Here is a 144,179-nt window from a genome sequence, read left to right on the forward strand (position 1 = left end):
AATGGCACGGAGGAGTGAAGCCTATGCTAAGTGCAGCTCAAGCCAGGGGCCAGGGGAGAGCCACTTTACAGACCAAGCTGCTACAATTTCCTCATCATTATATTTAGACGAAGATTTTATCTTTGTCATTAAGTGGCACCATATGGATGCTGTGCCCACCGAGCCAGCTTCCTCACTAGCAATAAGTAAATGGGTTAATTAACTTTTATATGTACGGTGGTTATCAATTTTTATTCAGAAATTCCCTTACATAAAATATGTAAGCAGTTAGATTGGGTTTAGAAATTCACCAACAGCCTTTATAACCTACTGTAATTATCCCCAGAAATCAACATATGTTCGGTGACTAACTCTCCAGAGCTTTTACAAAGATAAATAAACAGAAGCAGCACTAACCAGTTCCCTTGCATTTCCTAATCTTTGGCATGCCTTTTGGTCCTATTTTAGACTTAAGGAGGGCTCTTCTTTCCTGAGGAATCCAAACTATGCTTCCTCCCCGTTGGCTCGCTGGAAAATTTAAATCTCCCTCTCCCTGATCAACTTCAGTATATATCCCTTCACATTGTGCATATGTCAAGGGATCTGAACATGTGGTATGCATTAGCGAGCACCTAGCACAAAATAACAGTGTGATAGTCCAACAGTATGCCTCGGTAGATTAAGATACTTACCGGGATACTGCCTTATTGGTTGGAACATAAACACTGACCAGAACACCCTTTCCACTGCACACTTCCTGGACACCCCCGTGATTCAGCAACAAAAATGTAACCAAGTGCCCAACATATCCTTCAAGACATGATTGGTGTTTCTAATCATGACCCAAAATTATTAGAAAAAAGCATAATTTTGTTTTTCCTATTCTATCTCTAAGGGGGCAACAAAGTTTGAAGAAACATTTCAGAAAGATACCTACCAAGACTGATTAAAAGAGACAAATATTAGTATTTAAAAGTTTTGGTTTTTGAAATCTCATTTTTATTGATCCCCTCCTTGCCTGACAGTTCCAATAAATGAGGTGTTAATATAGTAAGACCTCAATGTGAATTTACGGACTTTTGTAATATCTTTGTGGGCCAGCAGTATTAATAAGAATTATTCGTCATTGAAATTACGGTGTTGAGAATATTATTTTGGGATCAGAACTAGGATTGTAAAGAGGTTGCTACTTTCAGTAAAAGCACTTCCAAGCTCATAGAGTTGGGGGGGGTGTAGAATACAGAATATTAATCTTCTGCGTTCTCTTTTTTAATGAAATCTGATTGAAGAATTATTTTCTCACCTAATAATAGTCTAAGGGAGTCTGGGGAAGAAGAGCCTAAAATGAACTGGCGTCACCACTGAATTTTTGCATGCACACCCTTTTTTTTATTTCATAAATATGCATTTGTATCTGGAGGGAAAAATTATTTTCTTTCATCAATATCATACATGCTTCAAAATACTTCTGCATTATTTAGAAATAGCAATGTAGACTAAGAGGATAAAGATGAAGAACACTCTAAAATGTTTTTGGAAGTTCAGTTTGCCAGTGGAAATTTTTTCAAGTAACAATCACACTTTACTTATCCTGCAAGGATTTTCAAATGGCGTATGGCTGCGAATGTTCACTGCTACCCTGCGTTAGAAGTAGTATTCTCCTGAAAAGAAAACTATACAAATGGGAATGTTGCTTGTGTGTGCTTCGGGAAAAGCTACATCATTTTCCTGGGAAGCATGGCTTTAAAAGTTAACGTCAGCTCTGTACCGTTCAGTGTAATGAGCAACGAATATTCTAATTTATTTAAAAGAGTTACCACCATCGCGACAAAGTAAATACAGAGTACCTTACAAAAATGTGCCCTAAGTAGAGTTTTCTATGTGCAAATATATACACTTAATTTACTTGAGGGAGGCTTTTTGATAGGCTCAATATGAGAATCTCGTATTTATGCTAACATATATTTTTGAAAAGCTGCCATGTGCTCAGCACTAAAACTGTTTTGGTTCCCTTTTTTCCCTCATTACTCCCTTTCCATTTGCTTGGTAATCCTCTTGTATCATTTCAGCTTCCATCTACTTTTAGAAAATGTCATTTCAGGTGTATCAGATGGTTTTTAAAGCAGGTTCTTCTTACCTCTGCTTAGCTTAACGAGTGTGTTTGGATAGCAAATACAATAGGATATTTTTTGTGTGATGTCATCTCGAGCTGAGACAGTACTGTTCCACGGATCACTAATGGTTTTCCTGATTTTTCTATTGGCACGAATAACCTGGTAAAGAAAATGAGGTATGGAATTAGTGTTTTCCTTGGGTTTTAACTCTCATTTCTAGTTTCCACTACATGTGAAAATGGAGAATTCCTCCATTCTTTATATTACCAACCTTTGCAACTGTAAGGAGCAGGTTTTCTTGATTTTAGCTAGCAGTATAAGATGTATTTAATATTGGACTTCTATTGGAGCGTCATATTGTTCCATTTACTATGAATTGCTGACACATTTTGTCAAATACACTGAAATAGTAATTAAGTGGAACTCAACTGTCTGAAACCCATAATCAATAAGAATTTTTTTATCTGCATTCAATCGTTGTGAGAAATAAAATATGAATTTACCAGAGATTAAGTATAAGAAAAAATAACCTGTTTTGTAGCCTAAGGTCAATTCATATTGAAGCCAAACCCCAATAGCTTCTGTTAACCTTAATAAGAATTGATGTCCAGGGATCCTGGCCTTAAGGCATTATAATATCTCTAGTAATGAGATAAAGATTTAATTAGGGTTATTTTTTGTTGTTTAGTAAGACAAAAAAGGATTGTATCGAAAAGATTTCCACCAAAAGTGATTTCTAGTTACCACGATTTAAAAAAAAAAATCTCCCAGTATTTTCATTAATTCAATCTGTTTTATATGATCTACCGATTTTGAACAACAACGTGCTTTATCTTTTCATAAAACTGATGAAGGAAAACTATGTCTTCTCATGCATCCGGTCGTTATGTTCACTATTTCATGCCACATTCTTCTTCTCTTATCCCTTAAAAAAATTTCAGCCAACCTCTTTTAGGTACAGTGATGGCTGAAACTTTGCTCAATTTACTATCTATACAGATTATGTTTGATTGATTATGAATGAGAAATCCATTCATTTTCTAAACATTATCCATTGTTAGGGATTGATATGTAATTGATTCTCCTGTAATAATCTGTATATATTTTAAATACCACCAGGGTGAGAAAAGCAGTCATTATAAAGGCATGGTTTTAGCTATTTGGAGATATTTTATGGGGTACATATTTCTTAAATTATGCTCGCAAAGATAGCCTTAGGCAGGGAAATCCACTATGCTTGCAATTCTGGGAACTGCCACCAGGTGGCATAATTAACACCTTTCTCTCACCAAATTGTTGTTAATAGCCTCAGCGCTTTTTTTGGTTTTTCCTTTAAGGAGAACTTTTCCTTTTAATCAAAATACTTTGTACTAAGCAGCTCTGGGCCATATGCCTATATACGGCTTCCTGTAGGTTTTCTGCTTATAGACTTCCCTTCTACTGCCCCAGTTAATTGCTTTGCTGCTAGAACATTGCCCTAAATGACTGAAGTCTGATTTCTCTAGGTTTCAGGTGAAGTATTAGTTCTTTGGCACTCTTTATATAGGAAAGAATTTTGTCGTGTTCAGTACAATGTCTCACCAGATTTAGCTCCTTTTTAGCCAGCAGTCTTAAGATTCTATCCCTTCCCCCAATAACAGACACACATGCACACACAAACATACACACGCACAGACACACTGGTTTCCAGCAGTGTAACATACATACATACATAGATACGTGGCTGTATCTTCCTTTGGTCTCTGAAAAATCCTGTGGTGGTCTCTCTTCCACCCCAGCCAGCTTCAATAACTCATTCTAACTCCTGCTTTCTTTTGGACTTCGATGCTTGGATTGTTTTAAAAGCTAATTTGCATCGAATAGTAAAGATTATCTATTATCTGTTAACTTCCCTAGCTGTTTGTGGGCTGTTTTATAGTCTGCTTTGTAATAGTGGGCCATTACTCTATTTCTCCTGAACATTTGAAAGCATTCATTTCAGCTTCCCATTCAAAGAAATAGAATAGGTTTTGAGTCGAGACACAGTGGCTTCAGTTCTTATAATCATACGTATTCTTATGCCATGGAAATTAAGAGTTTAAATATGAAGAGAGAGTACAGAAAGAGAGAGAAAGAATTAATCAGACACTAATGGAGGGAGGGAGGGACTGAGGGAGGAAGGAGGACCACTATTGAGAGATTGAGTTTAAAACTTCTCCAAGGTATAGAACTAAGGATTCAACTCTGGTTATTGGAACTGAGCTCTCGTGCTGCCTGTGTCACTAACTCTTTGTAACCGTGACCGAGTCCCTTATTCTTTATAGTCCTGTTGTCTTGTGTGAAAAATGAGGGCATTGGCCTGGAGGCCATCACTGCTCACATTTTGAGTCTGTGGCTCAGGCTCATATTAAAGCAGAAATGTGGGGAATGCATCTGTGCTTGAGGTCTTACTTGGGTTCATGATTGAACAACTCAACGAGCAATAAAAAGTACAGATCATTATACATAACAAAAATGTATAAGTTCATTCTCTTCCTTCTTGTGTCCTGCATTTCCCTGCCCTGCTGCTATGGATGTAGCGCTCTGCATTCGGAAGACATGGGTAGGTAGAACACTTTCATATGCACGTTGAAGGGAAACTAGAACTCTGCAGTGGGTCTTTCTTTCTCCCGCTAGCAATTGACACAGTCACTGGGATGGACAAGAAATACCACTTCTGGATAAGAGAGAGTCTTCTAAGAGGGCACAGCTTGTCATTGTAGAGTTCTAGGAGTTTGTAGTTATAAAGCAAGGGAGATTCAGAACTTCCTTGCATGCTACCTCTAAGAATTTGGGGATGCGAGATTGTCTCCCCAACTAGAGTATAAACTCCTTGAGAGAAGAGAATCTGTCTTATATGCATTTCATGTCGCCGGAAGACCAAATGCAGTGCTATGCACACAGCATACAAGTTAGTGATGCCCTTGCTCGCTGATATTGTAATAAAAAGTTATGCTCAGGGCATCTTAGCCTGACATGGTGATGTGGATGTTTCTAGCCCAGTTTCCCAGGCCGTGTGATAGAAACCCAGCAAAGAGGAGTGCACCACCTGGGGAAGCAGCCCAGCATCCTGTGAGCCAGCTCAAGCTGTCAGCCAGCCCTCTGCTGTGCCTCGCTCTGACTCTCTATAGTTTTCACCTATAGATCCTTCTAGAGAAAGAGAAAATAAGTCAACCTCTTGCTTTTATTTTTTCTTGTTCATCTCCAGAGTTCCTCATTTTTAAAAGTACTTGTATAAGGAACTTGATGGCTTCAGAGTAAATATATAGCAAGACATTTAAACGATTTTTTATAAGTATTTTAAAGTAAGGGGATAAGGCTTGTCAAATTCCTGTTCCCATATTGACCATGATGAGGTGATTTATTTCCGAAGCACTTAATTACTGCTTGTTTTGTGCCAAGTGCTGTTGTAAGTCTTTTATAAATATTAACACATTTCAATCTAGAAAACAACCCCATGAGATAGATGCTATTATTGGCACCTTTTTCTGGGTGAGGAAACTGAATTCACACGGTTTAGGTAATTTGTCCAAGGTCTTCCAACTACTAGGTAGGAGGTAGGATTGTGAGCAAGGCCTTCTGACTCCAAAATCCTGTATTCAACCACAGTGCAGTTTTTCCCTATGTTTATAAAAAAGCAGGGACATTTCAATATTTCTCTTTTTCGTTCCCATAAGTAAATACCCAGTTGTTGAAAGGTTCCCATTTTTCATGGCACTTTATTTACTTATTGTCAAATTAACTTTCCTTTTTAAAGATCTGGGAAAAGTACTGTTAAAGATCTGGAAATCATCTATTCTATTTGTTTTTGCCACCTGGAAGCACTATACCTTTATTTGGATTATATGGAACTTTTTCCCATTTAATTAACTGATGTTGCTAATATCTGGGCAAGTTTTACTCTAGCCTCTAAGGATGCTGTTACATCAGCTCTGTTTTCTGTCCCGAGGGCATCTCTTTACTTTTTTTCCATCCAGGTCCTTTGCCCTCTCCCACACTGGATTTCTTTAGATGTTTACTTTGGCTAAAGTCAAGCCCGAAACGTCAAATAAGTACTGTAATTTGCTCACTTATGTATTTTTTTCGTTGTCTTCAAATTCCTTGCAGCCCACCTACCATGTCTAATACTGTACTATGCCATTAACTGGGACCTGGGCTTATCATCTGCCTCCCTTACACCAGGGGAGTTCCCATCTGCCATATGATTTAATCTTGTCGGGAAACCAAGAGGCTGAGGCTAAGTATCTTGACTGAGGTTCAAATGCAGGTCTTTGGGCCTTAGTGTCCTCGTATGTGCAATGAAAACAAATGGGCTGAGCGCCCACTAAGTGTCAGGCACCAGCCTAGGTCCTGCCCTGAAGCAGTTCACAGAAATAGCTGCACAGCCATGATCCAGCGGGCTCAGGGTGGAGAGTTCTGTTTGAGCACTGCCCTGAGAGCCCCATGATCCCTTTTCCTTGGTGGGGTTGAGAAGCTGGCTTTAGAAGAATGGGATTTCTCCCTTTCTAAGGGAGGCACTTTCCATAAATCTATACAAATTATGTATCTTTTAAAAACACCTGTATGTGTGTGGCATTGCAGTTATATTTGCTAGATGATTCAAGTCCGTGAGAATAGGAACCAGGTCCAATGCCTTTTACATAGTACTTAATACATATTTGTAGAGCAAACAAAGCAAAACTCAGTTTTTGTAAATATGCGGACTCTTACCTGTACACGACTGACGGTTCAAGGTCTTTAATGGGTAACTACCATGTCATGCATACTGCCCCCTTTGTTATTTATGTAATATTCAACTCCGCTCGTATTTATTGAGAACCTAGTTGTGTCAGGTATTGTACTAGGGGAGTTAATAGTAAATATACCTACGGTTCTAGCGATGTTTAATTCAAATTAGTGTTGTTCTTGAATGAAGTCATTGAATCTAGGATGGTTTTAATAGAATGCTGGAGATGGAAGCCATATTGTAGTCTGTAGTCTGTGCAAGAGTGATTGAGAGTGAGGAAAAGGAGGTATAGGGGTAGAATATTCCAGCAATGAAGGCTTAGGAAGCCTTCCTTGAGAAAGAGGCACAACTGAAGTATGGAAAAGTCACATGGATATTTTGGGGGAGACACAGAATTGCAGCTTAAGAGATAATAGAGACAATGGGAAGATACTTGAGGATCACGGTCAAGGAATGGATGAGTTCCTAATGATATTGTGGTTTGGCTTATTCATCAGAAACCCTTGTGGGCCTAAACATAAGTTTTTCAAAAATGAAAGGTATATAACATCTGGTTTCCTAAAATTATGTCATCCACTAAAATTATCTTTGGGGAATTTGTTTGAGATTTTGAAAATAAAATGTAACATGAGGGGCTGTTGGCTTGTCCATGTTTATGCCCTTGACATCTAGGTATGTGGCCCCAAGTTAGTCCTTAATAAATGTTTACCCAGGGAATATATTTATGAAAGAGAAATTATAGAGAACTACTATTGATATGCATTCTGTAATTGGATATGAACCATTTACCCTGAGTGGGTTAAAGTCTTTCATTTACTTGCCTGAAGGTAATGAGCTAGATTGATCTTTCAGGATTACTTGTAATTCTAGAATGCTCAAAATCTTTATCGGTCCATAAAAGAGTTTTGTCTGACTTTTGACAAGCCCGATAACCCAAGTTGTGTTGTTTCAGTGATTACTAATGTGAAAGCTGCTTTGGTGCCTGAGGCTTGAATGTTTTTGGTGGAACAGTGTTTGGCATTACATGTGATTGATAATGCTGTCCATATTCGGACCCTGGGAACATCAGCTCCATTTTATGTTAGTGTGAATTGAAGGAGTTTCTCTTATGCTGAGCACCTTTATGATCTTTTGTGGGGTTATACTATTATTTTAAATAGAATCAAGGCATTTTGGTCTCCTTCATTGATATAGTAAGTTATATGGCGGTCAAATGTAATCATTTCAGTCATTCAGTACTCGGTGATATAGATGTTATAATGCTAACTTTAGATCGCTTCTCGGCCTTTTGGCTAATATCAAGTGTATAATGCTAACTGTAGTTTCTGCCCCATCCCTATAAGGTGTACTCACATGATTTCAAATTGATGAACACAACATGGTAACTATAGTATAGAATGTCACCAACTTTGATGGACATTCTGTTCACCTTAGTATAAATGTAAGTGTTCTCTTTAACTCAATGTTGGGGCCATTTCTCCTTTTCCTCTTTTGCTTGGCCATTTAAGCTGAGTTGTTTGTTTTTTTTTTTTAAATGATTGGTACTCTATAGGTATCTTATTACTTCCCATGTGTGTTGGTGCTTACCTCAATGTGCAGACTTCCTTGCTGGTTTGACTTCAGCATTTTCCTGGAGTTTTGTTTTCAAATCCCTGCTTTCTTTTCGGGCCCTTCCTCAGATCTCATCCCGAAGCCCTCATGTAAGGATCTCTGTCTTACTTTTCCTTCTCTTTATGATTGGCATGCCCCCAATTTTGATAGAGCAAGCTTACAAAGGAGCAACAGAGAGAAGAGTTTTTGAAGGTGCTCACTAACTTGTTGTAGTATGATAGCTTCACAGTTGTTTCAGAATTTCTAAATCTTGCTTCAAAGTTTTCACTTTGATTTGGATAACTTTTTTTTTTTTTTGTACAGAATTTTTATTATCGGGGAAAGGATTTAGTATGCCCAAAGGCTTTTATGCCTCCTTTCTGCCAGCCGGATGCCAGATCTCTGAGCCACATGTTTTCTTGAATGGGTGATTTTAAACCTAACATATCAAGCATTTTCTAACTTACTTGCCAGACATGCATGAGAAGATATATTCAAAAAATTATAAGCAATTCAGGATCCTCTGGTTTCCATGGATAGGCAGTAATGAGCTTTTGTATTATAATTACAGGAAGCTGGGAAGAAAATTGAGAAACAGGAGATTTTTTAATTAGTGTCCAGGACTCTATTATTATGACATCTGAGAATTTTGAATATGGAAAAACTCAATATCACTATTTGATGACAAGTGGAGACTTAAGATTTGTGACAGATTTTGTTTTGAAATTAGACCTTAACGTTGCTCCTTTGTATTGTCTATTTCACACGGCATTAGAATGGTTGAATGAGATAATGAATATAAAACCCTTAACACAGGGGTACCGGGGTGGCTCAGTCGTTAAGCATCTGCCTTCAGCTCAGGTCATGATCCCAGGGTCCTGGGATCGAGCCCTGCATCAGGCTCCCTGCTCCATGGGAAGCCTGCTTCTCCCTCTCCCACTCCCCCTGCTTGTGTTCCCTCTCTTGCTGTCTCACTCTCTGTCAAATAAATAAATAAAATCTTACAAAAAAAAAAAAAAAACACTTAACACAGTGTCTGGCACAGAATAAGAGCTCCATAAATGTTAATGATTATTAACATCAAGGAATATCAATAGTTTAATAACCAGGATACTGCTTTAGAATGCATCATAAAATGTACTCAGCAAAGCAAATTTTTCTTCCTCATTGTGTTTTTAGTGGTTTTTTTGTGAACCCTAAACTCATTCTTGGAATTTTTACTCAATAAAATTCCCCAGTGTCCCAATTGATGAGAAATTGATGCAGAGAATATTTTTATAGAATATTTTGTATGTATGTTTATCCTGACCAGAGGAGAGCAGGAGAAATGGGCTCTCGTAGGCAGAAACAGGAAACGCGAAGCCCAAACCAAATATTTGGTTAAAGGAGAAATAGGCAAGATCCTATGTTTTGGCCAGCAGCAGACGGTGGCCAGGAGGGTTAGATGGTTAGAGGCAGGTAAGCAGGGTCTGATTTTGAAACATATTCAGAATTAGAGAGGATCAGATAGAGCGTGGTAGAAAAGCGGAGTCCACAGTTTGGGAACCTATAGTAGAGAGGCAGTTGAGACAAAATCATGTGTGTAAAGAAGGTGGTATTCTCTGACAAGAGGATGGCAAAGCAGTTGCATTGAAATTAATGGGAGACACAGACTCACAGGGGTCAATAAATCTTTATAATCTCAGAGGCAGGGGCCTACCTTTCCCCAGGGATTCAAAGCTACAGAGAGTACCCTTCTGGTTTTCGGTAGTGTGAAATGCCTCCATAACCACAAATCCAAGTCCAACACTGTGGTTATGAGTTGTCAGGGAAAGAAACTAAATGAATCAGGATGGTGGAGTTAAACTTCTGGGAACTCTGCCTGCCCATTCTGATCATGGATCGCCAAGATGTAAGATGTGATGAAATTGGATCACAAGCTCTTCATGTGTACACTAACAATTTCAGGTGTTTTATCCAAGTAGATGAACCTTTCTGGGCCTCTGTTCCAGGTCGAAGTAATCAATAGGTTACTTTGTTCCTCACTGGCTTTGCTAACTGTTGTGAGCTCATTTAGGGTTATTTGGAGTATTGTCATTTTGATGTGAACTTGATTTTCCACACCCTTCTTTTTAAAACCCGAAATCTGGATTTAAATTACACACCTTATAGGAGGAGGCACATAAGTTATTTCCCCATTTTTTGAGGCGAACTGGAATTGCAATTGATAGATTCCACAGAATTGTTCTTATCGAAGATGAGTATTACATTTCCGGGGTAAGGTGGTGCTTTCCATTCTCATGGTAAAATTAAACCAAGCTTCTCTCCACATCCTCTCTACCTATTGAAGCTGACCTTGAGAGATAGTTACACATCTTTCTTTAGTGTTAGCAAAGACATTGACTACTTGTCCAAAATGCAATGAAAAGTTGTTAAAAAACCATCCTAGTTTACCTTTCCTCTAAATTTTTCTGTAAAGAAAGGCCCCTGACTCCTAATCCAGCAGAAATCTCTCTGAAATACCGAGAGAAAAATGGAATTCTTAATTAATTAATTTATTTATTTATTTTAAAGATTTTATTTTTAAGTAATCTCTACACCCAATGTGGGGCTTGAACTCACAACCCCAAGACCAAGAGTCACACCTTCCACCGACTGAGCCAGCCAGGCACCCCTGGAATTCCTATTTTAGAGGCCTTTAAGGAAGGATACTCTCAGGCCCGTGAGGAGACTGGGAGAAGTTGAACTTAAGATTCTTGTCCTGTGCTCCCAACTCTTCACTGCTAACCCTTTACTAAAGCAGCCCACTTCCCAATCAACTCTAGGCGATTGGTTTATAGAGATATATTTCAGTCAGGTGTATGATATGAATGAGAAACATAATGCCCCTAGCAGGAGTAACTTCAGACACAAAGGGTAGAACACTTGCATACGCGTGCCTAGAAAACTCACTTTCCCAGAAACCTCCCTTCAAGTCTACTAGAAGTTTTGGCATTGATGTGTTAAACTACTGGGTCCTTGAAATCAGGGTGCATTTGGTCCTCTCCCAACATTTTCAGCCACAAAGCTCTGTCCTCTGTCCTTTCACTAGTTTTGTAAGCACTTCTAATAAGGAGCAGAGGTTTTGTATTGAGACTGAGAACCTTGATTTATTGGCTATAATACCTAGATACAGCGATGAATTCCTTTACACCATTAAATTGCTTTGATGCGACTTAAGTTTACTTCTCTGACAAATAGTCATCTTTATGTGACTCATAAGCTTGACTAGACAGTTACTTGGCTGTTTATAAGTATTAAAGGATAAATAAACATTTAGTGATAACTTTTGATCATTGTTTTGCTGTGTGTGTGTGTGTGTGTGTGTGTGTGTTTATTGATGAACAGTGAATGTTCAACCAAATCTTATCAGTGAGTAAATTGGCCCCGAAAATTCAATTGAATTCAACTCAGTGTGTGCTTTGGGAGGAGCACGAGCACTTTCAAACCACTGGGGTGCTGGTTAAAGTCCTGTAGCAGGAATTTACAGGATGCAGTAGGGGCCAAAAAGTGACTATTTAAACTTAACTCCCTGCCTGAGCTCATTGTGTGACAAAATATAACTGAAAAAAAAAATCCTCGTGGAGCTTTCAACTACAGTTTTAAAAGGAATTTCCGTCATAGAGATTAAGATTGACAAGTATTTGAGTCAATTTGGAAAATAGGAATACAGTTATTTGTCCTTAATGACTGGGGTCACTGACAAATGGGGAGTTGGCAAAATGCAAACAAGAAGCTGCACTTTTCATTTCGTTTCTCTACCGACTTTTCATGCAGGCCTGACTTGAATCACTGCCTGGCCTGGCCTAATGCAGCCTGTGAGCACTCTGACCTTCCTGTACCTCCCTTTCATCTTTTGTCCTTCCGGAGTATGTTGGATGCATAAACTTGGCTCTGACTGTGTGTTGTAGGCTCCTTAAAGAAAACCATTTTAAAAGGGCAGATCATTGTGACCACAGCATGTTTATGGCCATGAAGTTTCTACTCGGCTTAAAATCTTTGAGCGAGGCTTCTTTTTCCATAACAAATATATATTCCTCGGGTCGCTTTCCGGGTCCTTCGGAAACTACCCATACATTATTTGCCTTCCGTGGTGTCAGCTGGCCATCCTAGCCAGCCCATGCCTGCTCACCATCCTATGGAAACCTGGCAACTAGTGTTCTCTTTTCTTGCCTTCATTCACCCAGTTTCTGTTTCTGTTTCTTCAAAAAATCTTCTATTTTTTAAGATTTTATTTATTTATTTGACAGAGCGAGAGAGCACAAGCAGGGGGAGTGGCAGAGGGAGAGGGAGAAGCAGGCTCTTCGCCGAGCAGGGAGTCTGACATGGGGCTCGATCCCAGAACCCCGGGATCATGACCTGAGCCGAAGGCAGATGCTTAACCGTCTGAGCCACCCAGGTGCCCCTCTTCATTCATTTTTTAAGGGCCTGCTCTACTTGCTCCTCTTTGAAAGCTCTGGTGACAACTCCAGGCCTGAGTGACATTCTCCCCTTAGAATTCTCCCTGCATTTGTCGTTCATGGTCCTGAAGTTTACTCTTTTTTTTTCTTTTTCTTTTTATTAACATATACTGTATTATTTGTTTCAGAGGTACAGGTCTGTGATTCGTCAATCTTACACAATTCACAGCACTCACCATAGCACATACCCTCCCCAATGTCCATCACCAAGCCACCCCATCCCTCCCACCCACCTCCACTCCAGCAACCCTCAGTTTGTTTCCTGAGATTAAGAGTCTCTTATGGTTTGTCTCCCTCTCTGGTTTTGTCTTGTTTCATTTTTCCTTTCCTTCGCCTATGATCCTCTGTCTTGTTTCTCAAATTCCTCATATCAGTGAGATCATATGATACTTGTCTTTCTCTGATTGACTTATTTTGCTCAACATAATACCCTCTAGTTCCATCCATGTCGTTGCAAATGGCAGGATTTCATTTTTTATGATGGCTGCATAATATTGCATTGTATATATGTACCATATCTTCTTTATCCATTCATCTGTTGATGGGCATCTAGGCTCTTTCCATAGTTTGGCTATTGTGGACATTGCTGCTATAAACACTGGGGTGCAGGTGCCCCTTCGGATCACTACATTTGTATCTTTGGGGTAAATACCCAGTAGTGCAATTGCTGGGTCGTAGGGTAGCTCCTGAAGTTTACTCTTAAGTGTCTACATTGTTGGCTTTTCTTTCACATTATGTTGTTCTTGCCTCCCCAACTCAAGAGGCTTCCTCAGTGCAGAGGCAGTGTCTTTCACCTCTTCGGATTCCCCAGAAGCTTGGGACACAAGTCTGTGCATACAGTTGGTGTACAATAAATGTTGGTTGATTGATATTCTCACACATGAACATTTTTAAAGGCCTCATTTGCTTGAATTTTAGGGCATGATGAAAAATATTTGTTAAATGGATAAAGTGAACAACAGATATGGGGTTTTTGTTTATTTTTTGCCCCTCGCCTTCCCCATCCATGGCCAGCCAACATCTAGGGCGGTGCCTGGGTCATATTAGATGCCTGATAAATATGTGTCAAATGAATTTTCAGCAAAATCACCCTGCATGTAATTAAATGCCATCAGTCTTATGACTCATTTTGTATTTCATTCATCTCAAGTGCTTGAGCATTATAACTTGAATTGCCAAATATGTTACATTCCCATTGACTTCAAGTTCAAATCCAGTTCATGAATGAAGAGCTTTTAATGGCACTGGACTTATGTCCCATGAACATAAGGAAGTAATTAACCAGTGTTGTTTAATAATAACTGCGTCTAGGGCGCCTGGGTGGCTCAGTTGGTTAAGCAACTGCCTTCGGCTCAGGTCATGATCCTGGAGTCACGGGATCGAGTCCCACATCAGGTTCCCTGCTAGCAGGGAGTCTGCTTCTCCCTCTGACCCTCCTCCTTCTCATGCTCTCTGTCTCTCATTGTCTCTCTCACAAATAAATAAAATCTTAAAAAAAAAATTAAAAAAAAAAATAATAATAATAACTGCGTCTAGAATCCAGGTTTTAAGGTGTATTTATATTAAATTGGATTTGTTTAAACTCTTTAAATGGCATTTATTAGCAAGTTCTAATAATTTAGTATATTATTGTAAAGAGCCATACCTTTTATTAAAAAAAAAAAAATCAACTTCAACAGACGTAGCCAGTCACATATGTTGCTAAAGTTATGGTCAAAAGAGACACTGTGGCACTTTTTTTCCTGTGACCCAATGTATAAACTGAGGTGTGGGGGGTTCTCTTAATTGCCTTATGAAATGGAATAACTTGGCTTACCTGTTTTTTGTAGAAGGTATATTAAATGTATTACCCTAGGAGTAGTGTGGGGAAAAAATGCAATGAAGCTCTAAAAAAAAAAAAAAAACCTTAATGAAAATGTTCTGCACATAGGCAAAATAGCCTTATTTGTACAGCCTTTTCTTTGGGACAGGAAAACCCATTTTCCCTAGGACTCCTATGAAGTCTATCCGTGCTGCTCAACATTTCTCCGGTGCCTTAAAGGGCGTGTATTGGTAGACTGCGAACCAAAACACGTGAGGGAAATAGAACTTGAAGCAAACTCGAAAACTTGAAAGCTTTTCAACCTTGTCAGCTTGCCAACTCAAAATAAATGGTCACAAGAAATTGCGAGCTAATACAGATGTAAGGGAAGCTTAAAATGGAAGGAAAGCAAAACATTGTTTTCATTGTTTATCCAGGAGCTTGATAAATGCATTGGAAGAAATGCCTCTTCAGATAGTGCTTTAGGTGCCAAATAGTCTCTGTGTGATCTTCGGGACAGAGGTGTTGGCAATGTTTCCATGTTATGTGCTGGCTTGTGCACGGGAGGTAAAAGAGAGGACGAGGCACGGAAAGTGGAGGAAAAAGGGCCTTGCAAACAGCTTTGGAACAAGTTACTATTTCCATGAGATCAGTACAGAGTATTTATTCCTTTTGTTTTACCATCAAGGAAACTTCCATGAGAAAAGGTATGAATCCTTTAAAAAGCTATCTGCTCTTTCAAAGGAAGCACTTGAGAATGAATCTCGTGTGTATATAATTTCAAAGTAAAAACGTTTGTACTTTCTTTATGTCTTCTTGAGAATTCTTATAGATGAGCATTAGCGAACAGTCAAAACGAACTGTTATTTTCCAGGAAGAATATGTAGGCAGTGTTTCTTCCTATGGCTCCAAGGGAAATCACCACCCCCACTCCCAGCTCAGTTTCATCACACTGATTATTGGGCAAAAACATTCCAAAGATTAACCTACTCTTTGAAGATATAGACAGAAATCATTTGGGTGTCCCGTATTTTTACTTTAAACCCAGGATGAGATCTCACTGCAACCAAATGAGCAGGAATAGACCATTCCTGATGACAACTGAATGCTCCATATATCAAGAATCCCAGGTATTAACAGTCCAATTTGAAAGCCAGAATTGCGAGAAAATACTCAACTTTATAGGGCCAATTGATTTGAAACTGACAGAGGTGGCCAAAGTTCAGCCAGCCTAGAGGGTGTTCAACTGACAAAACTTGCCAGCAAGGTAAACAGAAGGGTTAATATTAAATTCCCTTTTACTCTTTGACCTCTCAAAATAGGAATCCTGGGGAATGCTGCATGGCTCTAACTTCCCACGAGATCGAGCCAGCAAAACTAAGTAAGACGTGATCTCTACCTTCAAGGAAGGTACAGTCTAGTAAGGGAGAAAAGTTAAGGGTCTGTAATGAGGAAGAATGTTTACAAATGCACTATGTACCCTAAGACAGACGCAGTATCGTGATATGGTTAAGAGGGGACTCTGGACTCAGGCTGCCTGGGTTTGAACCATGGTTTGATCATCTACGAGCTACACGAAGTTGTACAAGTTAAATGAGTTAATCTTCCTCTACCTCTCTTTCCCCCATCTGTAAAATGGGACAGTAGTACCCCCCCCCCGCCAAGAGGAATCCGGGGAGCAGTACGAATTGGTGTAATTTTGAGGTCTTTTTGGGGTTGCATTTTGATGCAGTAGTATTTGAGTGTGTGCTTAAGAGTGTTCTCAAGTCATGGGGCTTGGTGTCCCATTCATGGTGAATTAGCCTATGCAGAATTCGGAAGACCTAGCGTCTGCCTCCAGCCCTTCGTAAACTCTCACAATCATTTCACTTCCTGGTGCCTTAGGTTTCTTCTCTAGTTAAATGAGCATAGGAAGTTTCATGACAGCAGGGACCTTATCTTGTTCAACATCTAGAACAGTGCCTGGCTCATAGTAGGTGCTGGCTAAATGTTGGTGCAGCTCAACTTGGGGAAATGAAGATGTTGATACAACAGACGTGAATGTAATTTTGAGAAGGAATCATAAGTACTGCGCAAAAATGACTGGCTTTCCGTGTGTAAGGTTCCCAGAGAGATAAGAGATAAGAAATGATCTCTATGACATTTCTCTTCCAGGATCTAAGCATGAGATTTCGAAGCAGGAGATCTTGCCTCAAGTCATGGCTCCACCACTTAAGGCTTTGTAATTCTAGATAAATTACTTAACCTCTTTGGGCTTCATTTCTTCATTGGCATTTTTGGGCGATCACCCAGGCTTTTGAGTGTTCTTTAGAGCTCCAAAGATCAAGGAAATAAAAGCACTCCTGAACTAGCGAATACTATGCAAGTACAAATGTACTAAGAAATGGTAGCTCTTCATGCTCTACATTAGAGGACGATAAATCATAAAAAGCAAAATTGTATTCCTGTTACTCGAGCTTAAGGTAGTGAAGATAAAGCCGTATTGTCTCCCAAAGTTGATCTTCTTTAAAATGCAGGGGAAAATGGCGCGCTCCCTGTCTTGTATACACAGCCAGACGAGCAGAGCAACTTGAGAGGACTGCTCTCCCTCGGCACACCAGCTCTCCCTCGGCACACCAGCTCCCTTTAGCCGCTGCACCTCGCTGCTTCTGAGCCAGCTCCAAAAACTGTTCCAAGTCTGCAGGAAGACATGTGCTGGCTAGGACTGTTTTTGAGAATTGGCCAGGGTCCCATCAGAGGTTGCAGGACAATTTCAAAAAAGAAAATTCTTTCTCCCATTGCCCCATCTTACATAAAATGCATGGCCAGAGTCCAGCACCTGTTTGCATGTTTCTTTTCCAAAAGTTCAAAATTTAAATGTATTATTTATTGTCTGTTTCTATACTTGATGGACCTCTGTAGAAAAATCTTTCTCCAGACCCTCAGACCCTCACTGTTTATGTTCTGAGCAAATCATTCATAAATATATATATATATATATATATATATATATATATATATATTCCTTTTTGGTTATTTTTCATTCACATGAATCTTCTATTTGTGTTTTTGCAGTTGAGGTGAAACTCAATATCTGATACTCAGAGCTTACTTTTATTTAGCAAATCCGTTATTTCAGTACGTGTCTGTGGCAGAATGCCAATAAATTAAACTTTTATCTATTCCCTCGGCCGAGTCGCTAAAAATTGTTGCTGGGTTAAATTGCAAGCTGCCCAGTATTCACATGTGTTCAGACAGCCTATGTAATTTAGTTGTAGGACTAAATATGAATATATTTTTAAATATAAACTTACAAACCTGCAGAATGTTCTCTTTTAGAGTATTTTCCATACTACACTAAGTCAACTACAGTATGGAAACTAATTTGCTCTTGAAATTCCACTTAGGAACACTATGTGGAATTTGTGTCTAGGGAGAATCTAAAAAAGAAAGCTTGGGGTAGCCAGTTATATCACTTGTGAGGCTTTTTTTGGGGGGGGGTGTAATGTTTCTTTAGACTTCTTTTTAATATATGTAATCCACATACTATCCAATTCACCCATTGAAGTGTACGATTTCATGAATGTGTTTTAGTATATTAAAAAATGGTGCAACTATCACTATCTACTCCAGAATATTTTCATCACTCCCCAAGGAGACCCTGGACCCATGAAACAATTACTTCCCTTTCTCCTCTCCCCAGAGTCCTTACAACCACTCATTTGCTTTCTGACTCTGTGGATTTGCCTATTGTGGATATTTCATATAAATGGAACCATATACTATGTGGCCTTGGTGACTGGCTTCTTCCACTTAGCATAATGTTTTCAAGGTTCATCCACGTTGTAGCACGTAGCCGTACTTTGTTCCTTTTAATGATGGAATCATATTCCATTTTGCAGGTATATCACCTTTTGTGTACCCATTCATCTGTTAGTGGACACTTGGGTCGTTTCTACCTCTTGACTATTATGGCTAGTGAACATGAGTGTATACATAGCTCTTTGAACCCCTCCTTTCAGTTGCTTGGAGTATATACCTAGGCACAGTGCAAGGTCATGTGGTGACTGCCACAGCAGCTGCACTATTTTACATTCCCACCAGCAACGATGGTTCCGATTTCTCCAATTTTTCTGGTTTTTACTATAGCCATCCTAATGCTGGCGAAGCAGTATTGCATTGTGGTTTTCATTTACATTTCCCCATCTGGCTATTTTTTTTTTTTTTAAATATGGTAAATATTTTCCTAGAGGTCCTTTGCCTGACAACCTTAACCCTCTAGAACATGATCCTGCATGGAACATATTGCAAAAGGGCCCCCAAACCAGAAAGCCTTGCACTTTGCCCCCAGGCCCATCATTCAGTGAGTAACTAACTCTTATTCAACATTCATGATTGGCTGTTACGTTTTCCAGAAGGGAGCTGGACAATCCACTATGGCAGATACTGTGGCAGAAAGACAAGTGACAGTAGAAGTGACCACTAACAATGTGCCACCAAAGGAGGGAAACTATAATACTTTCTAGGACATTTATGACCCCAAGTCTTTCATTAGAGGTCAAAAGATGTTCAGTATTTTGTAAGAAGGCAAAGCTACCTATAATACATTTTGAAAAGGGTTCCATGAAGGATGACTTCGAGAAACACTTGTTTGCCCTTGGATGGATAAGCTTGCCTGAATTTTCTAGATATTTAATTTCCCGGTGATACCTAAACAATTAGGTGATACTGAGTTTCCTCTCAACTGCGAAAAGACAAATAGAAGATTCAGATTCTGTAGGGTTGTTAAAGATCTCGTTCAAAAATTTAAATGAAATGTCTTCAAGAACTTGAATTCTACTTTTTTGATGAAGTTGACCATGGGTTGATTTGACTGATACTCAGAGCTTACTTTTATTTTAGCAAATCCCTGTTATTTCAGCACGTGTCCGTGGCATAATGCCAATAAATTAACCTTTTGTCGATTCTCTCGGCTGAGTTGCTAAAAATTGTTGCTGGTTGACGCTGGGTTAAACTGCAAGCCTTAAAGCTGCCCAGTATTTAACGTATGACTGAACAGTGCTTTCTGTCTCTCTTATTTGTATATGCTGAAACCTCCTCCTGAGTTGTTTCAGTATCCCTTTACAGAGACTAAGAACTAATAGGGCATACACAGAAAGAAAAAAAAACCCAGGGGCACCTGAGTGGCTCAGTGGGTTGTCTGCCTTCGGCTCAGGCCATGATCTCGGGGTCCTGGATCGAGCCCCGTGTCAGGCTCCCTGCTCGGCAGGGAGTCTGCTTCTACCCCTCCTTCCTGCTTGTGCTCTCTCACTATCTCTGTCTCTCTCAAATAAATAAAATACTAAAAAAAAAAAAAAAAGAAAGAAAGAAAAAGAACCCAGCATCTTTTCAGAGGATTTTTTTTTTCTTTATCTGAAGCCCATTTTACATTTTACATCCTCTCCCCTACCTCATCTGCAGTGGGTGTCTGGCGAGTTACGTCATGACCATTTGATGTGATCATCAACAATTACATTTCAAATACACATGCAGCAGGACCTCTAAGAGCAACTTAAATTTTCTTAGCAATTCGTGTTCTGGATTTTGAGAGCAGATAAGCAAGCCTTCGATCAGACCATAGCAAAGCCAGGTTAATGACAGGTCTTTGGTAGCCTCTAGAACCTGAGGGGCTGTCCTGTCCAGCTCTGGCATTTTCTGTGCGATGAACCCCCAAATAAATTTCTGCCCCCAAACAGAATGAAACCATCGTTTCTCCTTTTTAATTGGGCTTGTATTTCTTTTTCTTTTAATATTTATTTATTTATTTGAGAGAGAGAGAGCTTGCGAGCGAACCAGCAAGGGGAGGGGTAGAGGGAGAGAGAGAGAATCCTTGAGCAGACTTCCCGCTGAGCGCAGAGACCCACGCGGGGCTCGACGCAGGGCTCGATCCCAGGACCCTGAGACCATGAACTGAGCTGAAACCAAGAGTCCACTGCTGAACCCACTGAGCCTCCCAGGCACCCCAGCTGGGCTTGTATTTCAGCAGTAAATCTATATGGCTGCCTCCTTTTACTCTACACTGGGAAATGCTCTTTTTATTCACAACGGCCGACTGTACTATGTTGCACTGTCAATATCTAGCTGCTTCCTGTTTTAAATAGGATATGGTACTTCTTTTCCAAATCTGAAGTTTAAAACCGAAGTATTGCATTCTAATAGCTAATTTTATTATTTTTTTTCTTGCAGGTTTCTGAAAAGTGCCTTTTCTGAACACTGCTGCTTCGATTCTACTCTAGAGCTGTCTCTTTATAAACCCCTCTCCCTCCCCAGCCCCCAAACCTGGTGTGCTTGCAGTTCAGTCTCAGGAACTGGTCCATTCTTTTTTCCCCTTCGATTCCCAGTTTTCCTAGTCTTTTTCCCTCCTCCTGATTTTGCAGCAAAATTTATTTTTACAGTTGTAACATCCTTACCAATCTTAGTCATTAAATCCAAGAAATAGGGAGAAAAACATTTCTCCCCTTGATCTGAGACCATTCCACAAATTGAAGGGCAACCAGCAGCATATGCTTTTTGCAAGAATAATTGAAAACATCAACTGGAGAGCACAGAATTCTTTTGAAAGCCTGCCAGTTATTTGAAGTAACTTCGACAGAGGAGCAAATTAAACACTCAATATCTTAACCTTTCTGGTTGCCTTCTTAGGAGTTGGTCTCTAATTTAATTTTTAGCTATTCTGATACAATTTTTACTTTGTGATTGGCTCTGTTTGACCAGACCAAATTTTGGCTGAAACGAAAACCTAAGTGCTAACAAAGAAGCATTTCACGAAAGCAACCTTAGCTCTTCACATATAGCTTGAATTCACTTTTAACCATTTAACAGCAGCGAAACTATCCTAGAGAGGGTGTACTTGATTCTAACCTTGCTTTCAATATGACGGCTGTCAATGTCACCCTGGTTCGTGACACCAAGTGGCTGACTTTAGAAGTCTGCAGAGAATTTCAGAGAGGAACCTGCTCTCGAGCTGATGCAGATTGCAAGTTTGCCCATCCGCCAAGAGTCTGCCACGTGGAAAATGGCCGTGTGGTGGCGTGTTTTGATTCTTTAAAGGTGAGTCTCATCTACACGCACATAACATTTCATTTAAATTTGTTGATGTCTATGTGTTTTGAAATATGATGTGCTTTGAAATTAGTAAAGTTAATAGCATGGAAGTGTAAGTTTTGTTTGTTTGTTTGTTAAGACAGGATGTAGACTCTGTGCTTGTAGAACTAAGCCAGACTATAGTTCATCTTATCTCATCAAAGCCCACTGATCAAGATAGATTTGAAGGAAAAAAAATTAAAGAATTTTTGTAGGAGTGAGAAATTGCAGCCTTGCCATACTTTACTTCTTTGTATAGGATTTAAATGTTGAGTACAGTGATCATAATTCTCATAGAGCCTAAAGAAGCCCTTTACTGAATTATAGCCCTATTAACTATGTTATCAAAATACACTTGGCAGGGACCAGGCAGCTTTCAGAGGACAAGGGAAGTCATACTCAAAGAGTATAAGGTGAAAATCTCACCATTCAGGAGGAAAATGTCTTTTAAAGTTTATTTATTTATTTTAGTAATCTCTATACCCAATGCAGGGCTCGAACTCACAACCCCGAGATCAAGAGTCGCACAGTCTACTGACTAAGCCAGCCAAGAGCCCCCAGCATACTTAGTCAAAGTATATTTTGAAACTTTAACTTAAACATTGGTACCAAACTAGGTTCACTTAATTTTCTTCCTGAACTGATTAACCAATTTTAGATTTGTGAGTACATTTTATAAGGCAAGTCTTATTGCCAAGGTCATCAAACCTGAATATTATGTACTAGACTATAACCAAAATATGAGGGCAAATGAGATATTATGTAGAATAGAACATATGTGATTGCAGAACAAGAAAATGCACTGACTTTCATGTTTTATTCATAGTTATCTTTAAATTAAGGATAAAGATTTATAAATTAAAGCGCAGAAGTAAAAAAAAATAGTAATAGATTCCTGGTTTAATAAGATTTGCTACGATGCATTCGAGAATTTTTTTTCAACATACGTCAAAGTGAATTAAGCCTAATAAGAACCTTTTCAATTTCTTGATATTGTTTTAGCCTCATCATGACCAATTTTACCTCATTAACATTTTTATTTATGGCTGCATTGGCTGACAGAGATGTATTCCTTTATGTGATCATTTCTTCAGAAAACATTTCATCAAGTTACATCCTCCATAGATAGTTAATTTAACTTATTTCGTGGTTAGTACTTTTTGTTGCAGACCCTCCCAAGTCAAGAATGCAAAGTTGTTATTGTAAAAAACCAGTAATTTTTGCCATTGAAAATGTCTGAATTGCTCTTATTTGCAGCAGATATTATGATTAAAGGGCTTATTCTCTACATTTCACTATCATTCGAGTTTCATCTACAATTATTTTGTATATTATTAAAATCTCCGCTGCATTACCTGGCAATGCCTTGAAGCAGAAAAGAGCACTGGGTTATTTGGGGTGGAAACAGGAGATATCTTTCATCCAGTCCGTCAAGTGGGTCTGGGATAGCACGAGGCACTGTGCATATGTTGTTTCAGGAGATCTGGGGGACAGTCCCAGCCTCGCTACTGTGTCTGACCTTAGCTACTTACTCTGGTAAGGCTTACATTCCTTTATCTCTACCTAACCTCCAGGATTATTATGGAGATGCCATGAGATTACATAAACGAAAACTCATGTATCACTCTAAGAGTGAATTAAATGGAAGATTATTTTCTTGCAATTCACTAAGATGTTTGTTTGAGGAGTTCTTCAAAACAGCTCTATTTAGTTAGGGTTTATTGTTTCATTCTACAAACTCATGTTCCAAATGGACATACGCAAATCCAGTTGCCATGAGTGTCATATTAGTTCTTCAAGCAAGTATCACTGTTTTTATAGTTTACTCTTTGATTGAGAGGTCCTTGCAGGCTTTGTTAATTCTCTCTTTCCAGACATCTGGTGGAAGGAGATAGGTGATCCTCCTAATCATTGGTATACTTCAGGTCAGAGTGCCATAAAGGAAATATTTGGAATAAAATAATAAGCAAAGCAATTGTTAATAAAACACATACTGTACTACCACTTTGAAGGTTGGAAAATGTTTAATTCAGAGACTACATAGATAGTGGCCAATGAATATTGATAAGCCACTTAATTATTTAAATACACTGTCTACTCAGTGCATCCAGTGTTTTTAAAATAATTTTTGCATTATGTTAATATCTTGATGACCAATCACACAGGATAAAGACAATTTATATAAACCTCACATTTTCAAATTTTAATGAAAACTTTAATATTTCAAATACACAAAGCCTTTCAAACAATTAATTAATTTGCCATTTAGACAGCACATTCATCACAGTTCCACGTCTGCATAAGAGCTTGGTGGCTGTCTGCTTTTATATTATTCCTTATCCATGATATGCATGAACCCTATACTAAGTTGGGGGTAATTGACCTATGTGGATTGTACAACGATCCTATCTATAATACACAAATAACATACCTCAGTGTTCATTGTGGCATTTACTATTGTATAATTGAAACACCTTTGAAATGCATCTGTGCACTATTTCTATTTCTGTGAGTGGTTAATAATTGAAGCAATCATTTGATGAGTTTTGGGCTGCTGCTTTTGGTGCTCTGTGTCTTGTTTTTGTAAGGATTTCATTAACACTAGGTACTCTACCAGATGATGATGGTTCTTTGCCTTCCTAATAGGCACAATAGACACAATATTCTATACTCACCTCATAATGAGGGAATGTTGTCAAAATAAGGAGGGCAAGCTTGATGGCTAATTGTGCATTGTGCTGAAGTGCTGTGCCCATCACTCCATGAATGTTGAGTGTTCATTGATGAAGGTTGCCCCATCTTCAGATAGAGATCTAGACAGTGCAGCCCATAGATTAATTTCCAACTACATAAAAGAGTGAGTCTCATGTCATATTGATATGTAGCTGTTTTTGACTCAATTGCCTAGCCTGCTTGGCACAATTATTTCAAAATTTCTCTCCAAAATATTGCTTAACCCGTTCTGTGCCAGTTTCTTGCTATGACAGTTTACCACTGACCTAGCTTGATACTTTCAGGGTATGTCTCTTACATTTAACAAAAGATCGTCACTAAAAATACCACGCTAGGATCTTTGTGATTGTTTCCGTAGCCAAGATTGTTATCTTCATATATTCTGCTTCGACGATGTCATGATGTCTTGATCTCTCCCCTCCATACTTGAAGCAGGGTGACATTAGCCACGTGTTATCCAGGAAGGGTGTAAATGCTGTGATTATTTCATTATGGCAGATCAACACCCATTACATCTGCCCCCCCTCAACACACTGAGTAGTTTTGTAACAAAAATTTCCTGGCAAAGGCCTTGGCAGCGGGCCTCATCACAGAACAGTCATGTCAACCCGTATACATTCCTAAAAGATGGAAACTGGGTGCAGAATGCACGTAAACTAGCCCCACACTGTGTCTTCAGACATCACATATGATCACAAACGTAATCATATTTTGACAAGTGAAACCTGTTGTGTAAGCATACGGATGTGAATCCATCCTTGTAGGTCAGATTGTCCTGAGCCACCTGTATATTCTGTACTTTGTCTCACTAGTCACAGCCATTTTCACGAGTTTAAAATTTGACTGAATATTTATGTCATCCCTGTTTGCTAAGGGAAAACTAACTGGGAGCAGAAGACTCCTAGCAACATAATCCCAAGGGTCACTGGATTATGCAAGACTTAGAGCCATTTCTAAGCTTGATCAGAGAGGTCTGCCTGCACTATAAAGATACATAGACAACACCTGTCATCCTGAGATTCCAGGAAAATAATATTTTACTTGAGGATCTCTATCTTCAGTAATACTGAGCTTGAAAAGGAAGTATCTTTGACTGGTAAAAGTCAGTGCTATTTCGGACATTAAAAAAACTTTTTTTGAAAGAAAAATGGAATTACAATTAGAACCTAAACAAATACATATTGATAGCTCAACCTAACTTTTTAAATTTTTTATTTTGAAATAATTTCAGGCTTACAGAAAAGTTGCAAAAGTAGTACAAGGATTAGGGGCACCTGTGTGGCTCAGTCGTTTAGGCGGCCAACTCTTGATTTCATTTCAGATCATGATCTCAGAGTCCCACATTGGGCTCCATGCTCAGTGGGGAGTCTGCTTGAGATTCTCTCTCTCTCTCTACCTCTGTCCCTCCCCCCCGCTCACTCTCTCTCTCCCTAAAATAAATAAATAAATCTAAAAATAAAATCTTTAAACATAGTACAAGGAGTTCCTGCATACCCTTCACCCAGCTTCCAGTAATGTCAACGACTTAGATACCTTACATAGCCCAGTTATTAAAACCAGGAAATTAACTCTAGTACAATATTATTAACTAAACTAGAGACCTTATTTGAATTTCACCAATTTTCCCCCAGTGTCCTTTCTCTGTTCCAAGATCCAATCCAGGATCCCACATTGCACTTACTCGTCCTATCTCCTTAGTCCCCTCTAATCTGTGACAGTTCCTCAGTCTTTCCGTATCTTTCCTGACCTTGACACTTTGGATGAGTACCGGTCAGTTTTTTTGTAGAATGCCTCTCAGTTTGGGTTTGCGAATGCTTTCTTATGATTTGATTAGGGTCGTGCATTTTTGGCAAGAAAACCGCAGGAAAGATGTGCATTATATCCGAGAGTGCATGATGTTGATGTATCTGATCACTCATTATATTATGGTCAATCAAGAAGGGGAGGGAGGAGAAAATAGACCGAGGGCATGACAGAAAAAGACGCAGTGATGGGCCCCCAGAATGACAGAACCCTGGAGGATGAGAAGCCCAAGAAGTTTTGGGATGTGTGTGTCCCTGTCGTGGGCTACTGTGGGCTGACCCTTGTGCTGAATGAAGTAAGTGCCCCTGGCCACTTCTAACTTAGGATCTTCCTACATCAGGAACCAGGTGTTCTGCCTTTGTTTCCAAGATAAATAATATTTCCCGATTGTGAAAGTTATCCAGTTCTATGAAGGGAAAGGAAAAGACAAAAAGAAATCTTAAAAATCATACACAAGAAGATAAGAATAAAATGTAACAAAAGGTAGGTAAAGTGTAAATATCATCCCCACTGAGGCAATATCATCATTAACGTTTCTATGTGTTTCCGTCCAGTCTTTCTATCCTTTATATGACTATACATATGTCTCATAAACCTTGCCTTACCTCCTGCATCCTCACAGACTTCACTCCCTCACTCCCTCCCCCAACAAACCTGGACAGCCAACCTCTCCCTCCATTTATCCTTCCTGTCAGTCTCATGTTCTTCCCAGGGTACCAAAAAAAAAAAAAAAAGAAAAGAAAATCTAAATACTGCCTGATCTCTCATTCAGAGACTTTTAAAAAATATACCACTTATTGTGGCACTTTTTCTGGTCAGAAATTAAAAACATCATTTCTAGAAAACTGTAATATAGTCACAAAGATTTCAAAAGAAACAAATCTGTAAGTCTGTTACCTGATGAATCTCTTCAGTACGTATTTCAAAAATTTCTCTTAATGACAACTGTTTCCTCAAAAAGAGAAAAAAAAAGGTTTCAGTCATTCCATGGAATTCCAAAGGCTTTTCATACTTGTGAAAGAAGAGTATTTTAGAAACATACTTAATGTAAAAGATACTATTTTTCAAATAATACGCAGCCATCAGAAATTATGTTTATGAGAACTATGCCATCATAATAATAGGCTTGTTATCTTCTATTCAATGCCTACTGTATTCCAGAAACTTTACACATGCTGACTCTAATCCTCACCACAACCCTGTGTAGGCTTTACCATTGGATGGGCCAGATTTTGCCAGCTGTGTTGTCTTGAACAAGTACCCAATCATCTTGTCCCTATGTTCCCTCACCTGTGAAAACAAAGAACCTACTAGCACCTACCTCTGGAGTTACTGAGCATTCAAATGAGGTGATCCACATAAGGCACTTGGAACAGAGACTGGCTTATTATCAGCACTCAAGAAATGTCTATGTTCACCAGATAAATTCCAGGTGCCCTATTTAAACATGAAAAATAAAATTAAACCATGACAGTAGTAGAAGAAGGTGTAGGTGAACACTTCTGTAATCCTGGGGGCGGGGAAGGCCTTCTAAGCACACTGTCAAAGGCAGAGACAATCAAAGCAAAGGATTATTAGAACTGACCACACAATACAAATCATGGCTGAGTGACAGAAAACACCAAAAAGTTAGAAGATAAGCAATAATTTGGGGGAAAAAATGTAGCTAATTTGACAGATAAAAAGGTCTTTAATATACAACAAGCGTTACAATAAAGAAAATACGAACAATGGTATTTTCCTGGAAAAATAGGTGAAGGATAGAAACAGTCAAGCAAGACAGTCCGATGTGTATGCCTGAGGACATTTTGGTGAGCCCTCCTGACGCAGCTGCCCTGACACCTGAGGTAGCTGCCTGTTTCCGCTGTCCCCGTCACAGTGCACCCCCCGACCTCCAGTCCAGAGAACTCTCACCTTGTAGTTCAGTTCTTTCTGCATTATTTATGTGTTCTACAAAACTGTTATTTCTAATCAAAAAAAAAAAAAGAAAAACATTTTTTAGACAGGGCTAAGCTCCAAGGGGAAACTAAAATCATCTTTATAAGAGAAGTTTTATGATATTAAATATAATGCTTGCATACTCGAATCCTGAGAGAAAAGTTGAGAATTTCACTGAGCATCTCCTCTACATTCTGGCATTCTGGAGCTGAGAATAAGGAATCTTACATGTTCCAAATACCTTCCTTCTTCCCCTCCACTCAGTGTCCATAGACAGATAGATACATAGCTAGCTAGCTAGCTAGATAGATAGATAGATGCAATTTATCCATCCAGTCGCTGGATAGGTACTTAAGAAGCACCTGTTGGGTGCCAGGCATTGTGCTAGGCAGAGGGATCTAGCAGTGAACTAGAAACAGTCCCTGCCTCCATGAAGCAGATAGTCTAGTTGGGGGAAGAGGGGCAAACAGAAAGGAAGTCAATATTCAGGTCAATGACATCGTCCGGTGTGAAGAAAAATGAGGCAAGGAAAGGACACAGAGAATGGCAGGGGCTGCTGTTTTAGATTAAATAGTCAGGAAGGACTCCTCTAATGTGGTGATATTTGAGGAGAGGCATGAAGGAGGTGAGGGAGTAAGCTATGAGGATTTCTGAGAACATTCCAGGCAAAGAGAACAGCAACAGCAAAGGCCCCACAGCAGGAGTGAGCCTGGTGTGTGTGAGGAACCTTGGGGTCACCAGGGTGACTGGAGCAGAGGGATGAAGGGGGAGAGCAGCAGGAGATGAGGTGGGAGAGGTAAGGGGCTGTGTATATCATGGTAAAGACCCAGAGCATGTCCCAGATGAGGAGGGACCCTGGAAGCCTGTGCTAGGCGTCACTAGACTCTCCTGATACAGATCTTTTCCCTGCTGCTTTTGCTCTGTATTTTTTGCTGTAATAAATCTTAGCCACTGAGTCTTAGAAGTCCACTGGCGAATCGCCAAGCAAAGCTCTTCCATATATTATTCTTTATCATACGTTATTTACTTGATGATTTTTCTTTTACTTTTAACTTTTTAGAAAAATGTTGTGAATGGGTTGTTTCTTTCCCTTTTGATTTTTTAAAATTTAATTTTTGAATGGATAATGCATTTTAATCATTCAAAAATTTGAACAACAAATGGCCGTCAATTGATGAATAGATAAAATGTGTTTTCTACATACCATGGAATATTATTTAGCTATATAATGAAGTACTAACATGGATGAACCTTGAAAACATTACGTTAAGGGCAAAAAGGCAGTTCAGAAAGACTCCATATTGTATGATTCCATTTATATGAAGTATCCAGAGTTGGCAAATCCACAGACAGAAAGCAGCTCAGTATTACCAGGGGCATTGGTGGCAAGGAGAGAATAGATTGAAGGAGCAGTGGGAAGGGACCACTAATGGATAGAATGTTCTAGAAGTAGACAGTGGTAATGGTTGCACAACTTGGTGAATAAACCGAAAACCACTGACGTGTACACTTTACAAGGGGGAGCTTTATGGTATATGAATATCTCAAAAATAAAAAATAATTATAAGAGGTATGCAGTTAAAAACCAATAAAGGATATGCAGTGAAGTTTCCCTCTCATTTTTTTTCTGCAGCTAACCTATTGACCATACAACCAATGTACTGAGTTTTCTCTCTCCCATAGATGTTTTTGAACATACATGCAAATATGTATGTACCTATTCTCACTTTTTTACACAAATAGTAGCATACGGTTCTTCTCCTTGCTTTTTTTGTTTGTTTGTTTTATTTACAAATGTTAAAAGGAGAAGAAAAGATATACCATGCTGACATTAATCAAAAGAAACCTGGAGGTGCTATATTTATAGTACCAATATATAGATTTATATTAAGGATAAACAGAATTGCACACAAGCACTGGGCTCTACTTAGTAAATCTGTTACTCACAGGCACATGTAAGTGCTTTATATGGATGCTGGGGTTGAACAAATAGGTGAATAGAGAATAGATAAAGATAGCCGGCTTCCTCACCATCAGATAAAAGAGTTAAAAATAAGGAAAAGGGGAAGGCTAGAACTAATCCTATAGTGTGGATTAGAGTGGAAACATCAGTATGTTCATTTTCATATGAACACAGATACAGAAATAGACATAGAGCTATGTGTATGCATGGATCACCATACATGTTTATGTCTCCTAGCTCTGTCCTAGGAGGACATACAAGCAAGGGCACCTCAATAGTAATAAACACACCTAGCACCCAGATCTTGATCTCTAAATACCATTCTTCAGGAAAGGAACCAGGGCTCCTCGGAATAAGAGCTGACTGGACCGAGGCAGGGAAAGTAAAAGTGAGCCTGTAATGTCTTGTGGTGCCAGAAAGTAAGTAAGTGCTCACAAAAGAGTGGGGCATGACAAGAGGACACAGGAGCGGGTCTGAAGGAGCTCCCCACTGGCCAAAGTGTCAAGGTCATGAAAGACAAAGAAAGACTGAGGAACTGTCACAGATTGGAGGAGACTAAGGAGACATTGACAAGTTAATGCAATGTGAGATCATGGGTTACATCCTGGAACAGAGAAAGGGCATTTGGGGGGAAATTGGTGAAAATCAAAAAGTCTCTAGTTTAGTTAATATTGTACTAGAGCCCTGCTTTTGATAACACTACTATGTATGGTATGTAAGTTGCTGATGTGATGGGAGGCTGAGTGAAGGGTAGGCACGGACTCTCTGTACCATTTTTGCAATTTTTCTGTAAGTCTAGAGTTACTTCCAAATAAAATGTTTCTAAAAGTTAGCTTTTGTGTTCTCACACGAGCACTTCCTGTCCCCTGATGCTCAGAAATACAGTGGAATATTGTTTCTTTTCATTTTGCCTTCTTCCACCTGCGGTATGGAAATGAGAAAATGCTGATGTCCGTGCAATGGCTGATCCTGGGCCTGACCCCAACCAGTTTAATGAGTCAGAGAGTTAAATCATTAAGAAAGCGTTCCTACCCAGACTAGCGCTTCACAAACCTAGAAAATCAAGAATTTGGGCTGGAGAAGGAAGACCACTGAGTTTAGACTGTTCGCATTTCCCGATAAGGAACCTGGAGACCCAGTGAGGGAGAGTGGCCAGCACAAGATCACATAAGCAGTAGCCAGAGAGCCTGAGGGCTCCAGTGTTCTTCTAATCATTTCGGTTCTTCCCCCTGCGGAGAAGGAGGAAATGGAGAAAACATCAACTGGGCTATTATTTTTACTAGACCAAAATCATCCGGCCCTTACCTTGGTCAGATTGTGTCACATGACACTGGGGTGGGGGTTTGGCTCCCCTTCACTTTCTGTACTTCAAAAGGTGGGCGGGGTTGGGGGGAAGCCAACGTTGCCTTTCCTAATCCCTCCCTCATTTATTGTTTCATGACATTGCTTTTAGATTAAGACTTTTTTTTTAGAGAGAGAGAGCGAGCCTGAGCAGGGGGGAGGGGCAGAGGGAGAGACAGAATCCTAAGCAGGCTCTACACCCGAGGTGAGGCTCGATCTCACGACCTGAGATCACAACCTGAGCCAAAATCAAGAGTCTGACGCTCAACCGATTGAGCCACCCAAGCGCCCCACACTTAGGTTAAGACTTTTCACATTAAGGTTCATGTTTAGTTCTTTGACAATCACTGGAGAAGAAAGAGGAATAGAGACCTGGTGGTTTTTATTTGTAGACAAAGTTATGTAACTTAGTGATTTAGTTAGTTTCTTTAATTGCTTTATTGAATGGCCAAGAGTCGGAACCCCAAGCTGTCTCGACTCCCTTGTCTATCTCTCTCCCCCAAACCCTGTGTTGCTAAGTTACTTAGCTAGAATTGGGGATTATAACTGGCTGTGGATCATATACATCTTTGCTGCATGAAACTCTGGCATCTGATTCTGTTATATACTCATTAGTACAGTGCCCCAGCTAGCTAGGGAGGCACCTGTCACAAGTCAGCTGAAACTATCATAGAGGCAGTTCAGCTTTATTGTGGGTCAGATATTGTTTCATCAAATAACTTGGAATCTAACCCAACCCATTTAAAATGTTGTTTTATGGGAGCATAGCTCAAGATCATTTCTCTCCACCTCAAAGCCAAGGTTGCTATTGGGTTGTATTTTTCAACCACCATTTGATGCCATTAAGACTGACCCCTTGCCACGGGACCCCCGATTAGTGTGAGAGATCTGAAAATCAGAAGTTGGAGAACTATATGTCAACTCTTTTGTTTGGAAGAAACTCTTACATGTTAGAGAAATATATACCTGATCCTACTTGATCATTAAGTAATTCTCTTCATGTCGTGGAGCTGTCTGGAATCATTACAAATACTGTCTTTTTCTCTATTTCAAATTTTTGTAAAAGGTGGATGCCAGGTACTTCTGTGCATCTGGAAATAGCAATTAGTTTTTTGAGAAACCTGACTTTATTCATAGAACATCATTTACCTACTGCTCTTTTTTGCCCTTACAGATTAGCTTTCTGTTTGTAACGTCCCTGAGCTTACCCTCTTTTCCTCTGTCTCAGTCTGCTGCTTGATTATTGACCTATAGGGTTATATATTCCAGAGGAATCTTAGCCGTCCGTTCTTTCCTCATTATCTCTAAGTAATCTTTTCATTTTCTTCCATATTTTCTCCTCTCTGTAATCAGTCTTCAGTTTCCTAAATTGATGGGTTTTTTTGTAGTTGATGCTGTAGAATCCAGATTTACCATCCTGGTTAGGTTTTTGAAATAATGCTTTTATTTCTGTGCCTTCGGTTCTCACCACAGGGTCAAGTTTTACTGCTAGATGTAATTAGAAGTTTGATTGGCTCATTTTCCTGTCTTTCTTGATATTGCTTTCTTAAAAGTCAGTAAACAATTCCATTTATTCTTCAACCTTTTATTCTCTAAATAATCTCCACTATTTGGACTTGGCTATCTTGTCTCCAAAGTCAGAGTAAATTATTTCTTTCAATATCTTGTTCGTGATGAGTTTGTATAATATTGCTTAGTCTAATCTGTGATTTAGTTAAGTACAGTAGATATGGCTGCAGGATCCATCAATTTTGGCAAGTGTAACTTGGCCATGGGCATTTAAATGTTTGCTGTAAATTGGGGTTTTTTTTTCTATCCTACGTGGGCATATGTTTTTTGTTGAAACTCAAATTTTTATTTACCCACCGGAAATTGGTAGAGAGGAAATTTGCTCCTACCCATGTTCTCATGGGTACGCAGTGGACAGTGAAGGCAGTTTCCACACCGGAAAAACCATCCATAAGTTTGAAAATGTAGGGTCCACAGTGATGTAGCTGTTAAATATGTTAAATATGTGGTAAATATGACAAATTCCCTCAGCTAAGACATATCCTGCGTGTCAGCCATGATTTGCTAGCTAACTTATAAAGTAGTAAGGTTCTAATTTCTGCATCTAGGTACATTGAGTAAGCAGCAGTGTAGTATCAGTCAGCTCTTACTCAGTTCCAAATACTTTTTGGAGACTCCATTTTTAAAGGTGATGGTCTTTTTAAACCAGCCACATTGGCACATTGCCTTAACATTTTTGTTCATTGTATTTGTGAAAGAGTAACACTGAAGTAACACTTCGAGAATGTTTAATATCGTTAAGAACTCTGTGTTCTTGTTTTAAACATTTGGTGAATACCTATCTCAGAAGTTGTTTCTCTGTTGTTAACCTTTATGCTTATCACATGCTCCATTAAACAAACTTAAAATTTTTGCAGATTCTGTAGAAACATGACCTCTAGAATTTTTGCAATTTCTTGGTTATTTCGCTTTTTTTTTTTATTAGCCAGCAAAGCATTCTATGTAGAAACAAATGAAATCTTAAAATACAAGTAGCTGAAACATTTTAAAACCTTGTCTGTGTCTATTTCACCAGTCCCCCAATGGAGGAAGGATTTGTATTTTTTCCAGCTTTACTAAGATATCATTGACATACAACATGGTATAAGTTTAAGGTGTACAACATGATGATTTGATACAAGTATATAGTGTGAAATGACTGGCGCAGTAAGGTTAGTTAACAACTCTGTCACTTCCATAATTACTTTTTTGTGGTGAAAATATTTAAAATTGACTCTCTTAGCAACTTTTCAAGTATACGATTCAGTTATCATTCACTAAAGTCACCATGTGGTACATTACATCCCCAGAACTTATTTGTCTTATAACTGAAAGTTTATACCCTTTGACCAGCATCTCCCCGTCACCCCTAACCCCCAGCCCCTGGTCACCTCCACTCTATTCTCTGTTTCTGTGAGTCCATCCTTTTTAGATTCCTTGTATAAGTGAGATCATATAGTATTTGTCTTTCTGTGTCTGTTATTTCACTTAACATGATGACCTCCAGGTCCATCCATGTTGTCACAAAGGGCAGGATTTCCTTCTTTCTCATGGCTGAATAGTATTCCATTATATATATATTGGAATATTGCCTTTTTTTTTTTCAAAGAAGCCTTAGAAGTTGTCTTGATAAATGTCTGTTTCTTGGGTGAACTACAGATGCAACCATGGAAATATCTGAAACAAAGCATGGCATCAGCAAGTAGCATAAACAGAGAAAACGCTGCCTTGTAATAACATCTCAAACAAGGGCTCCTTGTGTGGCCTTGAGCAAGACACAGGACTCCTCTACTTCTGTTTCTCTTCATACAAGAGCTAGCAGCAGCACTCAATTTGTAGGGCTATTGGTTGTGGTTTACTACAAGGATTTTACAAATGTCAGGGGTCATTTAATGCTGAAAGTCCTGTTAAATCCATTAAGAATTCTATATACATTCAGTTCCCCAAAGAAATGATTCATTCAACAAACATTTATGGAAACCTATTACTTGCTAGGCACAAGGCTCAGTACTGTGCAGGATACAGTTATGGAAGACATGATCCCTGCCTGACCTCTTACTATGAAGCCGCTTGTGTTATGTATGTGCCATAAACCAGGTACAAACTAACCACTAAAAGAGTCCAGGGGGAGAGGCAGGGGCTGGGATTATATCCAGCTGTGGCATTGAGACACGCAGTCATGGGAGAGGTACTGTTTGAGGTATTCTTTGAGGGAAGGATAGGAAGATATTCCAGGCAGAGGGCATAACCTCAGCAAAGACAGAGAGGGAAAGGTGGGATGTGTGGGGAGGGAGTTACGTGCTAAGTCAGCCTGGCTGAAGCTAGAGCTTGTGTTGGCAGAGGAGTAGCCCTAAAAGTCAGTGAGGAGTTTGAACTTGATTTCATAGCTCTGAGGAGTCTGACCGTTTTTAAGTAGAGAAATGACATCATCAGCCTCTACAAGATGAATTGGTAGAGTACGAGAGACTGGCAATTGGGGGAGGAGATCCTCTTAGAAAGTGGTGAAGCATTGAAGGTATGAAATGGTAAGACTCTGAACTAGGTGTGGCAGGGGGAAGAGAAAGCCAGGGACGGAGGTGAGGCGTTGCTAAAGTCAACATGGTTAATTCAGGAAGAGGGGGTTGACGTTCTTCTTCCAGCCTATGGCCACTGTGTTCCCCTGAATATCTGATCTCACTGAATTTTAAGTGAAGGTCTGCCATACTTTTTTCAGTTTCACATCAGACGCCATCTTGTTCACCACCGTATCTTCTGTCAGCTGTCTTTCTGCCTCTGTACTTCTACCACCCATTTGATTTTTACTTAAATATGAATGAAAACTGTATACACCCATGTGCTAACTCTCCTCACTCAACCACCTTTTAACCTAGATTTGATGGCTTACACATTGTTGATTTTTGCAAATTTAATTTCATCCCTTAGCACTATAGAAATGTTCTTTGGCTGCATGCTGTTGGACGCTCTCCAAATGTTGCGTTTTGAATGCTTTTACCCTATATATAGATTTTTAAAAATTCTTGCTGAGTAGCCCCTATTAAATATTATGTTAAAGTAATTAGTGTGATAATCTAGTAATATTCAAGCATTATTTTGGGGGGGACCTTACAATGTTTGAAATAGAATTTTACAGCAGATGGCTAGCTTGCAAATCAGAGTATTCTTGGAAACATGATTAGCACTAATAAGGTCATTCTGAGTCAAGTACAAGGTCATGATCTGCAGAAAAGGGTTCTGTGTAAAAAGTGACTGCCTAGTCCAATAAAAATATATATTTGAAGCTTAATTAATAACTTACTCTGAATGTACAGTGATCTTTTAAAAGTCCAAAGAGTTTGAGCATAGAAAGGCAAAGAAAAATTCTCAGCCCATGCACTGACATTTTTAAATAAACTTAACTAGAGCCCTCAATAGCTAGAACTGAGTCCAAGTAATCAGCTTTTAAAAGAAATGGGAAAAATGATTTCAAGATGTGTTTTTGAAAAGGTTCTCTAGGCTTATGAGCTATACCTTGGAGTTTGTGTAGTCAAGCTCAATCTCTTATACCTTCTCCATCTTCTACTCCTTTCTGCCTGGTGATACCTGTTTTTCAGAACAGAAATTGCTGTGGGTTTAATCCTCAGTAATCAAGATATAATTCAGGTTTGGGCATCTAACTCTACTTTCAAGCACAGGGAAGGTGCCTGGAATATTTTAGAAAAATGTCTCAATAAAGAAGGAAACTTTAATAATTTTCAGGATTTAGCAGCATTCAGCTGACGTCAATAATATTTTGCAATAATATCCGTAATTGGGACTTGCAGATGTTAATAGGCAACTGACAGCAAAACCAAAACTGAGACTCTCTCATTTCTCCCCAGTTCTCAATACCTCACTCTGGGAGCATGGGACATTTACTCCATATTTGAAGTATTAGCGATAAAACATATTTAATCGTATTTCACTTGTGGCTCCCCCAAATTTCCTATTCTCCCACCAGAGAAATGCATAAGAAAAAATGACATTGCTTCCCAGTCAGAGATTGTACAGAAGAAGAAGAAAGAAAGAAAGAAAGGAAGGAAGGAAGGAAGGAAGGAAGGAAGGAAGGAAGGAAGGAAGGAGGGAGGGAGGAAGAAAATTCAAAGACACTTATTGAGAAAGGCTTTTCATTCTGCAATACTTCAGCTCAATAATAAATTTGAAACAACACCAGAATGAAAGTGTAATGAATAAAATAACACACTAATGAAAAGGGGGTAATAGAGAAAGTAACACTCCCCCAGAGAGAGAATTATTTGTGCCATTTTTCATCACACATTTTCCATTATAGACTCCTTGGCTTTCCTTGAAGCCAAAATGAAGAGCTGTGATGAATTCCAGCTCAGAGAAGTCTCCTCCTCCCAATCAAACGCGCTCCTTCTTCTCCAGGGGGCACCACTACGCGGAGCACCTCAGTCACCTTTGATTTCTACCCTGTGGTTTTTCTGTGGTTTCTACCACCATTATGTCAAATGCTAGAGACCCTCATGCCTCTGCAGCCCTGGGAGAGATAAGATTTACAAACTCCTTATGGGCAGGTTCCATGTCCTATTCTTCTGTGTGCCTTCCACAGTATCCAGCAGTCTTTTTTACAAAGAGGTGCTTATTAACCAGTATACTTTCTTTTATCAGGCAGTGAGAACAATGCAGTTCAACCCATTCTCCTATTTACTGTGGTTGCCAGAAAGTCCCGAGCTACATTAGGGTCCCCCTGAAGTAATTAACCGGAGTCTAGAGTTTTGGAGTTTTTGATATAATTATTCCTATTGTCCCACCTTCCCCATTACATTGTATCTCTCTTACTCTTTAGGCTTATAATAATGATCTTGCTGGCAATGTATCTTTCTTGTAAGTGATTTCCAAGTCTTTGGGGAAGAATGTAGTTGTATAACTAGTGAGAAAGCGAGGGGGCAAGGGAAGGGGCTAATTCCATGTCTGAATCTAGTATTTGCAACTTATTAAGCTATCTGGTTTTCATTTAGATGTGTCCTTGTATGGCAGTCAGTCTAGTATTGGAAACTGGGGGCCTTGGTTGGAGATAGGCTTGCCGTGATACTCAGAAATAAACTAAGTGCTGTTGAGACTACTCATCATACAGAAAGGGAAAAGTTACAAATACTTGACACTCCTTAGACCAGTGTTTATTTTCTTCTAGTGAAGAGGACGAGAAGCGTTGTCTGAGATGGATTGTTTCCTTACTGTGTGCTGCACGTACAATGGATGAACTTTGTGTTCGGTGCTTGCTTTGAGGTTTGGGAATCTATCAATACCTCAGCTTTTGATTATCTACGCTGAAACACCGTGGTCAGCATTGGGTTGTTTGCTTATTTAATGCGAAAAGTAGTTCCCTCCTTTTAGCTTTCTTTTTCCAGATGTCTTTTTGGGGGGTGAGGAGAAGGGGTAACGCTCCCAAATGCGTGTGCTTTCTGCAGTAAGTAAGGTACTTATTTATTGGAGAGCTGAGAAGAATTTACTAAAAAACCCTTTGTCGCTTAAACTTGGGTACATAGCAAACATTTAGAGAAACACTCTGGGGAGGCTTGTAGAGCAAATGCAAGCAACATGTAATAAACACACAGTTAATCTTAATATACTCACCTTTAGAACTAATAACGCTACTTTGTAAATAGAAAATGAATGTGTTTTCTAAGAGTAATAGAATAGAATTTCAAGAAGCCCAATCCTTCTTCTCCATGACCTACCTGGGCTGGCCTTCTTTTAAATCTTTTTTTTTTTTTAGTTTTAAGTCATCTCTACACCCAACGGGGGGCTCGAACTCACAACCCTGAGCTCAAGAGTCACATGCCCCACCAAGTGAGCCAGCCGGGCGCCCCAGGACTGGGCCTTCTTTTATATGATGGTTAATATCATTACTGGGGTCAGAGATGTGGGATTCAGATATCAAAATCCCTTCAGTCTGACCTTTTAGAAACTGAATTATCAGTAACATAAGAAAATGCTTAATAAATAGCTAAATCCATTGTTAAATAGGACAGTATTCCCACAGAGCAGAACTTCTCAAGACTCTTGTTAGCACTCTAGCAGCACCAGCTTCACCTGGGAACTTGTTCGAAATGTGAATTCTCAGGCGCCACCCCAGACCTGCTGGATCAGCAACTCTGGGGGTGGGTCTGATGGTGTAAGCCCTCCTGGTGATTCCGATGAATGCTGGGTTTGAGAACCACTGGTTCAGAGAATTCTCAGTGCTCCGCATTGTTCCCTTCCTGCTTCTGCCTTCCTTTCTGACCACCTTTTTCCCAAGGACCTCAGACTTGGGTTATTTGTTTATATTCCAATCCTGTGGAAAGAAAGCAGCATCTGTTCTGGAAGCCTTATGTATCTCTGGGAAACTTATTCTATTTCTCCCCTCAAGGAGCACCACGATGCTTATTCGCTAGGATAAGGCTCTGAGACGTACTGCCCCGAAGACAGCAGTTTAGTTCTGTTGAACCCAGCATGTCTCAAAATTCATTGACCACAGAACCCTCTTTTTGTGGAGTATATAGAACCTTCTCATCGGTGTCTGAGTGTATGAAACCAAAAAGAAAAAGAAATTATTTTAATAATTTATCTATTCTAATCCTTTGGAAAGAGTAGTGACTTTTTTCATACCCCCAAAGCTCTATTGTAGGTGTTGCTAACAAGTGTGGGGACTTGCTTATATATATAAAAAGGACATCTATCGTAAGGGCAGGGAAGTTTTCCCTTCTGCCCTTCTGGGTTCTCTGGCTAGTGTAAGAATTAAATTGCTATCGGACAGATTAACAGGAGACAAACAAAAGTTAATAATGTGTGTTCCTCCTGTGTACATGGGAGAGACCCAGGAAAACTGAGTCATTCCCCCAAATGGCCCAAGCCATCACCTTACCTACCATATTTAGCTAGAGACAAAAAGTGACCAGGAAAAGCACAATAAACAAGGGTCTGATCCTTACGCAGATTTAAGATTCTAGAGATTTAGAGTCACCCTCCTCTTCTTGGTCCAGCCAGCAGGACATCCTCACAAATAGTGTGAAGCTCTGAAAACCTGTGTCTGCTCTTTCTGAAAAATAGCCAGTTTAAAATAATCAATATGCCAAAGAGGCATAATTTGGGGTGGCAAAATCTGCTCCCCTTCAATATGTGCCTCTATATATGCCTATATGTAATGTACATTATATAGTTACTAGTTCTTTTCAATAGAAATAGATATATCACATATTCAAACATGTTTCACATTTATATGTATCAATCTTGGCTTCTAAGAGGTCAACTTAATGAGATGAAAAATAAGGAAAATGAGAAATTAGCTCAAACATGGATAAACAGTTTTGTAACAAGATTCAATTTTGTTATTTATCAATTTATATAAATAATATTCAAAATCCCTTTGATCAGGGCGCCTGGGTGGCTCAGTCAGTTGGGCGTGTGCCTTGGGCTCAGGTCATGAGGCCAGGGTCCTGGGATCGAGCCCAGCGTCAGGCACCCTGCTCAGCGGGGAGCCTGTTTCCCCCTCTCCTGCTCCCCCTGCTTGTGGTCTCCCTCTTGCGCTCTCTCTCTTTCTGTCAAATAAATGGGTGAAATCTTTAAAAAAAAAAATCCCTTTGATCAATTACTTGCTAGTATTTTAGGCACCGTTACCATCTTCCCTTATAATCTATTATTTGTTCTGTTTTATCCTCCTAACTTACCAGGAGAAAAATGACTTGCCTGATTTCTTTGGATCATCTTAATATATGTTATAAATAAAATATGGCAGCAGTTGTGGCAATGTAAAAATTGAAAAAGTACCAACCAAAAAGTGCCATGCTCCAAATTTTTCATATAATAGAAATGACTTTGAGTGTTTTATTCATTAGGATTCTAAAGTGAATTTGTGATCTGTGAGATCTTAAAGTAAGAAGCCTGTGATGGTAGGAAAGTATATCTTGACTGGATAAACTGGTCTCCCAAGTAAGCCCTGGCTTATTGTCAGTTGAAAAGGAAGCAATAACTTTTCTTGTTTCAGTTATTTACAAGGATAAGATTAAAGCCCAGATCTTGTCTTTTTCCTCTGGTCTTTCACTTGCCATACCACTGATCTGTGGGAACAGCAACTGTTTAAAGATGTCCAGTTGTGAGAAGAGAAGTATCCTTGGCTTTTTAACATTGTATATAAATTCTGACCCGGGGCACATGATAATTTCTATTACTCCCATAAGCCAGGATTACCCATATAGTAATGTAGTACCTTTTGTGGGGAAGTGAAATTGTAGTATTTTTTATACTTAATTCACAGTAACAATTTTAGTTCTGTTGTAAACAACTAATAAAGAAAAATAACTGTAATATTTTTTACACTTTGTCCTGATTTTATTTCCAAGGCATACTAAATTGCATTTTCTTCCTTTATTCTCTCAAAGTACCTGTGAGGTATACAGGGGCAGGAATTATTCCTAGCCAACCTGATTACCATAACTGGAAAATAATTTAGCCATGATCTAAAGATAATCAGAATCCAGGGCACTTGTATCCCAGTCTAGAACTCTTTCTGATAAAATACTGCTTTCATCTTAAAATTTAGATCTATTACTGCCTTGCCTAGGAACAGAAGCATTCAAAGTCAAAAGTACGAATAGCCTGTGCCCTGATTCCAAACAACTGATTCGTATCAACACTGGATTTGTTATCCTTATTATTTTCCCTGTCATACAGTCTTTTAAAAAAGATTTATTTATTTGAGACAGAGAAAGAGAGTGAGAGAGCAGGGAGAAGGGCAGAGGGAGAGGGGGAGAGAGAATCCCCAAGCAGAGTCCCTGCTAAGCACAGAGCCCGATGCAGGGCTCGATCCCATGACCCTGAGATCGTGACCCATGAGATCACAACCTGAGCCAAAACCAGGAGTCAGATGCTTAACCGACTGAGGCACCCAGGTGTCCCCCTATTATACTGTCTTTAAAAGTATAAGTACACTTTTGGAGGCTGCATTGCTCAATTGTCTAGTCTCTTATAAGATCCAGATTCCCTAGTGTCATCAGCAAATACATGTAATAGTTTGTCTTCTTAAAACTGTGGAAAAGCCTAAATGATAAGTTGTATTGAATAGAATGGGTATGTTCATATTATTGACATGTTTACCTGATGCATCTAAATATTGATTTGCATTTTGAAGTCTTTGGTATTCCTTGGTGAATAATGTACTTAACCCAAAATAAATTGGCAATCTAGAGAAGAAACAAAACATAGCTCTTGTTCATAGGCTACAGCTGGAGTACAGAAAAAGTCAAACCCTAGTTCCCAGGCCTGCACATCATCACTCTGCTCTGCACCATCAGAGTATAGACAGACCCTAGTCATTTAAGTCAAATCCCCTACTAAAATTGAGCTTTCGGTGGCACAGACTTTTGTGAGGTGGTGTGTGTAGCATCTGTGAAATATCATTTGCCTGGGCTTTCAGTGGAATGAAATGCTTCCGAAGAACACTTTGGTACTGCTTTGCAATAAGGTTGATCTTTTGTCATTGTTTGGAGATTTTCTCCACTTTGTGATAGTGTGGAACCTCCAGCACTCAGACCTTGTGGTCTGAGTAAATCTGCTTCTGAATAGCAGTAGTGTGCTTTTCAAAGATTCTTCTCTTAAGGTGGTAACAATAGTCACAAAAAGCACACAAAGCACAAAAAACAATAGTCACAACTCTTTCGATGAGCCCACTTCCATCCGTTCAGTGTCCGTGGGGTTCTGCTGTACTGTTGCTTAAGCACAAATGACCATGACTTAGGCTCCCTTACCCGAACCCCTGATAATATGACACTGCTCTCCCCCAAACCAACTGGCAAAAATTCTATTGTGCAAACATTTACTAAAAAGCTGGGCTAAGAGAGGACGTGTTTGTACTAATTGTTCTGCTTCGGTAAGGATGAAAGACTTAATAATGCATATAAAGCACTCTGAACAGTGCCCGGTGCCTGGCAAATGCACAGTAAAGTTGGCTGTGATTATTCAGGTGGACATTTGGTGACCTTGTCTTATTCATTTCCAAGTCACTCGAGATTCCTAGGTGCTTAACAGAACATCCCACTGCCATACATTTATCTACTAAATCATTTCGGGGCATACCTAACAGCCAGTCGATGTGCAATCTCTGGTACAATCTTGGAGGGAAAATAGTGGCCCGGGCAGAAGAAGTATTTGAACTAGCTCATTCCTCAGCTTAACACACGCCGAAGGATTGCAAAGCGATATGGTCCTGGTTAAGAATGTGGGCTCCCGACCCAGTGCCCCTTGGTGCAAATCCTCGTTCTGCTCCATTTGGTCTGTCACTTGGTGGGTGTTTCTTCACCTCGCTGTGCCTCAATTCCTCAGTACAACACTGACCCAGGGTTATTGTGCAAATTACACGAGGCAATGCACGCAAAGCACTTTGAACAGGGTCTGGCACCTGGTAAAGGCACAGTGAAGGCAGCTCTTATTCAAGTGGAAGTGCTGGGTGGAAAAAAAATGCAAACTAGACCACACAGTGTTCTATAAATCCCCCAAATGGGTTTTGTTGTTATGACTGCTTTCAAGATATTAATGGAAAATATAATTTTACAGGGCCCCAACCTGGTCTCCAAATCTGTGTCAACAATTGTCACACGCTGAGTAACATGTGCTAAAACCAGAGATACAATTATTCCCCAGCACCCTCATAAATGGTCAGAATCCGTTCACATCTGAAGGATCATTTGACCTTCTATACCAGAGTCTAGTATATAAAGTTGAATTAAAACATAAAACAAAATAAAGCCAATCACACGCTCCACTTATCTTTAGTAGAAAAACAAATGTAAAAGATTGGCAGACTGATGTTTTATGCTATCTACTTTGTTTCACTGTATCACTTTTTTCTGAAATATTTTTCTAGAACGGAATTTGATTTACCTGATAAGAGAGACACAAACTGGATTTTTTTTTTTTCAGAAAGCCACATTTTCTGAAGTTTTCTAATTTTATTCTGATTTTCAGGGAAGGCACAATGAAGCTAGAGTAGATTTGTTTTCTTTTATTTTTCCTTCCCCCAAATAAGGATTCCAGGAATTAAAAGGCACTGGTTAGACTCTCACCATGATTCTAGAAACCTTCTTGTGCTTAATATAGAGGGTACACATAGTTAAAGAACACTACACCTTTACAAGTGTACTATTCCCCCAATAACTCTTGTTCCGGCTGTTTAAACTGACTTGGGGAGTACAATTAATAGGTTTTAAAACTAATTAACTTGTGCTGTTCTTTGCTTTGTTTCATTTTTGTCCCTGTTTTAGATCTGGAGATAGGCATTCTTTGGCAGAGGTCATATTTCAACTTCTCCTCTGTAAGGATTATGAGACATTTACGGTTGAGGGATTGATTTATTTTAAAACCTAAAACCTCCACTTATCATTTTATCTTCTCTAAACTAACCCCATTTCTAGTTACATTGTTTGTGGATGGGCTTGTTTGGTTCTTTAAATACTAGGAACAGTTTCATCATCATCAAATATTAACTGCTCACTGAGAGCAGAAGGTGAGCTTGACAAGGTTGCTGTATTTACTAAGAGCGACTCATTTTAAAACATATATTTCTTAAAAAGTAATCTCCGTAGTTTCATCTGGAACTTTCTCAGTTCTGTTCACATCTCTGAAACACATTTCAGATGAAGCTTAATGTGCTTGATAGATATTCAGGCCACGCAGAATAGATCTTTATTTTGAAAAGAGAAAACATTTGTATCAATAAAATTGCTTGTTTTTAAGTCTGCAGAACAAAAACAAACAGGAAGTTGGCCTGGTTTTCTGATACTCTTTTAAAAAAATTACTTGGTTTAAAAAGGCCACTTTCTTTTTTTTTTTTTTTTTAAGATTTTATTTATTTGACAGAGAGACACAGCGAGAGAGGAACACAAGCAGGGGGAGGGGGAGAGGGAGAAGCAGGCTTCCCGCTGAGCAGGGAGCCCGATGCGGGGCTCGATCCCAGGACTCTGGGATCATGACCTGAGCCGAAGGCAGACGCTTAACGACTGAGCCACCCAGGTGCCCAAAAAGGCCACTTTCTTTAAATACATGATGTGGTTGGAGTTTGGAGTTTTCTTTGGGGATTTGTCTGATACTCTAAAATGCCTACAGTTTTAATAACAAGTTAGCAGAGTTTTCATTAAGAGTTTTGGTGATAAAAATACATTACCATTAACAAAATGTAAGCTTAGTCTCTGCCTCAAAGTATGTGAATGGCAGTGGATACCACTAAGACTTTCTGCTTGGAAATTGCATATTTGTTATTAGTCTGGTGGTTGGGTAGGCATGTGAGGAAAATGCTTATTATTTCAAGTGGATACATTTGGCCTCCGTTTGGGGTTTGAAACAGTATTTCACATTTGTGAATTTAACAAGACCCGGCGAAAAACCATTTTGATATCATGCTTTTAAATTTCTTTCTCTGAAAAAGGCCTTAGGTTTAGCGAAAGAGGGACTGATTGTCATCTTTGTGCCTCTAATTTCAAAATGCAAGGGTAAATCAATAACTATACCTGCCCTTTGCATAACCTCTGGGTGGAGGGATCTGAGGCTGGCTATAGAGATGTAATTATTTAATGTATTCTCAGTGGCATACCGAACCCTGCAAAGATAAATTGTTTAAATCCAAACAATGATCAGGGCCGTTTCCACCTTATACTCTCCGTAGCCGTTTGTGAGCTATTTGAAACTTTATTGCTTTGAAACTTTCTTTTTACTCAGAGACAGGAAACTTAATTTTGCCAAGTGGAAACCCCAAGGTTTGAGTCGAGTGCAAAACTAAGACCCTTAGGAATTGAGGGGCTTGCCAGCTACCTCCTTACTTCCCAAGTTTTAGTGTGGTTTAAACTCACTTGAGACCCTTAAGTTTTAAGTCATGGAAAACCTAAGCTAAGGGGCATATGGTTTCAAGGGACAGGAGTCACAGTGTAGGGAAAGCCCGTTAGAGAAGCCCTGAAGTTGTTATTCCAGACGCTGTCTGGCTGAAGCATTCAAAGAAAGGAAGAAAGCTGGGGAGGTGATGGTGGGGAAAATCTCCATCTTGTTAGCTGTTGGCGGATCCGGTACATGCAAAAATGTTCAATGTCATTTCAATGGAACATTCGGTTCCTGGGCTGCACTGTTATTTTTCTAGTTAGGGGGAGAGAAATCGAAATGAAAAGTGTGAAGGAAAAGCTAACTTGACCTATCAGATGGCATGGGGCTTAGTTTGAGCTTTAGTAGGAGGAAGTATTAGATCAACATTTTCCATAAGGACAGTCTAACGAAATACTGGTAAAAGGTGTTTTATGAAGAAAAGAGGGATGGTTTCTGTGATTCAGCTGTGTTGGGTTAGCAGGTTTCTTTACTGTAGGACATATATGAGAGAGATCCTTTGATACACTCTGGTGTATTGTCAGGCTCCGAGAGAGGAATGTAGTATGCCATTTTTACAAGAATTTCCCCGGGAAACTGCGCTTTTGAGGCTCTTCTTTCGGGAGCAGTGGTCTATGGTACACACTCTCACAAATGCTTTCCAACTTTACTCTGCATTTCCATCCCTTGTTGTCTATAAACATGTAAACTTCCTCAGTGTAGTACGATTTCATTCTCTCTGACCTTACCCATTCTGAATCTTTGATAATTCCAACAAAGGCATCTGCATCCTTTCTTTGAATGTTTGAGATGGACTTGCTTTTATTCTTTTAATTTCTCCATTTAAAAATGCAGAAGTCATCTATTACATTCTTACTTCTATTGTGCTCATGGGATATAAATGTTTTGGAGTGCACCGTGCAATTAAAAGCATTTTTGTTTCACAACGGCTTGTTAATAAAGTTATAGGAAAAATATGAAAAAACCTAAATGAAGTTTATGAGGTATTGAAATTTGGGGGTCAAAAATCAGTCAGATGAGCCATCGCTTGCCAAGCTTTGCTCCGGGCCAAGCACTAGCTTCTGTGCTGGGACTAGAATATGCCTAAGAACATGGCTTCTGCCCTCAGAGAGTTTATGGACAAGAGAATGCTCCCTACACCAGGGATCGTTGCATACTTACGAGGATCAGTAGTACTCAAAGTGTGGTCCAAGGACTCTAGAGCGTCACTAAAACCCTTTCTGGGGTCTGAGAGATCAAAACTGTTTTCATGATTGTATTAAGACCTCAAAACTGCTTTCATGATTGTATTAAGACCTCATTTGCTGTTTTCACTGTCATTCTTTCAAGAGTGGAGTTTTCCAGAGACTGCATGATAGATTATGTTGCAACAATTGAATGGAAAAGCAGGCGTGAGATGAGCCTGCATGCCTAATGACTAAAAAAAAAAAAAAAAAAAAAAAATTCAGGACCGTGTCTAGCAATGGATTCCTAAATGTTCACAATTACCACTTTTGTGATATCCATATTCTGCCATGTGGGGCTATTATGGATTGCCATTCTTCCTGAATATATGATTTTGTTCATTAGAACTAACCATGCCCCTTTACTTCTCCCTCTCTTTTAATATGAGTAATCATGAGTTGACTGAAAAAGACATCTATGCAAATAATGGCTATTCGTGCCGTTTTTTTGCATGTTTTGAATATGTATCTGCATAGATCTTATGTGTACCTATGGAAACATGATGCTTAAGCCATCATTTTCCTCAGCTTTAATGGATGACTTTTGCTTGAATTTGAGTCTTCCACAGATGAGGCTGAAGAAAAAGAAAAGCTAACCCACCCTCCTCACCCCTCCCACACACAATTAAAACCTTCAAAACACAAAAGCCTCATCTTCCTGTAGAAATTACTATGTTCCAAAAATGTATATAAATTCAGAGTCAGGAGTTAGGCATGGTGGTCACTGACCATGGCCCTCTCCATCCCCACCTCAAGGAGGAGCCCTGGGCAGGCACAAAGTCATTTGAATAGCCGATTGCGCCACTGTGGGTGGGAAAGTAGGGTGGCTGACGGGTAGGGAGCTGTGTGAAGCTTTTGGTAGGAGGAGCCATGGATTAAAAAATTGTTTTCTCCAACAGCCAACTTCCTTAAATTCCTTGCAGCTGGTCAGGTAAGCTGGGTCTGGGAGTGCCTTCTGCTTTGCTTGGGGCAGTTGAAGGCCTAGGAGAGCCTGGGTGGATTCCATGGAGGGAAATCCTTTTGTCCTTAAGGTAAAGGGAGGAAAATGGGTTTTTGAGGATTTGACTCAATTTAGCTCAGCTCACCAGGGTAGAAGAATGGATAGGGAGAGGGTTGCCAGATGATATATTAAATGGAGAGCATACTTATCCTCAAACATTGTTCATTGCTTGTCTGCAATTCCAGTTTGATTGGGAGTTCTGTATTTCCACTTGATAAATCTGGCAACCTTGGATGGGGTTCCGGGCAGAAGCCCTAGCCGGGAAGAAAGGGAGCAAGCAGCTGGTGTCCTCTTTGTCCTGGGTCTGTATCACTATAGTAGGTCATGAGGTGGGGTGTCTAAAAAAAGGGAGGTGAAGGAACCCTAAGAACCCAACATTTGGCTATGGGCCAAGAGCGAGACACCCCTTTATGTTGTTTCATGACAAAGCCTATGTTGCATGATTTTATGTGTATTGTATTTGTTGGAGTCACAAATTGAATGCCATTATGTTTTCTTTCCTGTTTTCTGTATTTTAATGACATTTTATGTTGGCAGCCATCAAACTGCTTTAAAGACAGCCTCCATGAATACTTTTGGTAACTTGGTACTAATGTGCTTTCATTGTCTTTGGTTTTAATTTGATTCTGGTTAGCTGCTTTATAAACAGAGAGGGTACGTTCATGAGGAGCTTATTATTGAACAGATACTCCGTTAATATTTTTCTAGCACAATTAAAGGTATTCAATTAGACCGGGCAGGCAGGCTGTGAAGGGGGGGAGCAGTGGGGACATAGAGGAGGGGGCTGGAAGCAGATTTGAAGTATTGGTGAGGCAGGCTTGGTTTCACTGTGAACAGCCACTATGGTTTTTAGTGTTATTTGTTCAGAAAATTTCGTGGAAAAATTAAGCTCATGATTATTTGAAAACAAGTGTTTAATGTGAACGCCGCTGAATGGGGGGGGGCGGGTCTTGAAGTATATCGGGGACATTTTTCTTGTAAGAAGCCAGCGTATGCAATAGAGACCCACAAGAAGGCCCCACCTGATGTGATTGCCCTAAAGCCACATATTCTACCTCTGTCTAAGGAGCTTCAGGGATTTTGACTTGCAGCCTGTTCAGAGAAATGTGGGTTGGGGTGGAGCAGTGGGTGAAGGCAGCGTGTTCGAAGCTGACCCTGGAAATGCAGTGTTCCCCTTGGGCCAACTCAGGTGTTGATTACATATGAATCTGCTGTACGTTCCTTTATTCGGCTGTGTGGGGTCCTGTGGCCTGGGGGCTTCTTGTGGCTACAGACCCCGGGAATTAGACCAGGGTTTGTGTCTGTGTGCCTCATGCATTCCTGACCCTTCTGGTTCAATTATACTGAATTACGAGGATTTTTCAGCCATCGTGGTCACATGCACCCTAGAGTATATATTCCTAGCCAAAAAAAAAAAAGTATAAATTCACTGTTTTCTAGACCTGAATAGAATAACCAGTCATTGGGGACAGACAACCAGGAACAACCTTATTCATAAGTTGGCTATTGTTCTCTTTTTGGAGGAAGAAGAAAGAACTTAATGGAAGGAAACAGCCAGAGAAGCAAGTAGGCTTATTTAAAAAAAAAAAAAAAAGATTTATTTATTTATTTATTTATTTGAGAGACAGAGAGTGAGTGAGGGAGAGAGAGAGAGAGAGAGAGAGAGAGAGCACAAGCTGGGGGAGGGGCAGAGGGAGAGGGAGAAGCAGACTCCCCGCTGAGCAGGGAGCCCAACATGGGGCCTGATCCCAGGACCCTGGGATCATGACCTGAGCCGAAGGCAGACGCTTCACCCACTGAGCCACCCAGGCGTCCCAGCAAGTAGGCTTCTAAGGCAGACTTAGTGTTGCTCCCTATAAAATCATTCTCACAAACCTTACTCATTTACTCAGCAAACTTATGGAGTGACCACTCTTCTCCAGGCCCAGAAACATCCCTGGAGGTTCAAAGATGAGGAAGATAGAGTCCTGCCTTTGGATAAGCTCAAAGTCTAGTGGGGAGATAGGCATGCAAACAATTTATCGATGTGCACAGTGATAAGTGCTGGGATAAAACTGAGTGCAAGGTGCAGGTGGAGGCACAAAAGACGGGGAGGTAAATGAGAGTGGGGGTGGGGAGAGGAGTCCAGGCAAATCTTTACAGGGGAAGAGTCATTTGAACTGAAAATCCATGTTGGGGAGTGTGAGCTCTGGGAACTTGGCTTCTGTCCTTACTGAGCTGCTTGTGAAGTAGGACAAGTCCTCTCACTTCTTTGGTCTTTACTTTCTCAGGAAGATAAAGGCACACGAGATGTTCCTTAAAATCCGGTTCAGCCCTAAATGTTACAAGCTGGTAATCAAGCTATCGTAGTGGACTGTTTCAGAACAAATCATCATCGCTGAGCCCTACTCCCTTCATCTTTTTGGAGGTCACCATTTGAAAGCTTTCTTGAGGCAAATAGGCAAGAAAATTCTTCTGCCCTCCTCCCAGCTTCTTACCTGAATTCAGACTTGGTGTCTGGTTTGCGCCAAAGTCATTGCCCAGTATGTGCATAAATGGGATGTCAAGAAAGCAGAGTTCAGTAGCGTAAGGAAATGAGATGCAGAGCTGACTGTAGTGAGGGGGGTGTGGTGTGTGCTTGGCTGGCCCTCTCTATAGGGGTCTATGTTCAGCCTCGTTAATCTTGCCTTCAATATTTTCAGAAAATGGTTTATTAAAGACTTTAAAAAAAAAAAGATTTCTTGTCTGCATCCCAAATTTAAATTACAAGTTTTATGTAAGATTTAAGGATGCTCTTTATGCATATTTATCAATGTTCATAGATGGTCTAATGTTGGAGGAGAAAATGATGCAGATTATAACCATTTTTAGAAAGACAGAACCCTAAGAGGAAGAAAGTGGGAAATTAGCCATTAGTATGCTGACGTCTGGCTAATACTCCATTTATGTTGACGTCCCCTCACTTTTAGCTCCTTTAGATTGTTCCTAGCCTTTAAATAGGTCTTGATGGTGGTAGGAACCAGGCAACCTCCCAGATGTGTGATTTGTAATTCTCGAATAACTGTTACTTCCTCTGAGCAGCCGTGTCTATGCATGTAAGTATGTGTCAGTAGGGCACTGTGATCAATAGGATTTTTCATTTAACACACGATCATTAAAATGAAATAACATAATTTGTTTCGTAGAACAAATCATCTGTTCGTTGCCTTTATTTAACATTTCACCTTAACTCTTGGTCGCCTAGCAGAGCTGTGAGGTGTCTTTGAAAAGGTAACCCAGTTATCATTATATTTGAGGGGAGGGGTTCCCCCACTACCACCCCCCCACCCATAATTCCAAATGTATTTGAAGAAGCCAGTCATTCTGCAAACAGCTGTTTCTGTTAAGATACTGTGACTGACAAAGGGTAATTTTCAGCTTCCTAGGGTCCTTTTCTTATTCTGATGGATGGTAGAGCTTTCTCTTAGGAACATAAAAAAGTACATTTCACAGGGTTTTTCTACCACCAAGTGCATGGGAAATCTTGGATCTGACAGACTCACTCTCATAACTCCCAAGACTTAGGTGGGATTTGAATCTCTACAATGCTACTTTTCTCTCTCCGTCAAAGGCTTTGTACTCATTTGTCAAAAGCCTGAAGGTAGGAAAAAGGAAATAGATTGAATTGTGGAGGTTTTACAAATGCTTGGTAACTTTTTCCTTTGTCTGTCATCAACTTTTTGATGCAGATGTATTTCAGAAGTTTCATTGACCATTTTCTCCCCCTGCTGCTTTTTGGGTGCAATTTCAAAGCGAGTAGCTGGGAAGGGGGAACTGGAAGATTCATGGGTGTAGTGGCTCTTATTTCAGCCAAGAACCACTTTCCTATTGAATCACTTCGCTATTTTCTTAACTCAGGAACATAGTGAAAGGCCAGATGAGAATGATTTGTTTTTAAGGCCAAAGGAAATGGAAAAGAAGTGAAATTCAGGCAAGCATACATGAACTTGCTTGCTAATCTCTGCGATGCTTCTTTAATTCTCCGTGTATATGTAGGGGGAAGCAGAGAGAGAGTTCTTTGTCTTTTTTTTTTTTTAAGATTATTTATTTTAGAGAGAGTGAGAGCACGCGTGCGCATGGGGTGGGGGAGGGGCAGAGGGAGAGAGAGAGAGAGAGAGAGAGAATCCAAGCAGACTCCTTGCTGAGCGTGGAGCCTGATGTGGGGCTCAACCCCATGAGCCCACGAGCCCGAGACCACGACCAGAGCCGAAACCAAGAGTCGGAAGCCTAACCGGCTGTGCCCCCCATAGAGAGTTCTTTGTCTTGACTAGCCTTAGCTGCTGTTTTCCGGATAGAGCCAGCTCTGCTGGTGGTTGGCAACTGTCAAAGGTATGAGACTTGTAGAGTCCTTTTTGACATGGTCCACTGAGCTCATGGCAACTCTGAACCTGTGGGTCTACAAGGAGGACTTGAGACACCTTTGATGTGGCTTGGGAAACCTGAGGGGTGATTTTTTTTCAGACCAAGATAGTTTCTGGGCTGTTACAGACCCAGTGTGATAGGATATCTTGTGACCCATTCAAAGTGCTTAGCTGGTCTAAGAAAAACACTGGAACTTTTCTAGTCGTTAGTTTTCCAAAGGCCAAGAACAATGGGTAATTACATACTGTGCTGGGCAGTCCCTCCCCTGCCTCCACCCCAACCCATCCCCACCTGTTTACCAAAGCCTTGATCCCCTACAAGGACCAAAAGCGAATGTTAGCAAATGTCAAAAACGAAGTTTACCCCCTCAACTCCAAGCTCCAATTAAAGTATTTTGGCCTATAATTAAGTTCGGGCCTCTTGAAGAATGAGTACTATACAGAAGAGCTTTGTTATCACCGAGTGTTGTGCATATAAATATGTTATCCTGAGTTCCAAAGTCATTTTGAAAAAACTTAAGAGGCTTGGTTTTCTTTTGAAATATTGTGTTCCACAGATAACATCGATATTGCATTATTTGGTCTCGTCATCTATTGTTTGGATAGAAAAACGCAGATTTTTTTTTTTTTGTCTTTTATAAGGTTCCTTTAACACAAGCAGCAGTCTCTGGTAAGGTAGTATTGCTATGCATTTGCATTGTTATAGAAGTAAATTATGGATTCTGTCATTCAAAAGAGAATGCTTTATAAATCAAGTAAAATCTCATAACTAAGACGAATAAGTTGTTTTTAAGCCTTATGGGGCTTCATATTCCATACTTTAGTTTTACAGCCCAACCTGATGTAATTATTAAAGTGTAATTCTCTTTTTTTTTTCTATTTCTGTGTACTGTTTTTGCTTTGTACAAATGTCTTTAGTTTTCCAAGACAAAGCTTAAGAAAAGTTATTATATGGAAAGGACAGTAATAGAAAAGCACAAAGGCAAGCAGTAATTCTTTATCTGTAGATTGGCAGGAAATGTGCCAAATACACAGTGTTCTCTCCCTCCCTTTCTTCCTCCCCACCCTCACTGATTGCATTCAATGTAAATGATGTTAAAACTCTAAACTGTAACAATGGTAAAAATCCTAATGTATTCCTTTTCTTTCTATTGTTTAAACTGATCTATTGTTTGGCACTCCTGAATATAAGAGAGAGCCCTCATTATAAAGCTTTTTTGGAAGGGGTTACAAACTGTGTTCTGTGTAAACGTCTATGGTTGTGTTTGCCACTCGTCTGGAAAAGCTATCAAGGTGGGTTTGCAATCCTAAGGCAATCCTGCTCAGCAGGTGCCTTCTTTCTTTTTTTCACTGCCGCTATGTAACTGTCCCAAAGCATGGGAATCAGAGCAGTGGTCCTCAATGGGGATGGTGCAGGAAGAGGAAAAATCGTCTACGGAGAAGGAAGGTCAGGAGTAAGTTATTTAGACCTGGTTAGGGGGCAGGATCTACAAATGCAGCTGCAGTTAGTGATGAAAAGCACTGGAATTCCAAAGAGGGAGCAGAGGTAGAGACTGAGATTTATGATCTGAGCCAGTGCGGTGATAGATGAAACTTTACAAGAACTTCATTTCTCCAGGGAAGAGAGATTAGAGAGGAGCTCAGAGGATTTAGGACTGAACCTTGGGGAAATCTTAATGTTAGGGTGTGGGAGGAGGGAGAGAAACCCCCAAGTATAAACTAGCATGCTTGGCTGTGGATGCCACCAAGCATCAGTGCTCCCCTCGGGGCTGTTAATTCTGAGCCAGAGAACCTCCGTTACACTGGGTGGAGGGTGGAGAACCTAGGGACTAAAATCCTTGTGACTTTGCTTCAGTGCAGGCTGTGGTAGGTGTAAAATGAAGCTTATGTTTTCTCATAGGAGGCGCATTAGTGGGGGGGGCACCCCTCCATTACTGTGTTTTTGAGCACATAGAAGGATTTCCTGACAGTCCTTATATGTGCTGAAATGATGTAGCCATTCCTAAGCTACTTTTATGAAATCAGAACGACTGGGTCAATACCATTCTCAACTCTTCCTACCAATAAATTCTTCCTTTTCCAGGATATGCAGAGGAATGTAAAGGTATGTGGAAAGTAAGATCTGATTTGATTTTCTAAATCATTTAATTTGGTTAAAATTAAATGGATCATCGGGAGAAACGAAGGGACAAAACCGACAGAAAAAATAGCGGCTCTGATTTCTCAAGCTGTGTTCTAAGTTATACTCAGCTTCTTGCCGTGCATCTGGGTTTGCATTAAATGTAGCTCTCTAAAGGTTTGAAGGACACACCTTGATTCACAGTCAAATTATAGGAATGCTTTAATGACCAGATAACTCAGTGTGGAGGAGTGATTGTGAACAGTTTAGCCCTCTGAAGTAAGGCCAATTCATAGCATGTGTTAAAAACGCTTGATGAACTAACCCATTTCTCCTGCGGATTCGGGTGGCCTAGCAGCTTACACTCTTGGGTAACCCCCCTTAAAAAGCTGCTTTTTTTCTCCACCACTTTCTCCAATAAGCTCATGCACTGTAAAGAATTTTAGCATCAGTGGGAAAAAAAGAATTGCCTGCAGTTGTGCTTGTCTGAAAAGGATTATGTGGGGCCTGGTCATATGAATGAGAGATTCAGTAGCCTCTTTGTATAGTGCTCATGAGTTAAACAAACACAACAACAGGTCACATTTGACATTGTGATAAATCTCTGTCCAGTGACGTCCTTTGGTACCACGTAGTAGACACCATAATTAGCAGCCATGTCAGCATTTAGGCAACACCAAAGGCATATTTGATTGCCCAGGACTGACATATTATCCTGTCTGGAAGTGCGTAAACCATCAATAAAACATTGAAAGAGCCGAGACTCCAAAATACACTTTGGTCTCAATTATCCAAGTGATCTAGGACCATTGCCTCCAGAACCTAAAGAACATGACTGCCAGGTATAAAGATTTACTCTCTGATAAACAGAACATCAGGGGATTTCAGGATGTTTCTCACATTGTATGGACTCAGGAAAAAGAACTTTAAAATTGTCCAGAAAAATGGATCTAAAATTTATCAGGTATATTTATGTGTATCTAACATTTTCCCTCCATTTTCTTAATAGTTTCTATATGCAGATCCAAATCCTGAATCTTATTTAACATGCATGATTTTACATCTCATGTCGGAAATTTTTTATTTAAATCTGTAACATTATGAGGGTATCAGTATTCCTAATATTTTATGGGTTTTTTTTTTAAAAGATTTATTTATTGAGAGAGAGGAGAAAGAGAGCGGCGGTGGGGCGGGGGCAGAGAGAGAGGGAGAAAAAAATCTCAAGCAGACTCCCTGCTGAGCGCGGAGTCCCACAGCCCCGAGATCAGGACCTGAGGAGAAACCAAGAGTTGGGCACTTAACCGACTGCGCCACCCACGTGCCCTTTAATATTTTATGTTTTAAACATAATTTGATGCATATCAAAGTAGGGCAGAGCCGAGTGGCTAAGAGAATGAGTTCTGGAATCAGACCAACTGGGTTTTAGTTCAGGTTTTGTCACTTTATAGCTGCGTAAATTTCTTAGTCTCAGTTTCTTCATCTGGAAGGTGAAGATTACGAGGGTCTCAATCTTAGAGGGTTGGTACGAAGACTAAGTAAGTTAATTGGTGCAAAGTACTTATTACAGTACTCCGCACATGCTTGGAACTGCATAAACTTTCATTATTTTGTTGCCAGATTTTTAGAAATACCAATGCGCATTCATCTAATTTTTTATTTTCAGGGTCGGTGCGCTAGAGAGAACTGCAAGTACCTTCACCCTCCTCCACACTTAAAAACTCAGCTGGAAATTAATGGACGCAACAATCTGATCCAACAAAAGACTGCCGCAGCCATGTTCGCCCAGCAAATGCAGTTTATGCTCCAGAATGCTCACATGTCATCGCTTGTAAGTCACAGCTATGTCTCTGAAAAACTGCTTTTTTTTTTTAAGAATAAGCCCTTGCCGGGCTTTCGGGAACTTAAGTTACAGAAGGATGTAGGATGCCTGCTAATGTGTTAATTGACGCCACGAAGCTGTTGTGCGCGTGAGGGGAGCATTCGGGTGTGTTGGGTTTAACACCTGGGTTGCATTTACCATGAATTCAGTTTATAGAAGAATATTAATAAAGGAGCAGGGGCATTTTAAGATGAGGCGGAGGTCTGATTGTTATTACAGGTAAACCGTTGAATGCTAGGATATTAATCCAAACAAATTTCCTGGCTCTTTCATGGCAGTTTTGTTACTTTTTAATGGGCTTTTTATTTTGAAATAATTATAGGTTGAAGGAAAAGTTGGCAAAGACAGTACAGAGAGTTCCCATATTACCCCTCACCCAGTTCCCCCCTGTTAATTTCTTATGGCATATTTGTCAAAATGAAGAAACTGACATTTTACACATTGCTATTAATTAAACTCCAGATTTTATTCAGACTTTATTAGCTGTTCCATTAGGGTCGTCTTGCTGTTCCAGTGTCGAATCCAGGGTACCACGGTGCATTTATTTGGCTCCTGTCTCCCTTCTCTCATCTGGTCTGCGACCGATTCTCAGTCTTTCCCTGTTTCCCATGACCTTGATATTCTTGAGGAATCCTGGCCAGATATTTGGTGGTGGTTTAACTTAACCCAGCCACAGAGTTCGCTTTTGCAGGAATTAAAAAGATTATGCTGCCATTCTAGACCAGCGTCTGGTATTTTTATGGATCAGTGAGTTGAAATGGATCCTTTAAAAAGTAATTTTGTCCTATTGAGAATTCATCTTGTCCTGATACCTTATAATATAAAGTTGCAATTTAGTCTTAGACCTTTCATTATCTAGATACTAATTGGAAAGGGGTATGTTGTCTTCATCTGTTACCCATTTGGTCAGTGACTGTGTAATAAACTCACTGAAAGCTAAAGACCATATAGCTTTTCATGAAAATGTGCTCTCAGCAAAGCCTATTTCATTATAAAATCGATTCTCAGAATTCAAGGAAATCCGTGTGGACAGGGCAACCCCTTCACTGGTACATCTTTATAGTTAGTGCACAAAACAGGTGGTAGGGGCCTTGATGAGTCACTGAAATTTTGCACCATGATCCTCTTTTTCCAGAAGGTCCAGACAGCTTTAAGTAAAGTTATTTACTTGTTTGTTTAGCATCGCCCGTACTAGTAGTTTGCCAAAAACATTTGCCTTGGAACTCAGCTGATTAGTTACATTGATAAATTAGCTCCCAGAAGGTCATATGGTTGAACTCCTTCTTCAAACTCTTTCGTTAGCTTTCACACACTGAAGTATTTTAGTTCCTCCCTATTTCTAAATGGGTAAGGAAGAGAAGGTGTTCTAGATTCTGGGAATAGTATGAACAAAACCACAGAGAAGTGAATGTGTGTGGTGAGTCCAGAAAATGTGAGTAGTAGGGGAATAAAGCAAGGGAGCTTTTCACCCACCATTAATACTGCTCTTGGCCTCTCGTGGATCTCCCAATTTCAGACTGAGCAAAGAATAGGGGCCAGATTGTATTACACACCTGAGCCCAGCATGTGTTTTTTTTCTTAGGTCAAGAGACAGCATTGGGGCATCAATCAAATGCCCGGTTTCAGGGAATCAGAGAGCAAGGCCTGGGATAAAGTAGGGGTAAAGGCAGAAGGCAGACTATTCATCTTCTATTCAGCCTCCAGGAGAGTCTTTCCGTTCCCCGTCTCCACCATTCATGCATTATTGATCATGCTGGCTCACCCTGGAGACTAGGGAGTGGCTTTTTTTAGAGTCCAATAAGAGATCCATTGAGTTCTCCAGCCTCTTGTGCTTTCTAATTGAATTCTCCATGCTTTCTATAAAAGAATACATTTCCCTTTTTTTTCTTCCATGAGGGTAATTTCAGATTTCAGGCTGCAGAATATGACTGATATGACTCACAGGAGTACAATTTATTTTATTGCATATCGTAAGATACAAGACATTACTTAGAAGACCCCAGGGAACAATTGGAAATTGCTTTTCTACCTTGTAGATTATTTAACAATAGCTGTTGTGATGTGATAAACTGATAAAAGATTAATTTCTGCAGTTATTATGTATACAAAAAACTAACCCCAAGATGATTGATATGATCCTATTTTGTGGTCTAGAAAGGTTTGTAGGCGTGTTGTAATTGCACTAGTGTGAGCAATTTTAAGTGACATTTACCAGTCTGATTTGAAAGAAATGTTCTTTATTATGGGTCTTGATATTACCATAGAAGTAACATATGATTTTACTTGATATTTCTGGTACCTACGCTCCCCAAATAACTCTCTATCCCTTTTAACCCCCCACCACCCTGATAATCTGATTCTTCTCCCTAGGCTAGTCAAGCTTTTGTTTAAACTTCCAATCCTGATATTTGTATGGTTGCATATTAAGCCCCATTTGGTATCACTGGCTTGAACTTCAGGTCTTTCCACAAAGCATACTTTCATCCGTTTCTAGGATACCAAGAGAGCACATCTGCTTTCGGAAAATTGAGTATGGTTTGCTTATTATAAGCCCCAGATAAAGAGAATGTCAACCTAAATGGGATGGTAGCTTCAGAACAGATTCTGTTCAGTGTGACTGAACAATGAATAAAAGCCACACCTAGTCAATTTGGGTGGAATGCTTGCCATAGCAGGCAAGTTTGTTCACTGTATTTAACAGGTCTGAATTGACATTTGCTAGTATAAAATTCCACCCCTGAAAGCTTTTGCTAGCTTTATTAAGGAAGTTTAGCAAGTGAGACAAGGGGCGTGACTCTCCAGTGTTTTTTGATGCAGTTAAGAGATAGTTTCTGATGTTCACAGCAAAGAAAAAAAAAATCATGTTTAAGAACTCCCCCTGGCATAATTAGGAGGCAAACAGGAACCCTGTAGAAGAATTTCAGGGAAATCAGACACACTGTATCGCTCTCAGGCAAACTAATGTTTTTAAATTTGAGTTTCACAACCAGGAATTTTCATTACAGGAGGAAGGATTCTCATTGGTGGATGTAATGTATGCATATATAAAGGTGATATGGTGTCATAAATCTATTAAAAACATTTCTGATTTAGACATTTTGCATAATCTATACCTATCCATGTCTAGTAAACCCCATTAGTTTCTCTCTTTGAATGTGGTGATGCACATGGAAACAGTTCTTTACACGCAGGTGTACTTGACTGACCCAGTCAAGTGTATTCACCTGATGATTTATATAGAGGTTATTGGTTCAGCCATTGGGGTGTGCCAAGTCCCCTGGTCTGCTATATGTTTTTCGTGGCCTTCATTCCTGTGGCCAAGTTAGGGTGTTTCAAATGACAGAGGCTATCAAAATGGGTTCCACTCCAGACTTGTCCTTTATTGCAAATAGTATCATCTGATGTCTGTCTGAACCCTCCCCACCTTTTTACATCATTTCTGTAATTCTGTGTACCAAATACATTTCCCATAAACAAGCTCATATGTTTATCTGACATTAATATAGCAAGGAATGAAGGTGAGGTAGCACCTCAGAACCAAAAGGGGAAAAAATAGGAATTTCCAGTAGCTAGGAGGAAGGGAGATACACTGACAAGGAACAGTATCTGGAGACCAGCGTTTTGAATGCTTTTCTTTTTTAATTAAATAGGAGCTATAAGGTGTTGTATTATTCCACGAAACTTTGGACTGCAACAGTTTTAAGCGAAAAGAAGCAGAGTTGCAAAATAATTTATTTACTTTTTCATTTTTGAAAATGTTAAGTACTTAAATGATTCAGTAGTTAAAGACAAAGGATAGCATCCTTCCCTAACCATGATACATTCTACATTTTGCCGATTCACATCAGAGTTACAGGTTTTCTAGTTCACACAGTTCACCTATAGTTCATATGGTTCACACACAAAGCTAACTTCATTGGCTGAAGTATCTGCTATCTCCCTATTGTCATGGCTCTTTTATTAAAAGTTATCATGAGGGGCGCCTGGGTGGCTCAGTCAGTGAAGGGTCTGCCTTTGGCTCAGATCATGATCCTGGGGTCCTGGAATCCAGCCCCATGTTGGGGGGTTCCCTGCTCAGTGGGGAGTCTGCTTCTCCCTCTTCCTCTGCCCTTTCCCCTCACTCGTGCTCTCTCTCTCTCAAAATAAATAAATAAAATCTTTGAAAAAATAAATAAAACTTATCATGATAAAAGGTGGGCAAGCCATTTTGTAGATTTAATGGAAAAGGAAACCATGTCTGTATTCCAGATGACCAGTCTCATGGTCAGTACAGAAATTACAATGTATTTTAATGAAGGTTCTTCAGAGGATTTTGCAGTTTATCTACTCTCGAAATGATAAATGATGACATTTTGTTCTTTCATCTCAACGTGCTTACATCTACATGTTTTGTAAAGTGATTTTTGCAAAATATGTAAGTTGGTGATGACAGGCATTATGTATTTATCAGGTTAATATGCTCTTAATATAATTAGGACTGCCATTATCATGTCATTATCATTGACTGAGGTTGACCAAATCACACCATAGGAGTGTATAGAGTGCAACTAGCCCCAAATTCCTCTGGATTTTACCATGTTTGCTGAAAGGCTAGACAAGATTTCACTTTTAGATATGGCAACTGAAGCCTAACATTATTTATTTGTTCAACAAATTGTGCCCACAGGTAGGCTTACCTTGAGGTTAGTGAAAGCTCAGGGCCCCTCATTTGCATGGTCTCCATCCAAGGCCCTGAGAGGAGCCCTAGCAATGTGTTTACATGTGTTTGTAAAGTTTGCAAAATATATTTGTGTATTCTTTGTTCTTAAGACTCCCCTCCTCTACCCAACTGCCTAAACTTCAGGCCCCACAGATCCTAGATTCACTCCTGATTGCAATTACTGGTCCAAAGTAGAGTCATTATTCAGGTTCTTTCCCTAGGCTGTGTATGTCACACAGCTTGAAGCTCCTTTTGTAGTCAAACAAAATGAGTCCCACCAGCATAAGTTTGCTGCCTTGCCCCAATTCTGTTAATACACAGTGTGAAACCTTGTTTGTTCAAAGGTTAAATGGAAATGCTACAATTTTGCAGCCAAACAGAGAGCATTTGTACATGATATCTTTTATGATGCCCCTTTCCTCTGATAGTAACAAGTCTCAACATTCTCCTGTTAACCTCCCTCATACATTCCCATGGGATAAATTCAACGTAATCTCCTCTCCGCCCATTTTGTGTCCTTCTCCTCTGGGGCTGCTTAGCTCCGTTGGCTAGTGCCTGGAGCTAATGAGACCATGTGGGCCCGTTAGCTTCTTTGTTCTTGATCATAGTCTAAGCTACAGCCAAATACCTCAAAACTACTTGGTGATCACCAGTGAATTAAAGGCAGGAAGTTTGGAGGGCTGTGAAAATCTTTTTTTCTGATGGAAGATAAAGCAATAGCAACAATCAACAAAATCAATACTTGATAATCTCACCTATCGGGGATGATTTTTTTCTTATCAAAACCATCCCCTTGGGGCACCTGGGTGGCTCAGTCGTTAAGCATCTGCCTTCGGCTCAGGTCATGATCCCAGGGTCCTGGGATTGAGCCCCACATCGGGCTCCCTGCTCCGCGGGAAGCCTGCTTCTCCCTCTCCCACTCCCCCTGCTTGTGTTCCCTCTCTCGCTATATCTCACTGTCAAATAAATAAAACCTTAAAAAAAAAAAAAACATCCCCTTGCACAGATCAATATAGTTCAATAGGGCCATCAGGAGACCTAGTGTAAAGCCTGTGGTTGCCCCCAGCACCTGATCATAATCTTAAACTGGTTCCCCCTAAACGATCCTATTTTGCCTTACTATCCTTTATACATCTACTAAATACTTTGTTAAAGATTTATATATTTATTAGAGAGAGAGAGCACACAAGAGCAAGGTTGGGGGGAGAGGGGCAGCGGGAGAGGGAGAGAGAGAATCTCAAGCAGACTCCCCACTGAATGTGGAGCCCAATGTGGGGCTCGATCCCACAACCCTGAGATCATGACCTGAGCCAAAATCAAGAGTTGGGCATTTAACCAACTGAGCCACTCAGGTGCCCCACATCTACTAAACATTTTAAACTCTTCTTTAGCTAGTCTCTGCTCTTAAACCACTCTGTGGATGCCAGTCATATTAACAATTCACTAGTCCCCTGGAACCACCCATTTTGTAATAAGAAGTTGCATCTTTTGGTCTATAGTATCATTAAGCCATTTTTTTTCAGAACTCTGCATTGGATACCTTCTGATACTGATGATTTAGCCACTCCAGTTTAAAAATGCACACATACAGGCACCTGGGTGGCTCAGTCGGTTAAGCGTCTGCCTTCAGCTCAGGTCATGATCTCAGGGTCCTGGGATGGAGTTCCATGTTCAGGCTCCCTGTTAACCGGGTGTCTGCTTCTCCCTCTCCCTCTACCCCTACCCTCCCCACTCGTGCTCTCTCTCTCTCAAATAAATAAATCAAAAATCAATCAATCAATCAATCAATAGAAATGTACACACACATATATTTGTGTATGCTTGGATGGGCACATGCATGTGTATAAATTATCCTGTGTCTCGTACCGTTTGATCTAGTATTTCCCATCTATGTGAAAAGATAGTTTGGGAGCAGCCTTCTGCTTAAAGTCTTCCTTAGCAGACAGCAAAACTGATGGATTTATTCAGTCTCTGTGCTACCACTTCTGATCCCTGATTGTTTCTTTTGTACTGTGATGTTTGAATTGGATTTTTCTAACTGGTAAACCTAAAAGTAATCAATGGCTTAGGAATCGCTTTTCATTCAACTCAGTAAATATTTATTGAGCATCTACTCTGTGCCAGACATTTAAGAAGTTAAGAGGTAGATAAAAAGATAAACTAGAAACCGTCTCTACCCTCAAGGAATGTATGATCTAACAATAGTAAGATGGTGAATTAATGTTCTTGTGATCCTCTTAATTTCTGATTTCTACCTGATCTTCTGTATTTTTTTTAATAGCTTAGGGCTTTTCTTTTTTTCCTCTGTAGAGTTATCTATTAGCCATGCAAGGTTTTGCTTTGATTTGTGTTGTTTTGGTGGTGGTGGTGGTGGTGGAGATTTGTTGAACTGTTGATAATCATAACCTTTAGCACCCATTTATTCTGGACTCACATGGAAATGTTTATAGTCTGCAGGCTTCTTGCAGCTTCTTTGCTTTTCTCAGCTCTTGTCACCCCCCCCCTCCATATTTTGTTCAGTACCCTTTGTTAAAACTGGGTAACACTTGATTTTCCTTTCCTAGTGGAATACTAGTTAATTGTCGCTATTATTACACAGTGGTTCACAAACAAATAATTTTTAGGCCAGTCCTTGTTCACTTTTCAGGAACAGTCAAAATTGCCTTGCCCATCTAAAGAAGAAGTCATTTGCCCTCTTGCCAAATTCTTACCTGTAGTGACCATGTGGTCTTATGCAGATCTGTGTTTAGGCACTCCGTTGTAAGTGCTGGCCTACTTTGCAGCTTCTCTTCTACCAAATATGGGCAGATCCAAACCTGATGTGTCCTCCCTTGCACGCTATGTTTTATACCTTTCACACTCACAGTCATCTATTGATCCTTTGCCTGCCTGCCTACCTTCAGTGCTTCCTCTTACTTGGAAACTTCTGTGATTAAGGTCAGAAAAGCCAGACCTAGATAAGGACAACTCTTCACTTTTGACCCTTGAATTTATTTATTTTTTTCCTAGCTCTCTCTTGGGCCACAGTGACTTATTCATTAACAAGTATGGTTAGAACATAAACACCACTATCAGCTTGCATCTGTTTATAAAGTTAAGTCTCTATTATTAAGGGACCAATTAACCAGTCTGGAGGTTCCATGGGCCTCCTGCAATGTGCCTTTTGGCCACCTCAGTCCCCGCAGAACATCACTCGGAGAGTGTGGAGATGACCAAGCAAAAACTCTGAAACAAAGATTATTCAGTTGAGCTCCACGTGAAGTTAGTCAAGTCTGGGGGAAATGAAAATTATACATTTCAGTGTGCTTGGGGATTATCTAAGGACAGAAATTCACATGGTGACAGTGGAGCTTCCTTTTATACTATATAAATGCTTGTTAATGAGCAATAAAATGTAGGTATTATGAGTGCTAGTAAAAGTTAGGAGTGTTATTTTTCTGGTATTAAAATCGAGTCAACAAATGGTTACCAAATGTTTGCCGTCCTATAAAAGAAAATGTTTGGTCGTCCACCTCTACACAGGAGCTCAGAGAGAGAAGGCCTCAATTATGTTGACTTCAGGCCAGGATTAGCCTCAGTGACTTAAAGTATTTTGCATTCATCCGACAATAATTGTAACTGACCTTGAATATTACTGAAGTAGCTATGAATAGATCTAAGCTGTTGGGGAGACACAAAGATTGCTTTAGCATAGCATTTCCCTTCTATTTCTTTATACTAGTTTGCGGGATAACCCATTTTAAATAATAAGTTAACATTCCTAAAATGTATGTGTAAACTAGAGATACTTATTTCAGGCATTCAGGCATAGTTTTTTATTAAGATGTTTCAGAATCCTTTAAGACCCAGTATGTGGTGGCTCCTAAATTTTTACCTTTACAAGAGTCCATCTGTCTTCCCATTCTTAATCACTGTGTAGTTATTGTTGTATAAAGAAATAGTTAAGAATCCTAATTTTAGTTCAATTAAAAAATATTTTAGTGAATACTGTAGTATTGGTTTCTAACACCAGATCTTTTCAACTTGCAGAATCTTGCCATAAGTATTAGATTTCTATACATTCACATATAAAATTAGTGCTTTACTCCAGAAACTGATGGGAGTGCTTTACTCTTTAGCATCCTCTAAAATGAGGGTCAGCAATGGTTTCTGTAAATGACGAAATAGTAAATATTTTAGGCTTCGTGGGACAAGAGGCAAAGTTGAGGATACTATCTACAACTTTTTGTTAATACAGGTCTCCTGATGAGCACAGTGGAATTTATTTAGGGATGCTGAAATATGAATTTCATGTACTTTTCATGTGTTATGAAATATTCCTCTTTTACTTTTTTTCAACCCCTTAAAAATGTAGAAACCATTCTCACCATCTGGCCATGCAAAAGCAGGCTGGCCAAGTCTGGCTCAGGGGCTGGAGTTTGTCAATCCTTACCCTAGAACATAAGCTCTTAGACAGTGGATAATCCAGAGCCCTGCACCAGTGGTGAATTCTGCGAGGGCTTTGAACTTCCTGAGGAAGTTCCATAGACCAGAGTCCACAGCTTTCCAAGAAGTCCAGGATTAAGGAAGATTAGGGGCCACCATCCTAGAGACAATCACTGACTTTTAGGTACCGTGCAGTCACTCCTGGGAATTCCTACCTAGTAGCTAATACTATTAGAGACATTGGGGGTAAATAATTGTCTAGATGATCTGGTTATTCATGAATCCGTTGTCTCCACCATTCCTGTTGGCTTTATAAGACTCAGAGGAAGCTGAAATTCCACACCTCTGGTTTTCAGAGGGAAAACCTCATATTTTCAAATATTTAGTAAAAATAATTTAGGTTCAAGTGAATATCTGAAACATATTTTAAGTGTCCAGACTGTTTCAGGCTGTAAGTAGAAATCAGATTCAACCTGCTAGGAACTTTTCTCTTTAAAAGGTTCTTTACCCCACAGGTGGGTTCTTGTTAGCTCCACTGACATGAAGGACTACAGTAGAGGTATAGGCAGGATGAAAGTTGCTTATTAAAACTGAATGTGTGAGCTTGCAGGCTGCTTAACAGGTGGCTGTTAGCCAAAGCTAAGCCCTTGAATGTTCAAATTCATGAAATGGAATAGTGACCCTGGGGCAGAAGTGGTGGTGGGAAAACCAAAAATGTCCATTTGAAAGTAAATAAGGGGGAGCCCGGGTGGCTCAGTCAGTTAAGCGTCTGCCTTCAGCTCAGGTCATGATCCTGGGGTCCTGGGATCCAGCCCCAGGGCGGGCTCTGCGCTCAGCGGGGAGTCTGCTTGAGGATTCTCTCTCTCTCTCCCTCTGCCCCTCCCCCCGGCTCGAGTTTTCTCTCTCTCTCCCACTCTCCCTCAAATACATAAATAAATCTTTTTTAAAAATTCAGTAGTTTTGGGGGCTCCTGGGTGGCTCAGTCATTAAGCATCTGCCTTCGGCTCTGGTCATGATCCCGGGGTCCTGGGATCGAGCCCCACATCGGGCTCCCTGCTTGGCGGGGAGCCTGCTTCTCCCTCTCCCACTCCCCCTTGCTTGTGTTCCCTCTCTTGCTGTCCCTCTCTCTCTCTGTCAAAAAATAAATAAAATCTTAAAAAAAAAAAAATAAATAAAAAATTCAGTAGTTTTTAAAGAGAATCATAATAATGGTTCTCACATTTATAAAAGGCAAAAAGCAAAACGTATCCAGGAGAAATAGTGTGGTGACTTCAGTGAGAAATTTACTATGAACGTCAGAGAGAAAAGAGAATTAGAACAGAGTACTATTGTGTGGTTCAAATACAGAGTTTTACCATGAGAGATTCTTGCTGATTTTTGAGACAACCATGAATCCTCAAGTTGATAAAGCGTGTCTTATCATGGAAGCATGCCTGGGTAGTTGTTAACAAGAGATTTCCATCTCATTCTATAAAATAATATCACATCAGCTAATTCCTGGAGCTTCGTATCTCATTCGATGAGATATGCCCTTATAGCTTTACATCACAGTGCCTCGTTGGGCTGGGGCAGCCCTAGACAGCTAGTCCTCCAACGTTAAAGCACCTTCCCTGACTGCACCATCAACTTTCCAGGTACCTGGTGTTTCCAGTGTTGAGGGTCCAAGTTCTTTCTGTCCTTCCTAATACACCAATTAGCTACTTTGATAAAATCATCTATGGTCCAGTGCAAATCGGGAAGCCCCTTCCTTCCAAGTCGGCATGTGGTTTTTTTTAATGGGCTTCATGGAGAAGGTGTGCAGGTGAAAATCTCAAGTCAGACCAGGGGGTGGGTTGGTGAATATATATAGCCCCTCACTTCATACTCCGCAGCCTCCCATTCTACCTGCATTTAGAGCTGTTCCTATTTGTGTGATTTAGCAGAAGGTATGGGTACAGCTTGATGGTGCAGAAGATTCATTCTTTAACGAAAGACATAAAAAGAAAGCAGGAGAGAACTCACAGCATTAGCAACACACCGTGAGACTCCACCAGGTGTACGTCAGTGCACTAACAACCTTATAGAGTCCCTGCTAGAAATGTACCACATTTAGCCGTGGTTTGTCCTTAATTTGTTCAGTGCTTACATTTCTTTTTAAACTTTATCATTGATTCTATCAGTCATTCACTAAGAATGGGGTACTGTAGTGGAGACAAGAGAACTATCAAAGAAATTAGAACCACATTGAGAGGAAAAGACGCCCACTTTGGAACAAGCTGGAAAATAACACATAAATTGATAAATTACATGGTTACAGATAATAAAGGCAATACATATATCAAGCTCTTTGAGATTGGGACTTTCGCAAGATAGAAAAACCCATGGGAGCCCTTTCCATTGCTCCTGCTTTCCTTTACAAGCTGTGCTCTAGTTGATACACCTTAAAATCCTGTCATCTTATTTCTTCCTGCCTAACAGGGATCCTTGGAGCATTTTTTAGGGCCCCTTTTGGACTGTGGATATCATCTGGCCCCCTAGGTAAAGACGAGGCTGGGCAAGTCAGATTCGTTTGTGAAGTAGAACCCCTAATTTAAAAAAAAAAAAAAATGACCATACGCATCTCATTTTGGGTGGACAGCAAGAAGTTGTTAGAACTCTCACTTTTCTTTAATCTACCCCTTTCTTCCACACTCCTTGCTGTCTTCCGTAATGGATAGTGGGCCCAAAAGAGAAGTAAGTTGTTGATAGGGTTGGTGGGAACTTCGGCAGGCTAGAGCCGGGCAGTGCTAATAGGAAAGAAGAAGGAATGGGGAACGAAGGGGCTTTCAGGAGAACCTGAAGTCGGCCTGCAAGGCACATTGCCTGTATATATGATATCGTTCGTGGCATGGTTTTTAGTTTAAAAACAGAAGCGCAAGAGAAGACGCATTTCAAAGACATTCCATCAATGAGACTTAACGTAGCTAATTCATGACTCAAAATTGTGTGCCTGGTTTGATCAGTTTACCAATAAATTTGTTACTCAATGAGATTTGTTGGTTTAAAGCAACTCCTGTGTGGTAATTAATATGAGACTAAAAATCAATCGGTAAATTTGGATATGACTTAGGCTTTTTGAAAGAGTGTGTCCTTGTGTAATAGTAGTAAGAATCTACTTACCTCTAATACCTTTTTTCTCTTTTAAACATACAGACTTCTTTTCCTATGAATCCGTCACTTGCAGCTAATCCTGCAATGGCTTTCAATCCTTACTTACCTCATCCTGGGATGGGCCTGGTTCCCGCTGAACTTGTACCGAATGCACCTGTTCTGGTTTCTGGAAACCCGCCTCTCGCATTGCCAGCAGCTGCTGGTCCCAAACCGATGCGTTCGGATAAACTGGAGGTATTGGTGTAGAACTATGTAAATACCTATAGGGTAGCTATTAACCGCATGCACAAAGCAACATTCTCGGAGCCCAGGGTTTTGAATGCTTTAAACAAGGGCACCTGGGTTTCTAGCTTATGGAGTACAACCTCGAGAAAACGGTAAAGGTTTTACTACTGCAGTCGCACCCTGCTGTGAAGTGCATTGATTCGGTCGTACAACAGGTCAATGTCTTAGCGTGCCCAACCCCAGACTCGCTGTGGAACCGGAAACCTGGTGGGAACGTTCCTTTTCCCCAGGCTCCTGCTTGACAGACTGCAATGAACTGTATTGTTAATGAGTCTCAACTTGCTAGAATAATCCAACTGGGGGATGAAAAAAAAATAGACTAACTCTCTATGAATGCAGAATGTGAAACGAGTATCATAGAATCTAAGCCTTTTTCTCCATCTTAAGAATGATGGACTAGATAAGAAATATCCTCCCTGCCTATGAAAAGGCAATCTAAAAGAAACTTCAAACAGCGTTTTGATTTAAGGAAGTCCTTCAGTCTTCCCTTGTTACGCTTCACAGATTGAAAGAAATAGCTAGTCCGTTTCATACAGAGTCAAAGTCATTGGCTGACTTAAATGCCTGGCAGTGTATCGTAATAGAATCTGATTGTACACGTAGCTCAGTCGTGAGCCACGATTTTGCTGGGGAAAACTGCATGGCTGTGTGATAAAGACTCATCTTGGAGTCAAGCAAAACAACCGCCTCTTGCAAATTTGGCTAATTACACTTCAGGCTGTGAATTAACTGGAAGATTATTAAGTGGTTTTCCACAATACTTTTAAGCACTTTGATTTCAAAGTAAGGAAAACAGACAACTTTGCTTCGGAGGGAGCGGAGTATTTTTCCCTTGGACTAGAAATGTCTGTGTTTACACCTCACACTGAATATGGATTTACCTTATCCTTCAGCTTTTTAGATTTTTCCTAAATAGATGACAAAATCATGTAGACTACTGCTCTTGCATTTGCTGGCGAAATAAATAAAAGCTAATCACCTTCCAGGCATCAATGTGATGTGTGTTTTTGTTTTGTTTTAATTTAAGGTTTGCCGAGAATTCCAGCGTGGAAATTGTACCCGTGGTGTAAACGATTGTCGCTATGCTCACCCCACGGATGTTTCCATGATTGAGGCAAGTGATAATACCGTGACGATCTGCATGGATTACATCAAGGGGCGATGCACCCGGGAGAAATGCCGGTACTTTCATCCTCCTGCACACTTGCAAGCCAAACTCAGGGCAGCTCATCACCAGATGAACCATTCAGCTGCTGCCGCTATGGTAAGTAAGAAGGAACCAGGTGTTGTGGACCGTTGCGGGGTAAATGATAGTATATTCCCCAGCTTGTCGAATATCCTTGTAACCATAATCTTGGATAGTCATGAATGGATCTTACTCTGAATAGCCAGGGTTATAAGCTGGAAAAGAGAGAACCTATTTATTCTGCTTCATTCACTGAAATTTTGTCAAGATAATCATTTCAAAGCTTTACTAACGATTTTCATTGACCGTGCTTTTTCCCCCATCTTTAGAGGAAGGCTAAATTATGTAATTTAAACAGGAAATTATTTTTGAGTGGTTTTTGATAGCCTGACTAATCCTAATAACCTACAAAGGCAGAAAGTTACCTCTCGGCCCCGTGAGCCACCTTCATGGACACTGTGCTAGTAAGGTAGGAGGTCGGGAAAATATACGCACAGCACTCCGGTGTGATGGGTTGAGAAATAGGAATTAGGGTTACTTAAGTTGGTTATAGCTATCAGTGACTTTGATAAGCGACTTGCAATTTCTTTTTTGACGTGGGCCTTTCCTCGTGTCATAGGGTATAATAATCCTAATAAGGGAGCAAACCCTGAGGAAACCTCATGATCCCGAAGCCCATGACAGGAACTTACCACTTCCTAAACGAGATGCATTTATTTTCAAACATCCCTATTTGTGAAGAAGGTTTCCCTCACATTGAGTCGCAATCTACCTTGCTATCACTGGAACTTAACACTAATTTCATTACACAAAATAAGTCAGTCCCTATTCCATAGGAGTGGGGCTCTCGTGTCTTTTTTCTAAGGCAAGTACTCCAAATTTCTCCAAACTTTTCCCAGGGAGTATAGATGGAAGGACACAGCACCAATTCTCCCTTGATCTGGAAATCAGTCTGTTGATGAATTTTAAAAAGACTTCACCAAGTGGTTTTGGTCTTAAATTCTTTTGAATGAAGGGATTTTAAGCTATGGAAATAGCAAGGTCTCCAAAATGTTCAGTGCAGATTTTAAACCTCCAATTCTTTGATCACTTCTGTTGGTGGCATAGAGTTTAGGAGCAGTGTGGGTCTATAATAGAGAGGAGGAATACAGTAGGCCCCCTAAAAAGAAAGGTTCTCATATGCCTGAGATATACAAGGAATGGCTTGTTTATGCCATTGAACACCTGTTCGTGCTCAGTCATGGGGCCTTCATATGTATGTGTCCATTTCTCATGACTTGGCTGTGTTTGGTAGAAAACATATAAGTCAGCCCCAAATTTCCATGTAGAGAGTTAACTATTTGTTATCTGGTAGGCCTTCATTTGGTACTTGTGAATATCAATATAAAATTCCTTTCTGAGTAACTGATCAGAGCAGAATCTTAGCAGGAAGGTCAGATTGGCCACCAGAATTGGTTCAAGGTAAGATCAAATAAAGGAGGCTTCTTGAAGAAATGTAAGCTTTCTGGAATACTACTCAGCCATCAAAAAAAAAATGAAATCTTGCCATTTGCAACGACGTGGATGGAACTAGAGGGTATTATGCTAAGCGAAATAAGTCAATCAGAGAAAGACAATTATCATGTGATCTCACTCATATGTGGAATTTAAGAAACAAAACAGGATCATAGGGGAAGAGAGGAAAAAATAAAACAAGACGAAATCAGAGAGGGAGACAAACCATTAGAGACTGTTAACTCTAGAAAACAAACTGAGGGTTGGTGGAGGGGAGGAGCGTGGAGGGATGGGCTAACTGGGTGATGGACATTAAGGAGGGCACATGATGGAATGAGCCCTCCTTATATAAGACTGATGAATCACTGACCTCTACCTCTGAAACCAATAATACATTATATGTTAATTGAATTTAAAGTTTAAAAATAAATTTAAAAAATAAATAAAAGAAGCTAGGCATAAAAAAGAAAGAAATGTAAGCTTTCTGTATTTTTAAAGATTCAGAGTTGAAATGCTTTGTAAAAAAGTTTTTTTGTTGTTGTTTTTTTTTACCTTCTTCATGTTCATGTGCATAGCTCACCTTGACTTCACTGAAAGCAGTTTGTATGCATTTAAAAGCAAAAGACGCGAAGGGTAAATATTTAGTTCCTAAAGGAAAATAGAGATACCTTTAGACTTTGTGATCCACAGGAAAAAGGAGGTCATGGCTTGCCCCCTTTTTGGCATGTGGAATGCTAGTCACTCAACACGAGTGTTCCTGTCTCCTTAAGAGTTTGGAGCATGCCTAATTCTTGTCACTGGGACATGTTTTTTAAGTCACATGTAATTTGCTGACAAAAAAAAAATAATTGTAAAAACTCATGTCAAACTTCTCCAGTGAATCTGATCCAGGAGCAAATTTGAGTATTATAAGCACAGTGGGATTTTGAAAGAAGTGTAGACATGAAAGAAGGATTTTAAATTCTAATGCATTTTAGAATTAAACCTGACAAGGACTTAATGAAGCCAGTGATACATCCTGAAATGCACAGCAAGCACCTGTAAATGAGAATTGCACGCGTTTTGCTGTCTATGTTATCTGGGTGGGGCGGGTGGTGGGGAAGAAAAGAATTTGCTTTTCCCTCACACGTTAGTTGGGAGAAGCACAGTTATGGATTTGGACCTGAAGTCCTTCTAGAATTTAGATTTTGTTTTATGGAGCTACAGTATCATCTGTTTTATCACCATCACCACTGATCTCCTAGATCCATGTTGAAATTTTAGCTGGCCAAAATCCCTTTCCTGCTCTATCTGTTGCTTCTACTCATCTCATTGTAATAGATTCATGGATGAACATCCCCGAGATGTTAATTTTAAATGATTATTTGCTGTTAAGCTTGAGGTCACATCTTGCTCAAGTGAGGAGGCCCCTTTTTATTGGCCTAGATGAGTGAAGTTGAAAATCAGGGTTTTTTTTTCCCTGTATGTGTATTTCCTGTTTGGGATTAAGTACTCATCTAGTCAATTGCTCAGTGGATAGGCTGTCCTGGTGAAGGGTTCCCGGGCCACACTTTATCTAACTGCTGCCTGCTTGCTTTGAGTACATTTTTTACTTTCTCTGGTGCTATTTATTAATCCCTCCCTCCCTCACAGGCCCTCCAGCCTGGTATGCTTCAGCTGATACCAAAGAGATCGGCACTTGAAAAGACCAATGGTGCCACTCCGGTCTTTAACCCCAGCGTTTTCCACTGCCAGCAGGCTCTGGCTAACCTGCAGCTCCCGCAGCCGGCATTTATCCCTCCAGGTGAGAACAGGGCTCTGGGCCGCGCGAGTCTAGCCATGTTGTGAATGGGTACAGCGCACACCAGCTGCCAAAGAGCTTTAATGGAGAACTGTGCACAGGTGTTTGGGTTGGAAAGAAAACAAGGCTGTTAGACTTGCTCTGCCAGTCTTTCAGACCAAATGTCTCTATGATTCCTTAAAAGTAATGGTTTGAAATCAAACGAGGAAAAACTGTTGACATTTTTCTTTTTAGCATTTCTTAGTTTTTGCTTCTGATGATTGTTTCACTTGATTCAGTCTCAAACTAATTCCTTGACTCTTAGGTATCCCTTGAAAAGACACTGGTCACCCTTCAAAAAAAAAAAAAAAGTTTCCCAGCTTCAGCATTGCAAAAATACATCATCTGTATATCTTTGATATGCCAAAGATAGTTATAATAAACCTACCCTTGAACTTACAGTATAGTGTGTGTGTGTATATATATATATATATATATATATATATATATATATCTCACATACTTTTAGCCTTTAACTCTTATACCAGTTAATATAAAAAATAGAGCAGTTTATCATATTTTCCTGATACTATGCAGGATATTTTGTTACCTTCTACATTCAAATATATGTAATACCATAACAGTTTTGTACCAAACTGAATAGAAAATTTTGTTCAAATAAATACCACATATGAGGAGAAATACTTTTCTTCCTGTGGTTCAGTACTTTAAGAATGAGCATATATTAGGAATAAATTGAAAATACTAACCACTGGGAGTACAGTAGTTTTTGTTTTTTTGTTTTTTTGGTTTTTGTTTTTTGTTTTTTACCAGAATCATAAATGCCCCAGTTTGGAAACTATTATTAAATGAAACTGCTATGCTTTAAAATTAGTTTAGAGAACCTTATTGACTATATAAACGTACTAAACACATGGTATTATATACCTACACTTGAAAACACCCATTGGTTAATTGATAAATTAATCAGCTAATTAATTTAGAAAGAAGCCATAGAAAACCAATCTTTAACCACAGTAGTTCTTTATTTAAAAAAACAGAATTTTTACAATTTTTAGACCTTTTTTGCTGGATATGGCTAATTTAAAGTCTAGATTTAGGAGCGAAATGTCAGAAGAATCCCTTTCCCCCTAATTAATAACAAAATTAAACCCTGTTGGGCTGAGCGCCCCCTCTTGATGAAAAACCTATTTGCTCTGTGTTCATAGTCAAGTTCACCACTGTGAGGTGGATGAGGCTGTGGTAATAGGTGTCCAAAATAAAAATGCAATTTAAGCGAGGTAATTCCTTTAAAGAAAAAATTAACGTTCATTTTTATACCTAAGAATCCAAGAATTACTTTGATTACCTGGATTGGGAGCTTAAAACTAAGCTGTAATTGTGAGCATGGGAGTTTACTGGATTTGCATGTGCTCATTAATTAATATTGCAAAGAATATCTTTCTAGTTAAAAATGATTTCTCTCCGTAAAGGTTTAATAATGAAATCTCTCTCCTTTACTTTTCACGCTTTTCTGCATGGTGTACAGGGCCAATACTGTGCATGGCACCCTCTTCAAGTGTTGGTAGGTTTTGTACAAACATTCTCAACTTTTTCTAATCCGAAAATAAGTGTTTTTCTGTCATGACTGTGAAAGAGATGAGTGACTGGTGATGTGGTTCATGGGCCACCAGCTTGGGAGGAAGGGGCATTTGGAAAGCGTCAGGGCACAAAGAAGAGAGAAAGCGGGCAAGGTAAAGAAGCTTGGAAGTGGTATTGTGGCCTGCCTTTGCTCTATGGAAGGCTGAGCATATTTATGACAAAAGTTGCAAGAAGGTACTTAACTTCTCACTGCAGTTTCACCACTGTGGCTACCAGACCTTTCCCTCTCCTACGATTATAATGCAGCTATACCGTGATTAGAATAATTTATATGTACAGATATCCTAGAAAATGAGTTGCATCGCTAAGCGTAAGCAGGTTAGGGTACTTCATCCCCAGTAGGAAGAAAATAAGAGAATTCTGCACTTTTGTATTTTAAAACTGATATTTGTAGCGCTCTTTGGACATTTTCTGAAGAGTGAAGATTTAATAGGGTGCTGTCTGTTTCACATCTCTGTCATTGTGGAATGACAACAGTGCTACCCTCTTGAGTCCTAGGTGATCGCCACTGGGGCCAAATACTGACCCTGCCATTTCTCTCCTTTCATCCTAAAAATTGCAGCTGAACTATTTTGAAACATTTCCTTAGCCAGCCAGAATGGGCAGTTTTCTTCTTAGCTTTACACCTGTTGCTTTCTAACGTGTAATTCGTAAAGTATAACAAAACAGTTCTTGCCCCCCTTCCCCCACCAAAGTTATCCACAAGATCTAAATCATTCTATGTTGACAAGGAATGAGTTAGGCAAAGCTAGAGCCTTCTGTAGTGTTCTGGGATGAATTCTGTAGTGTCCTGGGAGGAAATGCCAGGAGCATGGGAACCAGGCACAACAGAATCCTTTCAGAATGACTCTTTGGGGATATGTGATTCTTAACAATCACTTACCCGCAGATCCTTTAATCAGTCACCAGTACAATCTGGTAGCCATCTCAAGACCATTTTTACATCACTAACATTGAAGAAGACAAGAAAGTGACTTGTTTCCATTGTAGGAGTTCTCAGTTCCTCCAGTCCATGGGCACAGACCAGGGGAAAATAGCTCCATTTGATGCAGGGAGGAATTGTCCCACCGCACACCCCCCACCCCACCATGTCCTATCAATCCAGTGCTTTTCATCCTTTTTGAGAGTTTGCCATAGCCTGACCTCCATCCTATTGGTTGACCAGAGTAGATGCAGAACCCAAAAGGGACAAACAGGTTTACTGAAATAAAACAAAAGGTCAAAATGACACACAGTAGTAGCACTCACGAACATAGCAGGGGGTGACCCCTGGCCTCGGAGGTGGGGCCTCCGTTATGGAGGGATCGGCTGTCCCCTGTAGGAAGTAAAACATGTCCACTGATACTAACAGGAGCATCACACATGTATGATTAGAACAGACTTCTGCAAGTTGGTGAAATGTGTAGGAATGCAAACTGCATGCTTCAGTGGCACTGTGCTCCGAAAGGGCAAGCAAGAGTGTTCTTAGAATCAACAAGTGATCCACTAAGGGATGTCTATAGGTAACGGGTTACTGGAGATACGCTTAAGGGGTAACTACAGGATTTCTGTTAATCACCACTTGGGGTACATTTGTGGTTTCTGTGACATTGTGTATACTGATTTTCCTCTCTCCAGGCCATTTACTTTCTCTGTAGACTTTCAGAAAATCTGAACTCAATGGATGTAGACATAAATTATTATATATGCATGCTCGCCATTCACGCTGTACCATTCACACATTAATTCCTTAGTTTGCTTTCCAAAATGAGCTAGAAATGAGAAAGGCATCCCAAAAGCTTTTAAAATGAGACAGAAACTAGACAAGGCAAAAAGAGAACATCCTGAAAGAGACGTGACAGCTGCTAACCCTACAGTCGTCGCTTTAATAATTGCGATGAAGACAAGATTTTGTCGGGTGTTTACTAGGAAGCCCCCCATGTGTTTGTTTGACAGACAGCGTAGATTTCCAAGGGATTTGCCAGAGGTGTACTTAAAAACCTGCATGCACAATCCACTGTATTCTTCATATCTTCTCCCCCACCACGTACCCACCAATCGAACTGCCTTTTTTTTTTTTTCCCACATTTAGATCAGATAAGTATACCTGTAACCGTCTCTATGCACGTGCCAAGCTAGTGATGATACTCAGGTCTCTCAGTTAGCGAACCCAAGCACCAATTCACACTTCCCCACTCACATTTCAACTGTGCATCCCCCAGTCACCTGCTCGACGAGGCATTCTAATAGGTAGCCTTGGTAAAATCAGCTTTTGTTCTATGCGCTCATCGTAGCCCCTTCCGAAAATTCGGCCTTTAAGTCAACTATGTAATGGGATTCTGCTAAACAACTAGCTGTTGAGAGTGATGCCGTTTTCCTTAATGGTAACTATAATGGGCTTTCCCCTTTTCTCTTTTTAAATTTTTTCCCCCTTCCACGCTGTGTTGCTTTGCGCTGTGATTGCATGTTGCACCCCGGTGTGTCCATTACGATGATGTCCCATGGCTTCTTGCTGTGCTACCTACCACGCCCCGTCCCATCGTTTTCTGTCATGGTTGCGTAAATGCTCCACCCTCCCGTGTGTTGCTTCCGTGGTTGCCTACTGAAAGTGCCCATGATGCACGGCGCAGCTCCCACCACTGTGTCTGCAGCACCAACACCTGCCACCAGCGTCCCCTTCGCTGCAACAGCTACAGGCAATCAGGTTTGGCCGTTTATTTTACCTGTTCAGACGTAGAGAACTACCGTGTGTTGCTAAGGCACAGTATATGCCTTTGGGATTGGCGAGAGACACTGAGCCGTACTCCTGGGTGTTTCTTAAGCAGTCGTCACACTTAGAATTTTTGTTCTTGTGTATCTTCTGGACGGGTGTATCTGCCACCCATCCTGAGGTGAATCAGCAGTTTTCTCAGTTTCAGTCAGTTCCCGGAGGTCACTCTTCCTATGCTGTCTTCACGATTGCTGCTGTCACAGCAATCCTCAAACACGTATACTAAGTACTCCTTAAATACTTCCTCATTGGTCAAGAGAAGAATCTATTTTCTTTTACTACCAGTGTTTCAGTTATTGCGTTTGAACTTGCCCTTGGTACTCTCGTCACCTTTTACCTTCAGATCTGCTGGAAAGAAAGCCAAACAGCACTTCTTTCCAGGGTACAGATATCCTTATCATTAGCCCGTGATGACATCAGCGCTGTCACACTGACACTCCGACACTCGGTGACATTCAGTGATGATGTTAGAGATCTCACACGGACCTTAGATGTGCCTGTGTTGTTGTGATTTTCATTTGCTTTAGGTATTTGCAGGTGGAGTCCAAGACAGATTTTAAATTGGGGGAGAGTCTCGAAATTGTCATGAGATACATAGAACAATCATCGTGTAACGTGAGGGCTGTTTTGCCTTACTGAGGTAGTAACCATGCTTCAAGCCTGCACGTTCCACAGCTGCTTCAATTACAAGTGATAACCACACAGCACGTAGAGCATTAATCCACTGGGGGAATAAGCCACATTCTAATCTGTGCTTTGCAAAATTAACCATTAGTGGATATGGTTAATATGTGTCAATTTTTCTGTGAAATCGATTAGCTTTTTAATTGCCATGTCCAAACAGTGAACAAAATAAATGGGATTCTCTCAAGAAACTATTTTAATCTAAAATCTTTTTTACTACTATAGATACCCCCATTATCAGTAGATGAACTGAATAGCAGCATGTTTGTTTCACAGATGTAGAAGTTACCAGTAGAACAGTAAGTTTCTTTAAGTATTAATATGAATAATATTTATAGATGATATCTTTTATATTTACACAATTGCATTTGCTAAAGGCTTTGGTAAATATTTTCATTACTAGGCATTGCTTATAACGTAGAGCTTGAGTTAAGCATTCCAAATTTTCCAAATTGAAATGTGGAGAGCAAATATGCAATTTTTTCCATGAAAAAATGACAGCCAGTACTGTGTTTTCCCAATGAGCTTACAAATTCTGAAATGTTTTCCTGTGGAATGTGAGTTGTCAGCCCAAGGCACAGATCACTTTTGAATATTAATTCTTTAACACTTTTCTAGCTTTGTTTTTTTGTTGTTGTTGAAGTAAAGCAAAGTAATTTTGTCACAGTCTGACTACAATGAATATCTTAAAGGCAGTCAGCAATATACTTCTCCCATGATGTCATAAAAGATCGTGCTTTTTACACTCTGCCATTTTGTGTTGCTTTCCATGTAAATGTATCAGAATTGCTCCAGCTGTTTTGAATTTTGAGTGATATAATTTAGTAATGTAATCATTATTTTCATTCAAATCGTGGCTTTTTTAAAAAAAAAAATTGTTGTTGTTGGATTCCTGTTACCCCACCCCACACCACTTTGATCTCCCGTTTGCCCCATCCAGAGCCAGGCATAGCACACACTTAATTTGAGGAGTCCTTCACTTGGAAAATGTGACTTTTCAAGCCACTTAAGATTCCAGGGTATCTTAATTAATTACTGGTAGGGACTTATTAAACAAGTGTACGAATTCTGAATTGCATATATTAGTCATTAAAAGTTTGAGGTTCTCATGACTGGAGTGTTTCATTTAATTGACGGAGGTGATGGTTCTGTTCTCTTGGTGAACTAGTTCCCCAGAACCTGGCCCAGAACACGAACTCTGTCCTGGACCGAGCCTATGGCTTGACTGCACATTAGACCATTAGACAAACAAGTCCCTTCGATCATAAGGAATGTTTTACAAAGACACCTTTGAGTAAGTGGAATAACGGAAGTAGCTGTAAATTGTAATTGTTTTCAGGCGAATCATTTGGGATGGTGGCAACTTGGGATTAGCATCAAACATGAGAATATAGGTTTTGCAAACACCTGCCTGATTCTCATGGGCTGCTTTACAATAAAGTAAACAAAAGTTGTCAAATATAATGACGAGCTTTCCAACAGCACATGTTTGAGAATCGTGATTCCTTTTTGCTAGACTCCATTAGAAAATTTAGACGTATTTGGCACACCATAATCACTTCAGTGTGTGACAGATGTCGAAAATTTCTCCAAAGTTCAAAAGCGTAATTTTGTAAAATGCTATATACCTAGATTTCACACCTTGGCTATTTCTGCATGGCTCCAAACAATTCAAATAAAAAAAGTTTAAAGTATGTTTCATATTTGCATATTTCAAAATGGTGGGTATCAAACATGTTTTCCCAATATATGTTTGAAAGGAGTTGAAGGAAGTGGAGAGATGGGTGGCTGTTCATCCACACGTTCAGGCATTGTGTGGATGAAACCTTAAATGACTGAGCGCATCTCTGTCACCTTAGGGCAGTTCTGTGCACTAGCACTCAGGCCATGAACTGTCATGCTGTATGACTCTCTGTGACCCTTTCCAACAGCCCCATTTTCACAGGTGTAGGATATGAAACTCAGAGTGGGGAATATATTGGCAATTCGCATACAGAACTGGCGCAAGAACCAAGTATCCCGACTCCTGCTTCAATAACCCCTTAATATTTCTCACTCTTTCTCTCTCTCTCTTTTTTTTTTTTCCATTTCAGTTGAAATTCTGAACAACAGAGTTACGGAGTATCAAGATCTCTCCGTGAGAACCTCCATATGGCCTTTCCATATATATTCTCATAGGTCCTCTTCTACCAATGCTACAATAAGTGTGATGCGGTCAATATATTAAACCAAACGCATATACCAACCAACAGATTCAAACAAAACCAATAAAGCATTAAACAGTCAGTGGAGATGTTAAAACAAAACACACATAGAAAATGAATAACTAACATTTATCTTATTTGAATTAGTAGGTAGAACACGACCATAATAAAGTTTTGTAGTTTGTTACATTATTCTTTGTGATTTTCCAATAACCATTATGCTGAGTGAATCTCCACAGTGGACTGTTGGCTTACTGTGCATTCTTGGTGGGTAAATGTTCGTCTATTTTAAAGTGTTACCTTACTGTTTTGTTTACACAATAGTCTATTGGGTTGATTTAGAATGTAACAAATGTATCCAGTACCATTTTCCTCACTATTGTATTGTACTGTGGTGTGGTGTGTTGTGTTAGATTTTGACATACTATAGTGTTTTCCTCTAGATGTGTGGTGTTTGATTTCAACTAGAATATTACTAATGGGAAACAGAAATATCTGTGTTTGAAAAACATAACAGATTAATGTTAACATGCTTTCTCTCTCTTTAGAACATTTCTGTAGGTTTCTTGGGGCAGACATTCATTATAAACATGCATGTGTATAATTTGTACCTGTGGATCTGACTTTGCATAATACAATCACATGACTAGGTTTTTTTGAGGGGAGAGAGAAATAATTACCTGCAAAAAACAGGAAACTTCTGAAAATATGAACCCCTAATCTCACTGCTCAAAAAGCTTGCAAAATTACAATTTACCTTTAAAGGTAAATTTCTCAGCATTTATGTGAAGTGCCCATTACATTTCTTGTGGTTCAAGGATCCTATCTCCTAGGCAGAGCATCTAAAGCTGAGCCATTTGTCAACTTCAGCTGAAGATTGGTACTTGGAGGCTTAAAGGTATGCTAATTGTAGGTTATAAATTAAACAGGGAGGTGAGGGCGTGGAGATAGTTTTTCCGTTTTAGAGGAAAGTGTGTGAAAACCTTTTACACAAGTGCCATTCTCTGGATGAAAACGGCACCTGCTCTTTAAACCACTCTTTGAATAATAAGAGGCAATCTTGCAAAAGTCAGGGTGAAAGAAAAGTGGTTCTGAGTGAGGCCTTTCCTCCCCAAATGGATAGCCTTCTCCATTGATCACAGCTGGAGCATGAGTATAGGTTTGGAGAAACCGTGGGGGGTGAGGAGGAGGGTAGGAAGACATTTCAAGTGAGTCTTCGATTTACTTAAAACTGCTAGGAAGGCTGTCCACAGTTGTCTTTAGCCTCAGTTCACCCGAGTTTCCAGTTCCGTTGAACGCTTCAGTGAAGGAGCCAGCATCTGCGTCAGGTGGCCTTTCCCAGACTTTATTAACAGCGGAGTCATATCATAACCAAGCCTTTTTTGTTTCCTCGTTTACATTTGTTTGTTTTTATATGTATTTGAACACTATAATAGGTTCTCAGCACCCTTTAGATGAGGCAGACCAGCTCCGCTCCATGGAGCTGAGCTGAATTCACGTTACTAATCCTCGTGAAATAATTGTATAACCAAGTAAAACAGTAGTTCGTATGGTAGGTGACATACCTCCTCCACTGTACTCAGTTACTAAAGTTACTATTGCTATACAGTGCTGGAACCATAAGACACTTCACATCAACCTAGGTTTAATATTTTCTACTAAATATATATTCTTTCACTAGAAAGCATACAATCAGCAAACTTAATGTTATAGCAGGTTTGTTCTCCTTCAGGAAAATGACAAGCAAAGAGAAAATTGGGATTTAGGATACCTTAAGCTGGTTAGCAGCATTTGAATCATAGATCAATGGAGTTGGCACAACTTTCTCACAAGGGATGAAACTGGGGCCCGGGGCACGTGACCTGCCCACGGCTACCTACCTAATCGGTGGCAGTCAGACCCAGAAAAATCTCGCGACGTTCGGTTGTTCCTCTGTTTCTCACCGTTTGTGCTTCAGCCCATTCGCGACTCCCTCCCAAAGCAGATACATTCCGCTCAGAATACAAAAGGGCAAAATTAGCTGTGCGGGAGTTGATATCCTATTGTTCTTAATGATCAATCCCAAATCACGATCATCAGTAATTTCTAAAGGGTCTTGCTTGCATCAAGACCCTGTCATCTATTAACAGTATTGCCTGGAGTTAGAGAACAAGACGCGGCCAGACTTTTGCCTGTTGACTCCATGAGCCACTTAATTTCTGTTTCCCAAAATCTTAACGTTGTTAGAGAAGAAAGTAGAGTACACCTTTGTGAAATAACTTGTGTGTAGAACCCGTGCTGGCAGAGCTAATCACACAAACCCAGGAAGGATGCACCTGAGCTAGTCTGGGGTCTTCCTTAAAGGGGCTAGAGATGTCTTCAGTGCGAAATGAACTCTTTTCTGTAGTTTGACATTTTGATACAACGTATACTGTCTCATTTAACCTTTTAAACTTCTGACGAAGATGTACATAGACAAACAGCCTAGTGTACAGTGGTTTTTATGATGCTGAGAGCACTGGAAGACATCCATGATGACTTATTTTTCAGTAGGAGGTTCAGTGAAGGATATTCAGGGTAGTTGCAGTGTGAGTGCCACAATATTTGATATGGCTGGCATTTTAAAAGTTACTTTGTAAGTGAATTTAGAAGAAAGATGATTCAAAGCACTCAAGTTTTGATCAGATGCAAAAGAACGTTGACAAAAATGCAATTGTAAGATAGCACTCTTTAAACTAGTTGTGCAATGACTTATGCTGATTCTCTTTATTCAAGAAAAGAAACGAAGAAAAGAGAGTCATTAGACTATAAATTTCCAGTTAAAAAGCCAAGTCACAAAACTAATCAGTGACTCTAAACAATAATTTACTGGATGACTTGTATATATAAAATTCTAACCACTTGTGATTCTTAGTTGACTTTTTATGAGCTTTGTATTTTACAAGGGCTTCTATTCTTATTTATCCAAAATTATTGTTTTTGTCCATTTCTCTCAGCCTTTTGCAAAAATAGGCAAGAGTACTGAAATTTGGATAAAACAGGTCAGGTATACAGAGAAAATAATCTAAAAGTTATCTGTTAAGAGGGTTTTAGTAGTATCAAAAAAAATTTTTTTTAAGGCACTATGTGAACAGAAGTATATTTTAAAGAGGGATTAAGATGAAATTAAAACCAAATGGATTCATAAAATTGCTATTTAAATACAGTATTTACTTTTGCAATTGGAGCATGATTCTCTAACCAGCTGTTGCACTTCATCTCACTTGTCTAGACTAGAGTCTAATTTGTAGCTCATTGTGATGTGAAAAGTCATCTTCTCCCTCCTCCATCAACCTTTGCCATCTGTTTTTGAACATGCGAAAGCACTTTGATCTTGCCGTTAAGTGTTGTCCTGCACCGCGGGGCTGTGTTCACTAAGGTTCCGATTTATTTTAGTCTGTAGGGTAGGCTGTAATGCACAGAATGATTAGAAACTGGAATCCTCTTTCTTTTTGTCTCTTCTCCATTTCTACACACACTGAAATAGAAGTAGGGAAATAGGCCCTCCCAGTTGTGTTGAATAGATGTAGGAAGATAGTGGCCTCATTGTTAATTTTACCAGTGCCCGTCGAAGGCACCAGAATGAATAGTATCTAAAAGAGTATCACAACTTTTTTTGCAAACTTAGTTGGTAGCGTCATCAAACTGTAGATAATAATTGCAGACATAGTTTCTGAGCACCAAGTCCCTCATTGGTGCCAGGTTTTCATTTTTCTTTTTAGTTTTTTAAGGTTTTTATTATACTACATTTTTATATCTCTAAGTCACTAACGAATTTAACTTTACAGGAGAGTTAGAGAAAAGTTTAAGATTTTACTACATGTACTCAACCCACCTAGATAGGTTCTAAACTGACACCGAAGCATGACAAGATATAGATTATAGTCCATAAATATTCTTTACAGTTCACAGTTTAAGAACAAACTTAACTTTATATACAAATAATAATTTTTAACTAATTATATTTAGTTGTTGCTTTAGCAACAAAACTACAACATGGCTACCTTTAGACACGTGTTTTCTTTTGTGTGATAATTTTACTCGTTAACTATACATGGTTTTTGACGGTATGAGCATGTAGAAGGTACAGCTCAAAACTCCGAGAGCAGATCTGGCTGAATTGTTCTTTAATCCCAGATTGCCACGCGAAAGCTGAATTTGTGTCCTTATATGACTTTTTGATCAAAAAGTTTACAACACATGGATTCTAGAGTCAGGCTTTTTAGCTTGTAGAATTTGTTGTGTGGATAGGGTTATTCCACAGTATTTCGACTTCAAAACACGATCATTGCATTTCTCATCTATTATCTGACCTTTTTTTCATAACATTACTTATTCCAAATTACTCTATGCAGGAGGCATAGCTGTCAGTACAGAAATTCTCTTTTCTGGATTTATATACCCAGCCCAACACATCCAGATGAGGATTAAAGAATGATGGACCCGTATTTTGGAATGAATTCGTATTTGTAAAACCATGCATAAAGATACTGTGGAATGACCCCTTAACAGTGTTTGAGAGACATATGCTGCAGTTAACTGATGGTCTCAGTTAGGGTGCGACTGTGTGAGACACACCTTTTTTGCACTTATGTACATAGTCCATGAACGCTATGCTTGGAACTTTTGTTTTTTAAATATAAGAAATCTGTGATAATAGCGAAAAAGTTAGTAAGATAGAGTTTTGTTTTGTTTTTTTTTTTTAAGGTTTTACTTATTTGCGAGAGAGAGAATGAGAGACAGAGAGCATGAGAGGGAGGAGGGTCAGAGGGAGTAGCAGACTCCCTGCCGAGCAGGGAGCCTGATGCGGGACTCGATCCCGGGACTCCAGGATCATGACCTGAGCCGAAGGCAGTCGCTTAACCAACTGAGCCACCCAGGCACCCTGCGAAAAAGTTAGTAAGATAGAGTTATTTCTAAGGCCTTGAGAAGGAGGGGGGTTTTGCTAGAAGACTTAACTAAAGCATGATGTTGCTTTGCTGTTGGGGAAGCTTTCTGGTTTGCTACAGTTCACCAAAAGAAAAGACTGGTAACAGGTAACAGGTCACCTTCAGCTAACAGCACTGACCAAGAGTGAGAAAGTCCTTTCATCTTTTACAGTAGCAAGGATTATTGGCTTTGCTACTGTAAAAGTAGCAAATTACATACACACACACACACACACACACACTAGACAGGTTTCTGGCAAAGGTTTTTCTTTTTCAATGGTTGCAAGCAGTGAAGTACCCTGTAGGTTGCAAGATGGGTAGATCCATTTTGATCAACTTAGATTTCATCTTTCCCAGAAAATTACTGATGGAGAGGTATCCGTTCCATCAATTAATATCCACTTAAGTGACAAAGTGTTAACGTTCACCACTACTTCTCCTTTAAAATTCAGATCCCAAAACCCAACTGGCAACCATTGAAAGACTTCATTTTATAGCTAAGTACGGCCAGTACAGGCATTTCGTTCCCTCCAACGAAAGAAAAAAAAAAAAAAAATGCCCCTGGCACAACTTTATAAATGGCTTTAAACTTACCTTATACCTGTTCAGTGGAAGCTGTTCTCTGACTTGCCTTTACCAGATTAGGAAGTGCTTCACGGTGCCATACAGCCTCCCACTGGTTTAACTAAACAGAAGAGAACCAGCCCAAATCTCACATAGGTAGGAGCTGCAATCAGACCATCTCGGTCCATTTTAGCTCCCCAGTCCCCTACCTCCCATCCCCCCATCTAACTTTTTGTTGCCTCCAGGCAATGGGGTTAGACAGGTGTGAGGATAGATCACCATGGGTATTTTGGGTCCTTCACATCCTGGGGTGTGTCGCCCCTGCCTTGGAGAAGGAACCCATCCTGGGATCGGGGGGCTGGTATTAGTATCGCTACCCATCTTGCTGGTTCTCCCTTACAGAGAGAGGAAAACAAGCCAAAGCCAGAAAGCAATCCAAGCCTTACAGTTGTCCAATAGCTCAGGGCCAGCTGGTTAGAAATTTCTCTCTTTCCCCCCGCCCCACCCCTTCAGCCCTTAATCACTTAGAGTCAGCTCTACAACTGACAGCCTGACCATCTGACCAGCGTTTCCACTGGTATGAAATGTAAGCATTCATGCATTCTCTAGTTAGGGACTCCAACTTCCACCTCATCGCCAACCTGTTTTCCCAACTTACCCTGCGTTCTTGTGTTGACATTTCCCGGTGAAGCTATAAGCAACAAGAATATATTTTCATAAGGTCAAGAGAAATATACAATTTTAAGTGAAGAAGAATCATCTATAAAATAGTAAGAAGGAACCTAGAAGCATCACAAAAGATAATCAATTAATTGATGGCATGTTGCCCATGCTGACCGCCATTGGGTCACACTCTTTGGAGCTGAAACACAGCGGCTGTGTTTCAGTGAGTCAGATTAGAGAAGGAAGCATAACAAAATGTGAATGACTTGAGGCCCAAAAGGGACCTCTGCCATGAAACCCAGGAAAGGGCTTATTTTGACTAGTTCATACAGTTTCTAGCCCCTCCACTTGGCCTTGCCTGGGAAAGAACCACCCATTAATACTCCAAAGCAGGATGATTCCAGAGAAATTTTATCTTTAAATAGAACCCATCCTCAGTAGACCAAAAAGGGAAAAAAAATGTATCACTCTAAGTCCCAACTATTTGAAGGTATTGCAAAAATTCTCACTAGTCACCTTCTACATCATATGAATTTTTTTTAAAAAGTACCTCTGTAACAAGACCTAAATAAAAGTAACCCCACTTTAGGCCATGCTCTTTTCTCCCAAAACACACAACCTAAAGATTTATCTGTCATAGAAGTGCATGGTTGCAAAGCTTTATTCCTGTATGCAGATGCTATCTGTTCATGACAGAAGCCAAATGACTCTGTGGCCATGTCTTCTGTGTCTAGCAGTTGAGAGAATGATGCAACCGCCCTATTGCTGGGCTCTGGGGTTGCCCTTTTCGAAATAACTTTCCTTTTATTATTGTTGTTGCTGCTTTAGTTGTTAGCAAATGAACCATTTGTTATCATACCCCCAAATTACAATCGTTTAAATTTTAAGAAAAGATGTTCCTAAATGCACTCTTTTTTTTTTTTTTTTTTTAAGGGCTAACTGTGCGTTTATGTAACAACAATCCAGTATAATGTAGAAAATGAAGCACAAATTTGGGACAAAAGAATGTCAATTTAAAAATACCTGTAGATAAGAAAATTATTAGCCATGTGCAACAGTTATAGATTTAAATAATGACCATGATATTTCACAGATGAAAACTCATATTTTGCCTCCAAAATGCCATAGTTCATTCCCTCAACTGCTATCAATAGGGTAGATGCTTTGATTTTTTTTTTTTCCATTTTTCCCCCCAAGTTATAGTGCTGTACTGCTTGTTTGTGTTTAGAAGTGTGCATTATGTAAGTCATTTTAGTATGCTACTTCTGTGTTGTTTATTTTTTGGTTCTTTTAATAAAATGCATAAATTTCATGGTTCTGTCTTTTTTTATGAATCCATATTCACACATTAGGAGTTTACTTAAAAGCTATTCCTGTTCTAGTATATTAATCCTAATATTTAGTAATTCTAATATAAAATTTAAATTTATGATTTGGTCCCAAGTTCTATTTCATATATAGAAGAAATTTATTTCCAAATATACCTGCAGTATTATGAATTATATAGATAATACACTCATTGTATTAGATGTATTATTTCTCTGATATTGAAGTTACTAACACAAGAAAGGCACATTTGTATTTTAGTAAAAAAAAAAAACTAAACATTTTGAGATAATGCTTACTGGCTTCTATCATGCTTCAGAAATTCTGAGGCATTTCCTAAGATACGTTATTAGAAGTTCGTATTTTCCAGTTACTCGTTTCTATCTTGCATCTTCAGTGGAACATATGAAACCAGTGTTGTTCATTCTGTTGCTTTTTTTCAAGATGGGCATCAACAGTTTCATAACAATGAGATGCATGAATTTTTCCATCACGTTTTCTCTCACTTAAAATTGCTTTTCTCCAACAAATGGCACTGGAATAAAAAGATAATCATTTTTGTTCTTTAAGAAAGCAAAATGTAACTCGGTAATACTTTATTCTGTCAGATTTCTAAATACTTAAAAAGCACTAGTTGGGAACTTCACAGTGGCCACCGTTTGGTAGGCAGGCTGATAGAAAATGGAGGTGAAGAGGCTGTGACAGATTCGAGTATTCTTCACGCGTCTAGAACTGTGCCGAGGGCCAAGGAGGAGGTCCGGTGTCAGCTGAATCCTGCAGAGCTAAGCGCTCCCTTGTCCCCCGTGCCTCACTTTGCTCCTTCCGAGTGTGGTTCTCACTGTGGCATTTCTCGATAAGCCGACTTCGGGCCCTCGGGTGTGTTGTCCATGTTTCTGTGAGTCTGTGATAATCCCAGCATGAAGACCAGTTCAGTATATAGACATTTACAAAAGGTCTTGGCCTCTTCAAAATTCAGTTTATGTCTTCTTTGAAACTGCTGTGTGATAGGTAAGAATTTAGGGCAGGCATTCCCAACCCCCATCAAAATGGAGTTTCTATTGAGCCAGAGGGAGGTTGACCCACAGGCAAAACTGGATGTACACTGTTTACCTTGGCACTTTTCAGCCTCTGTTCAGCAGCCTTCTAAGAGCCTCCTTTTGTCAGCCCCCACGACAGCCTCTGGTTCTCTAGAAGTTCCACGGTGGCAACTTATCAGGCCCGCTTACCCAGACAGATCTGGAATTTTTCTCCTTCAGAACTTCCCCGTTGGGCATCTCAGGCTATGGAGAGCAGCTCCTAGCTGAGATCTAAGAGACCAATCACACCACGGTGTTAGACTGGCAGTGTTTATGGGCTGCCCCCTGGGAGTGTTTGTATTTAAAAAGGCATGACTCGAGGGACCCGGAGGGCTCAGCCGGTGGAGCTACGCGACGCTCGATCTCGGGCTCCCGAGTTCAAGTCCCACGTGGGGCGTAGCGTTTACTTAAACAATAAATGGATAAAAAGTAAAAAGGCATGACTCTCCGGTGGCCAAATACCAGAAGGCCACATGCCTAGATGAGAGATACGTGTTGTTTTAGTGGAACAAACATCATTTAGGCAGTGATCACATTCCTAGGGACGAGTGGTGCGGTCATTTACCACCTCAAGAAGGCCCTCAAGGAAGGCTCTCGTAATTTTGTTATTGTCGGGAAAGTTCTGATATAATAATGAACCAAACTACTGACTAGATGGTAAACGTTCCAAAATTCCACAGGCCATAATCCACTCACATGGTCAGTATCTGTGGTAAAGAGCATGACACAGGATAGGCCTGAGGCGTGATCACATTTCTGGAGGAGTCTAATGCCCACACGTGCTGATATTCAACAGACGGACACACATACTCAGATGTTTTTCTTTACTCTTTCTTGTACTGGCCGTGCTCGTTTAACTGAGCCCTCCCAGATTTTCTTTTCAGTGCCCGGACTTACGCTTTTCCCTTGGGCGGGAGGACAGTGGGTACGTGGGGAATAAAATAAGAGCCGAGAGGACAGCCACCCGGATGGAAGGGTGAGGTTTGTGAGAGGAACAGCAGGTCTGATTCCTGTCCTTACAAACAGATGCCTAAAGCAAAAGCACAGCATTACAAAGTGGAAGTCAGAATAAGAAGAAAGTTCTGGTCAGCGTAGCGGGCATTTTGGTGTTGTGCGTGGAAATGGCGTGCAGTGCAGTCAGGCAGAGCACCTGGGGCAAAGCGGAACAGATGCAAGAAAAATCGTATGTTTTCCCAATGAGAGTGAGGGAGGTTCCCCCCCCCCCAGTGAATGATTCAGCGCATTGCATGTTATGTACAGGCGCAAAGAGGGGGATGGGTGAAAAATCACAGGGTAACAGTGTGCCCACAGCAACAAGCAATGGCGACCAACACCGGTTAAAGCAGACAGCCTGGTCGTTGCCAACAGGACCGGAGAGAGTGCAGAAGGAATCTGAGGAGTCTCTGCAGTCAGCATGCTTCTAGAGATGCTATGGCTACAGAAAGTGATGGTCAACTCATTGAGGGTCAATGTCGGTCTTAAGGGGAGGGTGGGGAAGAATAGGATCGGGTCAATGTCGGTCTTAAGGGGAGGGTGGGGAAGAATAGGATTGGGACCAAGACTTTGCCTTTAGCCTTCGTGAACTGAAGAGTTGAACAATTCTTTCTTGGGGAAATTGGCAATTAAGAGAGAAACATATCTGTGTTAATTATATATATATGTGTGTAGTGAGTGGTTATTGATGTGCCTTTGTTAACTATTTAATAAACATATGTGTAGCTCATTCAACGTGTTTTGGTTCTTGTCAATTTCTATTTCCAAAGTCCCACGTTAAAGAAATCCGTTGATGGGTTGTTGTAGTAGGAAAAGCTAAACTCACATGAATCCAGGTATTCGTTGCTCACAATTTGGGGCCCCAGGCAGGGGCTGCTAATAAATGAGGCTTTTGTGCCTCACTGAATCTCAAGCGAGTGTTCACCATAAACTGAGCACCAGCCAACGGTAGAGACCACTGTAATAAGCAACTCCATTCTCCTGAAAGACACCGTCAGAGATCTTGTAGATCCTGAAGATGCTTGGGACCTCCAGAGTCATTGGGATGAGATTGTGGGGCCAGAGGGGCACTCGAACCATTCAGGAAAAATGGCTCAGGAGGGGCAGACAGGCAGTCACAACCACGACTTTTGTCCTCTACTCTCCACAGCCTGGAGAGATGCCCCTGTGGTAAAAATAGACATACGCAGGTCCAGATACTGTTACGGGGCTTAGGGAAAGGTCAATCCAAGAATAACCTTTGAGTGATAATAGACTAAGAAAACCTTTAAATAGTATTTTAAGATTATTATCTAGCCCACAGTTAGTGCTATGCCACCTGACCCTTCTCCCTCCACATTACTACCGGGGTCATTTTTCTACGACGGGAAAATTCATTATTTCTCTTCCCTGACTATAAATCTCCCAGATCTCTTCATTGCCTTATGGGATAAATCCTACACTCAAACACAGCAATCTTCTGTTCTCAGGCCTTAGGCTTGCCCTCAAGCGTCCTCTCTCCCCCTGCCTTCTGTAACCTGTACAACTCCAAAGAAACCAATCCACTGTTGGGGAAATATAATTAAGAACAAGACCTTCCAACCCCAAAATCCTCTCCACAAAGGTAGTAGTGAGAGAAAACACTTTTGTTATTGAATGAACGTTAAACCAAAAGGGATGCACGCCATCGGCAATCCACTAAGAAATCGCAAAGGCAGAAAGGAATCACCCCCTTGTATGGCCGAGTGGATGGAACCCATTACATATATGTTTACAAGATAAACAACTGGTCCTCAAGTAAGAAGATTTGACAGCACCTTTTGTCATTCACAGTTCATCCTAACTTTATCCTGTAACTGGGGAGACCACCTGTGTTGACTTTATCCATAGGAGAAATAAACTTTTCATATCTTTACCTCCAAGAGATAGTTTTGCAAATTGGAGCAAGGCGCCCAGGGAAGTCAGGATGTGACGCTCCTAAGGAACAGAGATCTGGCTCCATAGCCCTTTTTTTTTTTTTTTTTTTAAGATTTTATTTATTTATTTATTTGAGAGAGCGAGAATGAGAGAGAGAGAGCACATGAGAGGGGAGAGGGTCAGAGGGAGAAGCAGACTCCCTGCTGAGCAGGGAGCCCGATGCGGGACTCGATCCCGGGACTCCAGGATCATGACCCGAGCCGAAGGCAGTCGCTTAACCAACTGAGCCACCCAGGCGCCCCTGGGTCCATAGCCCTTGATGTTTGCATTTCAAAGAGGGGGCTCCCAGGTCCCTGAGGAAAGGTGGAGGGATTGTGAGGCTAGGAAAGACTTGTTTAGCCATTACTAAGATTTACGTACACTTGACAAGGACAGAGGAAGAAATTTTGTCAGAAAAGGGAGGGGTGAGGGAGAAGTCTCTTCCCTTATTTCCGACAAGGAAAATTAAGCCTCTTCTTTTTAAATTTGTATTTGCCCTCACACCACTCACGTTCCCCAGACACATACCACAGTTTCCCATACCTTTGTGCTAAATTTCTCTCCACTTGAAACACCTTCTGTCTTCTTCCTCCTCTTCTTCAAAAACTCATTATTCAAGGTATGGATCAACTCTCAAGTCTTCCTTGAGGTCTTCTCTGGCCTTACCAGATACCACTGAGATGCAGCTAATATTTACTCAGTGCTTAGCAAGTAATCGCAAAGCTCAGTAGCCACCTTCCCTACCCTTCTGACATTGTCTATATGCCTCCTCCATTAAACTGGGCTTCTCAAGGTCAAGAACCAGGTCTCGTTGATCTTGGTATCCTTTATGATGCCTTGAGCAGTAGCCACGAAGTAAATGCATAATCGATTTTTGGAGAAATAGTCAACTAGGGAATCAGAGCACTTCTATTGTTAAAAAAAAAGAAAGAAAACCTCATTCAAATAAAAGGGATTTATGTAATGATACAGGGAAATTTCTCAAATTCTGATCACAAGAAGAACTGGGCCTCACAGAACTGGACATTTATCAGGTAGCTTGTTTCGTCTCTCTCTGTCTCTCTCTATACATCTGTGCCTGTCTCTCTCTTCTCTTCCATTCTTTCTCTCTCTTTCTCGTTCTCTCCCCACACCCCTCCAGTCTCCCAGCTTTCTCTGCCTACTTATCACACTCAGGTGATTGATCACGGCTCCTTCCAGAATGGTATTCTTGTCCTAAGAGTCCTTATCAGTGATAGCCTGCACCAGAAGCACCTGGAAGGCTTGTAAAACATAGGTTGCTGAGACCCACTCAAGAGGCTCTGATTCGGTAGCTATGGGATGAGGTATGTGAATTTGCATTTCTAACAAGTTCCCAAATGATTCTGATAATCTGGGGACACAGTCTGAGAATGATTGATCTACTTGACCTTCACACTTGGTTCCCCACAGTTGACTCAGTCACTGGGTCCCAGTGCCTGATTCTCATGAGAGAAAATTTGATTGGTGAGTCAGATATTCATCCCGGTAACTTTCAGTTGTGTCCAAAAGGCTGGAGTCACACAGTACATATGGAAGGTTGCCTCTTTAAAGCTGTGGGCTGGGAAACATTTCAAAGGAGGTGGATCTCTGGCACAATCACTCCCATGGTTCCTTTCAAAGCTATAAGAATTTCCACACTGAACTAGCTCCCAGGTCTATACGGTTCACATCTCCGTAGCAAATAGAGCCAACAAGGACATGATGACCATCAGTTGGCATCTCCAGCCACTCATCTCAAAGTAAATCTTTACACCCAACCCTAAATGCCTAATCTCCCTCAAACATGCAGCTCCTCTACGCAGTTGTCCAAGGAAGAACCCTGGGGATCTTACCTTGGGCTCCCTGCCCCCACATCCTATCTATCAAGTCCTCTCAATTCTATCACTGAGGTATTTTTCTCCCTCCCCACTATACCTGGTTAGTTGAACTTGACACCCTGCCTCCCGTGCCGTCTTCCACCAATGCATTCTTCACACAACTGTCACAATGATCTCTCTAAAACCACTTCCCAATCTCAGCTCTCGGGCCAGCTGTGTTGGGTCGGGGGCAGCAAAAGTGTGGGCCTGTCATCTCCAGCAGCTGCAGGTCTACCTACCTCAGAACGCCATACGAACTCTCATGCTATGTATACTTTGATGGAATAAGAAAAAAGATTGGGAAGCTCTGATCTAAAGCACAAGTGTGACGATGTAACTCCTCTAGCTTAAAATCTTTCAATCACTCCCCATAGGTCTCAGGATAAAGCCTAAACACAGCTTACAATAGCCTCTAACATCTGGCATAATCCAGTCCCCACCTGCCTCTCCAGCCTGCCTTGGACTTGCTTCTTCAACGGCAGGTAGAAGCTTGTAGTTTCCAGAACACGCCCTGCTGTTTCATGCCTGCAAGCCATTGCTCAAGGTTTCCTTTCTGCCTGGAATGTCCACCCTCCCCCTTTTTACCTGCCTAGCATCCTTTGAGACCAGGATAGTCTCAAAGCACCATAACCCTCAGGAAAACTTCCCTGTCTGCTTCCCACCTGCATTAGTGTGCCCCTCTTTGAAACTCTCATAATACCTTCAGTATATAACTGTCATTGGATTCACCACACTGCATTAGAATATTGTCCACTTCTCCCACTAGCCTGCAAGTTTCTATATTTCCAGCACCTAACACAGTGATGAAAAAGTATTATATAACTCAACAACAACAACAACAACAACAACAAATAAATGACTGGATTCAAAAATAGACAAAGGATGGACTTGAACAGATATTTCTCCAAAGAAGATATACAAATGGCCAATAAATGCACAAAAAGATGCTCAACATAAATAATCATTAGGGAAATGCAAATCAAAACTACAATGGGATACCACTTCACACTCATTAAGATAGGTATCATTTTTTTTTTTTTTTTTTTTTTTAAGATTTTATTTGCAAGAGAGAGAATGAGAGACAGAGAGCATGAGAGGGAGGAGGGTCAGAGGGAGAAGCAGACTCCCCGCTGAGCAGGGAGCCCGATGTGGGACTCGATCCCGGGACTCCAGGATCATGACCTGAGCCGAAGGCAGTCGCTTAACCAACTGAGCCACCCAGGCGCCCCAAGATAGGTATCATTTAAAAATGGAAAGTATCTAGTGTTGATGAGGATATGGAGAAATTAGAACCCTTGTGCGTTGTTGGTAGGCGTGTAAAATGGCATCGCCATTATGGAAAACAGTTTGCCAGTTTCTCAGAAAGTTAAACATAGAATCCAATGAATCAGCAATTCCACACCTGGGAATATACCCCAAAGAATTGAAAGCAGGAACTTGAACAGATACTTGTACACCAATGTTCATAGCAGCATTATTTACAGTAGCCAAAATGTGGAAGCAATCCAAGTATCCATCAACAGATGCATGGATAAATAAAATATGGTATATATATAATTTGTAAAATTGTATATAAAACATAAAATGTGGTGTGTGTGTGTATAATGCAATATGTTCAGCTTTTAATAGGATTGAAATTCTGACGCATGCTACAACATGGATGAACCCTGAGAACATTATGCTAAGTGAAATAAGCCAGACACAAAAGGGCACATTCTGTATGATTCCACTTATATTAGGTGTCAGAACTGGCAAATACGTAGAGACAGAAAATGCAATAGAGGTTGCCAGGGGCTTGGGGAAATTGGGAGTTATAGTTTAATGGCTAGAGAGTTTCCATTTGGGATGGTAAAAAAGGTCTGAAGCTGGATAGCGGTGACAATTGCACAACATTATGACTATACTTCACTGAATTGTTAAAATGGTTAAAATGGTAAATTTTATTATATATATAAGCATATTTTTTAAAATGTAGTATCATGTGTTGAATGAACATAGAAATGCCCTTTCGTCCTCTCTGGCAGCTTTAGACTTGAGATTTGTCACAGATCTCTTAATGGTGTTTCATACAATTAACCTTTTTTGAATACTTCTGTAGAGAATAAAAAGAAATTATTCAGACTTAGATTCTGTTATAAAGGAACTTAAAAACCAAGAGAGGAGGAAATATCTTAAAATTAAGTCTCATATTGTGGCAAATAATAGTAATTTAGTCAAATCAATGCAGCAGCTATGAAGATACTCCACAAAATGGGTATATTATTTCTCCAATTTAAATTTAATTTTCTCGGGGCGTCTGAGTGGCTCAGTCGTTAGGCGTCTGCCTTCGGCTCAGGTCATGAGTCATGGGATCGAGCCCCGCATCGGGCTCCCTGCTCAGCGGGAAGCCTGCTTCTCCCTCTCCCACTCCCCCTGCTTGTGTTCCCTCTCTTGCTGTGTCTCTCTCTGTCAAATAAATAAATAAAATCTTTAAAAATAAATAAATAAATAAATTAATTAATTAAATTTTCTCTGAGTCCCCACCTGATGAACTGGTAGAGAATTTAAAGCCTTTCCCTCTGCCTCTCACCAGATGCTCATTCAAGGACCTTGAGGGTTTTACACATTCATAAACATTCAGAGAGGTATTTTGGTCTTACGTTCATACTAGTCTATATGCTCATTACCTGAACTTGTATGTTTCTTTAGTTTTTTAAAGATTTTATTTATTTATTTATTTATTTGAGAGAGAGTGCGTGTGCGTGTGCACGAGCCACGGTAGGGGCAGAGAAGCAGAATCCCCGCTGATCAGGACTCTGGATCATCACCTGAGCCTAAGGTTGACGCTTAACTGACTGAGCCACCCAGGCATCTTGAATGTCTCTTTAAAAGCAGATGACTCAATTGAAAGCAGGGACTCAAACAGATATTTGTACATCCATGTTCATAGCATGACAACGGCCAAAAGGTGGAAGCAACCCAAGTGTCCATCGATGGATAAATGGGTAGACAAAATGTGGTCTATCCATACAATGTAATATCATTCAACCTTAAAAAGGAAGGAAATTCTGACACCTGCGATGACATGGATGAGCTTTGAGGACATTATGCTAAGTGAAATAAGTCATTCACAAAAGGACAAATACTGTATGATTCTACAAATATGAGATACCTAGAGTTGTCATATTCATAGACACAGACAGTAGATGGTGGGAGCACCTGGCTGGCACAGTCGGTTAAGCGTCCAGCTCTTGGTTTCGGCTCTGGTAGGGATCTCAGGGTCATGAGATCGAGCCCCATGTTGGGCTCCATGCTCAGTGCAGAGTCTGCTTGAGATTCTCTCTCCCTCTGCCCCTCCCGCTCATTCTGTCTCTCTCTGTCTCTGTCTCTGTCTCTCTCTCTCTCTCTCACACACACACACACACACACATAGATAAATAAATCTTAAAAAAAAAAGTAGATGGTGGCTTCCAGGGGCTGGGGGCTGGGAACAGGGGGAATGGGCAGTTAGTGTTTAATGGGAACAGAGTTTTGGTTTTGAAAGATGAAAAGAGTTCTGGGGATGGATGGTGGTGATGGTTTCACAACGTGAACATACTTCATGCCACCGAAATGTACAATTAAAAGTGATTAAGAGGGCCAAATTTTTCCAGCTTTATTGAAGCGTAATTGACATATAACGTGTAAGTTTAAGGTGTACAGTTTGATGATTTGACGCACATATATATTGCCAAATGTTTACCACAATAAGGTTAGTTAATGTGTCCTTCTCCTTACATAATTGCCATGTTGTTATCATGAGAACATTAAAGCACAACTATCATATCAACTGTCAAGGATACAATATAGTATTGCTAACTATAGTCACCGTGCTGTACATTATCTCCCCAGAACTCATTCATCCTGTAACTGAAAGTTTGTACTCTTTGACCAACATCTCCCCACTCCCCCTGCCCCCAGCCCCTGGCAACCAACATTTTACTCCGTTTCTGTGAGCTTGATGTATTATGATTCTATACACGAGTGGTATTATACAGTGTCTTCCTTTCACTCACCAAAATGCCCTCAGGGTCCATCCATGTTGTGGCAAATGGCAGGATTTCCTTCTTTTTTGTGACTGAAAAATATTCCATTTTTTTCTTTACCCATTCCTCTTATGATGGTGAATCTTATGTTATGTGTCTTTTTCCACATTAAAAAAAAAAAAAAGCAGGTGACACGGCCACTTCAGTGCTAAGCATGAACAAGGGAATCCCACTTGCAAGACCAGGAGCCACAGGTCCGAGGGATCAGCCTCCCTAGTTGTACCCCCCAGTCATTTCCTTCTGAGGTTCTGTCATCTCCCTCAGAGCACTGAGAGGGTACAGGGCACACAATAAAATAGCAACAGCCCCCTGATGGAATGCCCTTCCTTCTGTTTGGGCCTCCAGGTCTGCCAGGGAGTTTTCCAAACCTCTTTATCATTTTGCCTTTTCTGTCTTTTCCATCGCCAAGCCTTCACCTCTATTCCTTCCCCCTGTGGGACTATCCGGAATAATTCCTTCAATATGGCAATGCTTAAAAAAATAAACAGCATCGACAAACAGGATGGGAGTGGGCTTCTCATGTGTGACTCAAAAGCAGATCAGACAAGGCAGAATACATATGGGAGGAAAAAAATACCTAGAGCACTGAGAAAAAAACCCACAAGTTACTATCAGTAAGTGATCCTTAGCAGAAGTAAAATGGGAAGAGTGGTACATTATAAGGATGCGGGTGTCTCTTTGTCAGAGTTCTTCTGGTTATAATAGAATTCAAAATAAAGATGGTTTAAGAGGACATAATAGTATCAGGTCAAGTAGTTGAAAGATCCATGGATGGGTTGGCTTCAGGCACAGCTGTATGCTGGTGCTCACGTTGACCTCTCCACCAACAGGGCACAAGGTTCCCTTTTCTCCACATCCTGGCCAGCATTTGTTATCTCTTGGGTTTTTTGGTCATTGTCATTCTAACCAGTGTGAGGTGATACCCCATTGGGGGTTTTTTAAAATTTGAGTACAGCTGACACACAATGTTACCTTAGTTTCAGGTGTACAACGTGGTGATTCAGTCTCTCTATCCATTGGGCTGTGCTCACCGCAAGTGTGGCTACCACCTGTCCTCATACAACACATTACAATATCACTGACTGTATTCCCTATGCTGGGCCTTTCATCCCCATGATCTATTCATTCCATAACTGGAGGCCTGTATCTCCCATGCCCCTTCACTCATTTCGCTCAACCCCCCACCCCCTTCTCTCTGGCAACCATCAGTTTGTTCTCTGTATCTGATTCTGCTTTTGGTTTGTTTATTCACTTGTTTGGTTTTTAGACTCCACATATGAGTGAAATTGTATGGTATTTGCCTTTCTCAGTCTGACTTATTTCACTTAGCATAATACCCTCTAGGTCCATCCATGTTGTCACAAATGGATGGCAAGATCTCATCCATTTTTATGGCTGAGTAACATTCCATTGTGTGTGTGTGTGTGTGTGTGTGTGTGTGTGTGTGTAAGTGATATATATATAATCACTTCTTCTTCACCCATTTATCTATCGATGGACACTTAGGTTGCTTCAATATCTTGGCTATCATAAATAATGTTGCAATAAACATAGGGGTGCATGTATCTTTAAAACTAGTGCTTTCATTTTCTTTGGGTAGATACCCACTAGGGGAATTACTGCATCATATGGTATTAATATATTATTCACACTATCTAGGACATGAAAAAAAACCTGTGTGTGGATGCATGGATAAAGAAGATGGTGTGTGTGTGTGTGTGTGTGTGTGTGTGTGTAATGGAATATTAATCAGCTATGAGAAAGAAGGAAAATGTGCCATTTGCAACAATATGGATGAGCCTTGATGGCACTATGCTAAGTGAAATAAGACACAGAAAGATAAATGCTGTATCATCTCAGTTATATGTAAAATCTAAAAACATTGAACTTATGGAAATAGAAAGCAGAATGGTGCTTGCCAAGGGCTAAGGGGTGAGGGAAATGGGGAGAGGTTGATCAAAAAGTACAAACTGTCAGTTCTAAGATAAATACATTCTGAGGATCTAATGTAGAGCATGATGACTATAGTTAATAATACTTGTATACTTCAAAGTTGTTAAGAAAGTAGAGCTTTAATGTTCTCACCATAACAACAAAAACAAAATGGTAATTATGTGAGGTGAAGGATGTGCTAACTAACCTACGGTGGTAAACAATTTGCAGTATATACATGTATCAAATCATCACATTGTACCCCTTAAAATTATACAATGTTATGTGTCAATTACATCTCAGTAAAGTTGAGGAAAAATAAAAGAGAATGCATTGTTCTCAGTAGTGCCAGCATCATTCTAATGGCTGATTTGTTGGCCTAGTTTTGGGCACATGATTATACCTCCTTAGATCACATGGCCATTCCTGAAGCCGGGGATACGACATTCTAAGGGGTCAGGTTAGAGTTTATGCACCTACTTTTTGAACCAGGGAATGGGACATCTCTGCTTAGAAGTTGTGGATTGAAAGAGAGAGAGAGTGTGTATGAGAGAGAGTGAGAGAGAGCTGGTCCCTCGAAGGGAAGCCAAAGTACTGTTCCCAGAACAATTGGGAATGTATGTTGGATGGACAAAAACAACATATGAACTTGATAGACCACCCAACTTACAAAAGGTCTTCAACTAATATAATGCTGCTATACCATACACAAATGAAAATGTGCTCATGCCTTCTATATAGAAAGACAGTCCAAATTCACATATCCTAAGTGCACCCAACATTAAGCCCAAGATCCTTCAATGATTGACAGTCATCTTGGGCAGGTCTTGATGTAGTTCCCCTTGGTTTCACATCTATAGGTAAGTGGTAGATTTGACCACATCCCAAACACCCAGTGTCTAATATTAGGCGGGAAACAGGATGAATTAAATAAAACCTCCCATTTGGAAATGGAAAAAAATGGACACGATATATGAAGATTGCCAATCAATATCATATCGAGTTATGTATCATATACATAAATAGCAATAACTCTTTGGCAGTAGAGTGAGTTCTTGGTCAGCCCAGCTGGATGTCTCAGATTCTCTTCTCTCAGGAATCATCTCCCTTGTGCATTGTCCTACTTGGCTACTCCTGAAAGGGGCATTAGGGAGGTTTACCCTTCGTGAGACTGCACCATTTCAGCGACCCTCTTCCTGTGGATGTGAGTTCAGTGTCTGGGGATTGCCTTAGGGGTTGAAAATCATAAGCCTTCATTTTTTTTGGCCTGCTTGGCTTTTCTTTAGCAATGCATTTCCTGGGGTATGATTGTCATCCTCATGGCCCAGGATGGCTGACAAAACTCCAGCTATCATATCCACATTCCAGGCAGTAGGATGGGGAAAGGTGAAGAAGGGCAGGCCTCCTTCTTTTTTAAGGAAACTCCTCAGGAGGCCCATGAAACACTGTTGCCTATGTCTCATTGACCAGAATTTAAAAGAATGGCCATGCCTAATAGTAAGGGGGGTTGGGAAATGTAATCTAGTCTTTTATTCCAAATGGTAAAGTGCCCAGATAAAAATTGGGAATCAGTTACTAAAGGAAGAGAAAAGAGATAGTGGGGTAGGCAACCAGCATTCTACATTCTACCACAATAGGTTTGATTTAGATTCTATTTCATGGGGTGGTAATCAAAGGAAACGATGTGAACTCATGTCCTTGATTCTTCACACTAGCCTAGATAATTCTGTCCTTTAGCGATAAGCTTTAGGACTCTGCCCAGGCCCCCTAGTCCCTCAGTTAAATGACCTCTATCTTGGCTTTTGCATTGGGGTCACAAAAAGTCACCTTAAAGGGGTAGAGGGAGCAGAGCTAATCTTCTTTCTTTTAAGATGCATCTGAGGTATCAGCCCTTCTTTTAACAGGAGTAGGCCCTTGGGGAAAACCTGGGGGATCTGGACTTTCCCAGGCTCCATTCTTATGTTCCACTGTGTTTCCTTTTATCCTTTTTTTATGTACTCATCTCTGCACTCTGCCCATTTCCCTAGCCCTAAAATAACCTTCGTTAATGAGACATCACTCATCATCAGATCATTGTCAGTTCGTTTCTCCCTTGGTCCGACAGAGAATTGTAAACAGAACCTACTTGAGAAAGACTATGGCTGCCGATTCTTTGCCACTGAGTGTACCAGCTTCAGTTTTGAGATACAGAAGCCATTGGTTTTTTTTCAATCCCGTAAGTCTCCAAATTATGGAACAGTCAGTCAGTTTAGACTATAGTCCATAGGCAGAAAGCACTTACCTTAGACATGCTGTATTTCTTTTTATATTTCCTTGCAGACTTCCTCAGTTCTAGTTTGAGTCAATTCCTCCCTTGTGGTGAAAGCAACGGGAAGTAAGTAATAAATGTCAACCTCCTGATTTTTCCCTGTAATTTCTCCTAACACTGCAGCCATTCCCCTTTACACATCTGCTTCATTCTTCTTTGGTCAGAACAACTCTTTGTTGCTCTGTGCTTTCTGCTGGCCTTATCAATTCTTGGATTAATATATCCTCAGTTTAGTCAAAAACACCGGGACTCCGCAGAATCCCAGAGTTCCAAATTCAGATTTCCTAGGGAGAGAATCTTACTAATTCCATGTGGTCAATTGCCCAGCCATCATTAAATCAGCTACAAAAGGGGGCAATGATAAAGTACTAAGAATATGGCAGATAGAACTCTCCCCTGCTGCTTTGAACTGTTATTCCCAAGGTAGAGATTTGGTTGTCTGGGCAGACAACTGAAAAGTCATCTACTACAGATGCAATCATAAATAACTATGATGCAAGATAAATACCAAAGAAAGATAAGAATTAGATGCCATACCAGCACAAAGGAAGAAGAGATTTCTTACAGTGAAGAAGCTTCATGGAAATGAAGATGGAGGCAGAGATTGGAGTGATGGATCTACAAGGCAAGGAATGCCCAGGATTACCATCAAACACCAGAAGCTAGAGGAGGGAAAAAAGAATTCTCTGCTACAGTTTTCAGAGGGAGCATGGTCCCACTGAAACCTTGATTTTAGACTTCCAGCTTCCAGAACTGTGCAAGAATAAATTTCTTTTGTCTTAAACGACTCAGATCGAGCCCTAGGAAACTACTATACACCCTAAAGTGACAGATGCCATGTGCCCCAAAGCCTTCCCTCACCTCTGAAGGACATCATATTTAATAACTTCACCATTAACAATGAATGACTTCACATGGGAAAATCCTCACCGCTACCCACTCCACCCCTCTGGCCGCTCATTCCCTTTAAGGATCTTTTCCTTGTAACTTATTTCTTAGGACAAAATTATACATAATTTCACCTTCCTAATATTATAAAAGAAAGACCCTACCAAAAAACCTAAATTACTTTTGGGAATGCTGGTTTATTGTGTAATTGGTATGAACGGTAGTCCCCAAACTTGGGTATGGGAGACCTATCATGTTTCTTCATTTCCTTTAAGTCGAATTTATTTCAACTCCACATCTCTGTGCTGCCAGACTGGCAAAAAAAAAAAAAATTAAATTCCAATCATTTTCTGGAGCTTTCTACACTCCTTAAGATCACACAAACACTCAGGAGCTTTGTGTGGCAAGTGTCAAATAGAGTAGCTCTGATCGTCAGGCCATCATGCTCTCTAGTCCAAGCCTGCAAGCTACTGTAAAAACAAGCACTTCTCCCATGCCTGGGGGAAAGCAGCAGCACCTAGAATCTAGCTCCTAAAGTTGACCACAGATACATTACCCTCCAGGGGTTCTGCCAGCAAGGGGCCCCAGATCTTACTACTCCCAAACTGGCAGCTGTCGGTCCTTTCCTATGCTTGGAGAAATCTCACTCCCTCTTCTGTTTACTCTAAAGTCAACTACTTCCTTCCCCTCCTTTGAGCATAATCCTTACAATATGCTCAGGATCCCAGGTAAACCAAAGCTAGGAAGACAGACTTTGGGCCCTGCAACACAACCCACTCTTTCCCCTAGGAAAGAAAGCCCAAAGGGCTTCCATTCCTCTTTGGAATATGAGAAAGGACAAGTAGAAGGAGAATAAACACAGTATCTCAACAAATTACTCTGCTTCACTTAAGTACCAGGACAAAATAACACTAAGAGTTTATATTTTTTGAGCACTTGCTATGGGCCAGCCATTATTCTAAATGCTTGGTGTGTATAACTCATTTCAGACTCACAATCAATCTGGTAGGTGCCGTTAGTATTCCTGTTTCCAGACGGAGGCCTAAGGCACAGAGAGTTGGTGTAACTGGCATAAGGTCACAGAGCTACTAAGTGGCAGGGCTAGTATCCAAACACAGGCAGTTTGGCTCCAGAGACTGCAGCCCACTTTACGCTCTACTGTCTCTCGGTGGAATATATCATCTTCTTATCCACATAGATATTTTAGACCCCATAATTCCTAGATTTGGATGATTATCAGGTTTCATTCAGAACCTCAGGGTTACCTCCTTCTTCCCTACCTCCTCTACATCTATAGGGCCTCTAAGAGCTGGGTTTCTCAATAAGCCACCACAAGGACACATAACCTTCTTCGTGTCCATTCTATGGATGTTAGCCCTTTTAATATAGAGCTCTATTATAAGTCAGTGTTTCAAGCCAAACAGTCTTAGAGACTAGTTGGCTATGATCACGTGCAGATCTCTGGTTCAACCTATCATGGCTGGAGCTAACTATATTCCTAGCGTTTGTTGCTCTCATTGCATACGGTATAGGCTCTAGCAACTTTATGCAGAAAGAATCCTGGGGGCTGATTTCTTCATAAAGGGGCTATGGGAGTGGTGGTCACTAAGACTGTCGAAGACTACAGGCCAGGGTCATGCTAAATAATGAAGACATAATGACTTTGGCTGGAGCTTAGCAAGTATTCTAGTGTCACAAGTCAGGCTACATAGTAGGTCAGGCCCTACTTTCCCTGTACCTTATGCTGGTGAACTGCTGTCTTTTTCAGAAAGAACCGCGAGCTAAATCATGGGCTCCAATTGGACATAAGTGCCTTCTTGTCACTCTTACTCCTTCAAGTGATGACTATGGCCGCGCGTAAGAGTTCCTTGTAATCGGTAAATCGATAATAAAACCACTAAAGACGAATGTCAAAGACATCTCTGAGTATATATACTTGTACTAGCCAGAAGGATAGGAAGGTTAGGAAGTCAGAGCTTTTGCCTGAAAATATGAAGACATGATGAGACACGATCAACACATTCTTAGCTTTTCCAGTGCATGAGTGGGATCTGCCCACATGGGTCCCTCAGAGCTGTTAGGTGCAGGACTTGAGTTACCAAGCAAGAAATATAAGCTGAGGTCATATATATACATATATTACATACACATATATTTTGTATCTAAAATATCTTTTATTCTGCTTTCTTTTCATTGCCCAATGATAATCATGACATGTTAGATCTGGAATCAGAATCAAAGATAGGACAAGGTCAGAGAAGCCAGATATAATCAATGATAAACTCATGAAATGGAGCCTAAGGAAAAAAAAAAGCTGCTGTGTTCATTGGACAAGGAGTCCAGTCAAGAAAAGTCATCATAAGTAGTTAGTTCAAGGTCCCAGCCCTTTGCTATTCTTTAAGATATGAATTACGAATCATGGAACACTACATCTAAAACTAATGATGTAATGTATGGTGATTAACATAACAATAAAAAAATTTTAAAAAAGAGATATGAATTACAGAGATTTAAATATATGTATATTTAGTGATTTTTTTCATCTTCTTCCTTAGAATCTTTATTAAGATTGGACCATCAAATAAGATCAGTAGAGGGTTTTTCAAGTCATGCTTCAGTGAAATTCCTCCTACCTGTGATTATGTCAAATCCTCTATATACTTTTATGTACATAAACTTAAATGGTTGTCAAGGTGAATCAGCCTGCAAATGCCTGGGCGGGAAAATTGCCCTGACTCCCTCTGTTCTTCATATTTACCATGCTAACTCTTCTTTTGATCCTTTCATCCCTGCGAGCCTCTCCCTAACTCTTCTCTTCCCTCTCTTTAAAAATCTGAATCATGTATTTCCTTCAAGGATCAGTCCACTGCCCAATGACAGTCATGACATGTTAGATCTGGAAATATCCTTAGGGTGTTTCCAGCCCACTCACTTGTTTTATAAATGAGAAAATTGAATCCCAGAGTAAGGAAGTGACCTACCTACTAGTCCTGAAACCTAGGTAATCTCATTCCCAATTTGGTGCACTTCTTACCCCTGCACACCAGCACTCAGGACGCATTAGTCATGTCCCTTTGCCCAGTTACATTTAGAAACATTTGAAAAAAAATAGATATGGAATCCGAGACAAAAAAATATCAGCTATGTTGCTGATAAGCCTTGGAGAATGTGGCCTGGATCTATGGCCACAAATGGGCTTCTAATACCTGTCACTTCAACCGTCCTCCACATCAAACTGGACTGACTTGGCACCAAGACAAAGAGCCAAGAAGCCTAGACTCAGCGCATTCACCACATGGCAACATCATGGTGGGGGAAGGCAGGTCTGAGCCCCACACACTCAAACTTTACCCAATTTTGCCAAACATAAAAGTCACCCCTCCTCTTGGATAAAAACAGTGAGTGAGAGGTAGAAAAACAAAGCATAAGCTCTATTCAATATTTATGAAGGGGTAAAAGTCCCTCTTTTATAGACCAAGTTTGGAAGGAAGACATGAGGAGGAAAATGGCTCCCTCTAACAATCTTCTATTCCCAACGAGTTTGTAAAAGACTCAAATCTGGGGCTATGTTTTGTCAATAGATACTGTAAATGAACAACTGCTATTTAAAAATGCCCAACATCTTCTTCCCCTTCTTGATTTCCCTTGGGGAAACCACAACTCCTCTTAAGTTATTAATGAAGTTTTAGTAGAGCTGATACCCTTACCCCATCCTTCACCCAGCTCTAAGGGTGGATATGTGACCTGCGCCAGACCAAACAGGCACAGTAGTGGTTGAGAAATGGGCAGGTAAGACAAACTGTACCAATACGAATCAAATTGAGACTTTGCTGGAATTACTAGGAAAGAAATGGCACTCTCTTTCTGCTGGGCTTGTTAAGCCTAGAGAATGTAAGCCTAGGGTTGCTGATTACCATCTTTGTAAAGGCCTGACTATGCAAATAAAGTATAGGGACTACATCAAAATAAAAAGCTTCTACATAGTGAAGGAAACAATCAACAAAACTAAAAGACAACCTACTGACTGGGAGAAGATATTTGCAAATAACATCTCTGATAAAGGGTTAGTATCCAAAATATATAAAGAACTTACATAACTCAACACCAAAGAAAACCCCCAAATAATCCAATTAAAAAATGGGCAGAAGATATGAACAGACATTTCTCCAAAGAAGACATCCAGATGGCCAACAGACACATGAAAAGATGCTCTACATCACTCATCATCAGGGAAATGCAAATCAAAACCACAATGACAGGGTCACCTGGGTGGCTCAGTCGGTTAAGCGTCTGCCTTTGGCTCAGGTCATGGTCCCGGTGTCCTGGGATGGAGCCCCACATTGGGCTCCCTGCTCGGCAAGGAGTCTGCTTCTCCCTCTCCCTTGGCCCCTCCCCCTATCTCTCCCCCTGCTTGTGTTCTCTCTCTCTCTCTAATAAATAAATAAAATCTTTAAAAAAAAACCACAATGAGATATCACTTCACACCCGTCAACATAGCTAAAATGAAAAACACAAGAAACAACAAGTGTTGGCGAGGATGTGGAGAAAAAGGAACCCTCTTGCACTGTTGGTGGGAATACAAACTGGTGCAGCCACTCTGGAAAACAGTATGGACGTTCCTCAAAAAATTAAAAAAAGAACTACCGTATGATCCAGCAATTCCACTACTGGGTCTTTACCCAAAGAATACAAAAACACTAATTTGAAAAAATATATGCACCCCTATCTTTATTGCAGCATTATTTACAATAGCCAAATTATGGAAGCAACCCAAGTGTCCATCGATAGATGAATGGATAAAGAAAATATGGTACATATATAAAATGGAATGTTACTCAGCCATAGAAAAGAATGAAATCTTGCCATTTGCAACAACCTGGATTGATCTAGAGGGTATAATGCTAAGTGAAATAAGTCAGAGAAAGATAAATACCGTATGATTTCACTCACATGTGGAATCTAAGAAAAAAACCCAAATGAACAAAGAGAAAAAGAGACAAGCCAAAAAAACCAGACTCTTACCTATAGAGAACAAACTGATGGTTACCAGAGCGGGGGGAGGGCTAGAGGGGCGGGGTAAGAGACGAAGGAGAGTAAAGAGTGCACTCGTCGTGATGAGCACCGGGTGATGTATGGAAGTGTTGAATCACTATATTGTACACCTGAACTCATATAACACTGCATGTTAATTATATTGGAATTAAAAAAAATTTAAAGCAACTACAAAAATAAACAAGGAAAAAAATAAAGAGCCCCAAACAACAAAACAACCTAGAATTCTAGACACAAAGGAAAGCCGAAAAAATTTTTACAGCAAACATAGTAAAAAAAAAAAAAAATACTAAAAAAAGTTCTTGAAAGCCAAAAGGAAATTATTCCAGATATAAATATAGAAGTGAAAGAATGAACAGAACTGGAAAGGGTCAATATTTTGGTAATTATAAAAGATGATTGACTATTTAAAACAACAACAGTAGTATTTTGTGGGGTTAAATGTAAAATATGCTATTAATAACTAAAACAGAGGGAGGGAGAAAGAGAGTTAAACTGCTGGGAGGTGCTTGTATTGCTCTGAATGCGGTAAAAGTACACATTTAAGGGAGACTGTAAAAAGCTACAGACGCATTTTGACATTTTTAGGATGATTTCTAAAAGAATAATACAGAAAAGCATAGTAAAAAGGCCAAGGGAAGAGATAAGATAAGAACAGTAGAAGAAAACACTTCATTAAAACAAGGATGGAAAAAGAAAGAAAGGGGAAGAACAAAGAAACAAAGACTAGGTGAGACCTAAAGAGTGCAAGTAGCAAGATGGTAGGTTTAAGGTCAACTATATCAGTAATTATATTAAATATAAATACCCGAAACACTCTAACCCAAATAAACTAAATTATCAGACTGGATTTTTAAAAAGTAGACCTCCCCCAACTATGTATATTTACAAGAAATAAGCAATACACTTTACATGTAGAGACAGAAATAGATTGAGAGCAATATTAAAGAAAAAGATACACCATGCAAGCACTAACCAAAAGAAGTTTCTGGGTTTGGGTTTTTTTTTTTTCCTAAGATTTTATTTATTTATTTATTTGTCAGAAAGAGAGAGAGAGCGTGCGCAAGCAGGGGGAGGAGCAGGCAGAGGGAGAAGCAGGCTCCCCGCTGAGCAAGGAGCCCGACACGGGACTCGATCCCAGAACCCCCGGATCATGACCTGAGCCGAAGGCAGACGCTTAACCGACTGAGCCACCCAGGCGCCCTGATAGTGTCTGTTTTAACGTCAGACAAAATGTCTTTCAAGGAAAGAAGTATTATGCAAGATAAGTAACATTTCATAATTCCAGAAGTCTCAACTCAACAGGAAGATATAATAATTCTAAATATATATGAACCTAAAAACATAGCATTTATATATGAACAGATGTATGCCTTTCGACTGCTGCTGGAAAACATGTAATTGAATCAACTGGCTAGTAACCAAAACAAGAGATAATACTGAATCGTGGTCCTTAACTCTGGACCAACTCCCATTTAAGGATTTCTGTCCTTTTGAAACAAGGGTCTCCATCTCTGACAAATGGGCTAGATTAGAGACAGGGATAATTTATTCTTTGTTCTTAGGATGTATTCCAATGAATCGTTCTTCATAATAGAGGCCATTATTAAATTGTTTCAGGAAGGGAATACAGGTCAGTGTTTGGGATGGAGCTAAGGAATCAAGCATGTCTCAAATCTCAGGCCCACCTGGTCCCAGTCTGATTTACCAGTATTTCCAGACTCCTGTTTTTTTTCTCTCTCTAACTTTAACATAGGAAACGGACTTACACATTTACAAGGACTCTCAACCATCTAGACTTTTTGGCAGCAGGAAGATATGGCCTCATTTAAGGAAATTTTGTGCTCTTTGTTTTCCACTTACACATGGGCCAGTGTGGATCAAAGCTTCTATCACTGTAGATACTTACTGAAAGCTACAAAAAGTAGCAACCACCTCAGCATCCTGATCTTTTCCAAGATTCGGACCAGTAGTTACATGGACTGATCTACAACATGCAATAAAACCAGCTTAACCAGATGGTTTACAAATTTATCATAAAATTTACCATCTTCCCAGTTGGAGATGAAGGACTCCTCCTGCCCACCTTCCTATTTCGAAGCAGCAAATTTCATATCGTAGGTCTGTCACTTTCCACATGCCAGTTCTGTTTCCAATTTTGATTTAGACAGGACTCTTTCAGATAAAGGCAACAGAAACCAATTTCAAAATAGTTTAAGCAACAAAGAGATGTATTGGCTCACATAACTGGGAAGTCCAAGGGCAGATCTGGCAGAGCTAGGTCCAGGGGCTCAACAGTACCATCTGGGTCCTTTTGTCCTGTGTGCCTCTCTTCATGCCCCTCATTTCTTTGCTGGGCTCTCTCAATTTGGCCGGAGAGATGGCGGCTGGCTGTTACAAAGGTAAATAGACCTTTTTTCCTCTGCCTCAGAATACGCCCAGAAAATCTCAAGAAAGGATTCTCATTGGCTCGCCTTGCTTCATGAGATGTTCTCTGTACAAGTCACTGTGTCTAGGGGAGATCTAGTACAAAGATTGGCCTAGTTTGGGTACCATACCCATTTCTGTGTCCATGGGAGAAATGTGCCCTTTGTGAAAACAACCTCTATAAGGCAGCGAGGGAGAAACAGTTCCTAAAACAAAGTGTTGCTGGGCCATCAAAGGTGTGTCATGTTCACTACAGACCTTGACCCTTTTCTTCTACTTACAAAAACAATACGAGTTCGCTGTAAAAAAAAAAAAAAATCACAATTTACAGAAACACAGCATAATATTTTGGTAAAAAGCTTATCTCTGAAATCAGATCTGGGCTTGAACTATGACTCAAACACGTTTTATTTTGTGATCTTGAGTAAAATACTTCACTTTTCCAAACCTCAGTGTCGTCACCTGTAAATTGGGGCAAACAATAATATTGACCTCATGGGTTATTTATGAGAATTACACGTGATAATGCATGAAAGTGTTAAGAACACCGTGTTTTTATTTCAAACAAAGACATATATAGTGTTGGGGGGGGTGCCTGGGTTCAGCATCTGACTCTTGGTTTTGGCTCATGATCTCAGGGTTGTGGGATTGAGCCCTGAGACGAGCTCCGCGCTCAGCCGGGAGTCGGCTTGAGTTTCTCTCTCTCTCCCTCTGCCCCTCCCCCACCTCTCTCTCCCTCTCTAAAATAAATAAGTAAATCTTTTTTAAAAAGACATATAGTAAATATAGACATGTAAAAATAAAGGTATATGATAAGCCCTTAATCAGTGTGGGTTACAGTCATTCAGAACATAGAATGTCCCGGTCATCGATAGTTCCATCTTTTGGTCCCAACTTCAGCCTGCCAAATTCTTCACAGTCTGGCGTATATTCTCTGCATTTTGTCCTAGATTTAAGTTGACACACATTTCTTTTGTTTCACGGAGTAATCATAAGATAGTATCATATATGCTATCTTGAACCCTGATTTTTTTTTAAATCTGCAACTCCCCTTTCCTTCGTATAACAGTAGAGAATATGTCCCAGCTCCCAATCCCTAGTTCTCGCTTTATATTCACACCAGTCTAACAAAACAACCCTTCCGAAAGTCATCAGGGACCTCCGTGTCGCCAACTCCAATGGACTCTCTACCATTCTCCTCCTATTTCATGTCTCAGCAGCATTTGACCGTATTCATCATTTCTCCTTTTTTAAAAACGCTCCTTTGGCTTCCATAATACCATATTCTAGTGCTTTTCTTTCTATCACTCACCCTGCTCCATGCTTCCCAGTCTGCTCTTCAGGTCCATGCTCTTCTTTCTAGACATTCAATGTTGGAGTTCCTTAAGGTTCTGTCCCAATATTTCTGCCCCTATACTCTCCATACTCACTCCCTAAGTGACCTAATCCACATCCATAGCTTGAATTATATCTAAGTACCAATGACTCCCAAATTCAATCTCTAGCCTAGATCTTGCTTATAAGATCCACTTGATATATCCAATTTGATATGCTGAAGATCCTTTAACTAAATACTTCCAGATCTAATCCTCCTTCAGTGTTAACTATCGTCCATCCAGTTCCAAGAACCGAAAAGCTAAGTGTCATCCTTGACCCTTCAAATTCTCCCCATGCCATCTGCCACCAGCCTACTTTAGCTGAAGTACTGCAGAAAACCTCCTGTTTTGTCTTCCTGAAAATTCTCTGGCTCCCCTGTAATACATACTCTGAACTGTAGCCAGAGTCCTCTTTTCAAAAAGCAAATCTGATCATATCACTCATCTCTAAAATAACACTTTAGTAGCTTTACATTGCTTCTAAGATAGAAATCAAAGTCTGTGATGTGGTTGCATAGCTTCTGGTGGTTTCTCCTCTGCTGCCCTCCCCTGGCTCATCGCTTGTCATTTCCCATCTTATCAGAGGTTATTCCCACCCAAGAGCTCCTCCTACAATAGGGCTTGGGATGAGTCCCAGTGTTCTTCCCTGCTACTCTTTTATCTATTTAACCCTTTCTCAGCACTCAGATCACAGAGTAAGTGCCCATTACCTGGCCCACTCTCCTTTCCTCTAGGCTATGGAAAGGTTTTTTTGTTATATGATCTTATGGAAACTTTATGAAATTTTTAGTTGAATTGATTTTTCCATCGAGTACCTAGTTGGATCAACTCTTAGAGCTTACTGGTTTTGGGAGGGTCTTCGGGGGGGGGGGTTGTCCATCTACGTTCTTTGGTTTTGTGTATCAGATTCAAGGTGTATTTTCATGTATCTCAAAGCTTTCTTGAGGATGTATGTAATTCAGTTTAGAGTATTGCTTTTATTTTTTTTTTCAGGGAAATCTCTTTTATTTTTCTTAATTTTATTTTATTATGTTATGTTAATCACCATACAATACATCATTAGTTTTTGATGTAGTGAACCACGATTCATTGTTTTCGTATACCACCCAGTGCTCCATGCAGTAGGTGCCCTCCTTAATACCCATCACCGGGCTAACCCATCCCCCCCACCCCCCTCCCCTCTAAAACCCTTAGTTTGTTTCTCAGAGTCCATAGTCTCTCATGGTTCGTCTCCCCCTCCGATTTCCCCGCTTTCATTTTTCCCTTCCTTCTCCTAATGTCCTCCATGCTATTCCTTATGTTCCACAAATAAGTGAAACCATATGATAATTGACTTTCTCTGCTTGACTTATTTCATTTAACGTAATCTCCTCCAGTCCCATCCATGTTGATGTAAAAGTTGGGTATTCATCCTTTCTGATGGCTGAGTAATATTCCATTGTATATATGGACCACATCTTCTTTATCCATTCATCTATTGAAGGGCATCTCGGCTCTTTCCACAGTTTGGCTATTGCGGACATTGCTGCTATGAACATTGGGGTGCATATGGCCCTTCTTTTCACTACATCTGTGTCTTTGGGGTAAATACCCAGGAGTGCAATTGCTGGTTCATGGGGTAGCTCTATTTTTAATTTTTTGAGGCACCTCCACACTGTTTTCCAAAGTGGCTATAACAACTTGCATTCCCACGAACAGTATAAGAGGGTTCCCCTTTCTCCACAATCTCTCCAACATTTGTTGTTTCTTTCCCTATCCATTTTTGCCATTCTAACTGATGTAAGGTGGTATCTCAATGTGCTTTTGATTTGAATTTCCCTGATGGCTAATGATGATGAACATTTTTTCATGTGTCTGTTGGCCATTTGTATGTCTTCTTTGGAGAAGTGTTTGTTCATGTCTTCTGCCCATTTTTTGACTTGATTGTTTGTTTTTTGGGTGTTGAGTTTGAGAAGTTCTTTATAGATCTTGGATACCAGCCCTTTATCTGTAGTGTCATTTGCAAATATCTTCTCCCATTCTGTGGGTTGCCTCTTTGTTTTGTTGACTGTTTCCTTTAATGTGCAGAAGCTTTTTATCTTGATGAAGTCCTGAAAGTTCATTTTTGCTTTTGTTTCACTAGCCTTTGGAGATGTATCTTGAAAGAAGTTGCTGTGGCCGATGTCAAAGAGGTTACCGCCTATGTTCTCCTCTAGGATTTTGATGGATTCCTGTCTCACATTGAGGTCTTTCATCCATTTTGAGTTTATCTTTGTGTATGGTGTTAGAGAATGGTCGAGTTTCATTCTTCTGCATGTGGCTGTCCAATTTTCCCAGCACCATTTATTGAAGAGACTGTCTTTTTTCCATTGCATATTTTTTCCTGCTTTGTCGAAGATTATTCGACCATAGAGTTGAGGGTCCATATCTGGGCTCTCTTTTCTGTTCCATTGGTCTATGTGTCTGTTTTTGTGCCAGTACCATGCTGTCTTGGTGATCACAGCTTTGTAATATAGCTTGAAATAGGGCAACGTGATGCCCCCAGCTTTGTTTTTCTTTTTCAACATTTCCTTGGTGATTCGGGGTCTTTTCTGATTCCATACAAATTTTAGGATTGTTTGTTCCAGCACTTTGAAAAATGTCATTGGAATTTTGATCGGGATGGCATGGAAAGTATAGATTGCTCTGGCTAGTGTAGATATTTTAAGAATAAACATTGGAGTATTGCTTTTAATTTTATTTAGCTCTGTGGCTTTTTTTGGAGATAGTTTTCACCACTTGTTTTCTGATTGATTTTATAGTTGTTTTGTATGCATGTGATCTGCTTTTTGATGTTCTGTTAATTTCATGGACAGGAATCCTAGTTAGAGGACGCTCTCCTGTCTGTCCTACTCTCTTCTGTGAAGGTTCTTCTTTGGATGGTGTTACTGGTGCAAGGGAGAGACGGGGGTGGGGGGCTTAATGTATCTTGTTCTCCTTTCTTGACTGCAGTATCCTTAATTTCCCCTCTGCTTTTCCTCTCTCCCTACACAGCCTTATCTCTAGAGGGTACCCACACCTCTCTCTCTCTCTCTCTCTCTCTCTCTCTTTCTCCCACAGAAGGGTACGAGGCTGCCCCTGCTGGTCTCCCACTCTTGCAAGCAAGTTGCTTCTTGCAGTCAGGGCTGTGAACTACCAAGTCCCAACCTGTGTTCAACATTTTGTCATTTAACGTCGAATGTTTGCATTCAAGGGTGATTTTATCTGTGCCTCATCTAACTCTTCTGGTCACATCAACTCTTTTTTGAGGAACTTCTTAAACCTCCCCTCTCCTGTTTTCTGCACCCACAGGCTTCTGCAGCAAGTGGGCAGAGAGAGCTCTGCTGGAATTGATTAGTTTGTTTCTCCTTAAGGGTGATTTTACAGTTAGAGTGTTCTCTGTCTCCTAGCCATGCTGAAGGCAATGGGTTATGTGTGCTTTCATACATTTTCCTTGTGGATTTTATGGGGTTTTGAGAGGACGGTATGGAGGAGATTCAAACAAGGAGATTCAACAAACAAGGAGATTCAAATCATTGTTTTCTATATCTGTTTCCCTTGCTTTTAAAAAATGGTTTAATAAAAAAAAATAGTTTAATCACAGATGTATGCTTCCCTACAGGTTATTTTGCTATGTTTTGCTTATATCGAGCTTTATAAAAATGTAGTCATACTATATATTCTTTTAGGAATTGCACCTTTACTCATCATTGCTACTATTCATCCATGTTGTTGTATAGCTGTAGGTCATTCATTTTTACCGCCATCTGGTATTCCATTATATGACTATTATTCATACTGTAATTGGTGGCCGTAGAGATTATTTCTTACTTTTGTTACTACAATTGGGGCTCCTATAAACATTCCTGTACATAGCTCTAGGGTTGCACTGTCCAATATGGTAGGCACTAACTACATTTCACTACTGAGCGTCTGAAATGGACAGATAAGAATTGTAATACGCGGGGCGCCTGGGTGACTCAGTCAGTTAAGTGTGTGACTCTTGATTTTGGCTCAGGTCATGATCTCAGGGTCATGAGATCGAGCCCTGCGTCAGACTCCACACTCAGCACAGAGTCTGCTTAAGATTCTCTCCCTCTCCCTCTGTCCCTCCCTCCTCACTCTCTCTCTCTCTCTCTCTCTCAAAAATAAAAAAATTAAAAAATAGTACAAATAATACAAATAAAATAAAAATGATTTAAAAAAAGAATGGTAATATGCTGTAAGTATAAAATATGCCCTGGATTTTAAAGAATTACTGTAAAACAAAGGATGTAAAATATCTCACTGATAATTTTTATATTGATTACATATTGAAATGCACTGGCTACATTGTGTAAGTTATATTATCAAATTACTATATATATATATATATATATATATATGTATTTTTTTTTACTTTTTAATGTAGTTCCAAGAATATTAAAAATCGCATCTTGGCCTGAATTTGTGTATCATGTTAGATTTCTATTGCAATGTGCTGCTTTAGGGTAAAAACTAAGGAATAGAATTTCTGGGTAGAAGATTGTGTGAATCTTCACCTTCAATGATAAAGCCAAATTATTTTTCAATGAGATTGTACCAATTTATAACATGAGCAGCACTGGGCAAGAGTTCCCATTGCTCCACATCCTCTCCAATACTTGCGATTTTCAGACAATTTAATCAGTGCCAATCAGATAATTGTAAAATGGCACCTTATTGAGGTCTTGATTTTCATTTTTCAGATTACTAATGAGAGAGGACAAATTCTTATATTTTTAAATTGCCACTCATGTTTCTGCTAATATGAAGTGTCTATTTTGTCTTTCTCCTCTCTCCCTCCCCGATTTTGTCCACTACCTTTTTTGTGTTTTTCTTCCTGATTTGAAGAAATATTTTCCCTATTTAAGACACCAAAACTTTGTCTATCATACATGTTGCAAGTATCCTCTCCCTATTTATGTTTTGTCTTTTCACTTGCTTTATGGTATATTTTTATAAACAAAAAGTCTCTATTTTGGTGTCATTGAATTTATCAAACTTTGTTTTTAGAATTAATAGTTTATTTGGGTCCTGAGTCTAACCTAGCCTGAGATCATAAAGATATTTGCCCATAGTTTTTTTCTACAAGTGTTGGAACATAAATATGAAATTCATAGACATGTAATGTATCTCTACTTCTTTAAGCCTTCCTTAGTATCTTTAAATGCAGTTCAGAAATTTCACCATGGATATCTTGCACACCATTTGTTATACATAGTCCTAAGGACCGTGGTAGATTTTTTAGCTATTATAAATGGTGTCTTTAAAAAAATTATGCTTTCTGGGACTCGTGGGTGGCTCAGTCAGTTAAGTGTCTGCCTTCAGCTCAGGTCAGGATCCCAGGATCCTGGGATTGAGCCCCACATCAGGCTCCTTGCTCAGCAGGAAGCCTGCTTCTCCCTCTGCCTGCCGCTCCCCCTGCTAGTGCTCACTTGCTCTCTCTCTCTCTGACAAATAAATAAAATCTTTAAAAAAATTATGCTTTCTGTTTGTTGCTAGACTGTATAGAGTTACATTTTTATGTTGATCATATTGTGAGCCATGTTGCCAAACTCTTATTATCGATTCGTTCTGGTTTTCTGTGTTAAAAAAAGTCCCGTGGGTTGCAAATAAAAACAGTTTTGTGGGGCGCCTGGGTGGCTCAGTTGTTAAGCGTCTGCCTTCAGCTCAGGTCATGATACCGGGGTCCTGGGATCGAGCCCCGCATCGGGCTCCCTGCTCAGCGGGAAACCTGCTTCTCCCTCTCCCACTCCCCCTGCTTGCGTTCCCTCTCTCGCTGTGTCTCTCTCTGTCAAATAAATAAATAAAATCTTTAAAACAAAACAAAACAAAACAAAACAAAAACAGTTTCATTTCATCTATTTCACTTTGTTTCACATCTCAATACTTAATCCATATGGAAATTATTTAGCTGTAGGGTGCGAAGTATGGCTTTATTTCATTCTCCATGTGGATAACCAATTCATTTATTGAATGATGAAATCTTCCTTATCCAATGATTTCAATGCCTCTGTTAGATACCAAGATCCCATTTATACATGATTCTGTTTGTGGGTTCTCTATTATTTTATATTATTTTATATCGATTATATTATTTCCCTTCTCTAAAGAACTTTTGGCATTTCTTGCAAAGTAGGTCTACTAGCAACAGATTTCCTCAATTTTTGTTGGTCCAAGAAAGTATTTATTTCTCCTTCACTTTAGAAGTGCAACTTCACAGGGCACAGAATTCTAGGTTGGTGGGTTTTTTTCTCCCAACACTTTATTTTTTTTAATTTTTTAAAGATTTTATTTATTTATTTGTCAGAGAGAGAGAGAGCACAAGCAGGGGGAGCAGCAGAAGCAGAATCCCCCCCGAACAGGGAGCCCTATGTGGGGCTCGATCCCAGGACCCCGGGATCATGACCTGAGCCGAAAGCAGACGCTTAACCCACTGAGCCACCCAGGCGCCCTCTCCCAGCACTTTTAACATTGCACTCCCCTCTTCTTGCTTGCATGGTTTCTGAGGAGTCAGATATAATTTGTATCCTTGCTCTTCTATACATGGGGCACTTTTCCCCCCTCTGGATTCAGGATTTTTTTCTTTATCTTTGATTTTCTAGAGTTTGAAAATAAGATCCCTAGGTGTCTTTTTTCAGGCATCTATCCTGCTTAGTGTTCTCTAAGCTTCCGTGATCTGCAGTTTGGTGTTTGACATTAATTTGGAGAAATCTGAAGTCATTATGTAAATATTTCTTCTATCCCTTTTTCTCTCTTTCTCTTCCTTCTGGTATTGCCATTCTTCATGTTACACCTTTTTTTTAAGATTTATTTATTTATTTATTTATTTATTTATTTATTAGAGAGAGAGAGCATGGCAGGGAGGGGCAGAGGGAGAGGGAGAGAGAGAATCCCAAGCAGGTTCCACACTCAGTGTGCAGCCCGACGAGGGGTTTGATCTCATGACTCAGATCATGACCCGAGCCAAAATCAAGAGTCGGACGCTTAACCAACTGAGCCACCCAGGCGCCCCTGCCTGTTACACCTTTTGTAGTTGTCTCTCAGTCCTGGGATATTCTGTTCTTTTTTTTTTTTAAGTCTTTGTTCTTTTTGATTTTTAATTTTGGAAGTTTCTCCTGAAATACCCTCAAGCTCAAAGATTCTTTCCTCAGCCGTGTCCAGTCTACTAACAAGCCCATCAAAGGCATTCTTGATTTCTGTTACCATTTTTTTTTTATCTCTACCATTTCTTTTTGGTACTTGCTTAGAATTTCCATCTCTTTGTTTACATTGCCCATCTGTTCTTGCATGCTGCCTACCTTATCTTTTAGCATATTATTCACTATTGTTTTAAATTCCTCATTGATAATTCCAGCATCGCTGCCATGTCTGGTTCTGTCACTTCAAATTGTGTATTTTGCCTTTTGGTATACTTCGTAATTTCTTTTTCTATTTAGACATGATGTACCAGGTAAAAAGAACTGTGGAAAATAGGCCTTTAGTAACACTGTGGGGAGGCGTGAGGGGCGGGGAAGCATCCTATAGTCCTATGATTAATTCTCAGTCTTTCAGGGAGCCCGTGCCTCATGCCTGTGAACTCCACAAGTGCTCCTCAGTACCTTGCCCCACTTAGGTGAAGCAGGTTCCCTAGAGGGGGCTGTGCCTGGCTATTTCCATTCACCCAGATCAGTTAGGCTCCGCTCATATGCCAGCAGGTTAGGCTCTTGTTAACTAGTTCCTCTGAGGGCCGGCCTTGTTAAGAAAAACAGAATGTCTGGCATATTTCAACATGGCTTCTTTTCCTCTGCCTCTGCCTGAAGCACATAGAAATTTTTCTCCAATATTTTCTGTGAGAACCTGGTGGAGCTCCTGGATATAAAACTCACAAAAGCATGGGGGCCCCTCTAGGACTGGGTTCCCCTGGATTTTTTAACTCTCAGACTCGTCTACACTGAGCCTCCAGCAATTTGTCCATTGGAGTGCCGATTTCCCTCCCCGGGGAACTGCTTCCCACAGCACTGTCACTCACGAGTCTGCTCTAGTAAGCCATCAGTCCTTAGTTTTGCCTTTCTGTCTCTTCAGTCGTGGAGGCAGCGGTTTGCTCTGTGTCCTTACCTCTCTTCTGTATCTAAGAAGAGCTGACTTTTTTCGGGGGCCCGGGTGGCTCAGTCGGCTCAGTCGGCTGAGCATCTGATTCTTGGTTTCCGCTCAGGTCCTGGTCTCAGGGTCGTGAGATCGAGTCCCGCATCTGGCTCCGTGCTCAGCGGGGAGTCTGCTTGGGATTCTCTCTCTCTCCCTCTCCCTCTGCCCCTCCCCTCACCCCTATACTCCCTCTCTCTCACCCTCTCTCTCTAAAATAAATAAATGAATCTTAAAAAGAAAAAATTTTTTAAAAGAAGAGTTGACTTTTTCACCTATTTAGCTTTTTACCTGTTGTTGGGATGGAGTAGAAACTTACAGGTTCCCTACACGGGGAACCAGAAGCCAAAAGTTTAGCACTGATTTATTTGTTTTTAATATTGAGTTGTGAAAATTGTTTATATATTCAGGATACAAGTCTTACCAGATATATAATTTGCAAAGATTTTCTCTCATTCTGTGGGTTTCCTTTCACTTTATTGATAGTATCATTTGAAGCAGAAAGGTTTTTAATTTTGATGAAGTCCAATTTAGCTACTTCTTTCTCTGGACATTGTGCTTGTGGTGACATCTCCAAGAAACTCTTGCCTACCCCAAGGTCACAAAGATTTATTCCTATATCTTCACTGAAGGGTTTTATAATTTTAGCTCTTACATTTAGGTCATTGGTCTATCCATCTATTTTTGACCTATTTGTGTCTTTGAGTTTAATGTGTTTTTTTGTAGACAGCATATCATTGAATTGTGTATTTTTTAATCCATTCTGCAAATTTCTTTTTGTTTGGCCTGCTTAGTCAATTACATTTAATATACTTTCTGGTAAAGTAGGCATTATGTCTGCCATTTTGCTATTTGTTTTCTTTTTTTTAAGATCTATTTATTTATTTATTTATCTATCAGAGAGAGAGAGAACAAGCAGGGTGAGTGACAGGCAGAGGGATAAGAAGGCTCCCCACTGGGCAGGGAGCCCGATGCAGGACTCGACCCCAGAACCCTGGGATCATGACCTGAGCTGAAGGCAGACCAGCTGAGCCGCCCAGGCATCCTGCTATTTGTTCTCTACTGTTTTTTCTTTCTCTAGCCTTCCACTACTGCTTTTTCAGGGCCATATACATAAGAAAACAAGTTAAGAACTGCTATATATTTTGAGTCAAGTTGGCCTTTTATTCTGCAGTTACCCTTTCTATCCATAATAATGCTTTTTGTCTTAGTCTTTTTTTATTTTCTAGCAATATTGCTATCCTAGCTTTCTTTTTGTCCACGTTTTGCCTGGTGTATCTTTGCTTTTCCTGGCATACTTCTATTATTTCAACCCTTCCTGGAGGTGTTTACTTATTGAGATTATTGATATATTTGGACTTGTCTTTATCATCTTACTGGTTTATCTCTGTTCAAACTTCTTTTTCTATACCTCCTTCTAATTCTCTCTCTCTCTCCACCAGATTAAGTTACAACCCAATTCTTGTATTTTGTTCTTTTCATATTCCATTCTCTTTTCTGGTAACAGGTTGCAATTCATACATCAGATAATATTCTCTAAGTGGTCATCGTTAAAATTTTGTTTCATAACACAGCCTAAAGTTAAAAATAATACTTTATGGGCTCCTGGCTGGCTCTTGATCTTGGGGTTGTGAGTTCGAGCCCCACGTTGGGTAGAGACTACTTAAAAAAAAATAAAATCTTAAAAACCATAATGATACTTTACTCTTTCTCCCCAACAAAACATGGATATTAGTACATTCTAACACCAAGCAACCCTCTTCCCATCCCTGCCAACCGCAATAACCACTTATATGCCATTTGATCCAAGATTTTATTTTTGTCCTTTTTATAGGCCAATAAATTAGACATGATTGATATTTCACATAAAATGTTTACTTAGATTAACAGGCACGCTTACCATCTACTCTGTTCAACATTCCGTCCTTTCTCAAAACAACTTTTTAAAGTACAACTTAGAAACAATAACATGTACACACTGAAAATATATAGGTCAATAAGTTTTGACAAATCTGTCCACCCGATGTTGAAGATGCAGCCACGTGCACATCCTCGAGCATAGCCCACCCCCTGCCACCAACTGTGGGCGAGTCAGTCAGCAGCCAGTGGGCCATGTTGAAGAGGGCTGGGGAACCGGGCTAATCTGGAGAGTGCATGCTCCCTTCTAAGTGGAGAAGCTGCTACTTATTCAGCTGTTGCCATGAGGGCCCAGTGCTGTCAGTTCTTCGGATTTTTCATGAGATGCTGGAAATCCAGATATTATGAAAAATATTCTGATTTTTAATTGCTGGCAATGGATTCAAATGTCTTAAAACACTGAGCAGGCCAACACAAACTTTCTCTATGGGCAGTACCTTCTCCTTCGAATCACTATGTTTCTACTTTGCCAGAGATCATAGAACTCCATATATTAGGTTGGGGTTAGCTTCCCCTCAACTTCAGGGTGAGCACCATCTGCAGAATGAAAATGCGTGCCTCTCAACCTCTTTCAATTAAAACCAGAACTAAGTGTGGAAGAAGAGGAATGAAAAGAGGGGCAATCACAGTAACTCAGACAGTCATGGACACTCAACAGGGCCTTCTCTACAGGGGAGAGAAGATGAGAACTTTGCATGGTGGAAATGTGCCCTGACAAGGGCCCCTTGGCTTTCAGAGTTAAAGAGACAGATGTCACTTAGGGGTGTTTGGCTGCAAGTAATGGTTTTCTCCTTCTCCCCTTACAAAGAGTTTGGTGGTTGGCAGCCCAGGGTTGGTTTAGTTGCTCAGGATCAGTCCTGACACCAATCTTCTTTTCCTGCCATTCCTGCTATTTGTCCGATTTTCCCTCTGGGTTTAAGATAGCTCTTGTAGCTCCAGGCACTGCATTCATTTTCCCGACAGGAAAAAGGGGAAAGAGCAAAGGCAAAAATGTGTATGATTGCGGAGTTTCTATCTTCTTAGAAGGAAAACAGCTTTCTCAGTAGCCTTATCTATTAGACTTCTGTTTCCATTTAACAGGCTGGAACTCTGAAATGTGGCCCCCTAAGCTGCGGCGGGGGGCGGGGGGGCTGCCCTGAATAAAGAGTTCTGTTAAGAAAAAAGGAAGAAATAAATATTGAGCAGACATGACCCAAACGTACAGGGCAAGTAATTCTTGGGCAAACATGCTGTTACGTTCTTATGATAATGCTGGTTGTGTGTTGCCTGATTGCATCAGCAATCCGAATTTACCCCTGGTGTTTCAGAATCTGTGATGTGTCTGTCTGGAGGAAGTCAAAATAGCAGAAAAGCATGAGGTCCACATCTCCCCGGCCCTCGATGATAAATATCCCTTTGCTTCTCTTCAGCCTGAACTCGGCGGCCTTTATAAAGAGATGGTAAGATAATCAACGTACGGAAGCAGTACATAGAGTGACGTTGACCTTGCCATAATTGTCTTTTGCCATATTTCTAATCTAGGATTCTAGTCCCTTAGGCCTGGCATTGTAAACCAGGGGTGGAACATGTGAGTCACATTCTGTGGCTATCTTGAATTCAGAGAGTGATTATGGCCTCAAATTCAAGACTGACAGAGTGGCTAATGATCTGGATCAAGAAAACTTTTTTTTAAAGATTTTATTTATTTATTTGAGAGAGAGAGAGAAAGTAGAACCAGTGAGAGAGAGAGAGAGATCACGAACGGGGGGAGGAGCAGAGGGAGAGGGACGAGAAGACTCCCCGCTGAGCAGGGAGCCCAATGCAGGGCTCAATCTCCGGACCCCAGGATCATGACCTGAGTCAAAGGCAGATGCTTAACCAACTGAATCACCCAGGAGACCCTCAAGAAAACTTTTTAATTTACCAGAAACACTGTCAAATTTGAAACAGCAACTGCCTCTTAGGCAAGGTAGAGCATACTTATTAACTAGGAGTTTAACAGTAGGCTATCTGTACCATGTTTTAAAAAACAAACACACAAACACAGAAGGATAGGGAAAGATGAACCCCAAAGTGAGCCATTGTCTTGGTTCACTTCTACTGCCTGTTCAGTACTGTTTGGCACTTAGAAATCTGTTTCAATCGTTCCTTCCTTCCATCATTTTATCATTGATTGATTCATTCAACAAATATTTGACTAGCTACTTATGCCAAAGAGCTGGGTTCACAGTGGATGTTGAGATTAAAAGAATGCTCTCAAGGTCATCATTTAAACGGAAGATCTTCGGTAAATGTGAAAACTTCATGGGGATTGTGAAAGTGGCACAGTGGGGAGTCTACAGCAAGGCTCTTGCATGGGCCTGATTTGAAAACTACGTTAGTAACTTGAGGATATTAGAGACAGCCAAATGGACTCCGATTTACAATCTATTCCCTGGAACAGATAGAGAAGGGGATTTAACACTGAAGAGCAATTCACAAAAAGACTTTTCACCAAGACCTCTGTAAGGAAGATGGAATGGTGTCTTTAGATCACTCGCCATGAGGTCAGAAAGTCAAAACATCTTATGATTCCAGATCAGAGAGGATGGAAGGAATATTCCCGAGGCAGCATGGCTAGGTGCCACCAAAATATCCCCACAAACAGTTCATGATGAACTGCCCCAATGTTCCTCAAAGAAGACCACAAATTTGAGAGGTACTCAGGAGTGAAGGGGGGACAGAAGGAGCTTAAAAGTTGTAGTCTCTCAAATGCTAGCCAATCCCTTTTGACCAGGAAATCTGAAATCACTGAGGGACAATAATGGTCCTCTGACATTGAGAATGGTGAAATAGAATCTTAGAAGTAGAACCTCAAAGTGGTGACCAGCAGAGTAAGAGCAAAACTACAGAGAGTAACTGTTCATGCCAAGAGCGAACCCCATGGGTTATAAGGGAAAATGAGAGGCCTATGATGGTTGTAGTTTAGGTGGGGCTCAAAGCCAAATATCATTGAGCTTGTGTTAAAGCCTCTGACTGTTCCTAAATCTCGACTGCCATGGGGAAGCATGTCTTACTTATACTGATTAACTTAACCTGAGTCTGTATTTAAAGCTTATATATTCACCTCTCTACACAAAGTCACATCATTCACACATCTACAGATTATTTTCTTGGCATACAACATTTGAAAATTGTTTAATGCTCTAATCCATTCCCCCCTTTGGGTTTTAGTATTTGTGAGCCAGGTTTAATAAAAACTTTATCTAGAGTCAACTCTATGAAAGCCCTATGGCAAGGTTTCTAAATCTATTTTTCAGGGGCCTCCAACAGGAGAGAAGGAAAATGGGTTTTCATTCTTCCTGGCTCTATGACTGCTTGGCTCTTTTTGATCCATTTTTTCTCTGAGAAGAATATGAAGTAGAAATAAATATTTTATAAGCCCCTAAGAGTTTAAATGTAAAAGAGCCTTTCAAAATAAAGGGCCATTCCACAAAAAAAAGTTATTTTTTAGCTATTGAAACTGAAACAAGTTTGGGAATGGACAGAAAAATGGGCAAGTTGATAACTAAGGTATTGATTCATAGGTTTGACTCTTGAGAGAAAACAGTGAAAGGGACTTCATTTACAATGAGCCTCTTTTTTTTTTTCCCTCCCGAAGTCCTTGTGAGTGGACACTTGGCAGGCCGTAGATATACAGAATTGAAATAAGAAGACTTTTAGATGCTCAGGGACCATGGCCAACCCAATGAACCCACACATCATGCATCTACTACCTGCAAGGCCATGACCGTAGACCCCAGTAGGACCCACTGACTTGTTCTCCACTGGCTATCTCCCACGGATACTAAACCTCAACCCTCATGTTGCCACTGGCCTTCCGGACTTTTGTATTAGTATTGACTGACTTTCTTGACTAACATTCCCTGTGTGGAATAGCCCAATTCTTGGGCTAGATAGAATAGCCCAATTCTTGTTTGGATTACGCAAAAATCAACTCCCCAAACTAGCTATCTCCATACAGATGATCCCTGCCCCACTGCAAGTGTATAGGAAGGAGAACCAGATGATGTTCAGACACTCGGCTGCTCAGGAACCACGGGAGCTAAGGCTAACAAATACATGCAATAGGCATAAAGACTGGTGGGCCAAGTCACTATCCCATTGAACTTCCAGCCCAAAGGATCATTTTATAAAAGGAAAGATTAATCAAGAGCGGGCAAGTTTCCATCACGCACTTGCTCTCACCATAGCAAACTGTAGTCTGGGCCACTCGATCTTGGGAAGCTAAGAGAAGTCAGGCTACTCTTCATGGTCACATGTCCACAGGGTGCTGGTGTAGGGTGCACAAAGGTAGTCCTTCTCACCCTGTCCTACCCTCTTTGTCATCAATTATCCTATCAAGGGACGTAGGTTTCACCATGATAGAAACAAAAGCCCACATTTTCCAAGAAGGGCTCTTATGTGTTTAGAGGCAATCTGTTGTAAGGATAGAAAAAATTGCAGTAGTGTTGATGGAAACAATTTTTTTTACTTCTTTGCTTCCTTGGCTTCACAACATGAACCAAATATACCCTCTAAATAAGGGAAAATTGTAATAATGCTGTTGAGTGCAAATTTTACTGTTACAGTAACTGTAAAGGCACAGTGATAATAGATTTTTTTTTAATTAGTGGTATATTGAGATTGGATTTTAGTGCAATGGTTAAAGCCCCAGAAACAAATTTAATAAAAATGTTGTTGTCAGGAATATTATATGTCAGGATATAGGATCTCGTGAACAGGACATATAAAAGGATTCTGACTTTAACTGATGGTGGAACACAAAGATTAAGCAATGACATTCCAGACGACTGGGGGCTTGGGGAGGGGGCAAAGACACAGTGGATAATCTCTGACAGGTATGGCACGGAGGTCCCCCTGTTACTGAGCAATGTTGCTTTATTGTCTGTTTCATGTGGACTGGTTTTTTTTTGTTTTTTTTTTTATTTTTTTAAAGATTTTATTTATTTATTTGAGAGAGAGAGAATGAGAGACAGAGAGCACGAGAGGGAAGAGGATCAGAGGGAGAAGCAGACCCCCTGCTGAGCAGGGAGCCTGACGTGGGACTTGATCCCGGGACTCCAGGATCATGACCTGAGCTGAAGGCAGTCGCTTAACCAACTGAGCCACCCAGGCGCCCTGGACTGTTTTTTTTTTTTTAATTGCTGCTATTGGTGCCAACTGCCACTGAATCTTCCGATGGTTCTTGTCACCATCAAAATTTCCAATAGTCATCCCTTCTGAGAAGTGTTATTTCCGGGAATGCTATCACAGGGACTGACTCTAGCTGGCTCTCTCAATGTTCCTCAAAACAGTGTCACTAGATTATTCATATCTGTGTGGGGAAGCCTCCAGCCAAACTTAGCCCATTATGTTGGTGACGGCCCTAATGTAATTCCCTCGCTTGTATAGGGCTAGTGTGAACATAAGGGTTCCTGTCCTCCATCTTGGATATTGTGCCTTACTTTTCCAGAGAAATAAAATCGAGCTTCCAACCTTAACGTTCAGGATCACCCCTTTCCCCTCCCTAGACAGGTCTGTCTTGTCATTCTTAGCTGGATCTTTGGGTTTAGTCCTATGTGCCTCGACCTCCCACTTTCCATCCTCCTTTTCGGAGCCTTAGGTTATCATGTAAAGGCTAAAAGGTTGGACCTCAACATTTAATGTTGCATCTGGACATCCAAAAAGGTTGGACTTCAACTAGGCCACTTCCATATCCCAACAGCAAGCAGTATATGGGCCACAGGATAATAGCATTCAGTTAAGGTACCCGGAAATGGCCCAACATAGAGATGAAGAAACTAAGGCTCAAAGGAAGAAAACGACTTGCTCAAGAGTACAAAGCTAGTTTCTACAGAGTCACAACCACAAGGCTAGTAATTTTTCTTTTTTTTTTTGAAGATTTTATTTATTTATTTGTCAGAGAATGAGAGAGACAGAGAGAGAGAGCACAAGCAGGGGGAGGGGCAGGCAGAGGGAAAAGCAGGCTCCCTGCTGAGCAAGGAGCCCCATGTGGGACTCGACCCCAGGACCCTGGGATCATGACCTGAGCCAAAGGCAGATGCTTAACCCACTGAGCTACCCAGGCATCCCAAGGCTACTAATTTTTCTACCACACTATGGTGTCTCTATTAATGCCTATATATAAAAATATATATATTATTTTTATTAAAATAATATTATATCATAATATATAATTATGTCAACAATGTTATAATAAAATATATTATATATAAATATATTATATATTATGCACTTAATTTATAAATGTATATCATAAATATGTAATTATATATAGTATATAATAATATAATAAATATAATATAAAATATATTCTTATACACAAAATATATATAATATAAAATATATTGTATGTAATATATTATTATAACATTGTTAATATTATTATATTTTATATTATTATCTTTTATACAATTCATTAAATATCATTAAATGTTATATATGGTATATGATATGTGTATTATATTATTATAAATATTATCATATATTATATATAATATATGTCATATATTAATACAAATGTAAGTATTAATATAAATATTAACATACATATTATATATGTATGTATATATAAGTATATAAATATGTGTATGTGATATACATAAAATATATATAAAATAATATAATATATATTATATACTATATACTAGAATTATATACTTTATTATATAGTGTATATTATACAGTATAATAATTACATATTAAAATACAAGATATACTACATGCATAAAATATATAATATATAATAATGTATTTATAATATATAGGAATATATATAATCAATCTTCAAACATCTTGAAGCACTTCATATGATTTAAAGACACTTTCAATCAAATGTGAGTCATGAACATAATTAATGAACTTTTTGAAGTATTATCTCCGCTCTGAAAGAGACTCAGAGGTGATGTGACTTGCAGAGCTGAAAACAGAATCCAGGTATACAGCCCCTTTTCTAGTGCAACACACCAATCAGAATGCTGGTTGCCACTGGAGAGCCAACAAGCACGAATATTACACATGCACTGAAGTCATGTGAGAAACCAAGCAAAGGATTCAGGCAATTGTGTGGATAATTAGGACAGAAACACAGGAATTGATCTGGGTAGCCAGATTATCAGTCCTGTCCACCAGATTCATTTTGACCTAGGACAATACGCCTGCTTGAGAGCTTCCTACAAACATGGTTTACAGATGTCTACAGGGAATTTCTGAAGCCATTGCAAATTCTGCAGTAGCCAAAGTGTGGATACCATTTCTCCACTGAGTATAGGAGATGCTTCTTTCTGTGTACAAAAAAAAAGGATTCCTTGATGTCCTAAGGATCTGTGAGGCTCAGGGGAGCTGTAAATCTCTCCCTGGAACTCAGTGGTGTACCCTATGTGAGAGCATTTGGCATTTCCAAGTCATTTTCTGACTATAGTTTCGTCAGAGTGAAATAAGCTATTCCAGTTTTGTACCTCAGATATTTACTAAATAGTTACTATGTGCTGCACACTATGAACGGTGAGTGTACTGGGGAGGGGAAGGTGATAAACAAAACACAATCCCTGGGCTCCAGTAGCTTATCAGGCAATGGAGACTGGAAGTAATGGTGTGGGTCAGATTTGCACAGACATTGAGAATACAAAGCAAAAAGTGCTAAGAGCACATGCTATTCCTTCTATCTGGAACATTCTTCCCTTCCGCCTCTCCCAGCTATTATCCATTCTACCGAGAAACCCTCTGTATCTTGATTCCCCAGTGGACTTGGCGTCCTTCCACAATATTATCACAATATGGCCTTCCACTCTTGATGAAATGTGAGTTTTTAAAAAAGAGAGACTTTGTATTTCTGTATCCTCCGAGTTTATCACAGTGCCTAGAACACAGAAAGTGCTCATTATATAACTGTTTAGTTTTGTACTGAGTAAATGAAGGAATGCCTAAATGCACTCTGGTGAACAAGAGAGATTGCTTCTGTCTGAGAGGTATTATGAAAGGTTGCATCAAGGAGATAGCATTCCCTGAGTCTTGAAGAATAGATATGATTTGAACACAAGAAAATCACAGAGACCAGAAAAAACCAAGTTAGGAATGCACTCTAAAAATAATACTTTAAGGGGCACCTGGGTGGCTCAGTCAGTTAAGCAGCTAGCTCTTGATTTTGGCTCAGGTCATGATCTCACCATCCTGGGATAGAGCCCCACGTCAGGCTCCCGGCTCAGCAGGGAGTCTGTTTCAGGATTTTCTCTCCTCTGCCCCTCCCCCTGCTCGCTCTTGCTCTCAAATAAATAAATAAATCTTTTTTTAAAAAAAGAAAGAAGACATTGGGGCGCCTGGGTGGCTCAGTTGGTTAAGCGACTGCCTTCGGCTCAGGTCATGATCCCGGAGTCCTGGGATCGAGTCCCACATCGGGCTCCCGGCTCAGCGGGGAGCCTGCTTCTCCCTCTGACCCTATCCCCTCTCATGCTGTTTCTCTCTCTCTGTCAAATAAATAAATAAACAAACAAAATCTTAAAAAAAATAAAAAAAAAATAAAAAAAAAATAAAAAGAAAGAAGACAAATAATACTTTGAAAAATAGTAATACTTGGAGAGGGTTTCTGCTTCTACCATGGTGAAGTAATTGGTACCAAACTTGCTGCCCCACCATAAACAACTAGAAAACTGGACAAAATATGTGAAAGAAATGTTTCTTGGCACAGGAACGTGAGCCATAAGAGAATTAAATAATCAAGCTGAGCCCTACTTTCTTGTCTACAGGGCAAGCAGAGGGAACTCAAGTTTTATTGAGATAGAATTCATTAACCATACAGTTCACCCACTTAAAGTGTACAATTCAATGGGTTTTAGTATATCCACAGAATTGGGCAACCATCACCACAGTCGATTTTAGAACATTTTCATCACCTCGAGAAGAAACCCTGAACACTTTTGCTATCACACCCATATTCCCCCCGCCCTGGCCGGAAGCAACCACTTAATCTACTTGCGGTCTCTATAGATTTCCCTACTCTGGACATTTCATATAAATGGAGTCATACAATACGTGAACTTTTGTGTCTGGCTTCTTTCACTTAGCATCATGTTTTCAAGGTGGCAGCTATCTGCACTTTATTCCTCCATATGTTGTTTAGCCATTCATCAGCGGTTGAACATTTCAGTTCTTTCTACCTTTTGGCTACCATTAATAATGCCTATACAAAAACTCTCACAGATCTGTACCTCTGAAACAAATAATACATTATATGTTAAAAAAAAAAAAAGAAGAAGATAGCAGGAGGGGAAGATTGAAGGGAGGATATCAGAGGGGGAGATGAACCGTGAGAGACGATGGACTCTGAGAAACAAACTGAGGGTTCTAGAGGGGAGGCGGTGGGAGGATGGGTTAGCCTGGTGATGGGTATTAAAGAGGGCACGTTCTGCATGGAGCATGGGGTATTATACGCAAACAATGAATCATGGAACACTACATCAAAAACTAATGATATAATGTATGGTGATTAACATAACATAATAATAAAAAAAGAAAAAAAATAGCAAAAAAAAAAAAAAAAAAGAAAAGAAGCGCTTCTGAGAAAGCTCCAAGGATTTGAGCTTGAAAAAATGAGAAACATTTAAATGTCCGATCTATTTCTTTGACCCATCCAAGATATTATAGTTGATTCTCATTATTCATGGTAGTTATATTCTATAAAATTGCTGCAAATACTGAATTAGTAAACATTGTCCATAAGGGAAAAAAAAAACCTCTTTAGAATAAAACCCAAACTTCGGACACTCGTCCCCTACAACCACTACTGCTCACTGCCCTTGGGTCTCATGGACTTGCTTCGTGTGTCCCAGGCATGCCAAGACATGTTCCCACCTCAAGACCTTGACATTTGTTGTTTCCTCCGTGGGGACTGCTCTTGCTCAGGTCACCCCACAGCTGTCTGCTTTTGATCATTCTGATCTCTGCTCAAGTATTTTCTCACCAGAAAAGTCTTCGCTAACCCTCATTACAACACCTTCCTGTCACTCTCCATTCTAGAAGTGGGGCTCATTCTCTGCACAGCAGTTATTATGATTACTATTATTGGTTGATTCGTGCTCTTATTCACTGACTGTTTTTAACCATCCAAAGGGCAAATTCCATGAAAGTACCGACTTTGTGTGTCTTATCTCCTGTTGCATCCCCAGGAATGGTATCTGGCTCATGATAAGTCCTCAGTAAACAGTTGGTAAATGAAGACTTCCAGTGGACGATTAAGATACATACTTCAAGAGAAAGGTCAGAGGTGCAGATAAAAGTTCAAGAGTGCCAGTCAGAGAAAGACAAATGCCATATGATTTCACTCATATGTGGAATTTAAGAAACAAAACTAATGAGCAAAGGGGGAAAAAAGAGAGAGAGAGAGGCAAACCAAGAAAGACTCTTTTTTTATTAACATATAATGTATTATTTGTTTCAGGGGTACAGGTCTGTGATTCCTCAGTCTTACACAATTCACAGTGCTCACCATAGCACATACCCTCCCCAATGTCCATCCCCCAGCCACCCCATCCCTCCCAGCCCCCTCCACTCCAGCAACCCCCAGTTTGTTTCCTGAGATTAAGAGTCTCTTATGGTTTGTCTCCCTCTCTGGTTTCGTCTTGTTTCATTTTTCCCTCCCTTCCCCTATGATCCTCTGTCTTGTCTCTCAAATAAGAAACAGACTCTTAACTATAGAGAACAAACCAATGGTTATCAGAGGGGAGGCGGGTGGGGGGATGGGGAAATAAGTGATGGGGATTAAGGAGGGCAATTGTTGTGATGAGCACCCGGTGATGTATGGAAGTGCTGGATCACTCTATTGTACACCTGAAACTCATATAACACTGTGTTAACTGACATTAAAATAAAAATTTGGGGGGATGCCTGGGTGGCTCAGTTGGTTAAGCATCTGCCTTCGGCTCAGGCCATGATCCCGGGGTCCTGGGATCGAGTCCTCCATCGGGCTCCCTGCTCAGCGGGAAGCCTGCTTCTCCCTCTGCCGCTCCCCCTGCTTGTGCGCGCTCTCTCTCTCTCTCTGATAAATGGATAAATAAAATCTTTAAAATAAAAACTTGAAAAAGTTCAGGAGGATCAGCAGAAGGGTGATACCATATCTTCTCGACATCAAGGGAACATTTTTCTCTTTTTAGTGTTTCTGAAATGAGAATGCACCTTACAATGAAGTTTTGTAAAGCCATTATCGATGTGTTGTCTTAGAATCATGGAAAGATAGTATTTGAGGCACAAAGGGTGACAAGAAAAGGTGTCCAGAGGTGGAACCTTGATGAACATATATACAGGGATTAGGTGGAAAGTTACCTGGGGAGTTGAGCGGTGCTCTTGAAGACCCCAAACTTTTCTTTTGCATTGAAACCAGCCTAATGAGAATCTATTAAAAGTATTGTGCAGTTTTCTTCCTTCTTGAAACATCACTGAACATTTTCCTGATGAGTGAAGGAACTGGAGAGGGAAATTTGGAGAGAGCGCAGCAGGGTTAGAAGGTGGAGGCGGGTGCCAATCACAAAGGACAAACTTACTAGACTTCCAGGTGTTTCTCTAGGCCTGCTGTGCTGGGCAGTAGTCATGCTTTCCTCCGCCCTCTCCAGGAAAAAGACGAGAAAATGCAGATGGAATGGAGTAGTCAGGGACTGCACCAATGGTCATGAAGTTTGAGGTTCTGATGTGCCCTTACCAACTTCCCTACAAGCAGCTCCGGGCTCACTTTTCCCTGACCCTTATGGACCTGCCTCTCTAGAGCAGGAGGCCAGCTACAGCTTAGCTTGGGAAGCAGGACAAGCCGAATAACATACTGTTGATCTCCTGTCAAGTCTCTCCAGGCTGATTTGGAGGGAACTTGGAGGTGGAGAGCTGGAAAAACAGGTTCAGCAGTTTAGCGAGTGGGAAACTGAAAGGAAACTTTTTGCACAAGACCTAAAAGGGTTCTCTTCGCTCCAAGGAAAATTTGACCTTTAGGTCTACAGGGCATTTCCAGAGACTTCTTTCCAAGCTTGGAGAAATTAAATAGAAGTTCAAGTGAAACCGAACATGGGACAATCTTTCAATGTTCTTTTTCATCTTCCTCTCTCTGGGGCCAAAGGTCAGGCCTGGGAAACGCTTCTGTGGCCAGGGGCCATGGCCAGTTATTCTCTTCCCCAGCCAGGACTGGCTTTGGGAGAAGCTGCTCGAGCCTCGGGGCCGAAGCCAGCAGCTACCCACAATGGGGAGCTCTGCGTCCAGGCCCCGAGGGGTACAGATTCAAACCCTCTAGATGGGCTGAGGCAGGGTAAGCAGGTTAATCCTAGATAGAAAATCCTTCTTGGAACTCGGGAAGGCATTGGAACATATCAGTGTCTTTAAACCGTTCAGCTCCTACCTACTACCCTATTTCTAGGCTCAACCTTCTAAGTAATGAACTCCCAACTGAGGAAGAGCTATAAAGTGAGGAGCAGAAACTTGGATCTGCATAAATCACTGGCATTAAAGTATCCTGGGGCACAGTTAAACGGTGTGCTGTAATACAAAAGGGAATGGTGAGGATTATGGCTCACAGGCGAAACATTTCTCTGCTTAAAGGTATTCAAATTCAAATCTTTAAAGCCGTGCAGCCAAGTGTGCTCTGTTGGCAGGCTGCAGCCAGCCTCCAGGCAACAACCTTTTTTGCAACCTGGAAGAAATCTGCAAATACTGAATGAATGTATTTTAAATAGGAGCATTAGAGGCATGGTGACAAGCACTGGAGGAGTCCCCCTCCACCTGAGGAGGTGCTCACCTGGTCACAGGGCTGATTTTCCTGCCAGGCAGTCACCAGCTCCTGGGAGGCATCCCTCCGAACCTAGCCCCCAGTGCAAATGTATTTCCTTCTTGGGGGGGAACTAGAATCTCTAGAATCTCTAGCTGCTTGTTTAATTACATTCGCAGAATGGATTGTACGCTTGTCCCGACAAGAAATCAAACGAGCAAAAATGCAACTGTTAGAAAATTGGACCCACCCAATGAGTTATGCCAAACACGTGAGCACATGCACTAGGAAGCAAGAGACAACCTTCTGCTCCCAAAATGCCTGATGAGGATTTTCCTTGTCACAGAGTCAGCACCTGCTCTGGCCTCGGGAAATGTTGCATTGAATGTCAGGATTGGCAGGGCTCTTAGGAGAAACTAAGTTCAGAGAGGATAAGTGATTTGCCCAAGGTCAAATACAAATGGTAGAGCAAAGGTGCGAGCTTTATTTTGACTCTTGGAATGTGAGAGCTTTTAAGGTCCTTAGCAATGTAGCCTACTCGTCCTCTCATTTTACAGGAGAAACCGAGGCCCAGGAGTTGAAAGGGGTTTGTTCAAAGTCACACAACTAAGTAATGGCTCAACCAGACATTAGAACCCAGTGTTCTGAACCCCAGACAAATGCTCTTTCCTCTATACGGTGCCACTTCTTGGGTTCTGTTTGGAAACAAAGGAGACTCAAAGCAGGGAAATGAAGTTTTGTGATCATTGATGCTTAATCTCTGAAACTATCCCGAGCCTGTCTTCAAGTCCCTAACCCAGAAGAAAGCTTTGAGTCAGGTGAGCTGGAGTCAGCAAGGCTAAAGCAGGGCCTCTGAAGGCATTTCTCTATCTTTTATTTGTCTCTCTGGTTCCACTGTTTTGCAATCGGTTACCTTCTGCCTGTGGCAATCACTTAGTAACTTTGACCAATGACAGTCTGGTCTAATAATGTAACACAGCCCTGGATCCCTTAGACTGTGATTGATGTGATTGAGAGTGGAGAGAGGAAGAAACTTGGGTAGGGTATCTGAGGGTCACTTTCTGGTTGCTTGTGAGCTGCTCCCTACACTCTGCTGTGCTTCCTCTGCCCATGGATAGCACAGAGGAGCGTTTAGGCAGAGAACACCCCAGAGGAGCCGCCGGAGATACGCACCCTGGGCAAGAGAAACTTGCATGTGGGACTGGACGAGCATTAATGTTCTAGGAAAGTCTGATGGGAAAATCTGAATAAAGCTCATTCTAGCAGCATCAAAAGCAGCCCCCACTGCCAACATCCAGCCCACTATTCCTGGCAGACACCAAACGCTACTCTGGCCGTGTAAGCACCTTGGGCATGTCACGGCCACACTTTTCGTGAGTAGCTGGCTTTATTCAGGGACCTGCTCCTTTAAGCACACAAAATGAAAATCTTGTGCCAGTTTAAATAGCAGGATCTATCACCCAAGGAATGAGATTTACTTTCAACTGAGCCAAAGCCTGAACAGCAATCTCCTCTGTACAGAATCTAGCACAAAGCAATTCAGTTGCATTCTATTTTCACATGCATTCTGCCTCATATTCAGGGAATTCTGAAGAACAAAGACCACAGCAGAAGCAGTAAATAGTGAGATCTCTATAAATGATGAAAAGCAGAGCCTTTTCAAATAAGAACAAAGAGGCACATCTTCCATCTTACTGCTAGTCCCATCTGTTATTCCATCAACATTTTAAGACTAAGGAGACTTGTTCTCTCAAATAGATAATGTGGAAAGAAAGAAATGTGCAAGAAGAATGTTTTAGGTACTGATGGTAGAATTTCAGGTTCTGAGCTCTTAGTGGAGAGATATTTGAGGGATTGGAAATCATGCTTGTTACCTCTGACCACACTCATGTGGAACCTCCATGTCACTTGGCCACTCTTACAACACTTGATGTATTTTGCCTTAGTTAATGTCTTGGCATGATTTGCAAGGAGAGCCCATTTCTAAGTAGTAGCCCATCATAAATACACTCAGATTCCAGAGGATGGTACCCATGGGTTTTCCTTTCAGTGCAATCAAAGCCCATTATTGATGATAACCCCTGATCTCCCTCTTCTCCCCCCAACTGGTCCCAGCTTTTCAAAAGATCTGGAACTTCCAGTGTGGCCAAGTCTGGGGATTCTTCATTATGAAGGGAGGAATGTTGGTGGATCCTTCTATCCAATGGCTCCTTACAGTCTCTTTTGGGAGTAGGCATGTGTCTTTCAAAGCCTTTAGCATAGGGCAATCATAAGACCTTTTCTTTCTCGCTAATATTGAAGTGTACTTAATGGCAAGACTTTGATGCATCATTATGCTAAAAGCTCTCTCCCCACTAGAAATAAGGAGAAGAAGAAATGAAGAGATCTAAGAAGACAAAGAACCCTGTCCCACTATACTTATATTAAAGTTATCTGTCTTTCCTCTTAGACATGGTCTCCTAGAGGGTAGGGACCGTGTCTACAGTAATGAAAACATTAGTAGCTCAACAATATTGTTCAGGGAGTGAATAAGTACATGAATGAATATTCCATGAGCCCACTTCTTTGTGAAGACTGGCTGCAAGGAAATTCATCTTTGTAATGGATTGAGAAAACTCCCCCGAAGAAAGAGTGAAGTAAAGTAGTTATTCTTACCCCAGTGAAATCTCTGGACATAGAAATGTTGGCCTGTGTGCCTGCATTTTAAGTCTGTCAAAGCCAATGTCTGCCTTCTGCATGACTTTTGGGGATCAGTTCTGTCTGTTTTCATTTCCAGTCGTCTGGAAGTATTCCATTTGAGTTGCCAACCATTGCTGTGATAATCCCATGGATCTTCATCAAATGTCTCCAATTCTTGCATCAGCCCAGATTCCTTTATAGGCCCATACAAATTCAACCCAGCCCTCTGTGTCCAAGTCTATTAGTTTCCTATTGCTGCTGTAACAAATTGCCACAAACTTGGTGGCTTCAAACAACACCAATTTATTATCTTACAGTTCTAAAGGTCAGAAGTACCAAATGGGTCTCACTGGGCCAAAATCAACATGTTGACAAGATTGCATTCTTTCTGGAGGCTCTAGGGAGAGAGTCCATTTTCTTGCTTTTTACCCCTTCTAGAGGCTTCCCCTTCCCAAATTCTTTGGCTAATGTCACCTTTCCTCTATCTTCAATGCCAGCAATGGTGAATCAAGTCTTTCTCACACTGCATGGCCCTGGATTTTTTTTATCTTTCCAGCATCACATCTCCTTCTATGATTCTTAAGAACGCTTGTGATTGTCTTGGGCCTACCAAGATAATCCAGGATAATTTCATCACTTCAAGGCCCTTAACTTAACCATATCTGCAAAGTCCCTATTGCCATGTAAGGCAATCTATTCATAGTCTAAAGATTAGGACGTGGACATCTTTTGTGGGGCATCATTCTACCTACTACACCAATTCATTTCATCCCCAAAGCTTTGCCTGATTTTCCTAATGCTCCATGATCTCTTTTTGTTCAATTTTTCTTGCATAAGAGTATCACTGTTTAGCACTTGATTGGGCTTTAATTAGCTAATATCCAAATATTTACTCATTAATTCACTTATTTAACTGGTATTTATTGCCTTGCGTGTCTGCTCCATGCTAGTTACTCCTCTGGGAGCTGAGGAAAAGACGTGGCTCTTGTCTTAGAGGATCTCACCGTTTAAGTGAGAGAAACAAACACATAAACAAATAAATACAAGAAGGTGTTTAAAGAATAAAGATAGAATATGTATAGGCGAGAGTTAGTTTCAAAGGAGAGCCTCATTAGTTCTACCCAAGGAATAGCCTCATGTAGGAAGGAGTATTTGAGCTAGATGAACAGGTGTTGGCCAGGCATGAAGGAAGACTAAAGAGAACATTCTGAGTAAAGGGAACAGTGACTTCATACCTGTTCTCCTTTTAGCTGATTTGTAAGCTCCTTGAAGCGAGGAATGTTGTTTTATTTCTCCTCTGTATATCATTTGGGATTTAGCACAGGATGAGACTATGGAAGCTATTGAATAAAAATTTATGGATCAATGAATTCTGAAGGTGACCGAAGTCCTTCTGGCCATGACAGTATAAATGACAGCAGATTTGACCTTCCACATAAATAATTATAAAATTGGACAAAGTATATGAAACAACTGTTGTCAAACATTGGACAACAAAAAGTACAGGACTGTGATTCCTTAGATATGGGAAATAAATAAGGTGGGCCCTGTGATTGCCTCAGGCTTCTGACTGCATGTACTTGCCAGACCATTGGCTCAGGGAGAGAAAACTCAAGTGTGGGAGTCTCACTGAGTCAAGAAGACACAGATTAAAGCTCACAGAACCTGAAACATGTGGAATCATGGGACAAAGTACCAGGGAAGAGGGAGCTGTGCAGAGAAAAAGTCCCAGAAAACTGCTTGGGATCCTCTTGCATCTTTTGCTGAATACAAAGCTGCCCATGCATATGGTGCAACTTTACAAGGCCAAGGCACGGAAAAACTACTGAGGAGCTGTACTCTGGCTAGAAGACATCTAAGTTCTAACCAGTCAAAGTGGAGAGACCACATTGAACACCTGGAGCATTCGGTAAAGAACAAAAAGAGTCTTGCGTTTCTAGTGGGTTAAATTAGCACTAGTCTAGAGGTTATACTAGAACCACCCAAACAAAACTTAAAAAAAAAACCTTGAAAGGATCAAGGTGATCCACAAGTAACTTAACTTACTGCCAGAATAAACTTGAACACTCTGAAGGAACATAACAAAATCCAGACCCTCAACAAGGTAATATTCTTGATGTCCAGCATTCACTAAAAAATTACTAACACAAGAAAGGCAGGAAAATGTGACATGTAGCCAGGAGAAAAACCAGTCCATATACACAGACTCAGAAATTACAGGGGTGATAGAATTAGCAGACAATGTCTTTTAAAAAATATTATAAATATAAATATTTATAATTATAAATATATTTAAATGCTGAAAGGAAAACATGAGCATGAAAAGGAGAGAAATGGAAGACATGGAAAAAAAACCAAGTGGGACTCTTTCCATAATGGAAAATTATAATATCTAAGTGAAAAACTCACTGAATGAGCTTAATATCCTACTAGATGTACAAAAGAAAAGGTCAGTGAACTTGAAGAAGGTGACAACACCTGAGTATAAGATGGGTTCCACTCCCTTTTGAGCACCTGAGCTCTGGTGGAGGAATTCTGGTTCAGGTCATCCCATTCTCCCTCCTATTATTTAAATCAACCTTAGCTCTCTCCTTCTCAAGAGGCAGAGGGAACATTTTTAGGTTAGATTCTTGGCAGAGTGTTAAACCTGCCACCAGTGTTGCTTGATGCGATTCACAAAGCATTGCACTGCACTTCCAAGGTTTTCCATTTATCCAGAAAACCATTTATTAAGAAACCATCTATCAAGAATACATGAAGTTCTAGGCATAGTGCTAGAACCTGGGGGTAGAAAAATAAATAAGAATGGTCCCTGTCTAGTGGGAAAGACAAGAGTGCATAGATCAGTATAATACAGAGTAATAAATTTAATTCAACATGTATTCACTAAACGTTAACTCTGTACTAGTCATTGCTAGCTGCTGATGAAATAAGTTTCTGTCTTTAATTTGCTTAAAGTTCAGGTTTCTGTAAATGTGGTTAAAAGCTAGAACCAAAGAGTACTAATGCTCAACTGTCACGGAGAGGGGGAGATTTGGGATATGTGGGGTTTTGCTTATATGAATTGACTGATTCTTGATATTAATGGGTTTATTTACCTCATGAGGCTACTACACATCCATTGGTCTATAAAAATAAACTATGAACACCCACTGGTGTCCAAGAAAGTTTCCTTGTTCTTAACATGCATCTACTGAGATTCAGTTTCTTCCTGGTACCTGACTCTGGACTTGATCCTGTGTTTATCTCCCTTATCATGCAATTCACACTGGTCTATCCTGCTTTTTACTCTTATATTCATTTCCAAGACTTTTTGCTTGAATTTATGCTACTATAATCTGAAGAGCCAACCTCCATGCTTGTCTACCATATTTATTTTAAGGATAGGTGGTTAGGGAAAAAAATTTCCATAAACATATATCATTGTTTCCTTGAAAATTATCTTAGGTCATCTTGAACTTGTCCATGTTGCATCTCATATATTCACAAAGTTGAGTAGATATATAAAAGATATAAAAAAGAGCCAAATTTAACTTCTAGAAATGAAAACTACAATGTCTAAAATGAAAAATACACTGGATTGGGATTAATGGCAGAGTACACATTGCAGAAGAGAAGATTAGTGAATGTGAATATATATCAATAGAAACTATCTAAAATGAAATGCAAGGAAAAAATGTTCTTAATGAACAGAGCATTTGTGAGCTTGGGGCTACAAGTGGCCTAACACATGTAATCAGAGCCTCAGAGGGGTGGGGGCAGAAAAAATATTTGAAAAACTAGTGGCTGGAAAATTTCCAAATTTAAAGAAAACTATAAACTCACAGATCTAGGAAGCTCAATGAACTCCTCACACATGAAATATGAAGAAAACGAGAGCAAGGTACATCATAAGTGAATTGCTCAAAACCAGTGATAGAAAAATCTTAAAAGCAGTCAGAAAGGGGTGCCTGGGTGGCTCAGTAGTTAAGTGTCTGCCTTTGGCTCAGGTCATGATCCCAGGGTCCTGGGATAGAGCCCCGCATCGGGCTCCCTGCTCGGCAGGAAGCCTGCTTCTCTCTCTCCCACTCCCCCTGCTTGTGTTCCCTCTCTCATTGTGTCTCTCTCTCTCAAATAAATAAATAAAATCTTTAAAAAAAAAAAAAAGCAGAGAAAAAAAGACCTGTTATGTATAGAGGAACAAAGGCATAGATGAGAGCAGATTGCAAATTATGTAACTGGGTAGGCAATGGAGCAGTATCTTGTTAGAGGGTGGGAAATTAATCCAACAAAAGTCCAGGGATCTTCTATCTCAGTGAAATTTCTAGGCTTCCAGTGGTTTGGGGTATGTCAAGATATCCCTTCTAAAGTACATAGCAATACAAGCCATACAAGCAATACAAGAAACAAGAAAGGTCTCAAATACACAACCTAACCTTACACCTAAAGAAGCTGGAAAAAGGACAGCAAATAAAGCCTAAACCCAGCAGGAGAAGAGAAATAATAAAGATCAGAGCAGAAATCAATGAAATAGAAATCAAAAGAACAGAACAGATCAACGAAACTAGGAGCTGGTTCTTTAAAAGAATAAAATTGATAAACCCCTGGCCAGACTCATCAAAAAGAAAAGAGAAAGGACCCAAATAAATAAAATCATGAATGAAAGAGGAGAGATCACAACCAACATTGAAGAAATATAAATAATTATAAAAACATATTATGAGCAACTATATGCCAACAAATTGGGCAATCTGGAAGAAATGGATGCATTCCTAGAGACTTATAAACTACCAAAACTGAACCAGGAAGAAATAGAAAACCTGAACAGACCCATAACAAACAAGGAAATTGAAGCAGTAACCAAAAATCTCCCAACAAAAAAGAGTCCAGGGCCGGATGGCTTCCCAGGGGAATTCTACCAAACATTTACAGAAGAATTAGTACTGATTCTTCTGAAGCTGTTTCAAAAAATAGAAATGAAAGGAAAACCTCCAAACTCTTTCTATGAGGTCAGGATTACCTTGATCCCAAAACCAGACAAAGACCCCACCAAAAAGGAGAATTACAGACCAATATCCCCGATGAACATGGATGTGAAAATTCTCACCAAGATACTAGCCAATAGGATCCAACAGTACATTAAAAGGATTATTTATGACAACCAAGTGGGATTTATTCCTGGGCTGCAAGGGTGGTTCAACATCCACAAATCAATCAATGTGATACACTACATTAATAAAAGAAAGGACAAAAACCATATGGTCCTCTCAATAGATGCAGAAAAAGCATTTGACAAAATACAGCATCCTTTCTTGATTAAAACTCTCCACCGTGTAGGGATAGAGGGAACATACCTCAATACCATAAAAGCCACCTATGAAAAACCCACAGCGAATATCATTCTCAATGGGGAAAAACTGAGAGCTTTTCCCCAAGGTTAGGAACATGACAGGGATGTCCACTATCACCACTGCTATTCAACATAGTACTAGAAATCCTAGTCACAGCAATCAGACAACAAAAAGAAATAAAAGGCATCCGAATGGGCAAAGAAGTCAAACTCTCACTCTTCGCAGATAACATGATACTCTATGTGGAAAACCCAAGAGACTCCACCCCAAAATTGCTAGAACTCATACAGGAATTCAGTAAAGTGTCAGGATATAAAATCAATGCACAGAAATCAGTGGTATTCCTATACATCAACAATGAGAGAGAAGAAAGAGAAATTAAGGGGTCAACCCCATTTACAATTGCAACCAAAACCATAAGATACCTAGGAATAAACCTCACCAAAGAGGCAAAGAATCTGTACTCAGAAAACTATAGAACACTCATGAAAGAAATTGAGCAAGACACAAAGAAATTGAAAAACGTTCCATGCTCATGGATTGAAAGAACAAATATTGTTAAAATGTCAATGCTACTTAGAGCAATCTATACATTCAATGCAATCCTTATCAAAACACCATCAACTTTTTTCACAGAGCTGGAACAAATAATCCTAAAATTTGTATGGAACCAGAAAAGACCCTGAATAGCCAAAGGAATGTTGAAAAAGAAAACGAAAGCTGGTGGCATCACAATCCCGGACTTCAAGCTCTATTACAAAGCTGTAATCATCAGGACAGTATGGTACTGGCACAAAAACAGACACATAGATCAATGGAACAGAATAGAGAACTCAGAAATGGACCCTCAACTCTGTGGTCAACTAATCTTTGACAAAACAGGAAAGAATAACCAATGGAAAAAGGACAGTCTTTTTCAACAGAGACTGGGAAAATTGGACAGCCACATGCAGAAGAATGAAACTGGACCATTTCCTTACACCACCCACAAAAATAGACTCAAAATGGGCGCCTGGGTGGCTCAGTTGGTTAAGCTACTGCCTTCGGC

The 144,179-nt window shown here is 40.2% G+C and overlaps 1 protein-coding gene across 1 annotated transcript; it reads left to right on the plus strand.

Annotated features, from left to right (window-relative positions):
- Positions 1-21,597: 21,597 nt before the first annotated feature.
- Positions 21,598-81,262, plus strand: MBNL3 (muscleblind like splicing regulator 3). The gene is made up of 9 exons (XM_032428333.1): positions 21,598-21,774; positions 56,394-56,558; positions 68,905-69,096; positions 70,175-70,411; positions 73,565-73,610; positions 75,136-75,171; positions 77,837-77,931; positions 78,907-78,980; positions 80,775-81,262. The coding sequence occupies exons 1-8, from the start codon at positions 21,598-21,600 to the stop codon at positions 78,961-78,963; spliced, it is 1,005 nt and encodes a 334-aa protein (XP_032284224.1). The 3' UTR covers positions 78,964-78,980; positions 80,775-81,262.
- Positions 81,263-144,179: the final 62,917 nt, after the last annotated feature.

This window comes from Phoca vitulina, unplaced genomic scaffold, assembly GCF_004348235.1.
Source record: "Phoca vitulina isolate PV1807 unplaced genomic scaffold, GSC_HSeal_1.0 scaffold39, whole genome shotgun sequence".
Lineage (NCBI taxonomy): Eukaryota > Metazoa > Chordata > Mammalia > Carnivora > Phocidae > Phoca > Phoca vitulina.

Excerpts from the sequence above, each read along its gene's own strand:
- MBNL3 (XM_032428333.1), top strand. The coding sequence starts at position 21,598 with ATGACGGCTGTCAATGTCACCCTGGTTCGTGACACCAAGTGGCTGACT. Across the intron at positions 21,775-56,393 it reads CGTGTTTTGATTCTTTAAAG|GGTCGGTGCGCTAGAGAGAA; the intron begins GTGAGTCTCATC and ends TTTTATTTTCAG. Across the intron at positions 75,172-77,836 it reads GGCACCCTCTTCAAGTGTTG|TGCCCATGATGCACGGCGCA; the intron begins GTAGGTTTTGTA and ends GCCTACTGAAAG.